The sequence below is a fragment of the Ruditapes philippinarum genome, unplaced genomic scaffold (assembly GCF_026571515.1).
Source record: "Ruditapes philippinarum isolate M1 unplaced genomic scaffold, ASM2657151v2 ctg719_1_1_1_1, whole genome shotgun sequence".
In the NCBI taxonomy this organism is placed as follows: Eukaryota; Metazoa; Mollusca; class Bivalvia; order Venerida; family Veneridae; genus Ruditapes; species Ruditapes philippinarum.
This window is the reverse complement of record NW_026861463.1, coordinates 512,007-656,185: the sequence shown is the minus strand read 5'-3', so window position 1 is coordinate 656,185 and position 144,179 is coordinate 512,007. Positions and strand designations below refer to the sequence as shown.

At 32.6% G+C, this 144,179-nt stretch overlaps 8 protein-coding genes across 19 annotated transcripts in view; 4 read left to right on the top strand and 4 right to left on the bottom strand.

Annotated features, from left to right (window-relative positions):
• The window catches only part of LOC132715694 (cdc42 homolog), an 8,355-nt gene extending 5,565 nt beyond the window's left edge, over positions 1 to 2,790 (top strand). Inside the window, exons 2-4 of the mRNA XM_060698754.1 lie at positions 872 to 930; positions 1,334 to 1,531; positions 1,890 to 2,790. Of these exons, the coding sequence (XP_060554737.1) occupies positions 872 to 930; positions 1,334 to 1,531; positions 1,890 to 2,087 (455 nt within the window). The 3' untranslated portion in view covers positions 2,088 to 2,790. The remainder of the gene's footprint in view (positions 1 to 871; positions 931 to 1,333; positions 1,532 to 1,889) is intronic.
• Positions 2,791 to 6,271: 3,481 nt separating this feature from the next.
• LOC132715693 (enhancer of rudimentary homolog) lies at positions 6,272 to 14,645 on the bottom strand. Its single transcript, XM_060698753.1, has 4 exons — positions 14,535 to 14,645; positions 11,031 to 11,118; positions 10,152 to 10,272; positions 6,272 to 9,397 (listed from the first exon to the last, which is right to left on the bottom strand). The coding sequence occupies exons 1-4, from the start codon at positions 14,535 to 14,537 to the stop codon at positions 9,304 to 9,306; spliced, it is 306 nt and encodes a 101-aa protein (XP_060554736.1). The 5' UTR covers positions 14,538 to 14,645; the 3' UTR covers positions 6,272 to 9,303.
• A 4,707-nt stretch (positions 14,646 to 19,352) lies between these two features.
• LOC132715692 (enhancer of rudimentary homolog) lies at positions 19,353 to 26,709 on the bottom strand. Its single transcript, XM_060698752.1, has 4 exons — positions 26,568 to 26,709; positions 22,170 to 22,257; positions 21,319 to 21,439; positions 19,353 to 20,585 (listed from the first exon to the last, which is right to left on the bottom strand). Exons 1-4 carry the CDS (start codon positions 26,568 to 26,570, stop codon positions 20,492 to 20,494), a joined length of 306 nt encoding a protein of 101 aa, XP_060554735.1. The 5' UTR covers positions 26,571 to 26,709; the 3' UTR covers positions 19,353 to 20,491.
• Positions 26,710 to 26,825: 116 nt separating this feature from the next.
• LOC132715708 (probable inactive tRNA-specific adenosine deaminase-like protein 3) lies at positions 26,826 to 36,565 on the top strand. Its single transcript, XM_060698770.1, has 7 exons — positions 26,826 to 26,973; positions 32,238 to 32,361; positions 32,598 to 32,652; positions 33,443 to 33,513; positions 33,966 to 34,164; positions 35,972 to 36,129; positions 36,450 to 36,565. Exons 2-7 carry the CDS (start codon positions 32,253 to 32,255, stop codon positions 36,563 to 36,565), a joined length of 708 nt encoding a protein of 235 aa, XP_060554753.1. The 5' UTR covers positions 26,826 to 26,973; positions 32,238 to 32,252.
• Positions 36,566 to 39,835: 3,270 nt separating this feature from the next.
• On the bottom strand, positions 39,836 to 47,637 carry LOC132715690 (centriolar and ciliogenesis-associated protein HYLS1-like). Its single transcript, XM_060698751.1, is given in 10 exon segments — positions 39,836 to 41,453; positions 42,444 to 42,625; positions 43,241 to 43,263; positions 43,265 to 43,278; positions 43,619 to 43,716; positions 44,241 to 44,296; positions 45,244 to 45,446; positions 45,994 to 46,091; positions 46,841 to 46,933; positions 47,526 to 47,637. Coding segments are annotated over 10 exon segments (1,005 nt in total). The 5' UTR covers positions 47,629 to 47,637; the 3' UTR covers positions 39,836 to 41,318.
• Positions 47,638 to 53,716: 6,079 nt separating this feature from the next.
• Positions 53,717 to 90,590, top strand: LOC132715689 (uncharacterized). Of its 6 annotated transcripts, none has more exons than XM_060698746.1 (9): positions 53,717 to 53,737; positions 56,682 to 57,247; positions 58,448 to 58,459; positions 82,082 to 82,319; positions 84,046 to 84,242; positions 84,722 to 84,792; positions 86,345 to 86,599; positions 87,000 to 87,119; positions 87,666 to 90,590. In XM_060698746.1, exons 2-9 carry the CDS (start codon positions 56,752 to 56,754, stop codon positions 87,837 to 87,839), a joined length of 1,563 nt encoding a protein of 520 aa, XP_060554729.1. In that variant the 5' UTR covers positions 53,717 to 53,737; positions 56,682 to 56,751; the 3' UTR covers positions 87,840 to 90,590. The 6 variants fall into 6 exon arrangements, with proteins under 6 accessions (XP_060554729.1, XP_060554728.1, XP_060554730.1 ...); XM_060698745.1 differs by lacking the exon at positions 53,717 to 53,737 and adding an exon at positions 56,095 to 56,244; XM_060698749.1 differs by lacking the exons at positions 53,717 to 53,737; positions 56,682 to 57,247; positions 58,448 to 58,459 and adding exons at positions 80,022 to 80,155; positions 81,190 to 81,549.
• A 1,640-nt stretch (positions 90,591 to 92,230) lies between these two features.
• Positions 92,231 to 140,605, bottom strand: LOC132715686 (coiled-coil domain-containing protein 9-like). 7 transcript variants are annotated; one of them, XM_060698736.1, is made up of 13 exons: positions 140,458 to 140,605; positions 124,490 to 124,660; positions 123,138 to 123,260; positions 118,433 to 118,564; positions 115,149 to 115,286; positions 113,316 to 114,185; positions 111,667 to 111,882; positions 110,659 to 110,840; positions 109,678 to 109,727; positions 106,179 to 106,259; positions 97,362 to 98,699; positions 96,754 to 96,820; positions 92,231 to 96,057 (listed from the first exon to the last, which is right to left on the bottom strand). In XM_060698736.1, the coding sequence occupies exons 2-12, from the start codon at positions 124,499 to 124,501 to the stop codon at positions 96,786 to 96,788; spliced, it is 3,177 nt and encodes a 1,058-aa protein (XP_060554719.1). In that variant the 5' UTR covers positions 124,502 to 124,660; positions 140,458 to 140,605; the 3' UTR covers positions 92,231 to 96,057; positions 96,754 to 96,785. The 7 variants fall into 7 exon arrangements, with proteins under 7 accessions (XP_060554719.1, XP_060554721.1, XP_060554720.1 ...); XM_060698738.1 differs by having other exon boundaries at positions 106,191 to 106,259; XM_060698737.1 differs by having other exon boundaries at positions 109,684 to 109,727.
• Positions 140,606 to 142,156: 1,551 nt separating this feature from the next.
• The window catches only part of LOC132715685 (uncharacterized), a 3,245-nt gene continuing 1,222 nt past the window's right edge, over positions 142,157 to 144,179 (top strand). The window contains exons 1-2 of the mRNA XM_060698735.1: positions 142,157 to 142,304; positions 143,583 to 144,179. The exon at positions 143,583 to 144,179 is cut by the window's right edge and continues 1,222 nt beyond it. Coding sequence (XP_060554718.1) covers positions 143,687 to 144,179 — 493 coding nt within the window. The 5' untranslated portion in view covers positions 142,157 to 142,304; positions 143,583 to 143,686. The remainder of the gene's footprint in view (positions 142,305 to 143,582) is intronic.

Sequence of the window (144,179 nt, the reverse complement as noted above, 5' to 3'; positions counted from 1 at the left end):
TTTAGAAGTTTTGTTAAACTTTGTTACATATTTTATAGTTGTCTCATAAATTAACATTAAACATGTAAAATGTGTCACAAATTATTCCGAGAGGCTTAAAACAATTGAGTTTAAGAGATGTATTGCGTACGGAAGCCAAGCTGCATCCTGCTTTCATAAAATCAACAGGAAATTTAAAAGTTTAGAACACTTAACTACAATGAGATTTACCATAAAGTTTTGTTCACGCCTTGGCCAAAACTTGAATAGGTCATAATAACACAGGGTTACATCCTGTACGACTTTCTTTAATGAGTTGTTATAAATACATGTAATATAAAGGTCTCTGACCTCAATCACGTACCTCTTACAGACATGGGTTCCAAGAAGACTTGATTTATTTCTCATATAAGGAAGTTATATCATCAACTTACAGAAAGTGGGTAGTTATATATAGTATTACCTATATATAGCGTCTGCTTGTCCTGAAACTGAAACATTTCCGATGTAATAAAAAGCTAAATCGATATACGTTGTTGCATTTGAAGACTAAAGTGAGTGTGCTTCTTACTATGGTGGCTGATTTCTGCCATCTTATCGTGTCTTTGCCTTCGACTTTTGAGGGGCGAGAACACAAAATGGCAGAAATCAGCCACCATATCTTACAGAACAATGTGATTGATATCCAATCCAATCCCTTGCCTTCAAACTTCGGTTCACCACCAGGAGGTGTTCCGAATGTGAAATATCATGCAGTATTGATACTAACCCAATCACATTAAACCGACAAAATGTTACTAGTTCTAGAACTTTCATGTTATCTTGTAAACTGCAGGTGTATATAGATCTATAGCTATGTCTTAAAACTTATAAAAATATTGTTATATTTCAGCTACTGTGATGCTTGACCAGAAGCCATTCCACTTCAGTCTCTTTGACACAGCAGGCAAAGTGAGTACTCTTAATTAGAACTTAGTCCGTAATCGCAGTCGGTAAATTCCGGCAAGTAACGTATCTAACGTCATTTATTACACCATTCTAGATAGGGCCGATCAATTTCATGCAAATGAATATTTAATAAAATGTCTTAATGTAAAACAAAAACAGTTACAGTATTGAAATATATTTTATAAGTATTTCATTTAAGTTCACTAAAGTTCAAACAAAGCCTTTTACAGTTGGTATCAATGCATAGTTATCATTGACATTATCACGGACTTTGCCAGATAGTCCTATAGGGCCTTATAAGCAACGGCTGAAAATGACGCACTGTTAGCTTATTGAATGAACGATATAGTCGTAATAGTTATTGTATCATACACATGTATAAGAAATTGTCTAATTTATTTTACAGGAGGACTATGATAGACTACGTGTTATATCATATATGAACTGTGATGTATTTGTGATATGTTTTTCTGTGATAAGCCGGGAGTCCCTGGAGAGCGTAGAGTCACACTGGGTACCCGAAATCAAACATTACCTGCCTAAAACACCGTTCGTCCTGGTCGGGACACAAATAGACAAAAGAAATGTACAGGATAGTAATGGGGTAAGTTGCAGCATAAAGTTTATCTTGTGAATGCTTTTTGTCTTATTTCGGTTTATTTAGAAATTATATATGACAAATCTATAATATTAAAATATATATATTTCATAATACAAGATCCGTACAATTAGCTCTTGCAATGTGCTTGAGTCAATTATTTATATATCTAAACTACCTTTGTAATTACACCATGGAGATAAATATACATATATATCTGTAAAAACATGAAGTAATTAAACAGTCTTTTGTGATAATTTAAGGTACTCAATATGTTTGTAATGTCCAAAACAGTGCATGTATCCAATAAATACCAAAGTGACTTCTTTATCTGTAATTTACTTTCATAATTGAACTTTAACAGGTTAATTCCAAACCGGAAGTGTCTTTCAAAGAAGCCATCGAAGTAGCAAACAGATGTGGTGCAACCTCGTATGTCGAATGCTCATCAATGTCGTCAGATGGTATTAGTGACGTCATTAGAGAAACCATAGAAACAGTACAAAAAGCATATGATTGTAGATCGAATAAGGGCAATTGCTGCCATTGCGCCCTGATCTGAACATCTGGTGCTGTAAATCTTGTGCGATAATACTGTAACAACCTCAAATATATGCGATCCCAAACTGCGCATGCGTGTGTTTGAAATTCTTCTTCCGGTCTTTGACAATGACGCATATTCAAAGAAAATGAAAGAATCTTAAAACGTGGAGGTTATTAATTTAATAGTTTTCTTCGTTCGCGCGAAATAACAGTGCCTGTATTGAATACTTCAGGGGATTAAAATAGAATATCAGAATACCAGAGCTTTTAAGACAGTACATCTATTTCTGAGATAAATATTGCAAGAAAGTGTTATTTTATCCGCCTTCGGAAGAGCAGACCTATAGATGATTCTGTTTGTTTGACATGTTACTAGTCATAATTAATTTTGTATGCAGACATAATGCCGTATACTAGGGTAGTCTGGCACGTGAAATTGATAGTGATTTATAGACTATAGTGATTTATGGGATATAATCAGTGTACTTTATGTTTGTTATAACACGATAAACTGATATTGAACTGACTTACTGTACAAATATTTGATATATAGAGCAATATTTTACAATCGGAATGACTAGACGCGAGAACAGCTTTATTACAGTCTACATTCTGCCGCTTGATTAAGACCAGTCTATAACTTTGGCGTCCCATTGGCTGATTACAAATTCAAACATTAAAAATGGACCAATGAAATCAGTTCTTTGTGGACTGGAACTATTTTACTTTCAAAACAGGCGTGTGAGAATAGTAAATGTATTGCAAACTTATGCCGGCTCGCCACGGCGAGCCGGTATTACGGTAGGATTTTACTGAGAAACAACCTAAAACTCCGAAGCTATCCAAAAATTTAATCGAAGCTTGGCTTCCAGCTTTCTACAAAATTTATCTATCAGGGCTAGGATCCAAAATTATTTAGCCAATCAAATTTAATCTTACATAGCGTCAAAAAACCTTCAATTTTCACGCCATTTTTAAAAATCAGCAAGTATTGTTTTGAGCGCAAAGATATAATGATGATTAAAATGTTTGTCTTTATGAATTCTTTACAATAAATCATATTTACACTGACTTCTGATTTAGCGATTTCACCTGTTTTCTCTGTAGTAAGTTTTCGTTTGGTTAATTAACATAAGTGTACATCTGGTTCTGTGCATTTTTTATTTTTCCTTTTTTCCGGTCATTTTATCCTTTCCGGTATTTAGTGTATGTATTTACTGGCCGGGATCCGGGACGCCCGGGATCCGGGATCGTATAAGATATGGAGGAAAAACCTAATGAACTATATTTGTGTTGATTGTTGTCGTAATGAAAGGCCATTAAACGTTATTTTTTTTATTGTATATAATGAACGTTAAATTAATTTAACTTAGAATATAGATATATTTAGAGCTATTTATTAACAAACTTAAAATGCCGAAATCACAATACTTATAATTATATGCCTAATTAATTGGAAAAATCAAAGACTATTTTCTTGAATTGGTCAAATCCCGGGATCCCTATATGTTTTAAAACGATCCCAGCTTTTCTGAAAACTTTATACTTGAACTGGCCAATCCGTGAGATCTATTTACATTTTAATACGATCCCGGCTTTTCTGAAAACTATATTCTTGAACTGATCAATTCCCGGGATCCCTATATGTTTTAATAGGATCCCAGCTTATCTGAAAAACATCTTCTTAGACTGGTCAATTTCCGGGATCCCTATATTTTTTAATAGGATCCCGGCTTTTCTGGCTGAATTGATTGACAACTTGTGTTTACTTTAGGACTTGTGCCTCTCATTCCAATACTAAATAACATACATGTATTACAACTTAATTTTGTATAAAGAGACATCTTTATGAAATCTACCTATCTAACATTTTGTGGTCAAGGTCAACAGGCAATATAGTAAATGTGCATAGACATAGGTTCTTCATTCAATCTGTTTACATGCACCTTCATATATACTCATACTCATCTTGGTTAAACTGAGAGAACTTTATATGTCACTTTCAGTCAATGAGTTTAAGATTTTGAATTTACTGGCCCGAATTCCAGTTTTGAATTTATTCTACTAAATAATTAACAAAATTTTCTTAAATTTACACTGGCCTGAACTTATATACACTGGCCATCGGGCACCGGGCCAGTGTTGACTTCACTTTTATTATGATGTTCGCTGAAGTCTCTTCAGCTTACAGAACTGTCATTTTTACATTTAAACACACCCCTTGAAAAAAATTACGAAGCGAGTCGCTACTAGCTTTTTTAAAAGCTAACCTTGTTCTGTGATTTATATTGTTTTAAATGTGATATTTGTTAATAGAAGCAGGTTGACTGACCTATAAATGTTTGTCACGTAGTGTGACAATACCATGTAAATGGGAGTTCTGACATTGTGTCAAAACTATAAACATTTCTTTGAGTTTATCATAATTATAGTCGCTATCATTTATACATGTATCATGTTATATATTATCTCTTTAACTTTAAAAGTATAAAATATGTTTCATTTTAATCTGCCATTGTTATTTGACAACATTTTACATGCGTTCCAGTACAATAAATGATACTGAATTTTCAATGGTAAATAGCTTAGTCTATTTCAAAACAAAGTTTGCTTCCCTGTAATTGAAAGCAACACATACAATTTGAAATCAGATCAAGTAAGCATGTGAAAAAAGGACCCTAAACTGTTAAAAAGTGATGGTCTAGTCCAAGTGTTTTGTAGAATGATAATTTTAATTATCAACAGTTACATGTTAATGGAATGCAAATATTTTTGTATAAATAAACTGAAAAAAAAATGAAATTTTATTGGTCTGTTTTATACATACTACTGATATTGGTGTAACAACCAATTCATACTTAATCCATGCAATCGCCAAATACTAGTGTACTGAAGATAAATTTTCTATTTGCCCGAGTCTTGTGGTAAGAGGTAAGTGTAGCTACGGGGACCTTAACTTTGCCAGAGTTATTCCGCCAATAAAATATGTCCCAAGTTATATTATAATCCCTTTAATGCACATACCATACGTCAAGTGTGCTACGTACAAACGTTTTCCTCTGATCTCTAAAGTGTGACCTTTACATGTGCTCGGCACAAAGTCTCATGGCATACATGTATGTGTACATCCATCCAAGACATGCTCCGGACAAAATAAGGACATTTCATCATGTCTGATGACCTTGATATTGCATATATTGACCTTGGTTATGCTGGTAACACTCAGTCTTATGATCATGAAGATTTCTTTAATAATCTTTCAATTCAAGACTACAAAATTGTACGAACACACATTTAAATACTTTTGTTTTGACTTTTGACCTCTATGTTCTATGTCTAACCGTGACGACCTGAATTAGTTTGACCTTTACCTTTGATAAATAGACCTGTTCGTCTAACTCCTATGAGACACTATCACGGACTTTCCCTTCATATGAAAAGGGTTAAATCGAAGACTAAACCAATAAACCATGATGTGACACCATTTACCCGGCTTTGTCTTACTAATTAGAATGGAATTTGGTACAGTCAATTGTAACATTAAGGGCTTTGAATCTTAATGACATTATACATGCAAATTTTATAGACTGACCTGGCTTAAATATACTTAAAGAAATGTCATATTATTACATATACATATAACAGTATTTGGTAATATGCCACATTTGTATTAAATATAATATGTTACCAGCATTGTTTAATCTGTGACTGAAACTGGCGAAATTCACATAATGAAATATAAAGAGTTGCTTCTTTCTCCCATTTAAATTAACTATTCAATTACTGCTATTTTTACGATAAACAGGGTGAATTCCACAAGCCCATTCTTATATGGTACTAAGGGAGAGTACTCAAACAACAAAAAATAATAATTCGCTCATTTGTAACTGAACATGCTTGAACAATCTTAAGGTAAATGGAATAGCCAAATTTCCCTGCATCACTTTATACGCTATTTCCTTGCTATATAATATTTGGCGTAAAACAATTCACTCAGTAGAACCGGGTCAATAAGTTATGAAAACTCATTTCCCATACCATCACATAGAGGTACACAAATCTGAATTATAAATGACTGATGCATTGACTGATGCATATTTGTTTTTGTTTGTTTTGGGTTTTACGTCACATCGACACAGACTGATGCATATGTCAAAACAAAGACATAATGCTGTAATTGTTTCCATACAAAACAAATCATGGTAGATATAAACTATACACATTTTTATTTGAAAATGCCGAAAAATTCTTCTTACATTATAATATATTACACAATGATTAGTCAGTCTCCACGATGTACATTGATTAATATGAAACAGTGATTTATGAAATATGGAAGGATATTATTTAACTTAAACATACATTTTCACCACAACTATCAAAATTTTCACATTTTCACATGTTCTATGACATAATAATTATGATGACATCACAAAATAATGCTCAGTAAGTCAAAATAATGAAATAACTCACATACTCCCATAATCAAATACAGTAATAAAGAAAACCTTTCAATGAGAAAAAAAATTGCAATTTTTGTTAAATTTGTTTATCAAGCCAAAATATCATAACCCATACACCCCGTAATATTTGTGCAATGGACTTTTCTTGCTTTGAATTTGGATACATTATTCTTTATAGGAAATTCATTATAAAAATAATTTAGATGAGTGGCCACAATGTACAGCTTGCACTGACTGAATATAAAAGCAATTTGATCGACTCCATGCTACTGGTATATGCCTAGAATCATTGCCATTACCAACTGATGTGTTTATTATTGGGTCATTCAAAAAAGGCACATTTTACACATAATGAAATAAAGTTGTGACAATACCATGTGTTATGTGACCTCATTTTTCATGTCATCACTCGCAGCATAAATTGTCACAATTCTGTGGTAAAGTCATTGCATAGATTTCACATCTTTCTCAATTGTAAACGGAATAAAGTATATTCTACGTCACTTTAAATAGTGGTCGTTATAATATTTTTCCTAATATGCAAGCAAACAATATGAGTTTGTTAAGTTAGCAAGCATTTTCCTGCATTTGAAACCTTACAAATGATGTCATGCGTCACATAGTATAGCCACACCGTAAATTTTCATCAGAACTACTCGTCTTTTAAGTCATATACATGTACACAATGAAAAACAAGTACAACCTCTATGATAAAAAAAATTGGTTACAAAAAAGTTCTAGACTGATTAGGCTATGTCAAAAACTAATCAACCAATCACTGAGCTGATGTCATAGATGTTAATTTCACCATCTATTTTTAGCTTTAGACAAGCATCTTTATATAGAAGACAATATGAATATGACAAATCAGATCGGGGCCATTTTTACTCAATTATTAAAGTACAATTTCTATATATCTCAAAACTTAGTGTTTTATATCTAATATAAGTATATATGTTATGTATCTCATTAATTATATGGCATTAAAATACAACAAACTAAAACTAGAAATTCTGCACAAACTAAAATAAACAAGTAAGAATCCCTTTCATAGCTGCCTATGTGCAGAAAGAAAATCATATAAATGCATGCTGAATGCTTTCCCTACCATAGAGTATACTCAACAAAAATTTAGTCCTTATTTTTGTTTATAAGTGATAATCAGAAAGAAGAAAAAAATCATCCCTTATCACTTTAATATCAGCTAATTAAAAGCCACTTCTACAAATTTTGCTTTACAAAATCCTGCTTAAATTATTTCTCGGTTCAGCAGTGTTTTTCCCCTCAGTTAATTAAGGCCTATAAAAGGCTTCTTCTCAATTGTAATTTTCTTTAAAATCATGCAGTTTTCCCAAAAATCTGAACTTACAGCAGCTTTTTTCTTTCCAAATTAGCAATTTTAGCAATAATTTTTCCCAAAATCAAGAGGCTACAAACGTAAGGCATCTTTTCAAGTAAGTGAGAAATATCACTTGGGTTGTTTTTGAGACTATTTCAAAAACACTGCTGAGTACTGTACATAAATCACTGCTCAATGGTGCAGACACAAATATAACGACTATGGTAGAAAAAGCATTAGAACAGTGAAATGAAAAAATACAAAAATCAAACAATGAACAATAGATTTATATTGTATACAAGGAAAATAAAATTAACATTAGATACAGTAATAATCACCTTTAAGTACCAAAACCTTTTTAAAAATTTTAACCTTGTGTAAATTCAGCAAATTTAGTCACTTATTGTGTCTTAGAGGAGAATTATCATAACCAGAAACTAAATAGAAACCAAGAATATCAGTAAAACCAATATATGCTCCACAACGTTGCTTTGACAGTGGTATTTAATCATATATATGTAAGAAAAATCAGTATTTAGTCTCAGTGACCTTGACCAATTCAACATAAAACCCCATCCAAGGGTAGAAGTCCAAGGAGGCTACTCATATAGCAAATATCTTATACATCAGTCATTATAATACTGCATGTTTGTAACGTCACTTTTCATTGGATAATCATGATGTTTATAAAGCTTTATATACACATCTGCTGTCAATCTATGAAGAAATCACACATCAGTCAATGAATGAAGTTACTATGCAAAACGGCAAATGTGACGAAATATCAAAAGAAAAAAAACAAATAAAATATTTATAAGATCAGTGACAGAACTTGTTAAATTTACACAAGGTAATTTACTAAAGATAGATGGAATTCCTTAATGACAATACAAAATGAGCTCCGCTCCTCTCCAAACATAAATAATCTTAAAGCAACATATGATACAAAACTAAACTAAAGAACATTTCTCTTTTTCTTAGTAAATACCATTTTGTTATCCAAAGAAAAGAAAATTGCATATTCTTAAGTAGAACTACATTGTACTTCCGTTGAACTACTCTTTTTTTACCCATAAATCTAATTAACAAGTTTTGATTCTAATCAAAATTGTAATTTAGTGTGGTATCATTAAACTGAACTTTCAGCAGTTGTTTATCATTAATTTTTTTTTTTTGCAGTTTACTTATTTTTCAATATTCTTATGAATAATTCTTTATTTATACACAAACATTTTAAAAAAAGTAATATTTTCTTTGGAACACAAATTGACTGTTTCACAAATACAAGAATCCTATATTTCTTGCTCCTTTTGTTATTTCTGCGGAAACAATAAAATCTTGACCTCCTACAGGCTTTTAAATGTTTGTAAAACAGAGTTATGTCCCCCTTTTATCTACACATATTCAATTACTGACAAAGAATATCTTTTTCCCTATCGTCCAGCTTGTTTACGAAGCATTATATATATCTTCTCTTTTAACCAGTCTTTGTTGTGTGGGACATAAGTACTGAGATTCTTTTGAAACCTGAAATTATACAAATAAATTTAAAAGATCCTGTGACACATTTTTTTTATGGTTTTATATCATAAATATGATGCTCAAATGAAGATTTATCAAGTTCCAAAAAGCATTATTTGTAAAGATATTACCGAATTTACATTTCATGTAACTAAAGGGAGATAATTAGAAAATTTATTTTCGATAAAGTCTAAGCCAAATTTTTCAATAAGAAATGAATGCGTATATTTTTAAAGATTACTTACAATGTGTATAAATCTTTACAAATTTTTGGATGTTTTGAAATTGTTTAGGAAGTATAATTATTATTATACAAAATTGCACTTTAGTTTTGTTACATCCTTATTCATATCACTTAAGTAGAAAAAAAACAAAACAACATCTTTTCAATGAACCAGCTTCGCATAATAAGAGGCTTTAGATCATCGGATATGTAATCCTGGGGTTACTGGTTTGATTCTTGGGAAAAGCGCATATTCCGCTTTACTAATTTACAAATAGAGAGCGGACCCGTAGATTACAGGTATATGGTGTTTCCTTATAATTTATTGTTTCAGTATTTCATCGACGGCAAAATTCATTTCGACCTTATTTCTATTGATTTGACAATTAATTGAAACTATTTATCTAAAAATAACATATCTAACGTTTAAAAAAAAACCTGAAGGCTTCTTTAACACATGCCAGTACAAAAGCTTAGGCCGGCTAATTATTCCAATAGTGGCCAGAAAAAATTCTATCAATAGAACCATTTACTTACACTAAACAGCTGAGGTCATTCAGCTGGTCGATGAAATCAAACAGTTGACTAATGTCATAAGTAATACTAGGGCACTCTGGATTCTGTCTCTTCAAATGTTCCTCATAGATCTTACAGATGCCTGTAGTATATAAATATATAAAACTTTTATCAGTAATGAACGAAACAATTAGGTTTTATACCAATGAAACAAATGGGTTATGTCACATTTGCATACCACGAAAGAATTCATAAACATTAAACTTTAAATTTTTAGTAAATACAATGCATGTATGAAATCAAAAAAAAAATTAAATAACAGAGTTAAAATTAATGCTAGAGTTATGGGTCTTTGTCAGTGCCCAACAAGTATGACTCAGAAAACAAGTAAGAAATTTCATCAAAATAATTTTGGTTTCGGAGACATAACTTACACACAAAACTTTAAAAACCTAAAATTTTCTCAAGTTTACAGAATGATTACACATTAAATAAATATGCCAGAATAACTGGAAGAGTTATTGGTCTTTGTCAATGACCTACAATCATAATTCAAAGAATGAATATATTCAATGGTTGTGACAACAAAACTTGCAAGATTTAACTTTAATCAGTGCTTTTTTCAAGTTCACAAAAGAACACAGTTCATGCACTTACACACTGGGAATCTGCAAGTCATGTGTTTACTCAGAGGTGTGATTTTGATGACATTATTATTTAACAGCTCATTGACATTTTTAGTTTCGTGAAATTTTATTCAAGCGCCAGGACTAACGGTAAGCAAATTTATCTCAGACTTTTTATTCAACCAGGACAAAGGATGGATGGACTTTATCAAAGACTGTGCTATGTCTTATACAGTAGTTATACCTTTTATTGATATTTCAAAGCTTGACTTACCTTCAAGGCATTCATTAAGAGACTCATAGTCACTGTATGTCCTTGTGTCTGGTCTCGAATTAGGCTGCACTAGAAGAATTGTGTGACTCTGAAAGTATAAAGTAACAAGTTGTATATATTATATACACACATCATATGTAAAAACAAAGCTTTGCGTTTTTGAACATGGATCATTTAAAAGGATCCTTGATTCACCTGACATGTCAAATGAATGGGATATTACAGTGTTGCATACAAAAATATAGATTTCTGACTCTGAGTTTATGTTTTAAGGGAGTATTTTATGTATCACAGAAACAACACAACAGTGGTTAGAATCGAGGTATGTGCTCAGAGATTATGCAAAAAATTTTTTTTAACAGAACAACTCAAGACTGGAAAAGTAAGTGTTAGATATACGTAGATAATGACAAATTATAAAGGCTTATCAAACATTTCAGAAAAAGTAGTTTATTGGACAATTTTAAGGCAATACAATCTTAACATTATATATCTGGCAACATCCTGTATGATTATCAGACCCCAGGGACTAAAGTAAACAAGAGTAAATATAGGAAGCTCATTCTATATTTGTGATTTATTACATATAAACACAGGTCTATTTCAGGGTTTTCAGACATTAAGCGTATTACTTTTTTTTGATTACTTGCATGTTGTCAAGGCCAAAAAAAAAAATATATTAAATTATTAATATATAAAATAGAAAAGTTGGCCGAGTTGACCCGAGCCGAGTTAGAAAAGGGCCAAGCTGACTCGGGGGCCCATAGCTTAAGGTCTACAGCGTACCCGTTTATATACTATGGCATGACGTGAACGCTGAAGACAATCTGTAGACAGCAGGCTTCGCGAAACTGCTGAAAAATTTGCCTGACATTCGGTCAGACAAACTTTCAATTCTTGTCTGACCGAAAGAACTCTTGTCTGACCGAATTTTTTCCCCCAAATATATGTATATGGTAATACCTTGGTGTTTTTTTTAAAGACATAACAACTTTTAAAGATTTGCAACACAATTTTATTCCGTTAAATAAAACATTTGTTTATCAAGATTGATGGACTCACAGGCGCTCAGTCACATATATTCAAATATTTTACATAACCAGTCTATATATGTATATAAAGATATATAGTATATAGCCCATATAAAACTTTAAAAAGTTTGTTTCAAGCACCTGTGGATGGACTCTGTTTGGAAATCAAAACATTCATGATCAAAGCGGCCATTTTTCCATTTACCCACAAATTTTCTCGGCGGGCGCCTGGACTCGTATTCCTTTTGTTTCGCTTTTTTTTCTTCATTGGATAGTTTACGATTTTTGCCGGGCGTAGCGCAAGCGTAATAATGTAGTAACACCGACATTTTGGTTATTGACACTTATAATGAAACGGCGAATCAAAACTCGTTTTACATTTTTTTATTCAAGGGAGAAAACTCGGTCTTGATCGGTCTTGGATATATCCCGGTATTCGTACCGGACATAAGGTCCGGAACTCCGAAAAAAAATATCGGACCGGCCTGATTTTTGCCAGACATGTCCGACGGTCCGGCAACTTTCGCGAAGCCTGGACAGTCCACCAAAAATCGTGCCAGGAATCTGACACGCTTGTATTCATTCATCGAACATGCAATGAAGTAAATAGAAGCATACCTTGATAAAACTATATATAATCTGTTGATAAGCCAAGGATGGACAAATAAAAATCTTATTACGAACATAAACTACCTAATAGTTTCTGACAGGTAAAAATTTCTGCACTTGGCCACCTTAATGCCAAAATGTTTGACCATGTGATTACGAGATTGACCTTTACGAACCCATGTGCTTCCAATATTTTTATAAATTACTTTTTTTAAAGATATCGAAAAAGGTGATTAACTGACTTTTGTATTCAATAAAATCATATTTAAGTACTAAAAATTAATAAAAACATTATCTTGAATAAAAATATCGAAATCATGTCAACAAAGTTGTTCTTAATATAGTACACGACTCTATTCTAATCGGTTCCCATGAATGACGTCTCGTGGTACCGGGTCTCCACGATACCGGTGTACATATTATATACAAGGTGTTTTTCATATAAAATTTTACTTACTTGAAAAAAAAGAAGGAATAAACAACTTCATTAACATTTAATCCTCTTAAAATTACATTACAGAGTTCTATTACTCTGAAATTCTTGTTCATTGCGAATGTAAACAATGGTCAACCATTTTGTATGACGTAGTTAAATAGACTTCATGCTACCGGTGCACTGGTAAAAAATGTTATTTATATAGAAAGCCATTGCAGTTTTAATAGCAAATATATCATTTTAGCATTCTTGTATTCATATCTGAAAAAGAAAATACTTTAAAACAACATAAAAACGTGTATTTCAATAATTTACTGTTCATATTTTATGACTCCCAAGAGATTTCTGTTTTAGAACCTTTTCCTCCCAATTACAGGTGTATATTATACCATGTGGCTGGATTCAAAAATTCCCTTCACTTAATTTTAGTGTTGTTGTGATTTTCTGGTCCTTTTATATCATTGAATCAATTCTATTTCTTTATGATGAAGATTAAATATCAATATGGCACTTTACACAGGCTCCCTTAAAAGACTGAATGAAACTGACTTTTTAATTTTCACAAACTATTTTATATGCACTAATGGCTTTCCATTGCCAAAAAAGGTCAAGTGACATGTAATGGAGGTTGAATGACGTCAGTACCTGTCATTTTTTATTTTCTTGGAAAAAAAGTGTTTTGTAGAGAGACCAATTTATGCAATGGAGAAATAGGATAGTAAAATAAAAATAAGGTAGGATATGTGAAATATTTCCTTCATAAACTCATGAAAATGTTTAAAACCTTTGAAATAGCGAATATTACTGGGAGCATGTCAATATAAACACTCGGTAGGTGGCGTTGACAATAATATCGCGAGATATGTGAATATACCGGTACCGTGGAGTCACCGGTATCATGGGGTTCGAGTAATACCTACTGTAGTCGGCGTAATTGATGTTTTACAGTTAAATAGGCAATTTTAATGACGGTATTAATATTTTCATACTTTAATAATTAAGCTTTTAACATGCATTTATATACGCTAGTCATGATCAGAATTGATTGTTAAGCAGTATGATGTATTGTGATTTAGGATAGGAAGCTGCAAACCATCACCTAAAATCTGGTTTGATGTGCAGAAAGAGAATTGACTGTCAATGTTTCGACAGTTCATTTTAAGGAGTTTGACGTCCCTGGAGAATCCCTAGAAGAAAAACATGCTGAATATTTAGACATGTATTCTGAGTCAGATATAGACACACTACAGGTCAGTGCCGAAAAAAATTATGTTTTGCCTTTTTTGGGCTGCACAAAAATGTTGGGTAGATAGGCCCTTTCGCCAATAATTTCGAGCCAGAATGACCAAAGGCTGGAATGTCTTTAAATTGCTCCTAACCGAGACACTGATTGATGGATACAATGAATTTTACAATCTATCTTATTACCATTTTCGATGAATTTTCGGAAAATTATGCACAGCAAGAGAAGATGGCGACGTCAGGTATTGTAAAAATTCTGACGAATGTATCCGAATATATCAGACATCCATCCACCCAAAGTGACACTTGTAACCCAAATATATACATCTATTTATTTTTATCACCAACGTGACAGTCAGATATTCAAAATATTATCAAACTTATTAAAATCATTCTGTAGGTAGCATTTTTATCAACTGTGTAAGTTTTGAATGATATAAATGAAGTACTGGTTCAGATGAATTGGTCGATGAATGGACGAATGCATTCTTGGTGAATTACATGGCAAAGCACCTGGTGTTTCAAAAAAATCATTCATTCGGAAAATAATATTTGTCTTGGCGGTGTTTATCAGATATTAAGGGATTGATAATGAAGTCTAAGTACAAGACGATGCTACACGGCTTCAATTAAACTCTTTGCTAGCTTGCACTTTAATAACTTGATTAGCACAGCTGTCTATGCACAGACTCAATCAAAAAATATATAGCTTTACATTATTTAGTTTTTAAATTATCACCCATTACAAAACTTAATAATGTTTATTTCACACAGACCGCAAGTTAATTGATTCTTTGAAGTAATTTAAGGAAATCGAATAAAACTTCACAGAGTTATATATAAACAGCTAGAGAGACCAATGACAGAAAGTGCAATTGCTTTATTTTTGTATTATCTCCCATTATTATACCCAATAATGCTAAAGTTGTCAAACATTTGCTTTCATTGACCGAAAGAGATCATTATATGTGGTCAGTACCATAAATATACAATGGTGTCCAGTAGATTTAATTATAGTAACTTATTTGAGTGTCTTTATTTAGTATATTTAGCAGGTAAGTACATTGGATGGTCCCCTACTTTGGTTGAATCACAGACATTTACTTTTATTTAAAAGTCTGTGGTTGAATGATGGAGGACTGATCAAGTTCTGGTTATATATTTCAACTTCTAACACAACTTTATCAATGATCGAACTGGTATCTTTCATATTTGGTATTGCGTTAGTGCATGGTCCTCTAATATTTGTTTGAATAAAGGGAAAAAAGGGGTCAATGTCACAATATCTTATAATATAGATATCTACCACTTTCGGGTATACCTTTAATTATTGAATGACATCTTCCATATTTGGTAGGAAAATATATATCCAAAGGATGGTTGGAGAAAGTAGTTAATTGGGTCAAGGTCGAAGTTATCATAATAATAGTTCATGCAGTGTTTATTTATTGACCGATGTCTCATATATATGGTACATAGGCATATATGGTCCTCTCACTTTCTGTAGCCTGGTTAAGTCTCAGGTGCTTAAATAAAATGTTACAATTCTTACTTACAACCAATATGCAATAGAATAAATGTACATAGACAAATGTGTATGTCAGGGAACGAATAAATGTACATAGACAAATGTGTATGTCAGGGAACCATGATCCACCACCTTAGCAACATCTCTTGTTAGGAATTTCACAGTGATCAAACTAGGTAAACGCCAATTGGTCTGACACTACAGTAAAACTTTTGTTACCCTATGGGAAACAAAGACTTTGGTCTCTTCTGAAAGGTGTTGTTCTAGAGAGGTTAATTTAATTGTGAAAATTTACTTTAGCGCAAAATCTCGAACATGTAGGTGATGTTTGTTTGATGTCACATTGATGTTGACCAGCGCAAATAGCGACGTATTGTTGTTGTGTAAAGATCGCCATAAGAAGAAATGAAAAGTGCTAAACGTGCTCGAATTCAAAGACAAATATATTTCATAAATGTGATTTCATAAATGAAACTTTAAAATCTCAGCCCGAACTCAAGCTCTTGAAGAATGTGTTCGCGCAATGTGACATATACGACTTTAAATGTTATAGGTATGACAATTGTGGTCGTATAAATTAATCATACTTGTGATAAATGTGACTCGTGCAAAATGTGCTCCTACATAATATTTACAACTCTACCGGAGAATGTCTTTCAATTTTGCATTTTAAATTCACATGTATTCTTTATAACAATAACGACACCAAACCAAGAATTCATGACGATTGTGTAATAATCATTCCCAATTTAATTGATGGTAGACGTTTTTATCACATATACGAGTCCCGTTGAACACCGTTTCGTCCACATTGTTGGTATGATATTGTCTACGTCGTAGTTAACTTTTTGCATTTGAAATAAACTTAAATATGAGACTCGTCAGTAACTCGTTTAATTACATTTTCCTAAACTCATTTCCCATAGATCCTAAATGTATACTTAAGTATAGTGCATTTTAAAATTGTCATTGCTCATGAATTAAAAAACAAACAAACAAAAACACTTACAAAAACATTGCTACAAAGAAGAGATTTTAACAGATAAACTACATCTGAAAATAACACTGTTCATTAGAATTTAAACAAGAGGACCATGATTGTCCTGGATCGCTTACCTACATGTAGTTGAGATGCATTGCGCAAGAAAAGATGCAGAAGTAATAAGGTTACAATTAGTGCATCATTTTTTACTCGAGAATCATTGTTAAAAATGTATTTGTAGACATCCACTAAGACAAGCTACATGCAAAATATTTCTTGACATGTGTTTTACTATACAAGTCTATATAACCAAAGTAACCCCCATGGTGGGCCAATTTAATACCACGAGCGCATGGGCTTAAGAGCCCCTCTCAAGACGCCTTGGTCCCTTTTTTTGTTTGTTGTTTTTTTTTCTACTGGAAAGGCCTCGATCGTAATACCAGGGAAAACTGGATGAAGATAGATAATTACTTGTAAAATGGGGCCTGGATCCCTGCCGAGTTTCCGGTAGTTCTGGCTTCCAAAACTTTATCAGCCGCTTTTTAAATTTTTGTTTTTCATCTGATGCGGTTCACGTCATGTCATAGTATATAAACTTAAGCTAAGTTTCCGTTTATAAAATTCTGTCAGTATCGTACGGCAATTTACTGAACATAATGTGTTAGAAAACATATATACTCTTTCAATACATTATTCTTGGTCACTGTAGATGTGTCATGATTAAGAACTATTCATTTATCAAGGGAGAATGTGTAAGCTGCCTGATAGCTTAGTCATTCAAACCGCAGTAAGGCTTTCTCAGGGTCCCTGGTTTAAGTCCGGGTCAGAATGTACAATTTCCTCAGTCTGTGACAGATGCATGTTCAAGGGTCTGCATATAAATACTGGGTAAATCAGTCTAGGATTAGTAGGAAAAGAGCCCCTTAGTAAATCAACAAACAAATGAAAATGTGATAATGACGTACTTCCCATATGTGCAGCTCGTGCCTTACTTTTGAACTCTTTAGCATTATGATATAAATTTTTACCTAATAAGGGTTTCAAAATGATCTTTTTAAAGTTTTAAAGGGCTTATATTTAACACAATTCAGCATCATTCATAGAGTGGGAAGTGAAAGTTTCAACATGTCCAAAGAAAGGTTAATATTAAACACCTTAACATCTCCATTTTTCTGGGACATGTAGAAATGTTTATTTTTATGCCCCCCCCCCCCCCCGGAGGGGGGGGCATAATGTAATCGCACCGTCTGCCCCCCACCCCACACTTAATTCGTGACGGACTGTAACTTTGTCATACATTGAGGGATTTTGAAATAACTAGGCACAAATGTTTACCACATCAAGACGATGTGCCGCATCCAAGAACCACCTCCCTACTTAAAAGGTCAAGGTCACGCTACCATTTTGAAGTTCACTTTATCACAATTAGAGTTTGTAGATACACACATTGGTGTCCGGACTGTTAAACTTTGTCATGCATTGAAGAATTTTAAAATAACTAGGCATAAATGTCTATCACATCAATACGATGTGTTGCGACAAAAACCCATGTCCCTACCTTCAAGGTCAAGGTCACACTTATAGTTTGAAGGTACTCATTCTCTCGAGAAGAGTTTGAAGATACACATTCATGTCCGGACTGTAACTTTGTCATGCATGGAAGGATTTTAAAATAACTTGGCACAAATGTCTACCACATCAAGACAATGTGTCGCGGCTAAGGCTCATGTCCGTCTGTCCCCACTTACACAACAATCATGTCCAGACTGTAACTTTGTCATGCATTGAGGGATTTTGAAATAATTTGGCACAAATGTCTATCTCATAACAACATTTTGTCGCGTCCAGGAACCACGTCCCTTCTTCAAAGGTCAAGGTCACACTTATATTTTGAAGGTTCATGCTATCACAATTAGAGATTACAGGTACAATAATACAAAGAACAATATTCAGCAATTAGTTACTTTCATTCTCTTTTCTTTTCATAATAGAAACCTTTTCAAGGGGGGGGGGGGGGGGCATTCGTCACTTTGGTGACCGCTCTTGTTAAATGTCAAAGCTCTGGACATTGCAATTTAAGAGAAGATTTTAAAGATAGTTTTATGCTAAATGTTAAAACAAACTAAGTGACACCAAAGACAAGGCAATTTTTACCCTGAGGCATGATTTATATAAGTTTTGTAGTGGACCATAAGGCGATGCTACATGTCAAATATCTAGGCTATATGCATATTTTTATTTCGAGACAAAGTTTTAAAAAATTCATATATTAAGTCTATTTTTAACTCCTGTGACCTATTTTATCAGGACTGGAGCCATTTAAATAACTTTTGTAGAGGGCAACCAAAGGATTTTTTTGAAGTTTGGTCAAAATCCACCAAGTTGTTTAGGTGAAGACATTGCATACAAAGATGAAGGACAGACACACTGGCATCACAAAACCTCACCTCTGAGCACTTTTTACTCAGGCGAGCTTAAACAAAACAACACAATGTTACTAAAAATATAATTGTATTGATAAAATTGAATGAGTTTGTACATGTGTATGTAACATTTATCCATGATTACAATATCAACATGAGGGTTCTGTGGTAACAACGGACAAAATAAATAACATTACATCCACAACGTTAATGTACTTTGTTCATTATTTTCAAATCAACAATATCAAGTAATTATTTGAATCGCGAACTCATAATGTGTATTTTGTACTTAATCCTTAACCCATAAATATCTTAAATAGGAAAACATGTCATTCCAGAGTAAAAAGATTGAAACAGCCTAAAAATGACAAAATAACAATACTAATTGTATACAACAATTTAAGAATGTGTTATCTTCTTATTATAAAATGGATTAATAAGACCATCAAATACTGCAAATGAACAATCATGGCAAATTTTTTTAGACTGTGACACTACTGTATATCCAGAAACTTGTAGACACTACTGTGTATCTAGAAACTTGAAAAGTGACTAAAATTTAGTTCCAAGTTGAATTTGTCCTTACCTTAAATAACTGACACCGGTATGTCTTGGTCCATGCATACATGAGCCAAATAAACCCGAAAAACTAACAAGCCAAGATAAAGCTTTCAATTGTAACATTACATCTACATCTTGATTTGTGAATGCACAAGTCAAGATAAAAGTTTTCAAATTTTTATATCCTGATCCATACATATATAAACCCCCAAATAACGTTTACAAAAATTTAAATTCTGATCCACGCACACATGAGCATTGATGAAGTTTTTCAGACTTTAGGAAATCACATGGATGAGCAAATATGAAATGAGTGAAATAACAACAGCAAAATTCTAGCGACATTTGCCTGCATTTACCGAGCCCTTCTGAGAATTGCGAATCACTTATCCAGACCAAATTTGGAATGAATGAACACCAAGATTCTAGAAATGAAGTCAGATGCTGATTTCACATAATAGAATTTTCACCTGTCTTTAATCCCCATACAAAGATATTTTTCTATCAAACATAATTTGCCGATTTAACAAATAAAAGAATCAATCATGTTTTGTTCCTTGGAAACAATGGATTGTCTTTCCCTTATAGGCTTTAAAATGTTTTGTTCACTTTTATCTTTATTTTCTTTTCGCTGAAAAACGTATGATAATTATCGCCCTGCTTGATTTCGAAGCATAACGTATATCTTCTCTTTTAACCAGTCCTTGTTATGTGGCCCGTAGGTGCCAATATTCTTTTGGAATCTGAAATAAATTTTTAACTTTAAATGATAAAATTAGAGTTTAAACAATGCTGATTGAAAACACTTGCTTTAATGACAAAAAGTGAAAATTACAGAGGCCCTTGAAGACCCTTCATTGATAAATATTTGTAAAATTTTATCATAATAATAGAAGCTATGTAATAATTCACACATGTAAACAAAAACATTTCACGTGAAAACAAGAACCGGTTGAACCGGGTGATGCTCCCCAAATAGGTTTTGGACACAGGAAAGTATACCTCTTGAAGTGTCAGAGTTATGTCAGTGTAAAAATTAACAAAGGACAATAATTCCAAAATTCGGCAAGACAGAGTTATGGTTCTTTTGCATTGCACTTCTACTCAATAAGATCTATCTACCTACAAAGTTTCATGTTAATATAGTTTTAGAGTTATGTCCTGGACAAAGTCCAAAGTGTAAAAAAATGCACAAAGGGCAATAACTCCAAAATTAGGCAAGACAGAGTTATGGTTCAATGCACAAAGGGCAATAACTCCAAAAATAGGCAAGACAGAGTTATGGTTCTTTTGCATTGTACTTCTAGTCAATGAGATCTATCTACCTACAAAGTTTCATGTTGATACCTGTTGTTGTTAAAAAGTTATGTCTTGGACAAGAATAGGGGACGGACGGACAAACAAAGCGGCAACTATATGCTCATCCTTTGTGGAGCATAAAAATACTATAAATAGAATCATTTAGCATTTACTTACACTAAACAGCTGAGGTCATTCAGCTGGTCGATGAACTCAAACAGCTGACTAATGTCATAAGTAATACTTGGGCACTCTGGATTCTGTCTCTTCAAATGTTCCTCATAGATCTTACAGATACCTGTGGAGTATAATAATTAATATAAAATATACAAAATATTTAAACACTGTTACATTTCATTATTATGAATGAAGGAGCTCAACTTTATGTTACCAGAAATATGTCAGTTGAAACTCTTTTTAAAAACTGCTTGACTATAAATGTTCTACTCTCTTCTTTGTTTTTTTTTTCACATTCTTTCTTTCTACAATTATTTTAGGTGCACAAACTTTAATATAACTTTTTTTAAATATCAAACTGTACAGTATTTGTTAAAGCCTTCATCAAAATAATATTGTCATTGGACATCAAATGCAAAATATTTAGTTCTTATAAACACCAGGGTTACTCATAATCCCCTCTCATTATCTATGTCTTTTCCTGCTTCGTACACTTTGAAATGGAAATTTGGCTGCGACCCAAAATGGTTATGACGTAAGAACTCAAGAAGACATGCTATAGTGACAATAGATAAAAACACATAAAAAAAAAATTTCTGGTTCACCGTCACATTTTATTAGGCCATGAGCATGCAGTATGTCATATTTTCCTGTCCACTAATTAGCATGTAATTGTATGTAGCCGTTATGGTAAGGCCATGTTATTTCCTGATAATTTTGTAATTCTATATGTGGAATACAATGACTTTTTTTAAGGTTTTTGTTTGTCACAATATCTTTGGCTAACATTCTTATATTTTAAGTAATTTACCCACCATAAATATATGAACAGGCTTTCAAGCATGACTTACCTTCAAGACATTCATTAAGAGACTCATAGTCACTGTATGTCCGTGTGTCAGGTCTTGAGCTAGGCTGGACTAGAAGGATGGTGTGACTCTGAAAATATAATTATTTAAGGATACAAAATTAAACATTCAAATTAATACAAATCATTTTCAGCTATGATCATAATTATGTGAAAGATTTTGCAAGTAATATTTGCCAGTCCCAGTCATAATCAGCAACTGACTGGAGAACCAATGTAGATAAATGTGTATGAACTGCTACAAAAAAAATTGCATTTTTCCTGTTGGAAAGTTGGATCAGTAAGCTTAAATTTTAAGGCATCTATTTGTCAAAGTTCACACCATGGACATGTTCTTATCAATAGTCTTCTAGCATTTATTTCGCCATCTCTCTAGAGTTATTCACTCTTCTTAAATTGCAGCCATTTTAATTTAAGTTTCTTGGTAGTCCTATAAAAGTAAAATTGCATCTAGCCTTTTTGACATTTTAACGTCTTGGTAAATCAACACTAGGGGTGTGGATCGTCGGATAAGCGACGATCCGATCCGAACCACGATTCAGCACTTACGATTCACAAATTGAACCACAAATCTTTTGTTATCAAGACACCCATAAAAACATGTACATGTATTAGTTAAAAAAACATGTTTATTAAAAACAAACAACGATACTAAACATTAAACATATAAAATATAATTTAACTAGGTTTATGTTTTTATTTTTTGGAAGAGTATTTTTGTTTTGTTTTATGAAACCAATTACTTCCTAGCTCAGCATTATGGTACGGCACATTGTATTTAGGTAAACTTCCCATAATTTATACTCAAATCGTATTTTTCTCGATTTTAAGAGTGTAAGAAACAGTGAACGTATGTAAAAAAAATTAGATCGCGATCCGTCGATCTTTGGGCTTACGAATATTCAAATTCGATTTTTCACTTTGATTCGTGATTATTGGAGTACTCGGATACTCGCCCCAGCCCTTATCAACATCATTACCGAAATTGATCTAAAACCTGCAATACTTTTTGAGTAACAACTGTAAATAGAATGTAATCAACTGTCTAACCGCCTTGTGTGGTGGTTTAAAAGCTATAAATAGCTTATGTTTAACCGTTAACCTGAGATGTAGTCAAAATATATTGATGTGCCAAAGCTAGAATCTGAGATATGCTGTTTTTCTGGGACAAAATCTAAATTCTTGCTTCTACGTCAAACCCAGACACAGACTTTTCTGTGGAGAAATGTAGATATATAGAGGGGAGATATTGCCCATACACAAAAGAGCACAATATCTCATCGCGTAATACAATTAGTATATAACATAGATGTTTATCTATGTCCCTGGTTTACCTATCAAATATTTCTGACAATAAAAAATTATTGACTTGACATTAATCAAAATATATTGATGTGCCAAAGCTACATTCTGAGATATGTTTTGTTCTGGGTCAGAATCCGAGACATTGCCCATACTCAAAATAGCACAATATCTCATCACTTACTACAATTAGTTGGACTAACTTCAAACTTGACTAGCAATTTACAGATTGGTTCCAGTAATAATAATTTATGATAATTTAGCACTATCATAGAAATACGGGGACGTCAACACTCAATGGCTAGGTCCGCTTGAGCTTTGGCTTTAGACTACATGTGTATATTTAAAAGGTAATCAAATAAAAAAAAAAATAATGAAAAATATTTAGATCTCTATACCCATCAGTGAAATTTTCAGTGTCATGTCTAGTTTGGCGCTACCATTTTCAATGTAACAAGCTGATGAAAATGCCCGATCGGGTTTATGACATAAAAAATCATATTTCTAGAAAAATAATGAATATGTTTCTTTCTAACTTGTTTTGTTTATTAAGCATTTATGTATGATACTAATCAAATTAAAAATATGTTGGTTATCTTTTATTATCTTCTTATTTCCCTTTTTCCCATTTACAGGAGACAAAATATTCATAAAAATTATCAGGGGTATGTTGTTATGTAAAATTCCCAATAAAAATGTGTCCAACAACTTAATTTTGCTCAATATAATTTGCGCCAGTACTTTTATTCTATATATTTGGATTAAATATTCTGTTTCTGGCATTTATATTTTGACAATTCTTTAACAGTGAACATTATACATTGAAGTTTTCTCTGAATGAAATGTATGCTAACAGGTATTGGCGCAATGAATTAGAGCATAAAGAAGTTATTTAACCTATTTTGTTTTATACTTTGCATATATAACAGTAACATACATTGTACTTTTTAAGGACTTCAAAAATTATGTGTAACAAGCAATTATCATAGTATTGCAAGCAATCCATAAGTCCCCTACCGGTTAGAACCCCATCAACATTCTGAAGGGCCATTGGCCATTCACTTATGTTTCAATTTTTCTCTATTTTAAGTAAACTTGTTGGAAAAGTTCTTTAAAAGTGATCACAGAGTATGAACAGACAGACAGACGGACTGAAGGACACTCTAAAGTTAATATTTGAAACATCCCTGTTACCAAAATATAACATTTTAAAAGCAAAATTCTTAAAGAGGAGATAACTCTTGAATTAAAGATGCAATTTCATAAAAATGTTCAGCTCTTTTTGACTTATCACAAATATTGTTATATTTGCCATGTTTTAAGCCTATTTGTTGCCAAGGCAACTGATATTTTTTCAAAATAGGAAGAATGCATAATCTCAAGACTGCTATCTACCCATATGTCAAGTTTCATAAAAATATTTCCAGTACTTTTTGAGTTATCACTGGATTCAGTTTATGTGTAAAATTTGCCATATTTTCAGTATATGTGTTGCCATAGCAACCAGAATTTTCAACATAGGAAGAAAAGAAAAAGATGTGCATAATCTCAAGACTGCCATCTACCCATATGTCAAGTTTCATAAAAAATATTTCCAGTACTTTTTGCTTTATCACTGGATCCAGTTTATGTGTAAAATTTGCCATATTTTCAGCCTATTTGTTGCCATAGCAACCAGAATTTTCAACATAGGAAGAAAAGAAAAAGACGTGCATAATTCCAAGACTGCCATCTACCCATATATCAAGTTTCATAAAAATATTTCCAGTACTTTTTGCGTTATCACTGGATCCAGTTTATGTGCAAAATTTGCCATATTTTAAGCCTATTTGTTGCCATAGCAACCAGAATTTTCAACATAAGAAGAAAAGAAAAAGACGTGCATAATCTCCATACTGCCATCTATCCATAAACCAAGTTTCATAAAAATATTTTCAGTACTTTTCAAGTTATCGCGGGATCCAGTTTTGTGGACGGACGGACGGACTGACGGACTGACAGACAGACGGACGGACAGACGGACGGAGGGTAAACCTAAAGTCCCCTCCGGTAAACCGGTAGGGGACTAATAAAAACATGAAAAAGGGGAAATAATTCTCATAAAAGTAACTAACCAAATATTTTTCTATCCTGTCTATGTCATATATTATGCTCAATAAACAAACAAAGTTTAAAAGAAAGATATATTAATTATTTTTCTAGAAATATAATTTTTTTGTTATAAGCCCGATCGGGCATTCTCACCAGCCTGTGTAAATCAATGATAATAGGAAGGGTATTCCAATAACGAAACAATCACAACTTTTAGGATTAAGAATCTTCGAGGCATTCCAAGTGAAAACAAATGTGTTGCATAAAATAACAGATGAAACCTTTAAAACTAAAAATGTAAGATTATTTTAACTGACTTCCTGTTTAAAGGCTTTGCCTTATTTCATTTTACTGATAGCGAGCTCGAAGAGCGGGCCCGAAGAGCAAGCTTTACGGTAATGCGAGTACCTGCTAGATAGTGAAGGTTTTTAAAATCTTTCTTCCGAGGTACCAAATTGACACATCACAACTTTTTGAATTACAAGATAATGATAAAAGCCGAGGTATTCTGATTGAAAACGGAAGCGTAAACTGGTGTCCTGCGCACTTATATGGGAACCATAATAGGCAAGGGAACCAGAATAAATGGAAGCAGTGTGTAAAATACCAAATGAAATTTTAAAACGGAAAATGTTAAATAAAAACTGATGATTATTTTTTACTATTTCACGGTAAAAAGAAAATCTAGCTCTGCCTTTTCATATTATTCAATTTCTCATCAGTCATCACAATAATACATCAATCAGACTGTCCTGGATTAGACCCCGGGGTTTATTCCAGGATATACCCATTAATACCATGCAGTATTGTATTTGTGCATAATTTATAACACCCCACCCACTAAAAACAAAGGTAAACAAAACATGATCGGTAGGCCTATGTAAGAATTTAAGTATAACTAAAACTGTGCAACTGTTTTGGTAAGAAGATCATGCTATACTTAATCAAATCAAAAGTGAATTTAAGATAACGTATATGATCTTATTACCATTTTTGAACACTTTCTTTTCAGAAAATTTACACAACAGGAAGGCGACGTTGGGTTTTGTAAAAATTTTGCCGAATGTATTTCGAGTGCCGGCCACCAACTGATCCATCCAATAATGAATTAACTCGGTGCTTGAGTATTTTCCTAGAATTACCAAATAAATGAACTTTTCAATGCTAGATCTATATCATATTTCTTTTAAAATAATAATGAGGTATCAATAAAAAAATTAATGATAAGAAAGTTAACTTCGACGACAACAACAATAGCATAAATCTTCAGTCGTCATTTTATTAATTAATCCAACTTTGTTCAGCACTTGTGTTCTCATAATCTGCGCAAATTGTAGCGAACATGTGTAAATGATATGCGGCATACATGTCTAACAAAGTATTGAAGAATTTCGGTAATCATTTTTATCTCAATCTTCTGTTGATTTGTAATAAACATCAAAAAAGTGAAAAGTGAATATATTTTCGGATATGGCGAAAGTAGTCTAATAATTTGTTCACTTGTATCTCATACAAAAATTGCATGGAAATTTCGTGTAAACTGTTTGTTGGTGCTTTAAATATTTTCATGTTTTTTAACTGCCAAACTTTAAAATGTAATTTGTAACTGACAAACTTTTAAATATAATTTATGTATATAATGTTTAAAAGACAAATCTGGAACAAATTATATCAACTTATCATGTCCCAGCAGAGATGTAGATAAATGTTAATTATCTATGTCTCTGCATAGTCTCAGGTTATATTTAAGCTAAAAGTGAATAAGTGATATTAAAAAAATATACAATAAAAAATACAATAAAAAATTCCAAAGTTGTAGACTTATTATGCTCCCTGAAAAATATTGGGGGAGCATATATATAGTTGCCAGGTTGTCCGTCAGTCTGTCAGTCCGTCCGCACGTACGTATGTACGTCCCAAATTCGTGTCCAGCCCATAACTTTGTTATTTGAACTCAGATTTTACAACTATTTCACAGAAATGATCACCATATTGAGACGATGTGTCGCACGCAACATTTGGGTCGCTACCTTGAAGGTCAAGGTCACAGTCAGGCCCATAACTTTGTTATTTAAAGTTGGATTTTACAACTATTTCACAGAAATGATCACCATATTGAGAAGACGTGTCGCGTGCAACATTTGGGTCACTACCTTGAAGGTCAATGTCACAGCATGACCTTGCAGCAAAATCGTGTCCGGCCCATAACTTTGTTATTTAAAGTCGGATTTTACAACTATTTCACAGAAATGATCGCCATATTGAGAAGTGTTACACGCATCATTTGGGTCACTACCTTGAAGGTCAAGATCACAGCATGACCTTGCAGCAAAATCGTGTCCAGCCCATAACTTCGGTATTTGAAGTCAGATTTTTATATGCCCTTAAGGGCATATTATGTTATACCCCCTGGCGTCCGTCTGTCTGTCTGTCCGCACTCACAGGAAAGTAATTATGTGGCTAGAGGGACAATAGGTAACTGTTCTTTCTCTTTGATGTCATTCATTCCGTAATGCTTTTATGTGGCTACAGGGTTCTCAATAAGAGCTGGCCGCCGGCCAAAATGACCGTTTGTAAACACTTTTTGGCCGGCTGAAATTTGTAAAATTTTCAATTGATACCAAAAACTGAGAACAGAATTTAACTTTCAAATACTGATGCTCCCTGATTATTGTTATTTTTTCAGTAGAAACACAATAAATGATTGGAATAAATCTGAATTAGCAAATAAATCTTAATAAAACTTGGATAAAGTGAAACCGGAAGTTCAACTCCATCGCCGATTTTTCCAGCCTACTGCAATATTGCAATGAAAATACTTGCTAAAACTGGACACTATTCAAGGGTTTAAACTTTAAGAAAACATGATTTGTTTGCTATAAAATCGTAAAATCAATTGTTGATAGTTGTCATTTACACTGATAATGTGTACTAAAATACATTCATGTGTTGTCGAAAATAGATCTGATTTCAGATGTAACTTATTCGGACATGCAATTACGGCTTGGGAAAAATTTCATAAAAGAAAAAAAGAAATGTTTTAAATAAAATATCTTTCTTTGACTGAACTTCATACACTGATATATACAATGCTTATTTATGAATAAGCAATTTTAATGAAAGTACATGTAATATAATATGAATAATTTAACAAGCTTGTTATCAAAGTTTTGATACCCTAGGTATGAAAATTAAGGGCAATATTCTTTGATCAAAATGACATAAAATCTATAATTTGTTGTTCAAATCAGGGACAAAAGATATAAATCCAATGTTCCTACTCAAATCATATACCAGATAACTGATACATTTTTAGTGAATTACATGTACTGAGATTTGTTGGCATAAATAGTAAAATTTTGTTTATGTGACATTTGCTCTGTTCCATGTCTGACAAATAATTTTATAGAATTTATGACTAACACATTTAGGTCCTGTTCAAGCTTTTAACTTCAAAATGAGAATCAATTTTAGGATCAGGATCAATATTTGAATCAACTGTAAAATTCCCTTATCTTACAAAAATAACAATAAATTTATCTAAAATTTGATAAACTTGCCATCGCAAATCCAACTTCATCAAATTAATATTAGATATATAATCTATGAGGATAAACAATGAAGAATATTAGTTTTAAATTTGATCCTGTGATTTAATTTGATTGTGAACACTCTGGGCCTGTTTTGATTTTGTAAACATAAACTGTACATTGATGTATATATGTAGATGTGAAACTGTAAGCTCTATAAAAGCTCTGCAGCTTGACAGGCAACACATAATTTGCTTATTTTTTATTTAATCATTTAATGCCAGGTGAGTATTCACATAATTGGCAAGTCATTTTAAAATGCCAGGCTGTTCGATGAAAAGGTTAATCCCTAAAAAATGAAACACAATGATTGGCACATGATATTTTATTATTGAATAAGAGTGATATTTATGCAGTAATTTTCTAATATTTTTCTCCTGTCTGCAATTGCCCGACATAACTGTATTGGTCCAGTATTTTAAAAATGGTGTTTCATTAAGTTTAAAATGAATTAAAAAACAGCATTTAAGGCAAAACTGCACTTTTTTCCAATTAATCACACAAAATATATTTGACAACACTCTTAATACTGGATTACTCATAACGAATGTTACGTATTTTTTACAGAATTTAATAGTGTGAGAAATTTTATATAGTTTTTTTTTTTCAAATTATGCCTTTACATTTGGTCTTCTGTAATAGTTTTAAACTGCCAAAATATGGCAGAGAATGCAGGAAATCAAGCGCTTAATTTAAAAAAATTTCGGGGGAGCATGCCCCCGGACCACCCTAGGAGGCCTGCTAGAAATCAAATTTGGCCTGCTGAGCTGAAAGTTATTGAGAACCCTTTGGCTATTTTCTTTTGTGTGGCTAAAAAGAACAATAGAGAGAACAATAGAGTAGCCACATAATTACTGTCCTGTGAGAACGTCCGTCTGTCCGTTAGCAATTTGGTTTCCGGAGCATAACTTAAGTTCCATTTGGCCCACAATGTTCAAACTTCATAGGATGATTGTCCATATTAGGTAGAAGACCCCTATTGATTTTGGGGTCACAAGGTCAAAGGTCAAGGTCACTATTACCTTGATACTGAAAACAGTTTCCGGAGCATAACTTAAGTTCCATTTGACCCACAATGTTCAAACTTCATAGGATGATTGTCCATATTGGGTAGAAGACCCCTATTGATTTTGGGGTCACAAGGTCAAAGGTCAAGGTCACTATTACCTTGATACTGAAAACAGTTTCCGGAGCATAACTTAAGTTCCATTTGACCCACAATGTTCAAACTTCATAGGATGATTGTCCATATTGGGTAGAAGACCCCTATTGATTTTGGGGTCACAAGGTCAAAGGTCAAGGTCACTATTACCTTGATACTGGAAACAGTTTCCGGAGCATAACTTAAGTTCCATTTGGCCCACAGTGTTCAAACTTCATAGGATGATTGTCCATATTGGGTAGAAGACCCCTATTGATTTTGGGGTCACAAGGTCAAAGGTCAAGGTCACTATTACCTTGATACTGAAAACAGTTTCCGGAGCATAACTTAAGTTCCATTTGACCCACAATGTTCAAACTTCATAGGATGATTGTCCATATTGGGTAGAAGACCCCTATTGATTTTGGGGTCACAAGGTCAAAGGTCAAGGTCACTATTACCTTGATACTGAAAACAGTTTCCGGAGCATAACTTAAGTTCCATTTGACCCACAATATTCAAACTTCATAGGATGATTGTCCATATTGGGTAGAAGACCCCTATTGATTTTGGGGTCACAAGGTCAAAGGTCAAGGTCACTATTACCTTGATACTGGAAACAGTTTCCGGAGCATAAATTAAGTTCCATTTGGCCCACAGTGTTCAAACTTCATAGGATGATTGTCCATATTGGGTAGAAGACCCCTATTGATTTTGGGGTCACTAGGTCAAAGGTCAAGGTCACAATTACCTTAAAACCAAAAACAGTTTCCGGAGCATAACGTAAGTTCCATTTGGACCACAATATTCAAACTTCATAGGATGATTGTCCATATTGGGTAGAAGACCCCTATTGATTTTGGGGTCACAAAATCAAAGGTCAAAGTCACTTTTACCTTAATACTGAAAACAGTTTCTAGAGCATAATTAAAGTTCCAATTGGCCCACAATATTTAAACTTCTTAGGATGATTGTCCATATAAGGTAGAAGACCCCTATTGATTTTGGGGTCACAAGGTCAAAGGTTAAGGTCATTATTAATAACTTAAGTATTAATCAACCTACAGCTGTAAAATTTTATAGGATGAACAGCGAATTCCCATGTCTTACAAATGCTTCATCTTTACCAAAAACAAAACACTTTCGGGCATATAATGCTCCGCCTAGCGGTGCTCTTGTTACAACTATTTCACAGAAATGATCACCATATTGAGACGATGTATCACATGCAACATTTGGGTTACTACATGTACCTTGAAGGTCAAGGTCACAGCATGACCTTGCAGCAAAATCGTGTCAGGCCCATAACATATTTTATTAACAACTATTGGTAAATGTCATGACTATTAAAACAGTCAATCTTTTTAAATGTATAGGCAATAGACTTACTCAGGAATTAAGAATATTTTAGGTTTTCCTAGCTAATCCGAGGGTACAAACAAACTTTTACAGTTACAGGTTTGAAAATAACTGCAACAAGTTGACAAATATATTGTGAATGGTAGTGCACCGTGAAGCTATAATGGTTAAAGTTTGTTTGTACCTGTGAATTTGTTTGAAAACCAACATTTGCTGAGTTTCGGATATTATCTATTCAGCTCATCTTGACAACAATAACAGTGTTCAAAATTAGCAGTAGTTTGATAGCCCCTGACTACTAAATTTCTCCTCGGGCTACCAACTTTTCACAGTAACAAGCCCGACCAGGCTACTGTATTTTCAGAGGCAATATCAACAACTGTTTAGAACAAATGTATCATGCTAATGAAATGTCTTTTGGGCTAGTGAATATTCCAATCTGGTAGTCCGACCAGCCTAGTTGATTCAAATCCTAATTTCTTTCACTGCAATAAACTGAGCATAATGTTAGATTTATATAACAGAGTAATAGTATTACCACGTCACACATTTTACTTTTATATACTAGATTCAGACTGGGAAAATGTCAGATACAGCAACAAAGAAACTTAAACTGGACAAAACTTATCAAGAAAAATGTCCGCAGTTAGAACCAGTGTTAGCAGACAAATATCTTGCTGCAGTAAAATTAGGTAGGTGTTCAAATATTTCTGTGTAGACAGAAATGCTCCATTAATAATATTTGAGCATCAATTATATGTTAGTAAAGCAAAGAATACAATTTCAAATTTAAATAATACTTTGAAATCTGTATTTTTTCAATGTCAACTCTACAGAATCTTAACTTTTGGTTCCAGACGGGAAAGGGTTAAAAGATAAGTTTGATATGGATATTTTGTTATTTCTAAAACTGCTTTTTGTTCTACAGATGATGTTTACATATGTGAAGTGACTGATAAGAAGAAAACATCAGAAATTTTGAGGTACGTAAAATAAGAAATGTAGCAAATTTTAGTTTCTTCTATAAATATCTTATTGCAGGTTTAGGATGCTACAACAACTGTAAATAGTATTAGTACTAAACTTCTTACAGTAAAAACATAATGTTTAATGTGATTCCATGGCTTATTTTCACTTTGAATTGCCACTCACCATTATTGGTTCAAACAGGCCAGGAACTTTGATTTTTTTTTGTGAGAGGAAGCTTATAAAAGGTCTATGTGGTTTGCTTGTCTTTGAAATAAAGTACAAAATGGTACTTGATGTATTCTTTTTATTGAAAAATTTGGAAGCTGCAATGTAACCTGTATTGTGTAAGTGGGACTTAAAACTGGACCTACTGTATACTCCAATGGTATATTGATCTAGTAACTAACCTATTTGAGAGTTAGAGCCATTTAACAGATTTTAACATTATGATTCATAGATCTAAAATTTTGTGACACAAAGTATAGATCGGCAAATTTGCAAAGTAGTGCATTGCTGGCTCACTACAGTTGGCTTTTAATGTTTATCCGACTGGAACCGAAAATGATCAGCATTTTGCCACCGGTATATAGTCAGGTCAGCCTACACATCCATAGAGTCTGACCAAGCTCTAAACTGCTGGCTGACAAACTTTAAATTTTAATCTTGATATCCCCAATATTGATAATTGACAGTTCCAAAATTGGAAGCTGGACAAGTCCATTCAAGAAATTTAGCAGGTTAAGGGTTTATGTTTGCAAGTGTTTTTGCATCAAGTATTCTATTCTATCTCTATTATATATTCAGATATTTAACATTCAAGTATCCATTGGACCAATACCCACATATAAAAAGAGTGAAATCAGGAAAGACAAATGGTAAGGTTCAATTAAATGTTTCATTAAATAGAACAGAACAGATTTATTCAAATGATTTTTTTCCCCTAAAAATGTTGATGTTAATGTATTGTTATAGTCATCAATTCTGACGAATTCATATGTTTTCTAACAAAATATATCTCACCTGACAAACTCTCTTTTTCTGACAACTATTACAGATGGTCTTATACCTCTGTAACATGTGTTTGATATGGATTTTGGCTTTTCTAAAATGATTGTGTCATTTCCCTTCCATACCCTACATTGCCAACCCTGCACTCAAATTAACAGGCATTAAATGTTATCAAATTTTATTATGTTAACTGAGTAGCACAAAGAACCATTCAAAACGTTCATAAATTATAATGTTTATACTAGGAAAACTTTCTGTATGAGTTAAAAAATGCTATACATTAGCTATATCAATATTGATGATATTTTATTTTTATAAGGATTAGCAACAGTGCAAGTGATTATTTGTGAAAAGAGACTATTTTCATCAGCGGACGATGTCAGATCTGTGTTGGAGCCATTTAAGGACAGTATTGGAAAGATTGGTGTGTTGAAGATTCCTTCGTGTCCGCCACTGACTCGCGACCAGTTTAACAGCTGTATACAGTACTGGCCTGTTAACTTCCACGAAAATAAAGTGTATGTATTCTCTTTCATTTTTAATTCTGATGATTTTGTTTTGAATGATTTTGTTTTAATCTTGGTTTAAAGGAACTCCACTGAGGTTCAAAAATCTAAAATCGTAAAATTTAATTTTTAACACAGATCAGCTGGGGCACTTAACACAGGAAGACATGCAAAAATGATTCAGAAATGTATACTCAAAAATGGCCAAAAAAGCGTATTTTTGTGCTATTTTTGATATGATTTGAGTTAAAAGCGTTTTGGGTCATTTTTCTCAATTTGAATAATTATCCTGGATAAACTGCAAGAGCGAATGATCTAAAATATTGCACACAAGTTACTGATCTAGACCTACATCAAACTGAGCATTAATCTCGAAAAATTATTTCCAGTTTGGTCATGTCAAAAAACCTCAGTGGAGTCCCTTTAACGGGTTTTAAGTGAAACTGTAAAGGTCATATGCAACTTTCCAGCCTTACTGGTAGAGGCAGATCTCAGGTGCCACTTCAAACATTGTATTAGGCATGAGTGAGCACCTAAGTAGAACCATGGACCTTAAGACAGTACTGGATAGCTTCCTCACATGAAAGAATCTGTCCCCTCATAGCCATCCATCAGGGACAAGTGATATGATTTCATCAAACGTAACCGTTCATTCACAGGGGCCCATTTTACATATGTAGACTAAAATTGAGAAATCTTGTTTTGTTGTATTTAGATGTCATTGATTTTGTTTAGAGTATATGAAATATGACTGAATAATATTAAAGTTTAAAGTTTAGAAAGTCAGTAATTATATCAAGATATTTTTAGCTATCATACATCTTTAGTATTATAGAAAGCCTACTTTAAAGCTATGAGAGAGCATACGTGACCGGGGCTAGGGGGGAGATATGAGGGTTAGAACTGTGCCTTTTGAACAAAGAGAGAGGACTTGGGGCAGTTGTAAAATAGGGAAAGAAGTTTAGACACATGTGTTGCGGTGTGAGTAATTTTAGATGGCAATAACAGTGTAGAAGAGGAATGATGACTGTATGAAAGATGAGGAAGTAGTGTGGCAGGGGAAGCATTTACTGTAGGTGTCGAGTGGAGGAGCAAAAGATGAGGGGGTTGTAATGTTCGATTACAGAAGGAGCAGGGTCTTCTTCGGTGGTGAACAGTAGCTGTTTGAGCTGAGCAGAATGATGGTGGGGTGATCCAAGGTGGTCATATGAGCAGAAGAGGGCGGGTCGAGGAGGGGGGCTGAAGATTAGACTAGAGGAGGCGAGATGGAGGGCGAGGGGTAATGGACCGTTATAGCTGAAGTGTGTGTGACAGTTTTTTTAGCTGCATACAACTATTATGTTACCCTTATAGGGATAATTTGTAATCACAAAGTGGTGATAATAAACGTCTATGCAATTTCCACGGAGTATTAGCCAAAGATTTAAATTTTGAGCCAAAAGTAGGTTACTGTATGGCGGTCAATGAGAACCTAAATGTACAGTAAACCTGAGACAATACGAGGAGGTAACCCTTAAAAGGGCTGTTGGTGCCAGGCAAAGGGGTTGCCTTTCAAGTCATCACTCTCTATGCTAGGGGGCTCACGCACCCTGTCGTCTCTGCCAATATTGTAGAACCTCTCTCCTCGGCTTAAGTTAACACCGGCAGCTACCTTCAGGAGTATAGACTATAGAGCCATCTAAGTCTGAACATCTGTGCAGTGTGACCAGGCAGTGTATTGTTTTCTAGAGGTGTTGCTCTAGAGACTTAGTTAGAGAAGTTATTGCTCTATAGAGGGCCTCTCTGCGGAGGTTTTACTGTACACCTTTCTGTTTAAGAGACCTATTGGAGCTGTGATAGTGGACCCAGTTACTGACATTGTGATTGCCAAGGCTTATGACATGAGGGCTGGTTCCCATCCTCTCCACCATGCTACAATGGTGTGTATAGACCTGGTTGCCAAATCACAGGGTGGGGGAATGTGGAAATATCCTCCAGGTAAAATTCTTATTTCTTAACCTTACCACAATAGATTGACCTTAGAATAATTCATTTTGCTTGATTGTTTTCATGACTAACATTATATGTTGCAAATAAATTTGAAAATACATGTTAAAAACATATGACCTTATTCCATCTTAACAACAAATGCTTGAAGTAGTATAAGGATTTGAGTGATCTAGGTTTTAAATTTGATCACTTTACTTCAGTCCATTAAATTAGAAATTTTTGTTATGAAAACCATCACCCATTTGAAATATGTAAAAATATAAAATAAGTAGGTGTTAAAATAATTGGACAACACTTTCAATTTACAGAGGCTCAGCTGTACTGTGTTGAGCAAGACATTGAGATAAATGATGACAGTAAAACAGGACCTTATCTTTGTACAGGATATCATCTGTATGTCACACAGGAACCTTGTGTCATGTAAGTGTCTTAATTATTTTGTACAGCCTTATTGGCCATTTTGTTGGCCTTATCAGCTGAACGGTTAAGGTTGTTGTCTTCAAATCACTTGCCCCACACAACTGTGGGTTTGAATCCCACAATGGACTTTGCATTCTTTCTTATGAAGAAGCTATCAAGCTAGCTTATGAGATATCAGTGGTTCTACTCAGGTGCCAGTTTGTGTATTATGTATAGAGGCGCACTTGAGATCTTCCCCCAGTAAAGCTGGAAAGTCGACATATGACAGTTTAACAGTGATTCAAATAACTGAAAAATCCTAACCATGTCAAATATTTTAAATTTCATTGATCATATTTAGGGGAAATTTAAAATAAGTACTGCCTGGATAGCTAACAGTGCAGACCATGATCAGATGGCATGTAAGTGCGGACTGATCTTGGCCTGCTCTTGTCTCGGGGGATAAATCTTTCACACGGCGGGGGTAAAAAAGTTTTAAGGTTTTTTTTATTAAAAATTAAGTAGCGAAAATTTTGACCCCAACCCCTTTTTCATATTGCATTAAAATTTTTTAAAAAAAAGAATTAAAAATAATTTACAGAAAAAATGCTCACATACATTTTTCCCGGGTAAAATAAACATCAAAAGAGCCAATTTTTAAATAGAATTATACCCCGTTTTTCTAATTTTTTTTGTAAATATCAATTTTTAAAAAGGGAATTTTCCTTAAATTTTATCCACCCATATTTTTAAAAGTTGTAACTTAAATCGAATTTTTTATCTACATTTTCCCCGCTTGTCCTCTAGAACACGGTTTATTGGGAACTTCATAAATCCTAATCCAGTACAATTAAACAGGATTGAATCATACTATAATTTTCGGGGGTTTTTATAAAGAAAGTGATAACGTTCCCGACGCCTAATACAGGGGGGGGGGGGGGGGGGGAAATGAACAAACTCCAAAGTATTCAACAGAAGAGTAAGGGATCAAAGGTTTGGTCACTGCTACCATATAAGAACCAGAGGGAGTCTATACTGCTACCAAGTAAAGTATCTGAGGGAATCGTTGCTGATTCTTCAGAATATTAGGGATTCTCTATGCTGCCACAAAAAAAAGAATCTGAGAGAGTCTACCCTAATAACGATTTACTGGGAAGAATCTGAGGCAGTCTACTCTGTAGCCAAGTTACTGGGAATAATCTGAGGCAGTCTACTCTGTAGCCAAGTTACCAGGAAGAATCTGAGGGAGTCTACTCTGTAGCCAAGTTACCAGGAAGAATCTGAGGGAGTCTACACTGTTACCAAGTTACTGGGAATAATCTGAGGCAGTCTACACTGTTACCAAGTTACTGGGAAGAATCTGAGGCAGTCTACTCTGTAGCCAAGTTACTGGGAATAATCTGAGGCAGTCTACTCTGTAGCCAAGTTACCAGGAAGAATCTGAGGCAGTCTACTCTGTAGCCAAGTTACCAGGAAGAATCTGAGGGAGTCTACACTGTTACCAAGTTACTGGGAATAATCTGAGGCAGTCTACACTGTTACTCCAAAAGTTTTACTGGGAAAGAATCTGAGGCATTCTACACTTGTTACAAGTTACCAGGAAAGAATTCTGAGGGAGTCGACACTGTTACCCAATTCCCAGGAAGAATCTGAGGGGGTCTACACTGCATACAAAGTTACCAAGTTAGGATTTGTGAGGGGGTCTACCACTGCTACAATTCCCTGGAAAAATTAGGGGGTCTACACTGTTCCCAAACCCAAAGAACTGAGGGGGTTTCCTTTCCCCAAGTCCCAAAAGAAACGGGGGGGGTCTACACTGTTAAAAAAGTTCCAAGGAAATCTGGGGGATTTCACATGGTCTGGGGTAAACATTTTGGTTAAACAGAGACAACTGAATATTTTTAAATTTTTTCAACAACAAAATGACTAAAGTTAATCACTTTAAATAATAATGATTTTGTAATACTTAAAGTTTTCATGCAATAATTTTAAAACCGTCAAGTGGAAAGCATAAAAGTTAAAACTTTAAAGGGTTTTTTTACTTTTAGGCGTAGACTTCCATATTTTAAAAAACATTCATTATACTTTAAACAAAAAAATACAGGAAAAAAATTTTTTTTTTGGGGGGGCAAATTTTTTTTGACGGGAAATTAAAAAAGCCTATCTTTCATTTGTGAAGGATGATAAATAAGAAATTTAGTGAAAAAAAAAATTTAATGTTGATGCCAGATATAAAACCAGAAGGTCATATCCAAAAGTAATAAACAACTTGATTTTTGACAGCATGTGTTTTTGGTACTTATTCCCCCACAAATGATGTTTAGAAAGTATATAGGAGTCAGCTTGTTGGTTAGTTGGTTGATTTCATGGTTTACGGATGATAACTCTTAACAAAGCAATGGATTATAATAATCTTTTGTACACAGATGTAACATCATAAAATACAAGGCATTCAAACCTCTATTTTTTCAGAGGCACTTTATTTTCACAGTTACCTTGAATGTGAAAACTGTTTCGACTCAATTACAAGTAAACCCTTTAATCCAAAGCATTTAATCTAAAAGGATGAATCCCCCTAATTGACTAGAAAACTTTTTTTTAGGGGCGGGGGTATGTGAAAGGTTTAGTTCCCTTAGAGCCACATATCATTAATGCTAATGTGGGGAGTCTACCATAATAAATATTTTGTTCCCATGTTACTTTTCTCTGAATCAGCTCTGATACATCTTAGGAAAAAAGTAGGCAAATATGGTTTGATGATTTTGGACAAAGTTATCCCTCTTGAATGTTGAAATTTTTTTTTTTAATTTTCAGTTCCACACTTTTACTTTTGTGGAAATGTGTGTAGTCATTATCTCGGCTACAAATATGTAATTTGCAAAAGGTTAACACTGAGTAATTTCAGGGCCTTGAACTTTGTATAGAAATGGTTTGTGTTAACATTGAATAGTTTTAAGGGCTTTGAACTTAGAATGAAATTTTGAACTTAGAATAAAAAAATAGTTCGTGCAAACAAATTTGGAACTAAATATTATTATAACATTTGAAATTTTGGCTGCATGCGTGGGCATCCATGGCGTAACGACACATTTCTAGTGAAGGAGCTACATGTATGTCCCTTTTCACGTACAATTTTGTAATAATTGGTTATTGATAGGCATTGACTGTAACAGAGGAGTGACACAACTTATGGTTCTCTTGTTGTTATCAGGTGAGCTCACTCTTTGTTGTCAAGTTTGTTTACTTCCATTTATCAACTGTAATCAACTGAAAATTGATGACAAACATACAACAGTCTTATTTACAATTTTATTTCACTGTACATGTATAAACATTATATGACATTTTTACAACAATTTTGTAAAATAAATAAAAATTCAATTTAGTAAAAAATAGAACAAAATTATCACATTAAGTGCCAGATGATACATGCTTACAGATCATGGTGCTTATGAGATTTTATCGGTATGAATGTGATTCATTTAAAAAAAAAAATCACTTTTACACTAAAAAAAGGCCATGTTAACAGAAATAATAGCTTACTGCAAGTTTGGTAGGTGTTGTTTAATTTTAAGCTCGACTTTTTTCTGTGTATTGCAAACAGAGGGCACAATAAACTAACATTGTTGATAATAAACAATTTTTATGCCACAACAAATTTCTCAAGTTAGTAATAAAATATATTTTCAGTTTTAAATATGTACAGTCCGACTTGTAAATCTTATACATAGGTACACAATGTTGCATCGATTCTGTTGATCAGTTCAACATTTTGTTGAAGAAAAAGGGCTCAGCAGAAGGCAGTTAAAATATAACCATAAGCAAATTTTCTAACAGTATAACTACCATAAATCAGTGAACTGTAAAAATATTCCAACTTGACCTATGTGTACAGACAAACGAAGAGCATATTAACAGGATACCTATCATAGCTAATTCAAGAGTATAAAAACATTATCAAAATATGTTTAACATGGCATATTTACATCTATTCTGGCAGTACTTTAAAACAATAAATAACTTTATCTACATAATATACATGTGTATAAATCAATCTAAGTCAATTCAACAGCATTTCACTAGCATTTAAGGTTTAATAAATCAAAATAAAATCTACTCTAGATTTTGAAAGAATGAAATGTGCACACTGAAACGGCCATAATTCTTCATTCTTTATAGCTCTTTATTTCTTATTATTTTTTTCTTTGCAAATTTTTTATTGTCTTTTCTATAATAATAATCTATGATTTCATTTTGTGTTTTAACAATGCATATTATATCTATATTCAAGCTGGCAATTTCAATATATCTGTGTTCTAATGACTTTACAAAATGATATGCTTAGCACGCAACTTTGTTATGTCACAATTAAAAGGCAAACTGGTCATTTTTTCATAATAAATAAATATATAAATAAAATTTGCCATTTGTTCAACACTTTAACCCTTTTGATAACCTTTATAATATATTTTTTTTTCCATAAAAACTGTCTAACATTCTGGGTTCTCATAACATTTCTTTAATATAGGGGTGATTTCAAAATCATTTTCACCTCATAACATTTCTTTCTTATTGTGGTGATTTCAAAATCATTTCATCTCATAACATTTCTTTCTTATTTGGGCGATTTCAAAATCATTTTCACCAACAACATTGAATGTCATAAGAAATCCATATATACTGATATTGACTGTTCACTATCACAATTTGTTAAAGGTATTTTATTGCCTCTTATATCACTTCATTATCATTTTAAAATGACATTTCCTGGTTCAATATCAATACTCTGGGAAGAAGCCATGGTGAGGTAACTGGCCTTGTGCCATATCCATACGGATCTGCCATCGTAGATCTTGCCGTTTTTTGTCGGATGGTATTTTATAGTTGTTCGCCACAAACACTCTATGCTGTTTCTGTAAAACAGAAAGTAGTTGTATGACATAAACATCATTTACTTAAACACAACTGTGAAGGAAATTTGAATTCTAAAGCCTAAAACCTGTTGCCAATCCAGGGTTCTCATTTTTACCTGAGGCAACAGATGTGCCAACAAAAACAACTGATTTGGCCTAGGGTCAAGCTTTATATTTTAATCTGCAGACTACAGATTTTAACAACAAATTACAACAGATTTTAAGAGCATTTCAACCAATGATATGAATGGCCAATATGTCAATACTGAAAACCCTGCTAAACAGTACATGTGCTATAGCAGGAAAACTTTAACTAAATAGAACTCAAACCCACAGAGTCCCTATTTTAAGAATATGTTTGGGTCAGAGGTTTCGGGACAAAATTAACAGAATAACGTATCCAACAAAAAACATCAAAGAGAAACTGATATTATGAGGTTATTACACATACAAGGGTAAAATGGGAAATTTTAAAAATCCTGAATTAAGGAGTTTTTCTATAGTTTTACATTGAAATAGAAGACTTTCAGGAGACTGAAAATCCTGAACTTCAGGCATAATCCTGAAAACTTTTACCCATGCACATAGTACACAGCTGCAGAAACCTATATTGGAACAGGTGCCAGCTGTGTATTCATCTAAAAGAATCAAGACAGTATTCTACAATGCCCTGTTATGTCATGCCGCTAACTTTTTGACATTTTGAAAGAACTTTGTTAATTCTAGTATAAGAATTTGAGATGGATTTTTTTGGACTCGGAAAATGAAAACCAGACTATATTAGTAAGACTGGACCAAAAAATGATTTATTTTGGGTATCACATGATGCACACCCTGGAAGTTCATTGATTACAATTTATAAGGTGTGACATTAACATTTAATTTTTTAATTTCTAAATATTGTTGTTCAAAATATTTTCTAGTACTGTTTACTGAATAGAAGGAAATGTTGCCATTATTTTCTCAGAACTAGTCATGTACAATGTTTACCTTTTCATAAACAATATCTTGTGCCAACATTTGTTCTCGGACATTCCAACGTAAATTTTTATGATTTTTCTCCCCTGGCGCCCTCTGAACCTGCCAACTTTGTCGGAACTGTTGATATCTCGCTACTGGGTCAGACTTCTTTATATTCCTTGTATGTGGGTGCTCTGGTTTTCTAAGTATAACTGCAAAGAAAAGAACAATTTTAAGTTGGTTAAATTATACAGGCTGTAATTGTAAGGTTAAATAAACTAGGAATTTGTTTAAACTGTAAAACCTAAACTCGTTTAATTTGTGTAATGGATTTGCCCTGCTTTGAATTTGGAACAGTCCAGTCAACAGTTATAGGGATTTCAGTATCAAAATACAAAAATTGAGCTTTTGGATCAAGCTGCACAAATGTGCGTGCAGCTGGCCTGGTTCTATATTGGCAGCATAAACTAATCACAGTCTTTTCACAGTAAGGGTTATACATATTTTATGTCAGTGTCAGTTACATCTTACTGCACTACTTGCATTTGTTTGTTTGTTTGTTTCATTTTACGCCTTTTCCCAACAGTATTTCAGTCATGTAGGCGGACTACTGGCATTAACATCATTTTAACATGTTTTGTCATTGTTCAAGTTGGTATTAATTACGTTCTCCAGATGACAAATACAGATAGAATATACATATTGTTTTACTTATGTCATACTGACCATTTCACAGATTCTAACACATGTTTTATAACATAATATTTGCATTTTGACTATAAATTTTTAAAGCATTAGCTAGTAAAATATGTTGGAACACAATATACCTGAAGCAGGTCTAGGTCATTGGGGATAGTCGATGTGGCTGCAAGAATAATCAAAAAAAATTAAAGTATAAAAATCAAAAGGACATTTTGTGTATTATAGCTGGGGAATAAATTCCATATTGGGGAATTTTTTTTCTAAAACCTTTCTTTTTGTCACAAAGGACCACAAAAGTTTTGGGCTAAATTCAAAAAATGTTCTCTTAAGTAGAAAAAATTGGATAAATGGTTTGCATCAATCATCAGTTGGCACTACAACTTTTCAAATACATCTGTGCTAGGAATGCATCTTTGTAAATGGACTGTTTTACACATGATTAAAGACTTCAATCAGAATAATTATGCTAATGTTGTTTGTATGTAAAATTTAGCTCTGCCTACCTGTGTTTGTGCAGATTGTGGGCGTTTCCTATCAAATAGTTCCACCCTATCAGCTATTCCCAGTTCCCTTAAACGTTCATTTATATCCATCACACTACCTGTAATTTCAGAAAAAATCATACATGTATTTGATTTCAATACACAAGTCTGTTTGTTATAATCACATTTATGTTACATTGAATTTAGGGGCTATAATCATTTTCATTTAATTACTAGTATTTTTATTATTACGATTTCCAACTCATTTCCTTCTGTAAAACCGAAGTTCAATCTCCATCCAACTCATCTCATTTTGATAGCTTTACAAATATACATGTAGTGAACACTTCTGAGAATTATTGAATATAAAGGTAAATTATTACACAGCCAACAAAAGAAATGCAAGTATAATCATTCTTTCAAAGAAAAGCAGGCTTTCAGGCAAATTATTGAGCATTTCATAAAATTGAACCCACTTAAGTCATTTGGAAACACACTGTTCGAAAATGACCAATAGAAAGTCTCTGAAAATAGACATCTTAACTATCGTAGTTAAGTAAAATGTTACTTGAAGACTCTGCATGACACTTCTGAAGCTATGGTATGTCATTTCATTGAATTGGAAAATTTAAAATAAACTTACTTATATCGCTTTCTGACATGGATTCATCAACTCTCTTTGAGCCATCTTTCTCTTTTCTGCAGTTGAAAAAAAAAAGAACTTGAATTTATTTATAAAATCATCATAACAAATAGACAACTTTTTGAGGACACTTTAACAGAAGCTGGTTTATAAAACATTTCAACAATTACTCTCCTCAACAAATAATAATTCTTAGTTTGTAATATAATTACATGTGTATATATATCTAAGTCATCAATAATGGTAGAACCCCTATATCGCAATAATCTAAAATATAATTTCTCATGTTTATTTGTTATACAGTGGAACCTGTCTTATCCGAACTCGTCCGGACCAGAAGAAAAGTTCGGATTAGAAAGGTTTCCGGATTAGAAAGGTTTCCGAATTAGAAGGTTTTTTACATGTTTTTTCATGTTATTTGCAAAATAGTTTAAGGAAAGAAAACGGGAATGCATTTGAAATTGCAATTTAGATATTTTATTTTTGCAGTCTTTTATCGTTCATTTTAATACATGTGAATACAAAAATAAAGAAATAAAAATAAATAAATAAGCAAAAATATTATGTCCTCAAGCGTAAGTTAACCTTCGATGTAAAACAGGAGGCCGAGACATGATTGAATATTCGTACCAGCATTTGTCAATTGTTGTTTACTCATATCCGAATTAGCGACTATCCGAATTCACTGACAGTTTCCATTAATTTTCATTACTTAATCACGTATCATTGAATCCATTACAAAGGATTAAAAGATATTTCTTTTGAATTATATCAAAATATTTATAGTAAAATAAGAACAAAAATTAAAAAAATCGTCCGGAATTCGGAGTAGACAGGTTCCGGATCCGAAAGGTTTTTTACTATTGAAAATAGAACGAATAAAATCGGGACGGGCCACTTCGTTCGGATTAGAAAGGATTCCGGATTAGAAGGGTTCGGATTAGCAAGGCTCCACTGTACATGTAAATTAAGCTACAAGTACCTCGAAAGAGTTCACACATACCTGAGCACTTTTCGCTTCATCATTCTCCTCTCTGAGTCTGCTTCCGAAACATCATCTCTGTGAGACAACTGTGATTGATCAGCATCATTTTCATATAAACTGAATTCAGCACCAGGTCTACGAGGAATGTGATGTACTTCTTGAGGGGAACCAGCTCTCATTGGATACTCTCTGTTTTCTTTACCGCTTCTCCACTGTGAATACTGGAATATAATTTAATCAAAATGAAATTAAAGTTACAATTTTACATCATACTATATTCTAGTCTGATATAATCGCCCTAGATATCATTAAGAAAAGTATGCTGTCCATCCTTGGGCAAGGCTTAAATTCAAAATTTTGATATTTCAAACCAACAACTCCAAAAAAATATGTTTCATCCCTGTTGAGAAAATTAACTTATTAAACTGGCATCTGGCAAATTTAAGATAAAATTATCATTTCAGAAGTTTTGCAGGATAAATGCTTATTCCCTGATAATCAAAGAAAAGGGAAAAATGTTCAAATTCAAGTTATCCCTTATCTTACTAAATTCCTTCATGGATATGTTCATCTTCCATCTTTAGAACTGTCCATTATAAATTCTGGGAATAAAAAGATGTATTTTGAAATCATTAGCCAACAGTATTGAGCCTGGTTAGACTGCAGGCTGGCTCTTTACTTATTACAACATGTACAAAGGCTAATCACTTTCCGTTCCAGCAGGGTCAGGGTTCATTTAATTTTGTTAGTGATTGACATAATACTTACCATTCTTCTATCCTCCGCTAGACTAGGTACTTGACGTTCAACTGGAGATTCTTCAAGTGGTACTCTCATTCTTGGCTCAGGTACTCGCACCCTTGATTCTAAAAGATTCCATTGAAAACCAAAATAACACATAACATTTTGTAATATTATGACAAGACAGTAAAATACAAAGTTGAAACTATCAACTAAATTTGTTGAATGTATTTAATCACATTTACAAAATAAAATGTTTTCGGACATCCTAGCTAAAACATGTCAAAATCACAGTGACCGCATGGCTGAGTGATTAATGTATGGGAGTAGTAATTTTAGAATAGCTAACAGCTTGTGTTTGAACCCTGCCAGGGGCAAGCTGTTGTTTCCTTTATAACTCATTGTTAAGTACTGGTTGGCTCCAGAAATGCATTTGAGAGTGAGTCTTTAAGCTTACTGCTTCCTACACAATCAAACTAAAATGAATTTTGTATAAACTAAAATCACAAAACCGGTAGCAAACATTTAATTTTATTCACAGGAATTTGACTATTGTAAAATAAAATACTTACTGTATTCTACAACACCTTGTTTACATACACTGACAGGAAATAATTGCATAATATAATTTTCATACAAAATCTAAGTTAAATGTGAATAATCATGCCTTTGATGTATAGTAAATTGGACAGATTCAAATTTAAGTACATGCAATTGAAACTGAAAAACATATTAAAAGCATGAATCATTATACTGGCTCAATTCATGGATACCCATTCTTTTATTACCTGCTTTTTGTTTCACTGTCATTGACAGTTTTTGGAATAAATGAAAATATTGGTACTTTATGCTACATGTAGTAAGGTATAATTACCATAATTTGAAGTATCTGTGTGGAGATGTGAAGACATGCTTGTATTCTGTGAACTCTGTTTACTTCTCTCATGACGAATCAGTCTTCCAAGATCTAAACATAAGAAACATAATAAATCATACCTTTTAATCCTGCATTTGTGATTCAAATTTATTTACATTAACGATATTCCATTTTGCACAATACATTGTTACATACAAATGTAATCCCACTTAAACATTCAATTTAAGAAAACTTTCTTGAAATTTGTGAAGCATGTGACAAGCATAATATATTTGCCTGATTAAAGGGATTAAGAAATGCTATCTACATTTTTCCAGCAATAATGATTGAAAATCGAGGAAGTATAGTTACGCCTTATGGTAGTTATTCTACCTAATATTTTAAGAGTTTTTCTAGTTTTAGTTCTGGGGCCATGAAAGCAAGTCAATCAGTAGTTGTGTTAGGGGCACACAACGCTGCTACAAACAAACTGATTTCTGAAATTAGTCAGAGATAGCTGTTTATTCCTGAAGCTGGAACATGTACTATTTAGCTCACACAGAACATCTAACCTCCAGTTTTAAATAGGTCATGAATAATAAAATGTTCATTGAAAATCAATAGACAATCGTGATTAGCATTCAAATGAAAACAATGCGGCTGAATAAATTGAATATATGTAACTTAACATGCTACAACATACCTTTTTTAAACTCGTCAAGTCTTGAATCTGGAACATTTTGATATCCCAACTTTCCCAGCTCTTCACGAATTTCATCATCTGTGAACTCTAAGCTATCATCCATTTTGATATTCTGAAACATTCATTTAGACAATACAATTCTTGCACATCAGACAGGATCGTTTACCATTTACACAAGTGCTAGAAAAAACTTGTCTTACACCCCCCATGTCAGACAAGTTGCATGCTTTAACAAGTTGCATGCTTTAACATCATTTCCAAATGCTTTTTATTAATGAATTGCATTCTTAGAATGATATCATAATTGCCAGTTAAATTATGAATTAATACACTACTATAAGAAAAAAGTGCAAAATAAAAATATTAGTTTTTGTAATTTATTTTCGAAATATGATAAATATATAATATATGCAAGAAAAAGTATCAAACACCAGCTGACAGACCATAAGCCTTGTTACTGTTGTAAACAGTTAGAGTAGATATTTTTGTCTGCACCAGCAGCCAGTGTAAGTTTGTTATAACATATCATCCTGTTTAATTTTTGTTTTAGGTTATGTATAAATCACACACATTATACATTGTCATGCACATTCCAGCCCCACCCGTACCCAGTAAACAATGCGTTCAGAGCTTTATAAAGTGCGTGATTTATATATGTTAACTTAAATTACTTGTAGTTGTAAACTTTGTTACTGGTTTTCCATCAGCAGGCCTTGACATTAACTGTCCTGTCGGGCAAGCACTTTTGAAAATTACTTGCCCTGACCCAAAGCTTGCTTGCCCAGACCTAAACCAGTTAAGTGTTGAAAACGACCATACATTCTTAAGTTTTGAGATAAATGGTTGGCAATCTTTGAAAAGGGGGTTTATTTGTCTCTTATCATGCATGGGTTTCATTATAAGCCTTCCGGGCTGTTTTAAGAAACTAAGACATTTTGTGACAAAACCATACTCATTGTTCGGCTTCCGCTAAAATTGGTTGGAAATACAGGTAATGGGAAGATTAAAAGGGGCTAAGTTAGATTTTAAAATGTATAGTAAGGTATTTTGAAGAAAAAAAAAAAAGAGTAAAAAACAAAAAACTTTTTTTCTGACAAAAATGGTCTAATTTGGTCTAATTAAGACTGATTCACTGAAATCGTCATTTGCAAGGATTATTGCTCATAAAATTGGAATTTAATATGTTTACTTGTGTTTTTTTTTTCACTTGCCCTGTCGGACAAGTTCTTTTGGAATTCACTAGCCCGGACCAACAATTTGGTTGTCCCGTGCAGTCGGACAGTCGTTAACTAATGAAGTAATGTTGAGCCAGTGCATCATTAAATGTAAACAAAATGGTTTATTTCATCAGCAAGCATACTACAATTTTGTACTTGTCTTGCCTCATTATAACATCGAGCAGACAAGTGGAATTTTGGACACCAGATTCTAAAATAAGACTGTGCCACAATTATAATTTTTAAAGATAACTAATTCATTAAATTTCCCCGTTTGCAACGTAAATTACAACTTAAAATAAACATTAAACAATGGAGGAATACCAATGCTTATTTATTTTGACTTAGTTTGGAGTGATCAGATGCGGCACACAATAAACAATTCAATAGATGATCATCATCTTATTAGAAAACTGTGTTTTATCATAAATTTGACATGCATGGACATGTTCACAACAACACAAAATAAAATATAAAATGGATTTCAGTATAGAATTATATCACCAATACCTTTAATTTCTAAAAACAAAGATGCCTGTTCAGATGTTGTATTGTAAAAAACTATAAAATTCAAGATTTAATCCAGAAATATCTTTTATTTTAGGAATTCAAAAACTGTGCTCAATTTGACTTTTACCGCTTACAGCGTTTAATAAAATATATTCAAATATAAAATGCAATTAAATGCTGCACAGAAATGATACCATAAAATACAAAAATGTAATACTTTACAAAATCAATATAAATAGTATAGAATATTTAAGCCAATTTATTAATTTTTACCTGCATCATTTTACAACGATGTAAGCAGGTACGCGGTACGGTGATTATGTAAACAAATTCCCTTGCAATTTATCCCTTTATCTCCGTTTAAAAGTTTATTTAAATGTACGCTTAAATGTGACTATTTCTTTGAACAATGCGATTTAATGAAATTAGTATGAGAGAAAATCACAAATAAATTTGTAACAAGATTTACATGACATTATGAATTTAAAATTTTATCCTTATTATTTAGGTAAAATGGGGTCTATTCCAGGATATAGCCATGCTTATATCTGTATATTATCAGGATAATGAGGATATTCTGCTTCTGTATTATAATTATGATAAAACAGATTATTCTTTGGCAGATGCCTTTGGAAGAAAAAACGTATTTAAGGGTACATAAGAGAAATAAACCAAGTGACAACCATATCAAGTAGATTTCACACTATTTAAAGCATAATAAACCAAGTTCCTCATTGTACATAGGCTTCTCTGAAACTTAAAACCACTTATGTATTTGTAGGCTGGCATAGTGGAAATTTTTGTCCAATGTCCTTCATAACAGAAAGCAACAGATTGTCAAAGAAGGTGTAAAATCTTCTAGGGACGATGTACTCTGGTGTTCCACAAGGTCCTTCTTTGGCTAGTCCAAATAGTTGTGCTGTTTTGTATAATAGGGCAATATCTCAACGCCAGAAGTGAGATTCTGACCCAGAACAAAAATATCTCAGAATCTAGCTTTGGCATATATTGAATACATTTCAGGCCCTCTGTAATGTTCTTTAACATCAATGACATGCCAGGTTAATTGTTCATTATCAGACAGATGTTTGCAGATAATATATATTACATCTGCTAAGACATGGAGGACAAGATAAAGTTACAAAAGAGCCTGGATGCCGTAAAAAAGAGGAGGAGGAAAATTGCATATGAGTTTCAGCAACACCCACATCACAAATGATGAGAAGAAAGTCTTCATTCTGTAGACCACAGCAAAAACCTAGGTGCAACCATTTCAAATAACCTGTCCTGGGACAAACACACTAAGAATGTGGTTATTACACAAACAAAATTGTCAAGTGATAAGGTAAGAACTTATTGACATCATACTTTGTACTTTCTAATAAGATGATCGTCTATTGAAAAATAGGCTGAGTATGACCGTACTGAAGTAAGTTGAACTGTAACATACAAGTCATGGTTTTGTATAAATAATAGATAGAAATTTAATTTGCCAGTCTATCCATTTGTCCTATCAATGTCAATAACTTGATCACTGCTGGGTATGTTGTTTTATACTTGATAGGGCCAGCAGATGACCCCTATTCATTCTGAAGTCATTAGAAGGTCAAGGTCACAGTGACATTTGATGTAAAAATATTGTCCTCCAAATAATCCTATGTTATATGAAATTTGGAACACAGACACTTGGGGTGTGGGGCTTAAAACATCTTTAAAATCCAAATAAAAAATGTATATTTGTCAATCCGAGCACAATTTGTACTGATCATATATATCAAAAAAACTTAATATAAGCCGTTTTGAAAAAATTTCAAGGTCTATAGTATTATTATATATGTTTTTTCAAATGGCTTATATACGGTAAGTTTTTTTGATATATATGATCAGTACATGTGTTGGGATTGACAAATATACATTTTATTTGGATTTTAAAGGCGTTTTAAGCTCCACACCCCAAGTGTCTGTGACTTGGAATCTTGAGACATTTCCCCTGTTCAATAGATTACACCACTTATTTTGAGGTCATTAGGTCAAGGTAACACTGTGACATATTGTGTGCAAATTCCTGTCTTCTTGCTAATTTGAGAAGGAATAAGCTTACTTTTGTGAAACTTTAAAGGAACATTGCCATAACAAGTTTATGACCCCATTGATTTTGAGTTAGTTATGTCAAAGGTCATGATCAAAGTGACACTGGTGTAAAATCCTTATTTGATGAATAACTTGTTCTGACTGTTTTCTTCTTTCTTTTTTTTATAATTAAGTCTTACCCCATTTTAACATTGTACATCTAAGGACAGCAGGTACTTTAGACATATAATGCTCCAACATGATGCGCACAGGAAAAAGCCTGTGTGTAAATGCCATGAAAAAAAATCATTATTTTTCAATAATTGTTTTATTTTGCTTTGGTGTTTGTTTTTTTTGTTTTTAATTTTTTAATTGTTTTTAAATGAAAGGTTAAAACACATGTACTAACTTTTATATACCAAAATTTAATAAACATTCTGTGAAAAAAATATCAGTTGATTCCAGTTACCATTGTAAAATAACATTATAAAAATTTTTTACACATTTTTGAAAACTTCAAATATGCATCTTAACATTGACATAATATTTATTCATAGACAAAATGTCCTCAGGGTCTTTACTATAATTATGTAATTGTAAAAAAAAAACAAAACTTATCTTTAGCTGGACTATTTATAATGAACAGTGGAGCTATAATATCCTACTTACCGAGTGACTAAACCAGTGTCACTGGTCCTTGGTATTAACCTACAATGATGACCGGGACAGCATACCACCCTACTCAAACATACATGTACCATCTATCGCCAACAAGACTGGTATAATTATACAATCATGTACCTGTTTTTGGAGTATAAAATGATTAAATATTTGATTTATTCATTGGTTAGTTATGGGTTTTTATTATAATTATGTTTGGTTAAAGTGTTGGTGGAATAAAAATCATTTTACTTATATTTTACTTTTTGTCAATTCTTTTTCCATTAAAGTATAGCTTTTATATATTTTGTGTACATGAAGTTAAAAGTAAGCATAATATTATCTATACTTAAGTAGGTCTGTATTTCTTAGAAATGACATTGTTACTTCACAATTGACATTTAATCAAACTTTTTATAATATTTTATTGACACATTACTTCTTGCAACATTATTAATTTTATAATGATAGTGGATATCAAATTTATAATGATTGTGGGTCGTACATTCAAAATGTTTTTTGGATAATCAATGAATTTATAATGATAATGGATAAATAGAAGTTTCTTGCACAGTTTTATTTAGTATAAGATTTTCAAGATTTTCAGACAATCTGCTGTGGTATTTTGAATTTGTTCATTATTTATAAGGATGACTCAATTGATAAAAGGTTAACTTTTTATAATTTAATACAAAATAAATGTTTACTTTTTATTTAATACTAAAAAAAAATAACAAACAAACAAGAACAATAATTATGAATTGTCTGATTTCAGAATATTTGGTTGTAGTATAATGCAGTACAATTACAATATATCAGTAGCAAAAAAATGAGCATTTTTTAAAAAAAAAATTTATTGGACAAAAAATAACTTTTTTCAAGCAGTCAGGGTCTTTAAAATAGAAAAATTGAAAAGCCCTTGTTTGTCAATACCTCTCAGGGATGCTGTCTGACGAATTTATTTTTTGTACTTTATATACATCATACTACATGTATGTGATAGATCTGTTATGAGTTAATTGTTTTACTTTTAGTCAATTAAAAAAAAAAATTACACACCTTTACAACAGCTGATTGGCTAAGAAAATGATGGAGGTGGTGTTTGACATATGGTTGCCAGGGGCGATATTAGTAACCTATACGGTATGGTTCATCTGTCAGCAGATCGTCAGGTAATTATTTCATGCATTTAGGGGGGGACACTGACCAAGTCATAAAGCATCTGTTTACACTTGACAAATTAAGCAGACGTCTGTGTTTGAAAAAGTAGCCAAGTTTATATGTGAATAGACACAAAAAATAGTAAGGAATGAAAGTATTGTTTCATTAAAAAGCGAATTTTTAAAGTAATAAATTTTGTGTGTGTACATAATATGAAATTATGTGGTACATAAATTAGTATGATTAGTATTTGTATTGTAGAGTCAGAAATTCTATAAAGGACATAAAAACACATAGAGTGGAAAGTGTTTCATAGGGAAACAAGTTGTATTTTTGTATAATCACATACAATGATGCATATGTAAATACTTATATACATTACATTACAGTGTTCACTTAGGTTACACATGGAATGAAAAAAAAATAAGTTGGATTTTTAAACCTTAATGTTACATTAAAAGATTCAGTGGGTTATTTCTTAATTTATAGATGACCTTTTCAATACAAGATGTGAAATTACAGTGTACATGAGATTGGATTAGAGGAGAATTATATGAGCAACATGTAAACAAGTAATTGGAGAAAGTAAAACAGGTATATATTATACATGTAAACATATATATTTTATAATGATATAGGCTTTAGCATCCATTTTAGTAGAATCTAGATATAGCTTTAATGTATAAAATCTGTTCTCCTCATGGAATGGCCAACTTCTCCACATAATGGTATTTTGGAGCAGCATCATAAGAACAGTTTAATAATGATGGAAACATCTTTTAACAATAGAAACAATGCTTTTCTACCACTCACACTTTTGTATAATTAAATGTATTAGTTTAATTAATATTATTGTTTCATTCAAGGTTTTCTTTTAGAAATACATTTATCGTTAAAGGCGTAGAACCTGAGGGCAACTTATATTTTGACAAATGGTAATCATTTAAAAAGAGATAAAATCAACAGTTTCATGTACTTTTATACCAGGATCCTCTATGGTTGAACAAATTTTGTATGTGATACAAGATTATAAATGATAAAAATTGTGTACCTACTTCATTTGTCATACTAATTTCTAAAAATAGCAGAAGACTAGATTAAACCATTTAGTATTATTTTATTCATGTTTTTAATTATTCATGTAATTATTTTGTTTGTTAAAACATGAACTGTTGAAATCAAAAGCTCTTTTACCTACTTGTGTCAAGGTCATTGCTGTCAGCTTCCAATATTATCGCCACAAATAAAAGCTGCATGCCTTCAGATATGAGCCAAAATATTTCAAGAAAAACAAACTTGAGAAAAATGAACTAATTTTTTTAGGAAAGTAAAAAGATTCAAGATTCAAGTTATAATTTACATGTTATGTGTGATTAAGGACTGATTTTGCAGTACATGCAGTAGTTACCACCATAATTATTTCTAGTGAATGACTACCACAGTAAGGGCTATTTTGCATATTTTTATCTTTGAATTTTGGTAATTTAAGTGGATTTTAAGTGCTGTTTGCAATGTTGAAATTACTTTCTTTGGTCACTTCACAGTACGTTACTTTGAAATACATTTTTCAAAATTTTCATTAAAATTAACATGAATCTGGAGGTATGCTGCTTTAATGGTGGTTCAATATATTTAAATCAGTCCATCTTTCATAATTTAAAACTATGATCACTCAATATTTAGCTGACCCTATATTTTTATAATGAGCTTTCATTTGATGATAAATTGATAAATAACTTGTTACATGATGACGCTAAAATGTATGTCACATTGAAGAGTAATATCTGCAGCTCAAAGGTCAAGGTTACACTTGAAGGTCAAATTTTCTAAAATGGTCATGAACATCTTGTTTGGACCAATTTGCTTTGTCAGTTGGTGGAGGATATGAATGAAAAGAAAAAACTTTATGACATAAAGTGCTTAATAATCCTTAGTCTGTTGCCAGCAACAGTTTCTACCCATCTAGTCAGTGCAGACAAAAGATCAGTCAGCAATTATTTTGTAACCTCTTAACATGGTCTGCACTGTTTGCTTTTCAGTAAGTAAAAATTTTGAATTTTTTCCTAGAAATAATGAATGGTTTTGATTAAAAGTTTTAAGATATTTTAAGCTTGGTAAAGGTAATAAAGGTCAAGGTCCAATTTAGAGTTCAAATGTCAATAATTGGTCTGAAATTTGTTGGTGAGTCATCAAATCAAAATTTCTGACACAGGTTCTCTTTCAGATTCAGATAATCTGTTTGCTTTTAAAACAATAATATCTTTCATCATAAAAATAATGAATGAATATTTTACTAAATAGGGCATGTGCCAAAGTCAATTGTTTCTTTCTTTGTTCACTTAAGCATTAGAATGTTGTTCCTGAAAAAAATCACACACACAAACACACAAAAATAGCTGAAATCTAAAGAATCCTACCGCACAAACCCAATACCTGCAGATACATGAATGTTCAAGTCAATTTTGTGTTGGCAAAATGTACCCATGACATTTCCTTAAAGCACTCAGAAATTTGCTGGAATAAATATGCTTGGACAGTCCTCAATCTTTACCAGTTTTCAGAAGAACTACTAACAGCTATGTTAATGTTTCTGATATAGATGTGTTATATTTAAATCTTGTACAAAGAATATACATGTACAAAAAATATACATGTACAAAAAAAAATATACACAAAGTGACAAACATAACAATACATCACAATAAATATTACAATTTGTGTCTATTTTGACATGATTGGAGAGTTGCCCTTTATTTCAGACTGCACATTGACAGACTGACCTAAAATGTTGTAATATGTCTGTCTGCCAACAACTCATCATTCAATAACTCTTCATGAAGGAAAACCAAAAATGGTGATGGGTCAATGTTAAAACCTCCAAAAAAGAGAGTAAAATCCCCATCACAGGTGTATGCTATTTATAGTAACATTATATTTTTCTAAGCATGCATAAGAGGGTTTACTTGAATCATGTGATAAGTGTTTAATTGTAGCTGTTTAGTGAATTTGACAAATGTAAATTGTGGTTTCATGTGGTAATGAGAAAGCATTGTAACAGGTAAACATAGGTCATTTAATGCTTGAGATATTAACAACAAAAGGTTTGTATCTGTTTATATCTGTAAAAACTATAACATTTTGTAGTTATTGTTTTAAAATTTTACTGAATTTATAATAATTTGATTTTTATTTCTTCATTTTTCATCTTCATTTGTTCATAATATTTTTAATTAATTTACTTTTAGCCTGTTGGATCTACCCATGCAACCAGTGTAGATCAAATCAACTGGCACAATCTGTACCATCTGATTATGGTCTGCAGTGTTTGTTATTAGGTAAATTTTCCCTTTGAATGCCAGTGGTTCTTCTCAGGTGCCAGCTCTTGCCTGAAATAATTATTATGGTGGCATAAAGTGGCTATTAGGTTACATCAACACAGCCATAGTACTTGTTAAAAAGTATCAAATGTAAATTGCTTCAATATTGCAAATAAAAGCATATGACTTTATTTTCTGATTTTTCCCCTTTTTTGTTACAGATGGAATAAAAGTGTTGGTAGAACTAACTGAAAGAAAGCAAAATAAATTGAAAGAGAAAGTGCAGGAAAAATGGCCAAAGAGAAGAGCGAGTCAGTAAGCTCAGATAGGTATGACATGTTACACATGGACAATCTCGCATACATGAACATGACTGAACAAGAAGAATACCTGAACCCCATTCACATGAGATCTGAGGGGTCAACATCTGACTCATCAGGGGCACAATCACTTAAAACTAATGGGACTGGTGCGGAAAGAAAACCAAGAGCTCTTCCTGAAACACCCTCTCAAGCAGAAAGGTACACCCCTCCGCCACAGAAGAGAAACACCCCTTCACCTCCAAAAAGTGTAACCCCTGCCCCACCACCAAAAAGTATCACTCCTCCTCCCCCAAAGAGGGACATGAACTTATCTGGGAAATTAAGTGAAGACAACGGCTCTAAATTGCTCAATAATTCTAGCAGCCTTAGATATCCAAGGATGGGAAATGGCTTTGCAAGTCTGGAAAGAAATCCAGGGAAGGAGAAAGTTCTTCTCAAACAAAAGAACTCAGCATTTGATTCAGGTTCGTATTTCTAAAAATATTTTCTAAGATATTTTTTGCATTTTTGTCCATTGTGTAGGTTTAGGTTGGTTTAGGTTTTTTATGTATTGAGAGTGAGATGTGGAATTATTTTTACACATGCTTTTTTCTCTGTTAAATATACAGTTGACTCTCAATAAGTCAAAATCGCTTTACTCAAAATTCCGCCTTAGTCGAATAATTTCTAAAGTCCCGTCAAATTTCCTTCTTTATCTTTGTATTTTAACTCCGCTTAGGTCAAATTTTGACTTACCGAGACTCCTGTTTAGTCGAAAAGAAAATTTGGTCCCGTCAATTAAAGTATAACATATTTTCATCTCAATGAGTCGAAGTGTGAAAACAGCCGACTGATCAAAGGTCGGCGACATCAAGGTGAGATGTTGTCACTCGTGATTTACACGTTTCATAGTAATTTTTAATTGCCGGTCATCATGTATTATTTACACGTCGTAAAAGTGGCTTTAATCCGTTTCAGGACTTAATTGGCTTTAACAGTTAGATAACTAAATTAAAATTTAATTACATTGCTTTAAGAAAGTTGACTCGTGCCAGTCTGACGGGTGTTATTCATATAAAAGCCTAGGTATTGATGTGTGTTATCAACGTAAATAACATTTGTATAATTAATGTTCCGTCATATTGCATACATTAATTTGTACTTACGGTTCACGATAGTTGCTAATTTCATTTTCGTCCGATGATCAATTAAATCAAATACAATTGTGTGTTTATGTTTCACTATTAATATACATGTATTAAATTTTGAATGATATATTTTTGTTCATTTACAATTTGTAGTTGTAAGTTATTTGTCGTCATTTCAATGGTCAAATATTGCAGCATTGCCGCTAACAACAATAACAACCTACTTCTTTACACATTCAATCAGGCACATGTATATACATGTACGAATGTCAACGTAATGGCGGTAGTTCCACATTACTCGAATTCCGTTTCTCTCGAAGTAAAATGCCCAGTCCCTTGGATTTCGAGTTACCGAGAGTCAACTGTAGTTATGTTTTTGGAAGTAATATTTTTGGGTTTCTGAGTGCAATGCTACTTAAAAGAGTTGGGTTTAAGAAACAATAAAGGAAAGTGTTTCAATCAATCCTCTAATGTTTTTTTTTCAAACTTACATAATTTTATGTATGCATGTGCTTAAATTATTTCCCTTTATTTCAGAAATTAAACTGAGTAAGTTTTTGTTACCTCCCTTTAGTTAGTGCCTTGCTTGATCTGCAATGTGAAGCATATTTGTATATCATAGATATAAGAATATTCAGAAGCTTTATAACATTGCTTTTTGACTGTTTTCTATACAGCATGGGATTGTATATATTCTAACTTATTTATGTCCAGTGCATGACAGGATTGTTGAAATATTTATCACCTATTAGCGTAAAAGTTTCGTAATAGTTTGAAGAAAAAGTACAAAGTCATTAGTTACAAGTGTGAGTTTTTCAATTTGTAAACTCTGGTTGATGTGACATTTGAAATTTAGGAGCCTGAGGCCAATTAATTATATCTGTTGGGATTATAGGGTGCAGTACACCAAAAGTTTGACAGGTATGATGCTGCTATATTTGATGGATCATGATTGACAAGGTAGTCAAAGGTTGTTAACCAATGACCAGCCAAGATTTCGAGGTTAACTTTTAAATGTAGCTGGTTTTAGGGATAAATGAAATTCTTGTAACATTTTTGTCCAAGATGAATCTGTTTATTTTCTTTTAAAACGTTGTAGCTGTGGTCAACATATTAAGAAGATAGAAATCCCAATAAAAGCTCATAGTCATCAGACTCATTATCAAATTAATACATGTTATACGGAACTTAGCAATTGTGGGTTTTCCCCATATAATCCGGTTGGATATAAACTTTAACAGTTATGGCTTTACAATGCACTATCTTTCATCTAAAAAAAACTTTAGTGGAGTCCCTTTAAAGCCAACAAAAAATGTTGTATCAGGATTTTCACTATGAACAGATTGGCAATCCATATGATAAATCGGTTGAAATGCGGTTAAAATCTGTGTAGATTAAACTTTTCCCTTGACCCTTAGCCACATTTGTTGTTTTTGTTGACACATCTGTTGCCTCAGATAAAAATGAAAATCCGGTGTATATAATTTGGGTTTAATATAATTATAAGTAATCATAATGATCTGTAAAAGTATATTTCAAATGTTTATAAATGTGATGGTATTTTAATGACGGTTTACGTGAATGATTGATACAAATACAATTATATGATGAATATTCACTGAACCGGTCTTTGTGAATGTAGGTGAATGTAGACTCGCTAATTGATGTTTAAGGGAATGTTTTAAAATTATTCAAGGTAATCGGATGGTTTTTAAATTCAAATTTGTCTGATCATTATCGTTATGCATTTGAAGTTTTGTTACACCGCATTTGTTTTTATTTGAATTATGCAAAACAAATTGCATGTTTATGATTTGTATTCACATTTGTTACTGTATCTGACCTGCATGGTCAGGTTTGTTTGTTTTATAAGCCGACTTTAACACATCTTTTGGTCATATCTCAGCGTATGGTCCACCGAACTGGCTTTTCTGAATAACTAACCAGTAATTACCAATTTCTCCTCAAGTGACTGCAGACTAAAGCCTTGTAATTTCTGAATCATAGGTGGGACACATAAAGTGATCATTAGACTGTATGTCAGATCAGTTGTCATGGAGAAGATGATCAAACTTGCCACTCTTGGATTTCAAATCCTGTGCTGCCCCTTTTGAGCTGAAATGATGGACTTGAAGATTATTATATCTAAAATCATAAGTATTCTATCTAAACTTACAGTCCAACTTTCTGATATTGACAGACTGATATAACTTTCAGAAGGTTTTAGTGTACAATATTTACTTGACTACTGTAGCTATTTAGCATCATTGTGATAATTTTTTACCAAAAAGTAAGTACATCAGTTGTTACCTGTAAGGGCTGTCATTGAATATGGCAATATTGATATATCATTGATATTCATCATCCGATACAATATCATTACAGACTTTCAAATATCAATACAAGCTAAAATTTAGTTCTGTTAGTAAAATAAACCTTTTTATTTAGCCTAATAAGAGAAGTAACTTTTTTCCAGTTTTCTTGGCTAACTTGAACTTTAAACTCTGTTTTCAAATGTCAGAGTGACAGAAAAACAAAACAAAAACAAAGTAACTTTCTGTTAGTTTGTAGTATTTGTAATGTCTAATACAACTACTATTATACAAGCATGCATAAACACTTTGATCCCAATTTATAACACATATTAAATCAATGTTTTTCATTGTATCTACTGTCAAAGTAGATATGAGCCGTGTCACGACAAAACCAACATAATGGGTTTGCAACCAGCATGGATCCAGACCAGCCTGCGCATCCGCGCAGTCTGATCAGGATCCATGCTGTTCGCTTACAAACCCTACAACAATTAGAGAAACTGATAACGAACAGCATGGATCCTGATCAGACTGCGCTGATGCGCAGGCTGGTCTGGATCCATGCTGGTCGCAAACCCATTATGTTGGTTTTGTTGTGATGCGGCTCATATATTGTCGATATTTGTGGCTTGATATAGCGATACAAAATTTTCCATCAATGACAGCCCTATTACCTGTATGAATGACTCCATCAGAAGAATGGTCAAGTTCTTGATGCAGCTATGATGCTTGAAAATTAATCTAAGAGCCAGATAAAGCAATTTAGTATAATAGGTCTTTAAGTGTGCCAAATATAAAATGTGCTATATCGGTAAACCGATCCATTTAAAGACTGCCGCCAAGGACCGTAATTTAGCTGATATTGAAGGGTGTATAACTTTTAAATAGAATTATTTTAGTATTTTATTATTCCATTAAATATTGATTTTCGATACTTACATAATTATAATCTTTTTCATCGTTTTCAATTTTAGTGCCCTAGCTGATATATGTAAGATTTTCAAATTTTTTTTTTAAAAGGTTTTGTAACTTAAATGATGAAAACCCTTGTGGAAGTAAAAAATGTTAAATTTTTGGGAAAGAAACTTAATTTTCTTTTTTTCCAAATCCCACACATAAACATAGACAGGATGTATCAAATGATTGTAAAACAGTACTAAATGTCACCACAACTGTCAGATATTGTGTATATAGGGTCCGTACAGGTGTTAACATACTAGTAAATGTCAATTCTTTATTTGATCATTCATGGAAACATCGTCAAGCCAGTTATGTTGGCTGAAATAGTTCATTTATTCCTGAGTAATGGAAATAGAAAAGTAATGGTTAGTAATGTATATAATTATAACGCCTTTACAGGAACTTCACTGAGGTCCAATGTCTTAAAACATAAAATTTGAATTTCTTACATAGATCACCTGGGGCACTAAAACAAAATGATATACAAATGAATAAGCTCAGAAATACACTGACACCCATATTTTTTTGCTATTCTTTGCCCAATTTGAGGATTTTCAATTTTGGGTAATTTTTCACAATTAGAGTTATTATTCTGGAAAAACGGAGTGAGAGAATGATCTGAAATTTTGCACACAAGCTACTTGGTGTACGGACATAATCCCCTTCGGACAAAATCCCCTTCATGTATTTTTGTATATCTGGACATAATCCCCTCCATGGGTGGACACAATCCGCTTCATGTGTGAAATTTTGAAGTGGACAAAATCCCCTTCATAAAATTGCTACCTAGAATAAAATCTCCCTCAGATTAATTTTCGGTTTATAAAGTGGGTATGAGAGCGACATACTGCATTATGCTGTGTGGTAAATATCTTAATGTATAAATAAAAAGACTACTTATCTCAACCTATACATCAAATGGAAGATTAATCTTGAAAAATTATTTCCAGTCCCATCATGTCAAAAATAGGTTTTTAACCTGCTTGAACTTAAAGTGATTACAGTAGCCTTTAGAAATATTCCTTAAAATAAATGATAAATTTCAATAAAAAAGCTGGCAATATCATAATCTTCAAACTGGAATACAACATAACATTAAATAAGCTTATTCTTTCAAAATATCATCAAATGAATAATATTTGATAGTCACTTTGGAATGTAATTTTGTTTTGAAGACATTTGAATTTCAGTTTTTGATTAAACATAATAAGGTTAATTCAAAATTATTAGTTTATAATGAAATTTCATAAAAAATTATGATTTTAAAGGTTGCAGAAATTACTATTATTATTGTTAACTATAATTATTATCATTATTGAATACATTCATTAATATGTCAACAACAGAATGCAAACAAATGATAATTAACAAGTTAGAGTTTTTTTTCAAGCTCTAATTCCTGTCATAATCAATTCATGATTTATTTTCAGACATAATTTGTCACACCTTTGAGTTTTCTTTGACATTAAAAGACTCATTTAAAGTATTTGCCTTTAATAAAATCTTGAGCAGCTTAACTGAATATAGCAAACTTAATGCACACATTTTATGAGGACTTGATCGTAAAACAGACTTTTTTATGTGCATGTTACCTTGACGTGTTTAGACCTAGTGTTTTGACAAAGTGAGCTATTATTTAACATTGTTGTTGGTGGTAGTGTGGACATAATTTATACGTGAATGTACACATTGTTGATAATGAAGGATATGAACGATAATAAAGATATAATGGTCTCATATTTGGCCATGGATGATCATTTAAAAGGTAAAAACAGATTTTTTTACTCGTGTTTTTTTGTGTGTATTTTTAGCCAGATTTCATAATTAACCTTAAACCTGCTGATGGTTAAAGTCGGTTAAATGTCATATTGTCAAACTGTCGTATTCAAAGAGACAAAAAGTTGTGCACCTAAGTTGGTCTACCATTATAGGCCAGTACAGATCCTGGTATATATAAGATATATCAGTAGACATTGTCAAAATTTTCCCTAGAAAATGATGAATGGTCTTTGTCCAGATTGAAACATGGACATATTCATTTAAGATATTCATATGTAAGGGTTAAAATAGACTTTTTGTATGATTTACTTTTTACTAATGTAGTATATGAATATACGTCTTATTTTTATATTTGCACAATTACTACCATTGTTAATATGTTGCTATATGTGTATGTACAAAAGATGGTGATTTTTATATGATTAAATGTAAGAATATAATGTACAAAAGTTAGCTAAGTAACCGGAGTTATACACCATACAGAATGACCTTGATGACACGTGAGTGACCACAATTATGTTATCAACTCTTTGAACATCAGCCAATTATTCGGACCCCTACATGTAGCTAGAATGATCGAATGAAGTAAACTAAATATTTTGAAAAATTGTTAACTGTTAAGCTTTACTTGAAAAAGTAGCAATAAGGATGCAATGTTTATATTATTAAGGCATCTGTTTTAGCCTCCAATTTGCTTTCAATTTAGATAGATTAAATTCACAGCTCCTTTTCCAATTGAAACTTAATTGCTCACAATCATTTTAAAACATTCATGAACAAAAATTACAGTGCAGCAGTGATTTGGCAATCTGCTGTTCACACGAGACTTACTTCTCACGCTGTTATATTATTAACTTCTCAAGACATTTAATTCACAGCAACATGTTAGGTGCCCTTGCTATGGTTTTTCTTTCAAAATACTTGAGCTTAGGACAGGATAAATACATACAATGTACATTGTATATGTGATTATATTTTCAAGAAAATACTGAGTTATTACTTAAAGATTTACTGTGTTAGTTCACTGGTTATCATTTTATGAAAGTAAGTTATTTTCCTATTTTGTTATCATATTTATTTAAATATTACCAGTATTATCATTAAACTTACGCTTATTTATGTAATTATACCCCCACCACAAAATGTGGGGGGGGCTATAATGGATTCGCTTTGTCGCGTCGGTCGGTCGGTCGGTCGGTCGGTCGGTCAGTCGGTCGGTCGGTCGGTCCGTCCGTCTCCATTTTCGTGTCCGCTCTATAACTCCTATACCACTTGAAGGATTTTCTTCAAACTTGGCTCAAATGTTCACCTCAGCAAGGGGATGTGCAGAACCCATGTTGCCCATGTGTCAGCTCAAGGTCAAGGTCACAATTGAAGGTCAAATATCAAACACAATCATATATTAGACAGTATGTCGTGTCCGCTCTGTAGGTCCTACAATAATTGAAAGATTTTCTTCAAACTTGGCTAAAATGTTCACCTCAACAAGGGGATGTGCAGAACTCATGTTGCCCATGTGTCATTTTAAGGTCAAGGTCACAATTGAAGGTCAAATATCAAACAATCAAATATTACACAATATGTCGTGTCCGCTCTGTAAGTCCTACACTAATTGAAAGATTTTCTTCAAACTTGGCTCAAATGTTCATTTCAACAAGGGAATGTGCAGAACTTATGTTGCCCATGTGTCAGCTCAAGGTCAAGGTCACAATTGAAGGTCACACAGTATGTCGTGTCCGCTCTGTAAGTCCTACACTTATTGAAAGATTTTCTTCAAACTTGGCTCAAATGTTCACCTCAACAAGGTTATGTGCAGAACCCATGTCACTCTTTTGCCGGCTTAAGGTCAAGGTCACACTTGAAGGTCAAAAATTGACTTAGAAAATGTTCTTTAATTTTAACATATATCTGAATATTTCTGAATCTAGGAAAGGTATTTGCTTGAAACTTAAAATATAAATGAAGTGTCACAATTAAGATATGCTGGTCAAGTTTCATAACTCTGTATTGCATTTTAACAAAGTTATGCCCCTTTTTAATCTTCAAATTTACATACAATCATATATTAGACAATATGTCATGTCCGCTCTATAAATCCTATACTAATGGAAGAATTTTCTTCAAACTTTTCTCAAATGTTCACCTAAACAAGGTTATGTGCAGAATCCATGTCACCTTTGTGCAGGCTAAAGGTCAAGGTCAGACTTGAAGGTCAAAAATTGACTTAGAAAATGTTCTTAGATTAAAACATGTTCTTGAATATTTCGGAAACTAGCATAGGTATTTGCTTGAAACTTAAAAGATATATGAGGTGTCACAATTACGATATGCAGGTCAAGTTTCATAACTCTGTATTGCATTTTGACAAAGTTATGCCCCTTTTTAAGTCTTTAAATTTACATACAATCAATACTAGACAATATGTTGTGTCCGCTCTATAAATTCTATACTAATGGAAGGATTTTCTTCAAACTTTACTCAAATGTTCACTCCAATTGGGCGATGTGCAGAACCCATCATACCCTTGTGCCAGCTGAAGGTCAAGGCCACACTTGAAGGTCAAAAATTGACTTATGAAAAGTTTAGTATATTGGGAAAATGAAAGGTTATTTGTAACTGTTTCGAACATGATTTGATAATAGAAATTTTTACTATTACCTGTACAATTAGTCTTTTTTTCACCAGAGATATTTTCTTTTTATGTATTTGTGCCACTTAAGTTATTCCCTTAACCACCTTTCCAAGTTGTCTTCTGTCAAGGACATTGGTGGGGGTATGAATCGCATTCAGCGATAGTTCTAGTTGTCACTTCTTTTTCCATGATGGAAGGAAATCAATTTTGCAATAGGTGACTCTTGTGTAAATAGCCAAATCCTTCAGCTAAAGGAAGGTCAGTTGCTCTACTTGTGTGCCTGGTGCAGCCGAAAATAATGCACAGACTCAGGTCACCAGAGATCTTGTCTACCAGTAAAGCTGCAGGAAGTCGCAGTAAACTTGAATTTTCCAGTAACATAAACAGAGAAAATAAAAAAAGATTGTTGATGCTTTCTGCTTTAGCACTCAAATAGCATTAAAAAAGAACAAGGTTAAGCCTTAAAATGGCTTGAATAGTCAGTCTTGCATTGAATTTGTCAAATTTGAGATGAAAATTAATGAGCTTTATGAAAAAATTATTATCACGCTGGTTAAATGTGAGTAAGTGTGCTCAAGAGTGCTGTAGCTATGAAGTATACCAAGAAATTTATGCAAACCACAACATAACATAATTGGATTGTTCACTGTGGTAGATAAATAAAGATATAGATATAAAAAAAAATCATAGTAAGTGGGATACAAAATATCAAAAGCCAGGGATTTTCATTTAGCTTTCCAATGAATAAAGTTTTCATTAAAATGTTTGTTGATTTTATGATTAGTTTAATATTGTAAGAAATTCATAGTTTTTTGGTTGTATATTATATAAAGTTAAATAAACCATTAGTGGAAAAGCAATTAAATTTTACATTTTTTGCGACGGACGCGCCCTCAGGCGCGTTCAGAGCTAAGTCATCTACACATGGGATTTCGTTGGCTACACTCGCGCAATGTGTCCTAAACCAATTAACAGCCCAAGAAATAGTACATGAATTTGATCCTTCAAAACTCCCATACTTTGTCTGGATATCTTAATGTCTTCCATATTTAGCCTTTTCAATTTCAAATTAAGTTATCCAAGTTAAAATATGAACGTATATTATTGATAAAAACGTTGTAGTCCCGTAGTATTATTGCGCAATATGCAAATTACTGCTGAAACGATTTACCGCTGTCGAAAAAAGTAGGACAGCAAATTATACTTCAATAAAGGTGTAACCTCTGAGTTCCAAGACATTATTAGTAGGAAATAAATATTTCTACATTATACAAAACATTATTATTAACAAATCAAAAGTTTTTCGTGACTAGGATAAATCGCGCATTCATAAAAGAAGAACTATTTTCGTGACTCATACCGCGGGTTTAGCTGAATATTCAGCAGTTATTAATATATTAGATACAGTACAATGGCTAGTATAAATATCTTTTTTTGAAAATGCATGTAAGACACTTTACCGCCATGTAGTCTTTCATTGTAAGGAAGTTATAATATCAGTTCTACATCCGATTCTTGTGGTTTGTTTACATATTTTACTAGGTCATGATATGAGTTAACCTTCGCTATTCTAAAAATAGATTCTGCTTCACCTGTTCTGATTTTTGGACAGGCGATTAGGAAGTACACATTAAACATGTAATTAATAAACTAGCGGATTGTAATGCAATACTTTTAGAAATGCTATACAATTGTAAGAAGCAAACAAGTTGAAAATGGAATTTAGTGTGAAGTTGAAAAGGACAACTAAACACTGTAGTGCTTAAGTGACATTTAAATTAAAATAAAAACGATGTGCTCTGGCCTCTACATCTTTACCTTGTAAATCAAAAATATAAGAAATACACTATTAATTGCTGATGATTTTAACCAATTTTTTTTTAATGAGACATATCCAAGAGAAATAAAAATACAAATGACTTATATTTTATTGTCTGTATGCCCACTATGATATAACACGAAGCAATTCTAAATAGCATTCTCAAATGTATAATGTATTATGTTTGAAGTTTATTTGCCTGGATTTATTCTAGAAATATTTCGTTGATAGTTTTTTTTCTATTTACATATCATTTCTTAGAATAAATCGATAAGGACACTGATTTACAAGTTTGACCAGAGTTTTTAGGCATAAATTTCATTCTGTATTTAAGTGCTTGAAAGTAGAAAATCTGAATTATATCAATTTGGGACACAAAATATATTGCTGTACAAATCTCGAACTTGTATGGAACAAATTTTCTCTGTTATATATTTTGTGTTTTGTTTTTGTTTTGTTTTGTTTTTCTAAAAGAAGCCTTAATTAATGTCTCTCCGGTTGCATGTCCGTCGCATTCAGTGCTGCAGCACTTTGATTTATCATAGTTGTTTGTGAATTAAATTGATTGGATTTTTGCAATTGTTGTTTAACTTTTCCCTTAAGATTAGAACAAGGTTGAAAGAAACTTAAAAAAGAATACGGCAAAAATGACTGAGTTCTGATCAACGCCAAATTGTAGCATTGATTTTTTTCTCCTTTCTTATTAATAATTCTTCCAATCTATAAATTCTACAGAAAATACAAGCAAATCTTTGTGCTGTGTAATTTCCCAAATGAATTTTATCCCATGGAAAAAAATGCTTGCATGATTTAGGAGTGCCAGTTCTTGCAAATTGCTCCCAAATTCTTGCAAATTGATCAGTATATTATAATTATAGATGCATGAATATCAGTGATTTATGAATCTTTAAAGACATTTTTGTGTTTATGTCATTGGTCTATTTCTTGTGTTGCTTTCTTGTGTTTGTGTCTGTGTTTTAAATGATAATTTGCTGAATGGCTGTAAAATATTTGCCGTGCAAATCAACATGTTAATATGTGCCAGTAGTATAATTATTTGGCAGAACAATAATAGGCTGCAGGGTGTGTTATGATGTTAAACATAAAAACAGAGTTGTAACAATTGTAAACATCGTCTCATCCCACAAGTAGACAAAAAGAGATGTTTTGATGTTTTTTATTCTGTTGTTATAGTGATGCCAGGATTTGCACTGATCAACTTTGTTGTTGATTTTTTCCCCTAATTTATAACTAAAGTAACCTACACAATGATACATTTTAACAATATAGAGGAAATGGGGATTATATTCTGTTCTGTTTTGCTCTTTTCTGCTCTCAGCTGATATGCTCTGCTCTTTTCTGCTCTCAGCTGCTAAGCTCTGCTCTTTTCTATTCTCAGCTGCTATGCTCTGCTTTTTCTGCTCTCATCTGCTATGCTCTGCTCTTTTCTATTCTCAGCTGCTATGCTCTGCTTTTTCTGCTCTCAGCTGCTATGCTCTGCTCTCAGCTACTATGCTCTGCTCTTTTCTATTCTCAGCTGCTATGCTCTGCTTTTTCTGCTCTCAGCTGCTATGCTCTGCTCTCAGCTGCTATGCTCTGCTCTCAGCTACTATGCTCTGCTCTTTTCTATTCTCAGCTGCTATGCTCTGCTTTTTCTGCTCTCAGCTGCTATGCTCTGCTCTTTTCTATCCTCAGCTGCTATGCTCTGCTCTTTTCTATTCTCAGCTGCTATGCTCTGCTCTTTTCCATTCTCAGCTGCTATGCTCTGCTCTCAGCTACTATGCTCTGCTCTTTTCTGTTCTCAGCTGCTATGCTCTGCTTTTTCTGCTCTCAGCTGCTATGCTCTTCTCTTTTCTATTCTCAGCTGCTATGCTCTGCTCTCAGCTACTATGCTCTGCTCTCAGCTGCTATGCTCTGCTCTTTTCTATTCTCAGCTGCTATGCTCTGCTTTTTCTGCTCTCAGCTGCTATGCTCTGCTTTCAGCTACTATGCTCTGCTCTCAGCTGCTATGCTCTGCTCTCAGCTACTATTCTCTGCTCTCAGCTGCTATGCTCTGCTCTTTTCTATTCTCAGCTGCTATGCTCTGCTTTTTCTGCTCTCAGCTGCTAAGCTCTGCTCTTTTCTATTCTCAGCTTCTATGCGCTCTACTTTTTTCTGCTCTCAGCTGCTCTTCTCTGCTCTCAGCTGCTATGCTCTGCTCAATTCCTGATTTATACATGGATATCTTTTTTTTTTATATTCTATTCTATATTTTATTCTGGTAATAATTATTCTATTTCTAAAATCTGCAATCATGATACAGTAATAAATGCTTAATGTCATAATATAAACTAGGGACTAATTGTCTTGGATAGTACTTGCACTTATATTTCAAGAGTATTTGAAAATGAGTTTCCTATGTGTTTTAAACTGGAAGCCATGTTTTCAGTGTGCATTCCTGCATGGGCCTGACAATTTGCTATGATGATCGGTGGTGGCGGTCTCAAAGGAGTATTTTTGTCATCATAAAATCCAAGCTGATATATTCTTCTTCCTCTGTCATAAATATGAATAGAACTTGATGATAAATTAACCGTATAAAATCAACTTTGTTATATTTAGAATGTGAGATTATCTTGTAATTCCTCGAGGAATTGAAATGAAAGACATTTTATCAATTCTTCTAGCTTTTATTCTTTATAGAATTTTATTCTTTATGACAACATGGCATGCTGCGAAAGGTTATCAGAGAATGGCAGAATGGAATCGTGAATTTTCATGGGTGTATGTATAGGCAGCCTCGTGTGCCCAGGGAAACATTTACAGTATGTTAGTGGGTGTTGAGCATCAAATAACATTACTGTTGAGGTGTTGAGATTTGATGTAGGAGATAGAATAATTCTCTTTGGTCTATAGTTCCTGTTGTTGTTACTTTATCACACTTTTATGGAAATGAAAATGAAATGTCCGTTAAAAGCTTTTAGTGATTTTAGAATTGATGTATTAGAAATGTTTTGAAAAATATGGGTTTGTTTAAAGCTTTTTTGATTTTTAGATATGATATTTACTCTTCATATTGAAGAGTTGAAAAAAATACAAACTTAATAATGGTGTGTTAGCTTAATGGATTTTGCTATATGAAGTTGCACTTTAGTTTGTAGGTTGATTGTAATTTTAAGTTGTTTTTTTGTTTTTTCATTTTCGATCTACAGGCCATCTAGAGCAAAAATTCATTTGAAATTTGTAGGTTGTGTGTGGGGTAACATGTCGACTTATTGATACCCAGGGTGTCTTATTGTGATTTTTTCTGGTGAGTAAGACGTCAGGTGCCAAGTTGCTAACTGATTAGGATGGGCATCAGAATAGTAATATTAGGGTTGCTTGTTTGAACCTCGAGTGCGATGAAATTTTTCCATGACAATTGATCTTCAGGACACATTGTCGAGTTCAATGTCCATAATTGTCTGTCACCCCTGCGTCAGATATCATGTGGGTTTAGTAGCCGGTCAGGTCACTTGTGGAGAAATTTGTTAAATCTGATTAGTTATCCAGCTTAGAGCTGGTTGAGTGGATCAACCACCTAGATATGACCAACTAAAAAACAACATGTGTTAAAATCAACATAAAAAACATTAAAAAACAGAAAATAAACATTAGGCTGTTGTGCCTATATGTTTTATTCCAAGGGTCTCGAGTGCACATAGCTGCAGAATACATGTGCGAGCAACCATCTTAGTCTGTAAGCCAGTGAGATCATAAACTTCTCCATAGTTCAAAGAAGATGAAAGCAAAAATTGCATTGAATTGATTAAAGCTGAAATACAAAACTTTATAGGTCTCATAGATTTCATATCTGTGTTTTCATATCCATGGCAATTTATGTAAATCAGTAAATTTTCTCTGTAATAAATTGAATGATTTGCATTTCATATGAGATATATTTCAATTTTCTAAGCAGTTTCTGAAATCTATCTTGACATTTACCGCTAGGTTATGAATTGATGCTTTGTTTGATTACATTATCAGCATTAAAAAGATTGCATTAAAAATCAAGTGCATCTGCAGCAAGGCCAACTTGATTGGAATTGCAGGAAGTAATAGAACTTGTTTACATATTAGAGAAAGTAAAAGAACTATTTTTTTAGGAGTGCATGCAAATGAGCTTTTTGTTTTCCTCTTGCAGTAATCAGTCTCTGTTGACTAAAGATTGAACTTGAATCAAAACTATGTTGATGTAAAATGCTGCAGCGACTGATTGATTGCATTATCCACTTCTCTGATTTCTGGCTTTGTGGAAAATGTCAGTGTTTGAAATATTGGCATGTTTAGTCAATTGTTAATTGAGGGTTTACAGCTGATTAGATTTACAGAATTTCACCAGAATGAAAATGAAATGAGATTTTTGAATTGATTTTTTCTGGTTGGTTCCTATATCACAGTTAAGCTGCGGGGGATGACAGAAGGAACCAGAATTAAGTTAAATACGACTAAATATAAGTTATATTTTTCTCCGCAGTCATGATATAACAGTCAACTAATCTTATTATATTGACTTTATTGTTGTGCTATTTTTTCCGATGAAAATTGGGGAATTATCGGGAGTCTTGGCAGGCGATGGATAATTTGTTTGCCTGCGACTGTTTATTGGTTCCATAGATTCTTTGGCTGATGTAATGCTAGTATAAAATGGTGCTTTGTTACTGATTTACAGCAGACTTAATATTGTTGTTGTTTATCTGTTGATAATAGTTGATTACCTTCTGATATATTGTGTGCTTATCATTTACTTAAGGTTTGAATGACTGAATTAATTAATTAATTAATTGATTTCTTACTTTTTTCTATTGTTTTTTTTTAATTTTTAGAATTTATTGTGAATAATTTTGTAATATAATGTGACATTTACCGTATTTTAATGTGATTTTAAAAAAAAAATATTCACAAACTGAAAAGAAATTAAAGTGACACAGGATTAAATTATATTTTTAACCTTTTGGGTTTTTTCAAAATCAAAAATGACTAAAATGACCACTAGCTGTCAAATATTTGTTTAAGATTTCAATATTTTACTTGACATAATGTAAAATTTGAAATTGTATAAGAGCTATCATGAAACTCGATAGGTTAAATAATGATTTATTTTACATTTTAAGGTCAAGTTTCAAAAGATCATACATGTTTAAAAGGAACTGACTATAATAATTGTGAAGACAGGATGATAGAAATTACAAAAAATTGTCATATGTTGGATTAAAAGTAAAGTTTTTGAAAATTTAAAACGGACTTTGAAAATCAGGAATTGGATATTTAAAAATGCTTAAATACTGAATAATAGGATTTGAATTGGATTTTATTTAAACAAAAACAAAATTATGTTTTTAGCTAGTGGTCATTTAAGTTAGCAAGTGAACTTAATATTAATTAAAATCTAATTAATATTATGTCAACACATTAGTTTTCTTTGCCAATCAATATGTTTTTGAGTAAAATTCCAATCAAAGAGACAGTTAAGTAGCATTTGAAAGTGATTAAATTTACTCAAGTTTATTTTTCACAGTTTGATGACATGGAATTAATAATTTAAAGTTCAAAGTTCAATGATTTACTGGATATACTTGGATTGATCTGTTTTTTTATATATCAAATTTGTAATGTAAAAAGTTGACATATGCCATGTTGAGATTATTTAGACCAGTGGCTAGGATAGGATTTGACACTTTGACCTTTTTATAAGAGCTTACAAAATTTTAAATCAAGCATTTAAAAAGTTCACTTAGCAGAAAAAAGTGGGGAATTCTGTGAAAATTCAAGTTTCGTTTTTTTAATTAGAATTTTTAAATTTGATAAAAACTAGTTAATGGGACATGACATAAGTTCAATTCAAATTCTAAAAAAATATAAATAATGTTAAAACGTTACTGTTTATAAATAGTTTATATTATAATTTTTTGTTCTAAAACATAATTTCAGTAAAAATAAACCTAATTAAATTTTCATTTAAGCTTGATAACAATTTGTTTGTTTTATCAACACACAGATTAAATCTAAGATTACAAACCATTTTAATCAAAGGGAGACAATTACTGTATAAACATCAAGTGATAAAATCAAAGGGAGGTAAATTATGGATATCCCTGTTTACTTGGATTTAGAGAATGATTATCTACCATCTAATAATAACAACAATAAAATGGCTTTTTATCCGTTATTACCGCAAGATACTCGAACAGGTAAGACATTTTTCATTCATGATAAAAATTTACATTTCATGTTCAATTTTGTTAAATTCTATAGATCTGTGTAGATATTTTGACTTTGTAAAGCTATTTCATTCATTCCTTTATCAATTTTCATTCATTCGTTTGTTTGTTCATCTATGGTATGTCACAGTAGTTTTCAAGATAATGAATTTAACTATGAAAAGGCAAAGTCAGTTGTGATAAATGTTTTATATTAGGTCATGTACATGAAAGTCATTAAGTGTAACACACACTGTGTTCAATAATGACCGACGGGAGTTTTTGGGTTAATTGACACACAAAACGAGTCAATATATGAAATAGGGTTAAATACATAGCCGATGCTGGGACTTAAAAAAAATAAGTCCCCGACCTACGTAAGTCTGCATTCAAATTTAAAGAAACTTTTTTTGATATCATATTTAATAGATCGTACAGTATGGAGTAGATATATTATGTAGTATGCCTTCATTTAATGTAGGGTAAATATATGCGGGTGTATTATTTTTATTTTATTTACATAATGGATAAACTCCTGTACAGTCATACATGATATCTGAAGATGAATGTTTTATACATGTATAGAGATTTCTTTTACTGAAAACCTAATTTAGGCACAAACATTAAAATCTTTAGATGTTAGTACTAGCACTGGTTTTGTAATAAAATAAAGACATTTCAACATAAAGAACAGACATTTAGACAACCTATAAAAACCTGTTAATCAAAACTAATGTATTTAGGAAATTAAAATATCTAACTGATAGAGACAGATTCAGGCATAAAATCCATAAGACATTTAGATTAGACATAAGATCTATAGGCAGATAATTAAAACATTTAGACATAACATACAGAGGTAGATATATGTCCATTTAGACATAATCAATAGGTTAGAGGCAGTATAAGAGACATTTAGACATAACATATATAGGCAGATAATTATGACATTTAGACATAATCAATAGGATAGAGGCAGATATATATAAAGACATTTAGACATAACATATAGAGGCAGATAATTATATTACATTTAGACATAACATTTAGAGACTGCTGAGATATATGACATTTAGACATAATCAATAGAGGCAGATAATTATAAGAAATTTAGACATAACCTATGTTATGTAGATATGATATTTTAAATAGAACTTCTGAGTCTTACTACATACTATATGACCTTACTGTAATTGTTTACCATATTTTGATATTAAAATATGCACCCACATCATAATGAATAAAAAGAATTATTCTGTTTGAACTAAGTCTCCTATTACATGTATAATACCATATCAATGGGTAATATTATATATGGTTGGTTTGGTTTGGTTAAAGTTATATAGTCATTTAACTATTGAAATTAAACTTTTTTCTGATCATTGGACCATGAATGTGGAACTTTATAGCAAAAGTGATAAAATTGTGTTATTTTGGATGGTACAGTAAATAAGTCGAGATAATATGAATCTTAAAGGTAGGAAATATGTTTTGTTAAATATATTTTTTGAAGATTTTTTTAAGGTATTTCTGTGGTTTTTATATAGATTGTAAAGTAATCCCTACCAATAAACTTTTTAAAAAATTTACACTGCTGAATTTAGACTTGGATGTCAGTGTTAGTTAAGCAATTTTGCTAAAGTAACCTTTAGATGCAGTGCCGTCATCAACATTTTGTGTTTAAATATACCATTTTTCTTTTCTTATTTATTGTTTAAAATTTAGTCATATATTATATTTTTTATGGAAATTACCATAGTTTTTTGATAAATGGGTCACCTATGGTTGTCTATCTAACAATTTTATATGATGAAAATTAAATGTACACTGTTCACACAACTATTATCACATTTATATGTACTGGGGATCAAATAGTTATTTTTTTATCTCACATGCTTTTTTTACCAACCTATATGTGTGAGATTTAAATTGCCCACAATAAAATATACCTTTACAGTGATAACTTCCCTTTATGAAAGAGGTTTTTCTTGTTTTGATTACCCCCCTTCATTGATAGTGTTCATTATGCAACATGAAGTTATCTTAATTGGATTTAGTGTTAAGAAGTCTAAATTCATTATATGTTTCATGGAAAAGTGAATATGATATAGTTAATGGAAAATTTAAGGGTTGTTTGGTATATTTTACTTACGAAGGATTTGCGGGGTGAAAAAACATTAATGCCAAATCAGCTCAGGAATCAAGAGTGATTAACCAAGCCATCTCTCCAGACTGACCATGCTTTATATTGTTGGTAGCTCAATTTTTGTCTTTAAATAACAGTATGTAAATCTCTGAGGTGCTCCAAATAGACATTATCCGGCCTTTCGGCAAATGTGGGTTTTTCCCAGCTAATCCATAGGTACAAATTTTAGCTTCACAGTGAACTACCCATCACAATAGATTAATAAACCTGTTTCACTTATTTTCAAAGCTGTATTAATATTGTACCTACAGATTTAAAAAGCAGGGGAAAACCTAAATATTCTTAATCAGAGAAAGTCTACAAAACCATTGTGCAAATTCAGCAGGTTAAAGGTCAATTATATACATGCACCAGGAGTGCAGTTATTGGGAATAACTTGACATTCATTCTCCCACAGCCATTTAAATACATTACAAATTTATGATACCGTTCATCTACATATTTGGCAGATAAATTGTGCAATAAACTTCTCTAATTTCCTGTTTTATGTTTCCCTACAAACAACAAAAGTCAATTAACCTCCTTTGTTCTAATGTCTACAATTATGAGCAACTCATCTCTAAATTATAAGAGCAGAGGCAGTAACATCAAAAGATTAGTTGGCACAGAATTTCGAAATTTAAATATTTAGATATTTTTTTTTATTTAAAGGGGGGAAACAACACATCAAAAATATCAAGTTGTTTTAGTAAAATAGTTTTTATGTCATTACATTACTGTTTCCTTTAATTATTTACCCTTTGTTTGAGATTTTGGTATCTTTTCACAAATTTCTAGTCTGCACCTTATTAATAGGGCAATTAAGTGCAGTTAGTAGGGTAAAGTTACATAGAGTACAGATTGATGACGAAATTCATCTTTTAAGTTTTAAACCAAATTAACCTTGTCAGCTCTTTGTTTGATTGGCCAAGATGGTATTATTTTCATTGTAAGCAGAAAAAACAAATGTTGATTATAATTAAAGCTGACAATCAGCTGGAAATACACTGGTAATATAATTATAATGGTAAACATCTGACAAAAAATTTACACTGACAAAATATACAATTTTCATGGAGAAGCTGGAAATTAATAAATACAGAAGGTTGTCTTTGATTTTTAGATTTTACAATCAGATCTTTAGATTTTACAATCAAATCTTTGGATTTTTAACCAAATCTTTGGATTTTAAAATCAAATCTTTGGATTTCACAATAAGAGAGGACTGATTTTGCTATCTTTTGAAGTTGCTTAAAATTGGCCTTATATGGTGACAACAGAGGAGATTGTGACCTTATGAACTGTGTAGCAACTTAAATAATGTACCAAGATAAACACTTCAAATTATCCTTAAATTCTTAATTTGAGAGGATAACCACTTTTCGTGGTTGCACATTGATCTGTATCTTTCTTTTTCTTTACTAACATCTTGACCTGTATTTATGTAAAAAATGACTCATGTACGTTGCTACAATATTACTTTGTATGACCTTTTCAAAGTGTTTTGTTTTCTGAAATATACTTATGACATTTTTATTTTGTTTATGTATATAATTATTTGTTTTCATTCAAGAAAAATAAAAGTCATTTATTTAACACAGTCCTGGTCATACAAAATGGTTCTAGATATTGGTCAATTTGTCAGTATTGGTGTCTTATTGGGTAAGTTTCTGTCTGCAACTTGTATCTCCAAAATGTTACTGAAGAGAATGGATTGAAACTTCACACACTGTAGTCTTGTTTCTTGTGTGCATGCAAGTTGGTATCTCCAAAATTACTGAAGGGATGGGTTGAGACTTCACACAGTAGTCTTGTTTCCTGCGATTATCTCACATGAAAAGCACAGGTCCCATGACTCTGAGGTACCTTTGAACAGAGTTATGCTCCTTTTCTCACTGTCAGCTACTGAGAATAGTTTAGCTTATTGTCAAGCAGATGACTCTTGTTCTTCTAGCTCTGCTGCATACTTCATACACTACGCTGGTGAGTTGAATTTTCGTTCCCTGACATTTTACATGTTATTTGCTAAAAAAAGTCAATCATCATGACTTAAGAAAACTATCATAAAAGCACTATGGTTCTAGCTAAAAGCCTTAGAAAATAGATGAATGTACTTTTGATTTCCATGTCACTGTTTTTATCATAGAAAAAAAAAATAAACAAGATCTGTCAGTCAACTAAATGTGTAATTATACATTCTTAAAGGTTTTAAAGCAATTCCCAGTGATCAGGTCTGTAATTGAATTTTTGTTTCTGTAATCCTATTTATGTCGCTTGAGGAAATTACAGAATGTTCTACATTTTCTCTGTGGATAGTTAAATTTTATTGTTTTGGCATACATCTGATAAAGAAATGTTGTATAGTTTAGCCTTTGTCTGAAAATGTTATGTAGCCTTAGCATACATGTGTATTATGATACAGTTTTAGCCTACATCTGATGATGTAATGTTATAGTTTTAGCCTACATCAGATTGATGTAATATAATTTATTTTTAGCCTACATTGGATAAAGCAATGTGATACAGCCTTAGCCTATGATGATGTAATGTTATAGTTTAGCCTACATCAAATTGATGTAATAATATTATTTAGTTTTAGCTTACATTGGTTAATGTAATGTGATACAGTTTTAGCCTACGTCTGATGATATATGACAGTTTTAGCCTACATGTTAAAGTGTAATGTGTTAAAGTTTTAGCCTACATCTGATCATGTAATACAATATAATTTAGCCTACGTCTTTTCAAATATTATGTGATCATATACCAGTATTCAATCATGGTGGGGTAGTTTTCACTTTTTTGGCTTTCTGTGTTATAACAGTCAACTGTCATTTTGATACATGGTGTAGAATCATAGTCATTATAATATTTGTCCAGTTCCCACTGTTGCTTAAATGAGCTGATTGGATAATATGGCATTTCTAGTTAAAAAAGGATTGAAGACTTTAACTTTTGCATGGTTAACAAGATCGATTAAATAAAATTTTACAAAATTTTCCCAACTATGACAAAAGGAGTATGTAGAATCTAACATGGTGTAAGAAATGATCGATGTCTGTGGTTTTAGAAGATTGGATACGATGAGTTTCATTTGGTGTGACAGAAAAATCCATTTAATATGTATGAGAGGAGCTTATAGGGAGAAGCTTTATTTCTCTGAATTATGTCAGCTTTGCCATCAACTGAAATTGATAATAATTCCTGTCTTTACAGAAACAATTACACTATTACCGCAAGAAAAGCTGAGCTTTGATTCTCTCCCACACAAATTTCTGCGGAGCATACAGTAACAGGTTGTCCTGTCCTTTTCTCGTTGCTCTTAATTGATTTATTGACTAATTATCATCTTTAGCATATAAAATATTGATAGTTTTCTAGGAAACAAGTGTTAAATGAACCAGAATTAAGATAGAAAATAAGAAAAAAGTCACAGAAATGTAAAAGTACAGCTGACCAGCATTTTGTTAAGATATTGATAGACTTGTTTTTATGCTATGACTGGTTCCCTTGGAGAAAATGAGATAATTTGATTGGCTGGTTCCCTAAGTGTAAACAAGATAATTCTGTGGAAGCTTTTTGTTCTGGAAATGGATATAAGCGATTAAATAGGCATGAAATGGTGAATAATGCTTGACAGTTTATTTTGTTTTGTTCCATGAATAAGGAGAGGTTTAATCTTTCATTTCTTAATGGAAAGAAAAAAAAAAAATCATCAAATAAAAAATTGATTATATTGTAAACAAAAGGATAAATCTAAGCTTCAAATTCTTCTTTGTTTATTTTTTTTTTTTATAAATTTAAAAAAAGAATTAAAAGAGGAAAAAAAATGCCACATTTGCAAAACTATCTTACTATTCCCCAACCTTTTGTTTTGTACCAGACCGGATTAATTATTTTAAAAACATTATTGCATACTATTTATATAGCTTAGACTTAAAAATGGTATAGTTTTCTTACATACAGTTAAATAATGACACGATGATCAAATTTTCATCACAAAAGGAAAACTGGCGTATAATTTGCGCAGTTTTTACCGTATTTACTACATTTTTGCATCCAAGCCCTCGTTAAGCCTATTTATTTAATTCAATCCTATGAATCAGATGTGATATTATAGCCCTGCACTTTAATCTATGCCCTTAATACCATAATTGACTTTATATTAGAGGAAAGTATTTGTCGGTCACTTAACAGCTTAGTCAAAGTCCTTTTTTTCCATCTTGAGAAGTGTTTATGTCATTTTGCCAATTGTCCATGTGATGTGTTAAATAAACATCTTTGTCCGAGTTATGCGACTGGTGTTTTATTTTTGAGACGGGTGTGAAATTTTTGCTGTAAATTACGGACATTTTGATTTTCATTGTGTTATATAATAGATTAATTATAAGATTTTTGAACCATTTAGAATTATTTTGTACAGTTTTTAGTGTAAGGTTGTGTGGATTTATATACTAGACATCAGTAGAAAAACAGAAATTATTATTTGTTTCATAAGCACAGAGATTATTGGTTTTAAAGTATTTTGATTTTACTGGTTTGTTTTTAGATTGAAATTGTTACAAAATTCACTAAGTAAATAATGTGTACTCAGCGATATAGATTATTTTAATTTGTATTGTATTATTGTTTGAAAATTGTGTAAAGATCACTTCTGCGTAAATATTATGATTATTGTTTGAAATTTTTTTTAAACTAAATTTGATACAAAATAAATTGTTATTTTTTTAGGAGTTCAATGTCTTTATTAGAATACAGTGACCAATGCAGTAAATGACCGTATTGGTCATTGACCGATGTGTGTAACTTTAAATAAATTATTTGAATTGTGTGAACAGCAGGGAATAATTCATAAATTTTGTTATTCTTTTTATATAAAGTTTATATAAAATACACCAGAACGCATTGTTTGAGTTGTTTACTTTATAAATTATTACGATCACAGAGAGTGCCGTTAAAATATTTTACCAGAACTGTTTTAGTATGAGGAAACAAAGTGCTTGTAAAAAAATTTCATTTTCAAATTTGGTTTACATAAGAGGTTAGTACTTTTTTTTAATAAGTTTATTAAAAATCTCTGAGTGCACATGTGATATATTTTTAAAATTTTTGCTATTTCAATTTTTTCAGTCATTCTTCTATTATTTTTCTAGTAATAAGGTAAAACGTTAAAATAGCTTGTTACTTATTTCAACCACTTTTAAGTAACGCTTTCTGGAACTAAACATTGATGAGTAATAGTAAATTTGCATGATACTCTATCTTCCATTAATGTCAAAAATATCCTGGTGATGAGTACTTTGTACTCCAGTACTTAGGAAAAATGTCTGTGTTTATGAAACAAATCAATTATTTTTCAATCATTATACAGATTTCTTGAAGTAAAAAGATACAATTAAACTACATAAAATCTTACATAAACTCATTAACATGGCATTTGGAAAGAAAGCAAATATGAAAGGGTTACGTGTTCAGACTGAGAGACGGGACTCCCGGAGTTATTTGTTGACTCCCGGACTGTCGAAAAGTCCGCCCCATTTTGCTGTTTCTCCTTCCTACTCGTATGCCGGAAACTGTAGTAGTTTGAATAACTTTGGCAATTCTAACAGAAATAATTATGTTGGAATGAATCATTCTTGGCAGACCAGTAGCTTTGGCAGCCTTGCCCCTTTGCTGCCATCTAGAGAGCCCAGAGGGTGCCAGAGTAGCACCCCAGTGAAACTTTTCCATGGTAGGTTGGTTAATCAAAAGGTTTTGCGAATTACTGATATATTCAAAGAAATTTTGTGACAAATTGAAACTCCCATTATCTTAGCTTCCAAAATTTTAAATTGTTAACAATTATTCAAAAGACAAAAATGGTATTACCTTGAATGTGACAATTTCATCATTCATCTGAAACTTACTTTACAGTCAACAACTTAATTTAATTGATGTGTGTTCCTTTAAATATGCAATTCTTTATATTCCTTTAGATATTCAATTTTATGTATGGTATTATTGAAATTATTACAGATGATGGTGGATAAGTAAAGTAAAGTAAACTTTGAAAAATTTTGTACGAGTGAACGAATGTTGAATAAGTTTTATGGATTAATGCAGTCAGTATACTAATGCTGATTATTTAAGTGCCCCAAATATAATCCAGGTTTTATAGTGTTTATTGCACAGAATTTTAATTAGCTTGGTTTTAAATTTACACTTTAAACATCAATCAAATGTAGTTTACATTTATAATAAATTGTATCATGTTATAATTTCAGGTGTAGGTGACCTTGAAAATATTCACATTGATGGAATGAATCAGAACAAAAATTACGATTATGCGGATTACGGTCACCAATATGAAGAATTACCAAATAGAAAAAGTATCGCTAAATGTCCCATGGACAATGGAATGGACTCGCGCTCAGAATTCTATCAGTCATCAGGGGGAGCCACTGATATTGCCTCGGAAACAGACGACACTGCCAACATCGTTAATCATCGTAGCGATAAAAGGTTAGTGACCTATTCCTTTTTGTACTTTGATTTCTTCGTATTTTCTTCTTTTGTTTCTTCACTGTTTCCTAAAGCATCCAAGCTTTGTTGGACAGTGTGTATAAATGGTTAGAATCTGACTGGTAGATGTGCCTGTATAAGTCATTAAGACCTTTGCTTAAGAATTAATCAAGGAACAAACAAGAATTTTCAGTTTTGTTTAAGAATAATTCTTATTGTGACTTGGGCTATGTTACTTGAAAGATTAGTAGGCACAAATATTTGTTTAAAAAAATCTGTGGCCCCATTTTGATTAAAAAAGTGTCCATTATAGCACTTGAAGTACATGTTAATAAATTATGTGTTACTTGTCTTTAAAACATAGATTGAAGAGTGGTGAAGAAAAATATTGAAAATAAAACTTTTTGATCATCAGTTACATACATGCATATAAATTTGTTGGGTTTCTTTTGTTGTTCTTTTTGAGATTGAAAATTGAAAGAATTTATAATTTTGAAATTAATGTCATCATTTCATATATGTTATGTATGTATGTCAGGATAACAACATAAACATATAATGTGATGATGAGTCAATGAGATGGTATTTTGGAATTGAGGTCTCATTTTAGCATTATGTGAAAGGCACATTATGCCTCAGGAACAAATAAATATTTTCTTCTTAAGATTGGGAGAGCATGAATTTTTAACATTTGAATTAATTAATGATTTTAAAGATTGTTAGATGCTTGTTACCAGAAGAAAAATTCTTTACATGTGAATTAGTTTGTCATAAAAGTAACAAAATGTAAACAAGTTAATATAAGCATTTTGACTTCCATACAAATTACTAAATTATTGTAACTGTACTGTAACCATGTAATTTCCAAAAAGGAATAAAAAAAGAAAAAGATGGTTTAAGTCATTTGATATTGAGTCACTTTTTTGATACAATAAAAATTAAAACCTTTTGAGAAATAGAAATAAAAGCATTTCTGGGGCGTAATGGACCTTTATAAATACCAAATGATGATGACATAAGTCATCTTTGTTTGACATTTATTTGTTAGTAAATGTGTTAACACTACCTAAAAACTGCACATTTGACATTACTTGGTACATACATGATTATTATATACATTATATTCTTAATACATGTATATATAAAGCAGGAAAGGTTTACTTAACATCTCCTTTACACGCAAGAAGTCATAATTATATTAAAGGCACATGTAAAATGCCTCGGAAAACAATAAATTTTTACTTCTTAAGAAAGGGTAAACATGAATTTAATAATAATTAAATAATAATGGTGTTAGAGAATGTCAGATGCTTGTTACCTGAAAAAAAGTAGAGATTGGTGTGAAATAATTTGTCATAAAAGTAAACAAAGTAGTAAAATGTACAAACTAGTATTTTGACATCCATATAAAATACTAATTCACTATCACAGTATTTATTGCCAAAAAGCAACAGATTATCAAGATGGTTCCAGACATAATGATTAACTTTTCGAATACTATAAAATTACACCAGAATTAAAAAGCTTTTGTGAAATAAAAAGCATTTCCTAGGAATAATGGGCCTTTAAGGAAAACTATATATATGTTGTTTTTTTTTTTAATGTAGACTAAATAGGGTCAATTTGTGTTGATGCAACTCTACTGAAATGCATAACAGTCATGTATAATTGACAAAAATTTTTTAAAAAAATTATTAGTAATAAATAATATAATATATTGATACAGGAAGCGTGTAAACCCCTTGTACGATCAGATGACCCAGTCCATGCCAAGTATCTACAACAAGACCAAGTCCAGTAACGACGGGGAACTGAGGAAGCAGGTCCGGTGTCTCAAGTGCGCCATTATTGTACTATTTGTGCTCCTGTGTGCGGCCATTGCTGTCAGCGTATTTGCTGTTATTACTTATAATCAAAGTAAACGTATGTTTTAACATATAATTTTTATTTCGTTACTTATATTTGTAAATTTTAAAGTTTATACATGCTCGGTCCCTTCATTAATATATAAGATGGTATTTAACTTTGAACCCAAACATTTTTCAAGCCTTAGAATTTCTGATATAACTTTTTCAATCAAAATTGTCTTCTCATGTGATCTTTACAAATCTTCGTTTAAAAGAAATATCTATGCTGTATAAAGCATGAATACTATGCTCTTCTAACTCCATTATCAATATAGTCATTTCAGTTTTAAATTACTTCATTTGATGGCAACAGTTGTAAAACCTGTATTTAGATGTTTCTCATATTTAGCAATTCAGAATTTCAATATGTTTTTTTCAAATTCCAAAAATCAAGGGGCAAAAATTTATGGAACGTGATAATACTTCCACTTATATTTTACTATTAAACGTTTTTTTGACCATGATCAAGGTATATTTAATTTTCCAATCTTTCAGATGATCCAGATCCTCTCCTAACACCCAAAGTACAGAAACTTACAAGTGATTACACAAGATTAGAAAATTTGGTAATTATTAATTTATTATTTTACTTAGTTCTAGTACTAAGCTAAATTATTTAACAAAAATGTATATTTTGGTATATATGTATATACATTGTAGTTTCAGATATCTTGTCACCTTAGTGCAATAATAGGTTAACTCCTTACATAATTTAACAGGAGTTAATGTGTAACTGCACTAAGGTAACAATCTGTTTTTAAGCTTAAATGCCTCCCATTATTCTTTGCTAGCTCTTAATGTAATATACTTGTTTGTCCTTCTTCCAGTTGTTAATCCATCTCACTTGCCATTTCTGGTAGCATCTCCATTACATGACTGATATTTTGTGAATTTGTATCTTCCATGGACCCTAGTCTAGTTCCCCGCCTCCATTTACTGTAACATAGTGTAAGGGGAAGGAACTCCAGACTAACATGGACCCTTGCATGGGGTTTCAGGAAATATGTGTAGTGAAGGACATTGATGCTAAAAATAGATCTTTCTACTTTTATGCACAGTGAAGGTCATGTATTTGGCTTTGTAAAGACATCTATCAATTTTACTGATATTTGCATGTTTAATCTGTTGTATTGGGTTTATGTCATTTCTGTTAACAATGTTATTGACTTGTTCAAATATCCATCCTATTTTAAATGAATAAAAGGAAAATTGGTATGAATATTCTTTGCAAATATTTGATTATTTTGTCTACAGAATTCGTGCATCTGACACCAAATCACTCTTTCAGTATTGAAATAAAATCAGGTCTCTGTACAGGATTGGCTCTGGTATTAATGATAGCTTTAGAGAAAACAATCTGTTTTTATTGTCATGACTGCAAGACAGTTCTGTTCAGCGAGGTGTCATTTGCTGCTGAGATTTCCTGGAGATTTTGGCATTTTCTATTTGATTGTAGATTGCCTTTTGCTCATTCAAATTGACATTGACTGCAGAAAAAAAGCAGGGTACTTTTTGTTTGAGATTTAGGCATAATTTTATAATTGGTTAGAGGAAGGAGGCCAATGGCACTATGCTCATTATATTAACATATCACAATAGATTGCCAAAATGGCAAGATACAAAATCATGCTTTACATGTCAGATTTTGGACTTTTCCATGTAAAAAATATAATTCACTCATTGATATTCAGGACTTCCATCATGTAAGGATTGCAAAAGAGCAAAAACAAGTACAGCTACCTGTTTTGATAAAACATGATATATTACTATTTCAATACTTGTCAGTAAACTTGCCAAAAATGGCATTTCACATCATTGATAGACTACCATCATTGATAGACTACCATCATTGATAGACTACCTGCAGGAACAGAAAGTGATTAGCCTTTGTCATCAGTATACAGCCAGGTCAGCCTGTACATCCCTGCAGTCTATCCAGGCTCTTTACTGTTGGCTGATTAACTAAAAGTTTTATTTTCATATCCCCAACATTGATAATAAACAGTTCCAAATATGGAAGCAGGACAAGACCATTTAAGAAATTCAGCAAGTAAAGGATTGAATCTTTGTATGATGCTAATCTTTAATGACTAAAATATCTGTACGTCTTTTTTTCAGCTGAGTTCATTTGACGATGGTAATGACACTATGAAGATACTGTCCGACCTCATAGACAAAGTGAAAACTGTTGAAAGTTACTCAAAAACACAAATAGAAGCTCTCAATACCCAATTAGCTTCAACACAACATGGTGTCCTCGTAAACTTGCAAAATATTGAAGATTTGAACACGAATGTTACTGATAATATCGCATCACTCAATATGACGTTACAGTTACAACTTCATAATATATCGAAACAGGAAGGTCCTCAGGTAAGTTTGTTTGGTTTTTCTTGTGAGGCATAAAAAATTTATTTAATCATATTTATGTTTATATTAAAATGTATTTAGCTATAGATCTATATCTGCCGCAAAAATTACTTTTTGAAATTTTTAAAAGAATATGTCTGTTTCCTGGAAAGAAATGTGGAAGCATATTTTCTTAAATGCGAATGGTGCATGCACCAAATAATAGCTTATCGGATAAAACCCTACTTAAAATAGAAGCATTATATGTTTTTCCAGAACATTATTATTCTGTCTATGTACAATATTCACGTGTGTTAAATAACAGAGATATTCCATGATGAAACATTTTTTCAGAATTGACCATAAGATCATGGAAACAACTAAGTTTTACGATACATGTAGTTATATTTCTGTATTATTTCAGGGACCACAGGGTGTAGCCAATTTTTCCCAATGTTCCTATTATAACCATTCGAGCGAAGCTGTTGCATCAGATCGGTTCCCGTCATACAGTATCTGGCTACCTACAGAAGTAGATCTTGACGTAAGTATACTGCCATGATTTACTTCACTTTAGCCCTTAACCTGCCTAATTTCCTGAATGGATTTGTCCAGGTTTAATGTTGGAACAGACCATTTAATATCAGTTTAAGGGATATGAAGATGAAAATTGACTGCAGGTTAAGTGTTAGTCTTGATTGCCAGGCAAAAAGGAAAGGAGATTAAATTCAATGATTAAAGCTATTTGTTGAAAAATGGTACTTGCAAAAAAATAATGCATTGCAGTAGGGAAAAAAATGACCAAGAAAAATAAAGTACTGAAAAAATTACAGCAAAGCTTTATTCTTGAAGAACATTCAAATCTGCCAAAAGTTCTTCCTTTATGATTTAATAAAGAGATACAAGGTGATAAAACTTACAGGTACATTTTAAGCATGGCAGCGAGCAACAAAAAATTGGCCATGTTATTATTTATTTTCTGTTTTAACTCAATTTTTAACAAAAGGATGGAATATTTACACAATTCATTCTGTTTCGAACTTAAAGGCTAACTGTAGCATTAATTTTTAAAATTTGTTTTTATTTTCAGACAAACATTGGATTGTTCGCATTTTGCTCAATTGAAGGTGGTGAGGAAGATCTTTTAGAAATACACGCCATTTCTCCTCAAAAAGTACAATACAGGTGTCGCTGTACAGGTTATATTGGAGAAAGCAGACGGACATGTACTGTGCATGTTTTAAGATGCCCTAGATACAGTTAGCGTGTCAAGTGTCAGGAATATGCGATACATATGTGTAAATGAGACTAGTTCTAAGCATAATATGATAAAAAGTGCCACATAAATGTTCAAATGTTTCGAGGGGTTTTCTTTGCATTGGTGTTAAAGAAGTATATTTCAGGAACAAGGTGGCATATAGCAGATAACATTTTGGATGTCAGAACTTTAGTTTTCTGTACATGTACATAGAAAGCGATGTGATAAAAACTTTCTTTACTTGCAAGTTTGTTTTCTAAAGGGAGATAGATACTGATAAAAAAAATTATCAAGAAGAACTGAAGATATAGACTAGCTCTTCATATTTGAGTTAATAAAGTACTTCTTAAGAGTAGCTCTTCAGTATGGAAAACATAAAAAAGAGTTCTTCAAAAAGAAGTTAGAAAAAAATGTGATTTTCTGCTAACAGGGTACCCAATAATGACACTTTTCATTCCTAAATTTATTTAAGTGTGGAAATTGAAAGAAAAATGGGGTAATAAAATTGGCATTTGAGATTATGAACAAAAAAAAGTGTGCTATTTAGAGTGTTTTGTTTCTATAAATAGGCCTAGGGCATTCTTGTAGTAAAAGTCAAGATGATAGAGCATTTAGAGATATTGTGATTCTACTATTTCAGGCATACTCTCAATTATTATTCTTGCCTTAATGGATATATGAGCCGTGTCATGACAAAACCAACATAGTGGGTTTGCGACCAGCATGGATCCAGACCAGTCTGCGCATCCGCGCAGTCTGATCAGGATCCATGCTGTTCGCTTACAGACCCTATAACAAGTAAAGAAACTGATAGCGAACAGCATGGATCCTGATCAGACTGCGCGGATGCGCAGACTGGTCTGGATCCATGCTGGTCGCAAACCCACTATGTTGGTTTTGTCATGACGCGGCTCATATTTACATTTTTCCCATCTGCACAGGTGATAATTCACGGGTCCAATTTTATTTTGAAACTATTAATGCTAAAGAGAAGGCATTGTACTGATAACACTGTACAGTAACTGCAAAGTTGGTAAAAATAACTACATATATATTTTCTATATAGTACAGATGTTATCCAGAACTAAGCAAATGTGTTTTTTTCCCATCTAATCAGGGGTTACAAACTTCTGCAGAATGTGTTTTTTCCCCATCTAATATGAGGTTACAAACAAACTTTTACAGAATGTGTTTTTTTCCCATCTCTAACAAACAAACTTGTACAGTTACAACTTGGTAAAAATGTAAAAAATATGCACAGCATGTTTATCACTCTATTCTGAAGTCTAGTGCACCGTAAAGCTGCAGAGATAAATGTTTTTTGTACCCTCGGATAAGATTGGGAAAAACCCAAATATTTGTGATTCTGGAATAACTCTATTTGATATATCTGTAAAGATTAACTAATAAGCAGTATGAATGATGGAGTTTAAATGGGGATTGACTTGTCTACATACATTTATATACATTATATAATTATATTCGTATAAGTTGTACATGATGTTGTTACATTTAGCAAAGCTAAATAATTGCCATATATATGTATGTTTTGTTGCCGAATCTAATCTGTAATTCTAAATAACTGATTTCAAAACTTTTTCACATAGGCTTTTAAGTTTGAAATCTAAAAACACTAAAATTTCAAGACCTTTTCGTTAGAAAGAAAACTTTATCCTGTAAGAATTTTAAATTAAATTTAATATCAATTGCAATATGTGAGGCACATTTGGGTTAATATTGGCATTTTTAAAGTTTTTTTAAATTTCTAGAATTTTTGATATTCTCTGTGAGTTGTATTAAAAGTTGTCTTTGTACATTTGATATTAGATTAAACAGTACCTCTTCAAAGGGGCATTAAACATATGAATGTACGAACACTGTACATTAATTAAATAGCATGCAAACAAATTATCTAGTCGCTTTTGTGTTAGATTGATATTATTTTGAAATTGATACATTACATTACTACAACAAATTTTTAAGCAGACGACAAGTTTTTAATATCAGATTGGTTCCCATAATTTTCTTAATAATTGACTGGTTCCAAAAATGTTAACCATGCCAAAAACATGTAACATGCATTATTGTACTCCAGCATATGTCACTTAACGGGGATTTTATTACACATTACCGGTATACATTACACAATGATTATGTCATAAGCTATATTATTACACAAAATATATTCGGATTGAATTAAAAAAAATTGTCCAGATGCGAATAATGAAATGTTTATTTTTTCGAACTTTACAGCAGAAGTACCTGAATAATGAGGAATTTATGAAAATTTTATTGATAATTTTTCTTTTTACAAACGGAAAAATGTTTTACTTATCCGGCTTTAAGTACAAATAATTATAACCATGTTTTAGTCTATGAAATGTTTATATATATTACTAGATTGTTATGAAACACTATTTTATTCTTATCATTCCATTTTTAAACCAAGACATTCATCAAGAAATTGTATAAATGTGTGAAATTTTTTTTTAAATAATAATCTATTTAAAACTTGGGCAGATAACTCTGTTTTTATTGCCCTAGATCATGTAGGTGCTTAAATGATCTTTATCAGTCTGAGACATGAAAATTCGTTAAATATTTTGAATTTTCATAAATTTTGATGAATGTTCATGTATACATGTATGTTCAATATGTGACATGTCAGTGTTTTATAATTTGTTCATAAATTTTGTTTTTTATTTTAATTTTATATAAAGTTTGGTCTTGTGCAATTACAGATGCTATTTTTACCTACTTTCTGTGTTGTTCTTTTATCACATACCCATGCCCCTTTTGCGACACTGTAAGAACGGCAAAGCCATGCATCTCTTTGGCTTGTCTAGACGCAGTTTCATCAACCACATCTAAATTGAGATAAGATTCATAACTCTAACAAGAATATTTTCAGAATTATATCCCTATGAACTTAGATTTTTTGATGTGACATCATAAATTGCATCATACAAATAAAGCAAAAAGATGTGCTAAAATATTAGCACTACACTATAAGCATAGATTCTTTTTACCATTAACAGTTCTTACTTTGGATATGTGATAGGTGGAATATTATATTCATTTACTACTAGCTTCAATACAATATTTGGACTTGTTGATTAAAAAAAATCTATTCAACTCGTTTAATAAATTTATTATTGAAATTGCACTCAATCAGTATCCTATTTATTTTACTATAAATGTAGTTTAACTTGACTGTCTCTTTGTAATACTAGTATATGAATACTTTTTCCGCGGGAGGCCTCGTGGTAAATCATCCGTCCTAGATGTTGAAGTTCAGAAGATAGCTTGACTTTACTCCCAGATCAGGTCATGCCAACATAAGTAAAAAAGTATTTATTATAGCACGATTGCAAATAACTTAAACCAGTCACAAGTCTGCTTCGTTGATTTACCCAGTACTGGTGTCATATGAGCCGCGTCACGACAAAACCAACATGATGCGTTTGCTACCAGCATGGGTCCAGACCAGTCTGCGCATCCGCGCAGTCTGATCAGGATCCATGCTGTTCGCTTACAAACCCTATTACAAGTAGAGAAACTGATAGTGAACAGCATGGATCCTGATCAGGATGCACAGGCTGGTCTGGATCCATGCTGGTCGCAAACCCATTATGTTGGTTTTGTCATGACACGGCTCATATGGAGAAACATGGTCAATACTGCGGTAGGGTATATACCTGCAATCCCTGGGTTGAGAAGTTGTTGGTAGCTCAATTTGGTATTGCAATATTGAAATCCCTTAAATTTTAAATGGACTGTTCCAAATTCAAAGCAGGGCAAATCCATTACACAAATTCAGCAGTATAAATGTTAATGAGAGTGACGCTTTAAACAAGCTCACAAAAATTATGGGACCCTTGACTTGAATGCAAATATTTTGAACTTTGAGCAACTGATATGCCAAATAAGTCTAATGCGAAACAGTCCTTCGAAGTTAGTGTTTGTGCTGAACTTTTCTCTTTTAAAATTATGGGTGTAACAAACAACTCGGTAACAAAGTCTGAAGGATAATGCAAAAAAAAAAAAAATTAAATCTGCTGGACAGGTCCAAGGGAGAGAACTGCAAACAATTACATGGACTGTAAAGTCAGATTTGTTCCCCTTTTTTTAGGTTCACAATTTAAAACTGATTATAAAGTAAGAGACCGCTTCAAACTAGGGCTCTGAGCCCTCATTTCAAAACTGTAGATAAAAATATTTACAGAATCAGGATGATTGTATGTTGTATTCACAACTATGAGGACATAAAGTACAACCTCTCCACAGCAACACACTTTTGTCAGAAAAAAACATGAAGTTCCTCTACGTCAACTTTACAAAGTTATTTCCAAATGGAGTATTTAGGTAAGGGATGAATGATATATAACAAAATTAAATACAGTTTTGATTTTTTTTTTATTTCCATATATAATCTGCCTAGTTTGTTATAATAAATAATATCACTTCCCAACACTACAGCATACATCATACAATGATCAAATGACTACAGCATACGTCAATAAAATGATCAGATGACTATAGCATACGTCATACAATGATCAGATGACTACAGCATATGCCATAAAATGATCAGATGACTACAGCATACGTCATAAAATGATCAGATGACTACAGCACATGTCACCCAATGACCAGATGGCTACAGCATACGTCATACAATGATCAGATGACTACAGCATACGTCATTTATGATCAGATGACTACAGCATACGTCATACAATGAGATGTGTGTATGTCATTACAAAAAAATGAGTATAAATGCAACATTCTTTACACAGATGGCTACAAATATGTATCATATATGTAAGTATAATTACATGATGAAGAAAAATGACACAAAATTTACAGAAAAAAAGTTGAATCAAATTCAAATATGCACCTAAACCCAAATGATATGACTTCTTTTTTCGTTGTCATTTTTTTGGCTATTTTTTTTCCCCATCTTTTGCATTTTTTTTTTTCACACTTTTTATAAATTTCTTTTGATTTTGTTTCCTATTCTTTTTTAAACAAAGCACAATCTTTTTTTCATCTTACATACGCTAGATCACAAACTTGCAGAAATTTTTTAATTCAGTTTAATTCAAGCAAAGTTCGGAATTTGAAACCATGGCAGAAATGGTTCATATTTCAATCCATCAGAATAAAAAGGGGTATTTTTACAAAATGATTTTTTTTCCTCAAAAACTGTAAAAACAATATATATACAGGAGAGAAGAAAATGAACAGAAAAGGGAGGTAATAGAAAAACTTGATTTCAAACCTTGAAAGCAAGTTTGCGCATGTATATAAAGCTAAAAATCTTGCTACAATATTATGAATATACTGATTTCACTTGAACACTAATCAATATCTAAACGATTCTTGCCTAAAAGTAATTAAAGGCTGAAATTTACACTATTTCATTGGTGTATTTCTTCATAACAAATAAATACCTTATTACCTTTCAGACATCTTTATCAGTAACAAATCAAATGCAAAAGTATCAATGGTTACAAAACATCTCACTGATCAAGACAGTATGCTATTAAAAAAACTAAGACCTCACCCCCGACTTATAAGTGACCCGTCTTATACATTCAGTAACTATTCACAAAAGCCTTAGATATCAAAACACAATACCAAAAGCATTATAACTCAAAGGGAAAGAAAAAAGTAAATAGCCAAGATATTCAGTCACAAAAAAAATTGGCAAGAATAAATTAAAATTCTTTACAATACATATGTATAAAAATCATGTCCTTCTGAACATTGCATGGCTACAACTACATTGTGTATATCGAAAGAAAGATCACAACATCCAAGTTAAATAAAGGAAAGCAAAAGTCTTTTGAATAAACTGTTCAACAGCTGTGTATTTCATTCAAGTATAAATAACAGGTGTAAAAATCTATTTAAAAACTGATTTGTACATATCTTTATAGAGCACCATTTTTTAAATCTGTTCCTTCAAAATGAAGTAAATTGTTAATTTACTGACAGAAGTATTTCCCTTTTCTTGCATTCCAACAGCATAATCCATATCTCTACTAAATCCTCAAACAAATTGGTTTTTAAACTGACTAATCTGAAAAAAACAAATATAATATTGCCCCAATTAAAATTTGTTTAGTTTCATTTGTCCAAACTCGTACAATTTTTATATTATTATTTCTATTGAACACAAGTTTTCCTTTTGATTTTGAATCAAGTTTAAGGCACTATGTATAGTGTTAGGCCAACCATAAAACACTGCCTGTAATTTACATATATTACATTGCCCTTTTTTTTACTTTACAAATACAATACTATCAATTCTGTGCAATTACAATTCTTTATCATTCTGTAACTATGTTGTTGTTCTTTTTTGTCATTTTGTAAACACATAATCCTATTAATTCTTATGATTAATCCATCAATCCTGTCAACACAATTCTGTCAATTCTGTATTTACAATTCTTTATCATTCTGTAATTACATTTTTTATCATTCTGTAAATACAATTATATCAATACAATTCTGTAATTATAATTATTTTAATTCTGTAATTACAATTCTATCAATTCAATTCTCTAATACCAATTCTATCAATTCAATTCTGTACCTACAATTCTTTCAATTCTGAAATTACAGTTCTATCAATTCAATTCTGTAATTACAATTCTATCAATTCAATTCTGTAATTACAAATTTATATCATTCTGTAATAAAAATTTCATCATTTGTAAATACATGTACAATTCTATCAATTCTCAGATAGTAAATACAATACTATCTATTCTATTAATACAATTCTTGTAAATACAATTCTATAAATACAATTCTATCAGTGTGTAATCACAACTTCTTCTCATTCAATAAATATACAATCCAATCATAATAATAAAATCTTATCTATTCTACATACCGGTAATTGTACAACTGTTTCAATTTTATAAATACAATTCTTTTAACTGTCAAAATATATGGTTCTTTGTTATCGCCAACAACATAACGTTATTGACCTACATCTAAATTTTCTTTGACCACTTTTTTAAAAAAAATATATCCAGGAAAAGATACCCAGAAGTTTCAGTCCAAAACATTGCAAACAGATCTTTATCTTGTACAAGTTGTAACTGGTATTTCAACTATACTGTTATACTGGGGTCATTTTCACTATTTTTTCTAACTGTTTCAAAAGATCTAGATTTGTATCCCCGGAATATATATATACAAACCTAAATCGTATAAAACAGTAAAGTCAATGCCCATAGGTACCGAGATATTGACTGGGGAAGCCCCATGTTAAAGATCTTTAAAAGAGATTGGTTTATAATAACTTGTATTAGTAATATTTTGATACATTTTTAATACATTTTGATAATTAGCTTAATGTTGAATTATTATCTTAAGTGATATTACATTCAAAATATAAAAGTACATTTATTTATAAATTACAATATCAGTTGGAGGTGCATTAGGCTAAAATACTCTTGTAAGTGTTAATAAGAGAAAAAGTGAAACAATCGAAGAAATACATTCATGAACGACTAAAATGATGGGGGAAAAAAATGATATCTTCAAATAAATTTCAGACATGTTAGAGGGGGAAAAAAACAAAAAAAAAACTCCTAATATTGATAAAATTCAACTTTACCATGTAATACCATAATAATTAAAATAAATGTTTCTTTCACTATCAACAAATTCAAAAAACATGTATATCAACGATTCTTCAACTCTTAAAAAAATCCTTTTGATAAATTTAACAAAAGGAAGCCCTTAATTATCCAAAAAGATACATATGTATGACAAATATGCATAAAAATATGCATAAAAATTTACATTTAAATTACTTTTCCGTGAATGTGCGCTACATAGGTGTATATTGTTTTAATTCTAATATATCTTTACACCAACTCACTAATTTCTTATGATGTTGTAAGTATAAAATATATATAAAAAAACTGCCTACAATTACATTGACAATTAATTTGTACATAAATAGCACTAATTAAACGTAAGACTTGAAAAGTCAGTACAGACGAATCTAAGCATTGTATTCTATAACAAACAGTTCAGTTCTGACATTATCGTATCATTTATCACAACCTCTGTCACTGTCAACTGCTGTCAACTGCTGTCAACTTTGTAACAATTTCATCTATAAACTCATACGTCTCTTTGTTCCAGGTGTTTCGAAAGTATTTCCATTTTTACGAAGCATCAGTTCTTTCAAAAACTGAAAAGAAGAAGAAATAAAATCTTTATGAGTCCACTCCAATTTAAGAGTAACAATGCTGTAATTCTTTACAACCAACTGTGTTAAAATAATTGAAATCTGTGATAATATTTAATTGAAAGTATTTTTATTTGTACTGGATAAAGGCTCTCAATGTCATGCCAGCAACACAGGGAACATTACTAAACTCCCCATTAAACTACAAATGTTTGTTTGTTTGTTTCATTTTACGCCTTTTCCTAACAGTATTTCAGTCATATAGGCGGGTAGTTTCCTAACCATCGTTCCTGGAGAGTTACACCAGTACTAGACTACCTTCCTCCGTGCTAAACTACCAAAGCATCTCCCGGGGATCGAACCCACGCCAGAGAGGTTACTGGATTAAAAGTCATCGACTCTAACCCCTCAACCACGGAGGCGGTGTACTGTGAATTCACGTAATTACATGGGCATGAAATTTCGCGGTTTTGACACAAAGAACATTTAAATGGGTTCTTAATTTCATGGACTTTTTTCCCTTAAAGGTAAAATGTAAATAATGTGATGCCAAATATTCTTTTAAAGCAAACAAAGTGAAATCGCTTTTGATCTTAAATTTGTGGGTTGACTACCCACGAAAAGCACAAAAATTAGTTCCCTACGAATGATAATGATTTTACAGTACTATTTATAAACAAATATACTAAAACAACTTACAAGATGACAATGATGCCATGTATATGATGAATTTAGCTGGACTCCTTGTCCTCGCCATCTTTCGGCCCTATAAATAAAATATATACAAAAATTAATTAACACATTAAATTAGTATTCATGAAACATGTATAATTATTATCCATTGCGAATCATTTACAAGATATGTCAAAATGCTGATAAACACAAACTGCCTTCTAAACTTCTTGATTTATACTTTCATTTTGAATTCAATCAACAGATTAAAGGCAGTGGTGACCTAATGGTAAAGGTGTCGGTCTCTTTCATCAAGGTATTATAAGTTTATAACTATTGTCCCTTACATTCGGTACAGAAAGTTCAAGTACAAGCACTCAAGGGAGGTCAAAATAAGCTCTGAAGCTTCAAGTAATCAACACAATCAAATATAAATTATAATTAATTTTAAATAAAACTGATTATCTTAATCTGTAAACACAGTCTCCTATATTATTTCTTTTGCTAGAAATCAAACTTTTATCTTATTTCAGACATGTTAGAGAGGGAAAAAAATGTACACAAAAATTCATACACATTTGATACTATCATTTCTAAACCAGGAAATTTGAAAGAAGATACTTGTTTGCCCTTACCCTCATCTGGGACTTTAATGTCCTCATCTGGCCCTTCTTTATTACTCTCTACATTCCCAGTAGACTCTTGAGCAATGTTCAGCTCCACCTCTGAAGAGCCATCTTTACTGTCTGAATCTTGTTCAGATTTGGCCATCTGCTGTTTAGTCTCCTCTTCGACTTCTTTCACTTCCTCAGCAGTTGTTTCCCCTGAAGAACTCTTGTCCTCAGTTGTCTCCCCTGAACTGCTCACCACATTTTCTCCGCTTGGAGAATTTTCTGATTCTTTTTGATCAGTTTTTTCAGACTCTTTTTCACTTGAGTCATCTATTGTTTTCTCTTCTTGAGAATTATCTTTATCAGTTACCTCTGTATCTACCTTTTTATTTTTTTCAGTTTCAGTGTCCTCTACTTTCTTTTCTTGACTTTGATCTTCCTCCTTCTTTGGTGATTCAAAGTCTTTTTCTATTCTTCTTGGAAGACTGTCTGTTCCCTTTGTCCCTTTTGGGCTATCCTCATTTGATGCCGGACTAGCTGACTTAAATGATATGTTCTTTTCTCCGCTAGTTGGAGTCTTCATTTCCTCTGCCCAATTTGGAACCTTTACATGACCTTCAGGAGTTTTCATCATTTCTGGAGACAAAGGTGACAAAGGGGATGTGGGTGTGAATTCTGGGGCATCTGGATTCAAATTCTTTACATTCAGCCTCAAGGCATCTTCAGGTGACAAGGAATGGTTTGCAGGACTTTTTGTTCCCTTGCTCCCTAGACCAGCACTATCAGTAGATGCCTGACTTCCCCAGAATTCCTCAGTTTCACAATCCTCCCACTCATCCGTATCCCCTTGACTGACATGCTCTTGAACCTTTGGGTGACCATGATAACCATCTATATCCTCAAATTGACCATCTTCAATGAACTCCCCATGTTCTTGACTGTCATGAAACTCGTCTTCATGAGTGTCACTGAGAATGTCTTCAATGTATGCATCAGCACTGTCAGGCTCTGTGCTTGTGAGAGGAATGTCTTCAAAGTCTTCGTCCCACCACAGCTCATCTTTATCACCGGGTGTAGTGGGATGACCGGCAATGGAATGAGGTCGCTGACCCTGTTTTCTTGTTGTGATGATAGGGGTCTCAGAGTCAGAGTATTCCACTTCTACAGAAGAATCTCCATTTTTACCTGGAGTGTTATCAATTTTGATAACTAAAAGGTCATTGTTGTTCTCGACCCGTCTACCCTCGTCAGAATTTGTTCTGGCTCGATCCTTTGCTCTTCCTCGCCCTCGACCCCTACCACGACCCCTTCCACGACCTCTACCAACACCTGGTGGCTTCTCTTTTTCATCTTTGTCAACCCCTGAAATAACAATTGATGGTGAAAAAATAATTTCAAAAATATGTATGAAAGGAAAAATATGAAATTCTTTTATTTTCTGGTCTATATGGGATAACACATGTAAATACATGTAAAACATCAAAGATAATTCTTTAGAGCAATGCCTTGCAGAACAATCTCAACTTGATAAAAATATATATTGACATCTCTCTAGATTACAATATACAATAACACACTTCTTGATTTAATATTAACTTATTCTAAGAAAACATCATCTTTTTCAATTACACCATCTTGGATTCGAAATGATACTACTCTTGTATCTAAATGGACTAAGAAATAAACACCATGATCTATGCACAGTATAGAGTTTCTATAAGCTTAAATTTTACTTGATCATCTACAAAACTGAACAATGCAGCCTCTATTCAAATACATGTTTTTTTTACTACCGTATGTCTCCCACAACCAGCTCTATACAGAGATTACTAGCATATAGGGATGTTTTTAGATGTTTTATGGTATGGTTTAAATAACATTTTTCTACATGTACAAAATTATGCAGTATACATGTTATGATGTATATAATATAAACTAGCATATACATGTACTTATGTCAGAGTAATAAATGGGAGTAAACATGGTGTTTTCAAGTTAGTAACTTGTATGATCAGATATAAGTATATTAATCAATAATTAAATGATCTGAAGTTTTATTTTCCAGGAAATCCAAGATATAATGCTAATATTATTAATGTGTTCTAAAATTTTATTATTTTATTGATTCTGCACAACAAATACAAACTATGGAAGACCAAGTCTGTCATAATACGGTAAGTATTTCTATAAAATTTAAAAACAAGATGCACATTCCAACACAACTCGGGACCATACAACACAAGCAATGTAATTCAGAAACTCAAGGACAAATTTGGAGTAAAATAAAGAAACAATGAAAATGACAATTTAATGACTTTCTACCAAAACAACTAATAACATTGTAACAAGAGCCATGTCAACATGGCCATCCCCCGCCGAATGTGTTTGCTCATTGGAAGAATGTATATGTAGTAGAGCGGAATAATTCCATTTTAAGAGGTCTTTTGGTAAGGAAACTGATGGCTATAGTGATTACAGATTTGAAACCTATGTGAATACTGATGGCTGAAAATAACAAAGGGCAATTACTGAAAAATAATGCAAGGTAGGTTATCATTCTTGTGTGCTGCATCCCTCCTCAGTAAAATCTATCCACCTATGAAGTTTCAAGTTGATACCTCAAATACTTTTTGAGAAAAAAATTGAATTGAAAAATTAAGTATGAAAAAGAACAAAGGGCAATAACTCAAAAATTATAAAAGGTAGAGTTATCATTCTTGTGCAGGGCACACCTCCTGAGTGACATCTATGCACCTATGAAGTTTCATTTTTATATCTCAAAGGCTTTTCGAGTTATGCTCTGGACAAAAATTAATTTTGAAAAATAACAAAGGGCAATGACTCAAAAATAATGCAGGGTTGAGTTATCATTCTTAAGCACTGCACTCCTCCTCAATGAGATCCATCCACATTTGAAGTTTCAAGTTGATACCTCAAATACTTTTTGAGATAAGCTCTGGACAAAATAGCATGAAAAAAAAAGGGCAATAACTCAAAAATTGTATAGGGAAGAGTTATCATTCTTGCGCACAACATTCCTCCTCAATAAGATCTATCCACCTATGACATTTCATGTTGATATCTCAAACACTTTTTGAGTTATGCTCAGGTGAAAAATTAGGTATGAAAAATAACAAAGGGCAATAACTCAAAAATTATGAAAGGTAGAGTTATCATTCTTGTGCACTGCACACCTCCTGAGTGAGATCTATGCACCTATGAAGTTTCATGTAATATCTCATAGGCTTTTGGAGTTATGCTCTGGACAAAAATCAATTTTGAAAAATAACAAAGGGCAATAACTCAAAAATCATGCAAGGTAGAGTTATCATTCTTGTGCACTGCACTCCTCCTCAATGAGGTCTATCCACCTATGAAGTTTCAAGTTGATAACTCAAATACTTTTAGAGATATGCTCCGGACAAAAATGTCGGACGGAAGGACGGACGGACGGACGGAAGGTCGGACGGACGGACGGAGACTATTTCTATATCCTCCGCCGAAATTTTTCGGCGGGGGATAATAAAATGTTCTTGAACCCCTACCTACTAAATATATTTCTTATATGAATAAGGTAAGGCTTTAAGCTGCTTGATCCAATTTCAAATTACCGATTTATCATTTTTTTAGCTGTTTGGTCCAATTTCATAACACAGATTTATCATTTTTTTAGCTGTTTGGTCCAATTTCATATTACTGATTTATTATTTTTTTATTTTTTAGCTGTTTAGTCCCATTTCAAAATATCATTTTATTATTTTCTTTCCATTCTGTTATTGTCAGTATTGAAAATAGAGTTATACGAAAACTTTCCGGCTTTTTGGCCTGTATTACGTGTACATGTGTACTTTATACAAGTACTTGAGCTCTAACCTACTACAAAAGCCACCAAAAGGTTAAAGTTTACAGAAGCCCTAGTTCTAATGCTTTATCCGATTTTGGGCACAAAGGTACAATAAAAAAAAAAAGATTTCTTAAATTAGCCAGCAATGTCCGTAACAAAAAGCTCAAAATAAATAATTTGTTATTTCGTTACCTATACATGTGAGTTTTTTAAGACAGGGTTTCAACCATAAACCAATGGCAAACAAGAACAAGATATGTTTGTAAAACATGTATGCCCCCTATCAGCAGCCAATTAGTCATGTGATAAGGTTATTATGCATGACTTCTGACCCAGTGATCAAACAATTAATAAGGGTTATCAAGTATCTACTGGTCATGACCTTGACCTTTGACCCCTTGACCCAAAACTCAATAGGGGTCATCTGCTGGTCACGACCAATCATCATACAAAGTTTGAAGTTCCTAGGCCTAAGCGTTTTTAGTTAATTGATCAGAAACCGATTTTACCTACAAGGTCAATGTGACCTTGACCTTTGACCCCTTGACCCCAAAATCAATAGGGGTCATCTGCTGGTCATGACCAATCACCATGCCAAGTTTGAAGTTCCTAGGCCTAAGGGTTCTTTTATTATTGATCAGAAACCGGTTTAACATACAAGGTCAATGTGACCTTGACCTTTGACCCCAAAATCAATAGGGGTCATCTGCTGGTCATGACCAATCACCATGCCAAGTTTGAAGTTCCTAGGCAGAAGTGTTCTTAAGTTATTGATCAGAAACCGTTTTTACTTACAAGGTCAATGTGACCTTGACCTTTGACACCTTGATCCCAAAATCAATAGGGCTAACCTGCTGGTCATGACAAATCACCATACCAAGTTTGAAGTTCCTAGGCCTGAGCGTTCTTAAGTTATTGATCAGAAACCGTTTTTACTTACAAGGTCAATGTGACCTTGACCTTTGACCCTTGACCCAAAACTCAATAGGGGTCATCTGCTAGTCACGACCAATCATCATACAAAGTTTGAAGTTCCTAGGCCTAAGCGTTTTTAGTTAATTGATCAGAAACAGCTTTTACCTACAAGGTCAATGTGACCTTGACCTTTGACCCCTTGACCCCAAAATCAATAGATCATCTGCTGGTCATGACCAATCACCATACCAAGTTTGAAGTTCCTAGGCCTAAGGGTTCTTAAGTTATTGATCGGAAAGCATTTTTACCTACAAGGTCAATGTGACCTTGCCCTTTGACCCCTTAACATCAAAATCAATAGGGGTCATCTGCTGGTCATGACCAATCACCATACCAAGTTTGAAGACCCTAGACCTAAGCGTTCTTAAGTTATTGATCAGAAACCGTTTTTACTTACAAGGTCAATGTGACCTTGACCTTTGACCCCTTGACCCCAAAATCAATAGATCATCTGCTGGTCATGACCAATCACCATACCAAGTTTGAAGTTCCTAGGCCTAAGGGTTCTTAAGTTATTGATCGGAAAGCATTTTTACCTACAAGGTCAATGTGACCTTGCCCTTTGACCCCTTAACCCCAAAATCAATAGGGGTCATCTGCTGGTCATGACCAATCACCATACCAAGTTTGAAGACCCTAGACCTAAGCGTTCTTAAGTTATTGATCAGAAACCGTTTTTACTTACAAGGTCAATGTGACCTTGACCTTTGACCCCTTGACCCCAAAATCAATAGGGGTCATATTCTGATCATGACCAATCACCATATTAAGTTTGAAGTCCTTAGGCCTAAGGGTTCTTTCGTTATTGATCGGAAACCATTTTTACCTACAAGTACAATGTGACCTTGACCTTTGACCCCTTAACCCCAACATCAATAGGGGTCATCTGATTGGTCATAACCAATCACCATACCAAGTTTCAAGTTCCTAGGCCTAAGGGTTCTTTTGTTATTGATCGGAAACCGTTTTTACCCAAGAGGTCAATGTGATCTTGACCTTTGATCCCTTGACCCCAAAATCAATAGGGGTCATCTACTGATCATGACCAATCACCATACCAAGTTTGAAGTTCCTAGGCCTTAAGGTTCTTTAGTTATTGATCGGAAACCGTTTTTGCTTACAAGGTCAATGTGACCTTGACCTTTGACCCCTTGACCCCAAAATCAATAGGGGTCATCTACTGATCATGACCAATCACCATACCAAGTTTGAAGTTCCTAGGCCTTAAGGTTCTTTAGTTATTGATCGGAAACCGTTTTTGCTTACAAGGTCAATGTGACCTTGACCTTTGACCCCTTGACCCCAAAATCAATAGGGGTCATCTACTGGTCATGACCAATCACCATACCAAGTTTGAAGTTTCTAGGCCTAAGGGTTCTTTAGTTATCACTCGGAAACCGTTTTTACCCAAAAGGTCAATGTGACCTTGACCTTTGACCCCTTGACCCCAAAATCAATAGGGGTCATCTACTGATCATGACCAATCACCATACCAAGTTTGAAGTTCCTAGGCCTTAAGGTTCTTTAGTTATTGATCGGAAACCGTTTTTGCTTACAAGGTCAATGTGACCTTGACCTTTGACCCCTTGACCCCAAAATCAATAGGGGTCATCTACTGGTCATGACCAATCACCATACCAAGTTTGAAGTTCCTAGGCCTAAGGGTTCTTTAGTTATCACTCGGAAACCATTTGGTCTACGGACCGACGGACCGACAGACCGACGGACCGACAAGTGCAAAGCAATATACCCCCTTTTCTTCGAAATGGGGGCATAATTATAACACAAAATCACTAAACAGAACAAATAATTAAACACATCAGACATCATATAACCACCATCTAAAATAACTTTTTCATTCAATTCATAACTCATGGACATGCTAAAAAGAAATTCAAACCATGCACAAAGTTTGTCCAAAGAAAATTCTTCAAGTTTCAATACAAAAAAGAAATCATAATAAACATTAAAACCAAAATTAAGCACATTATTTGAAACCAGTCTACATAACTCATGGATCTGACTGGTCCATTCAAATTTGAGATTGACCAATTGCAGTGCTCCATTTTCAGACTGGTTTCCCATTGATATGTAATTAACCTCAAGACAATAATACAAACAGTACATGTATATGAAAAATATGAGATGCAAGAATTTGGAGAAATTCCCAATAAACAAATACCAAACAATGTACATATTAGAAAATAACAACTAAAAAGAACACTTATCTATTACCATTGAAAGCATCAGATGAATTATGAAAATAAAATAATCTCAAATATTTTAGATCAGTAAACAAATGCCATCCTGATATAGATCTTAACTTTGAACCTTAAGTATTATATCTGACATTATAAGGTCAAAGAAATTATGTCAAAGACCACTCATATTCCTCTATTTAACTTGTCAGAATAAATATGCAGTAAGCAAGGCAAGAAATATTTTGTTCATAGTTAGAGACAGCCCATTTTTAAAATTTGATGGCCAAACATCTATAAACAACCTAGACCTAAGAGTGTGGGTTTATTAGTTTAGTTCAGTCATATACTTGGTTTATATGTGAGCATGACAGTGACAAAAGCTTCATTTTTAGCTTTTTCAAATCATTTTTGATTCCACTGCCTAGAATAACCAGAATATGTGACATATTAGGATGCAAGCTCATGACCAAAATACAAAAGTGTATGGGCATTAAGCACAAATCCCCTTTTGATTTTTTTTTCAATTGGCTTTTAAGTCACACAACATTTATTAATGTCATATTGTGACTTTACTGGTGAAGGAAGACCTCAAATGCCCCATTTGAACCCACAGTTGTGAGAGGCAAGTGGTATATACTAGTAGTCAGCAATCAATACAACTCAGACACAGATGCCCATGAGTCCCCGTTATACCTTGTTTAAGCAGCAGAAAGAGACGGTTCTAGCATTAGATCCTTAGTTCAAGCTCTTTAGGCTCTTTCAATGTATGCAAACAATTATACTTTAGTAAACAAATAGATTTTCAAGTAACTCTTTATGTTCAAAAATGTCTTGTTTGATGATCTCTCTTAAAATAACTCCATTCTATAACTCCATTCTATAATGCCATTCTATAATGGCCATACTACATAAAAGCACCTACATTTCACTACATAATTATGCATTCCAGTGTTTTGATTTTGATATCAATCATTAAAACTTTAATTGTAATCAATAGAAGTTAACAAATGTTTTACTTCATCAAATCCTAATATTATTCCATTCAGAGGCCATCTTATTAAATGTTTCTAGTGACAAAGTACAAAAGTGACAATTTTTGCATCTTTTCATATTTTGTAACCTAAAGCTGTTTTCAACAGTTTTTATAATAAATATTACATAAAGCTGCATGTCTCCAGATGAGCAAAAGATTTTCAAGAAAAATTCACAATTCATGTAATGATTTGCATGTTAAATTCTTGTGAAAGAGTGTTTTCCATTGTCACATCATTGTTCGAGTAAATACAAACATGGCAACTTGCAGATATGCTCATTGGGGTCTGACATTCTTAATGTGGAAATTTTAATCACAATCAAATAAAGGTCAATCAAATAATTCCTGCTCTTCATAATCAATGGTGCTGAAAATTGTAAGAAGAAATTAATCTAAAAATAGCTAAAGTACAACCAATTGGACGACAAAACACTTGCCAACAAGACCATCTGCTGTCAAGACCATCCTGTTTTACCAAACTGACGCAGGTTTATGATATAACAAAAACACTGAAATATCGGGGGGAAAACACACAAAAGAAAGGTCAACTTCGGACATGTTAGTGACATACAATATACATGGCCAAAATTAGAAATAATTGAAAGATGCGGTTACATTTATTTTACCCTGTCCATACAATAATATAAAATGAAATAAATGAACGATATGGGATGGTTTTCTTTCTGATTAATAAAAAAAAACTATGCAATCTTTCAGTGTTAATGCCACTACTGTATGCAATAAATACACGCCATGCGTAAATGATGCCCTAGTTGCCAAGCAACTACCTTTCATAGTACCAGGGGCGTCGCCACGCTGCCTGTCATCTCGTTCCCCGCGGTCAAATCTACCACTTCCTATTCGCCCAGCTTAAATAAATAAGTTTATATTTACTGATACATGTTTCCTATGCATGCTTTTACATATATAATATTCATTTTGTAAGGATATGACTTAAAATAAATACAATTCAAGAGATGTAATTCAACTTGGGAAAGTTAAAGATAACAATAAAATTCCAAATTTCTATTATGCAATAATAAAACTTATTTATATGTGGTTCAAGCAAAATTTCATTTAAAGTTTATTTTAGGCCTTAAAATTCAAAATTAAGGACAAACATGAGTAACATGCAAACTTAGAAGCCCTATCGTCAACAATAATTAACAAGAGGGCCATGATGGCCCTGAGGTCGCTCACCTGTATATAGGCCCCCCCCCCAACCCCACCCCCCTCCCCCCAACGTTGCAGGGCCAATTTAACCCAAGGGCTTTTATTTGCACAAACTTGGTAGACACCCATAAGAAGATGTTTCATGTTAAACATCTAAGCTCTAGCTCATTGGGCTTTTTAAAAGAAGATTTTTTTAAAGTTTTTGCTATACACATATAAAGAAAATCAATGACCCCCGGGGCGGGGCCAATTTTGACCCCAGGTCTTTTATTTGAACAAACTTTGTAGACACTCACTAAAAGATGTTTCATGCTTAATATCTTAACTCTAGCTATTTGGGTTTTTTCAAAGAAGATTTTTTAAGTTTTTGCTATACACATATAAGGAAAATCAATGACCCCCGGGGCGAGGCCAATTTTGACCCCAGGGCTTTTATTTGAACAAACTTGGTAGACACCCATTAGAACATGTTTCATGCTAAATATCTAAGCTCTAACTCTTTTGGTTCTTTAAAAGAAGATTTTTTAAGTTTTTACTATATGCATATAGGGAAAATCAATGACCCCCCGGGACGGGGCCAATTTTGACCCCATGGCTTTTATTTGAACAAACTTGGTAGACACCTATTAGAACATGTTTGATGCTCAATATCTTAGCCATAGCTCTTTGAGTTCTTTAAAAGAAGATTTTTTAAGTTTTTACTATATGCATATAGGGAAAATCAATGACCCCCCGGGGCGGGGCCAATTTTGACCCCAGGGCTTTTATTTGAACAAACTTGGTAGACACCCATTAGAACATGTTTCATGCTAAATATCTTAGCTCTAGCTCTTTGGGTTCTTTAAAAGAAGATTTTTTAAGTTTTTACTATATGCATAAAGGGAAAATCAATGACCCCCCGGGGCGGGGCCAATTTTGACCCCAGGGCTTTTATTTGAACAAACTTGGTAGACACTCACTAGAAGATGTTTCATGCCAAATATCTAAGCTCTAGCTCTTATGTTTTTTTACAAGAAGATATTTAAAGTTTTTTCTTTCGGTTGCCATGGCAACCAGAGTTCTGCATGGAATTAAATTCTTTGAACAATTTTTAAAGGTGACCACCAAAGGAACATTCCTGTGAAGTTTGGATGAAATTGGCTTAGTGGTTTATGAGGAGATGTCATTTAAAGTAAAAGTTTACGGACGGACGGACGGACGCCGGACGGACGCCGGACGAAAAGCGATCACAAAAGCTCACCCTGTCACTTTGTGACAGGTGAGCTAAAAATACATTTCCTTTGATTTTAACTATTTTTTAACTTCTTTTTTTTACTATCAATATTTAAATTTAAAAATTCAAAAACATCTTTATGACAAGTTAATCAATTTTTAAAGTTTTTTCAAGGATTTTTGAGGCAAAATGTCTTTTTCAAGGTTTTTTTAAGACAAACATCAAAGTCAAGGTTTTTTCAAGACGGGAGCAAATCATGAGACATCAGTCTGTGAGTTTATCTTATTTATTTTCTGTCCAGTCAAATTATGGAAATATCCTCCAAAAAATGTATCATTACGCTATTAAGAATTATATCACATTCTAATTAAATTTTCTTTTCACTCCATGCAGAAATAAAAAATAATCTTTTGTCTCATGAAATAAACATTCTTCTTTTTTCTCAATTTGAACCAGTTGTTTTTTCTTCTTTTTTTTTAAACACTCTAGACGTTTTTCTTCAACCAGCCGTATAGAAGAGCAGGCATTAAACATATTTATCTTAACCAAATATACACAGAAAAAAATTCTGTACTTGGGATTCTAACGTTAAATGCTGAGCGTCATTGACTTATTATATAATGAGTAAATACATAAAATTGATAGTGTACTGTATATGGGGATATTTCCGCATCTCGAAGAGTTAGCGAATTTAAAATTCCAGACACTTCACATGAGGAAATATTGGCGAATCATGCAAGGATAGAATTTAATGACAGGTTGGTTGGAAATTTTAGCGATTTTTGTCAATTTGCGAAATTCACCAATATTCCTGCGTTGCTAACTTAACCTCTTATACGGTAATTCAATTAACAAGAAAAAATGTTCAGTAAATTATATCTACATCATACAATTGTCAATTCGGTTCTGTTTTCCAATTTCAACAGCCGCTTTTAAACAATATGACAGCCTGTCAGTCTTAAAACATTCAGGTACTCATTGATTTAAACCCCAAGACCCTATTATTTACATGCATGTTGCTAAAAACTGGATTCACTGTTTCCAAATCTTAATATATATACATAGAGTATTATAATAATAATACAACTGTGTTTAACCATATTAAAGTGAAGATTTACAAATTTATATTTTAAAACATATGTCTTTTGGTAAATACATGTCATAGGCTGTTTATTCACTGCATGCATACATTTATATAAATTTATATACATATGAAATAATCATTCAATACAATCCTAATTGCTCGAGTCATTTTTAACTCATCTTTTTTTCATTTTTCCAATAAATAATGGGTAATATTCAAGCTAATAAAGCATGCATCAGTATCTCCTAAACCTTATACAGCCAATAAAATGACTTGTTATCAATAGCATTTTTCATAGTATTTTAAAAAGTAATCTTAAAACCTCTATGTGAGCACCCCACGTTATGAAACTAAATTTTTGAAACCAGTCCCTGAATGCAGCTTCCCTATTGGTCAATTTCAAATTTCAAAGACAGCCATCAGCCAATCAATTGCAAGCAATTCAGACTGGTTTCAATATTAAAGTTTCATAACTTTTAGCAGTGGAAGTTATAACATGCTAAAATGTTACTCTTTTATTTTTATAATTTGAAACAAAATGTTTCACATGTCATTATATTGTAGCAAACAAACATTTCATTATTATTCTGCGGCTAATTCTATATTCATAAACTGTAGGCATTATTTTATAAAAAAAATCTGCTGCTAAAAATCCTTCAATTTTTATAAAACAAAATCAAATTTAGCATTTCTTTTTTATCTATTTAAACAAAATCAAAACATGCTAAAATTGTTCTACTTAAGTTAAGAATGATTATAATCTGTATTTACTTAAATGTATAAATAAAGGGAGGTAACTAATAAAGCATTCACATACATTTACCTGGTCGCTTCGCCGGCTCCATGTGCATACCTTCATCTGATGGTCTGAAATATTGTAATACTTGTTTTGAATATTTTTTCTCAGTACAAAGAAATATAGAACTTAATTAAACGCAGTGTTAATGCTAGTCTGGTAAAAAAAAACATTTTGTCAAATATTATAAGTTAAAAAGGGCAATAACTCCAAAAATATAACTTTCAGAATTATGCCCCTTGTCTAACAAGGAAGCGAGAGAGAAAGAGATAAAAGACACATGCTCTTATTTTTATTTTTGTTTCATTGGGTTTTATGTCACACTGACACATTATGGGTCATATGGCAACATTCCAGCTTTCCTGATTGAGGAAGACCTCAGGTGCCCTTCCGTACATTAATTCAGGCACAAACAGGAACCTGAGTAGAACCACCGACATTCCATAAGCTAGCTGGATAGTTTCCTCGCATAAAAGAATCTTAAGTCCCTGTCGAGATTCGAACCCACAGCAGTGAGGGGCAAGTGGTTTGAAGTCAATAACCTGAACCACTCGGCCACGGATGCCCCATGCTCTTATTTTTAAACCCTGCAGCAAGAGGTTCTACCCATGCCATCAGTGCAGACCTAGATCAGTCGACACAAGGTCTGCACTGTTTACTATTCAGTCAGTACATATTTATACATTTTCCCTAAAAGTAATGGACAGTTTTGTGGAGATTGAAAGATGAAATACACATTTAAAGCTGCATTAAAAAAAGAAATAGATATATTTCATTAATTATGTTTCATATCAACTCCCATTCTTATTTTGGTGTCCAGACTACCAAAATGAGTTTCATAAGGCTATAAATCTGCAATCTCAAATGTTTACAAAACTATAGAATGCTTGGTTTTTAAGCCGACGGAAAAATATATTTACATATTCTATTCAATGCAGCTTTAAGACATTTAACATAGTAAGTGTTGAAAGGTCAAGCTTAAACCTTATAAAAGAATCTTACTGGTCTTTTTTCTCAACATCCCAGGCTCGCTTCCAGTCTCCTGAGTTATTTTTAGATCGGTCTACTCTCGATTGGTCCACCTTTTCTCGTTCACTCTTCCATTCTGTATACTGACGACGTTCACGCCCGGTCATCTGCATTGCCAACTCCATCTTGGTTTTAGGAGGAGAACGCTGCATTTCCTGTAATGTGAAGTTTGCTTTATCACAATAAGCTCCATTTCGAATGATTTTATTTTACAATCTTGACATTTCACATTTTGATAAATTGGAATTGTAAAGGATCATAATTATAGTCTTCAGTAAACCTTGGTTAGTTCAAATTTTGTGCTTCCTTTTCAACACACACACAACTGCCAGAAATTACAACACAATTTTAAATAGTTCATAGTTTTTGGGGTTTATTTTCTCTGCAAATAGAGTAGAATCACCAATCTCCCATAAGCTAGCTGGGTAGCTTCCTTTCATGAAAGTTTGAAAACATTGAAAGTCCTGAGCAAGTGCAAAATCGCAGCAGCAATTGGGGCAAATACTTTCAAATGATAAAACTATCAGAAAGTGTGACACAAGGATGACATTCTGGCCAATATTATACCCTCAATATTTTCGAGAAGCATAACAATTCAAAGGTTTCAAAATTTATTGGCGAGCTAAATGCAAATTGCCTTTAGACTGTCAACTAGTTTGGTCAAATTTTGTAAGGTTCAAGCATTAAAGAAACTGCCATAAACATTTCTGGTAACAACAATGCCATATTGTGGGGAGGACATTTAATTTCATGAAAAAAGAACCTGCGTCTCTAAGGATAAAAAAATGCTGGTTTGGTTAACAAAATCAAGCTAAACACACTGAAACTCAATGAAATGCTGTTAAAAAAACAGATGTTAATCGTCAAACAAAAACTAATCATTTTAACGTTGCAGCCACTTGGGCTAAAGCAAAGCTGTATGTGAAAATTACATTGACGAAACATAAAGCAAATATTAAAAAATCACACTTAAAAACGAACCTGTCTTTCTTTCACTTCTTTCATTTTACCCTTGACACTGTTAAAATCTGTTCCTCCGAAATTCTTAGGATGTCGACGTGAAGCCTCCTTGTTGTTGTTGTTCCAGTCGCCGTTTCGATTCTCTTTTTCCCCTTGTTTCTTGTCCTTAAGATCCGCCCGAGGCTTGTCCCGGGTTCGATCAGACAGGAAATTATATTGTGGGTCAGGAGGGGGACCCTTTAAAAAAAATGATCAAAACCTTTACCATACAGTTAAATAATTTCAACCAGTTACCATACAAATACCGAAAATAAGTTACTGAATATGACAGGAAGTCAATCTTAAAGACAATAATGTTTAAATAATTTTTTGTCAAATATGGTTACATGGTGATACGTAGGGACATCATTACTTTGGGATATTGGTTACAATGATATTTTACAGCTTATCAAATGAAGCATTGGTCAATGGCATCATAGAGATATCTCAAATCAAAGTCTCCATTTTGAATGGTCACTTTTCTGATTTGCAGCTACACATGGTATCCAATACCCTTGTTGCAATATTGAAAACCCTAGATTCAATGTCCCATACCCTATTTGCAATGTCCCATACCCTAGTTGCAATGTCCCATACCCTAGTTGCAATGTCCCATACCCTAGTTGCAATGTCCCATACCCTAGTTGCAATGTCCCATACCCTAGTTGCAATGTCCCATACCCTAGTTGCAATGTCCCTTACCCTATTTGCAATGTCCCATACCCTATTTGCAATGTCCCATACCCTAGTTGCAATGTCCCATACCCTAGTTGCAATGTCCCATACCCTATTTGCAATGTCCCATACCCTAGTTGCAATGTCCCATACCCTAGTTGCAATGTCCCATACCCTAGTTGCAATGTCCCATACCCTAGATGCAATGTCTAATTTGCATAAAAAGAAATTTGAAGAAACATCATTGAATCTGATGTTTTGCCCAAAGACCTTACCTGAAGAAAATCTTTTTATGTCTGTATGTAAAATGTTCATAAAGGGTAGAAACCAAAACCAAAATGAATACATGCATACAGGGGGTGGCCAGATTTGTTTTGCAATACACATCTACTATATTCCTGTATTTATTGGGAATATAATTGTTTACCATCTTTAAAATGTTAACTAAATTGAAAATTAAATTTAATGCATAAAACAACATGCCAGCATTTCAAAACACTCTAAACTACATGCTTTAAATATCATACTAGATTTTGTCTTATTTCATGTTTAACCACTTTGAGGCAAGAAGTGTTTGTAGTAAAAATTTAGTAAATCTAACTTTCAAACCGAAATAATTGTCCATACCCCTTCAGTAACATATAAAGAGCAAGGATATTTCAGAAAATCTGTATTTCAAAAATTCTATATTCTACTGTTATATAAAATATTTTAAATGGACAAGTCACAGTGAACACACCTTTTATACTGATAATCACTTTTTTGTAAATGGTTTAATGACTGATATAGGGGACATGGATCTATTTTTAATTTTTACTAATGGTTTCATGAAAATAGTTAACATACTGAGTTTCAAATTTATTTCTACATGCTTCAGATATCAATCATGATATTTTTTCCTGTGATTTTTCTTTATTTCAACATTTCGTTAACTGATAATTACATAAGCAACTTACTTCAACCCTATCTTCTTCCCTACTGAAACTTCTCTCTGCAGGGGGAGGTCTATTTTCATCGTTAAAGCCACCCCGCTGATTCCCGCCATTTTGATGGTTGCCTTGTCTGTCCCTTTGATTATCTCCTTTTCTATATTGCTCTCTGATATCACGATAATTATCTTTCCTGTCATAGTCTTTTCGCTGATAATTGCCTCTGTCACCATTGTTTTCCCGTACATCATGTTCGTTAAAGGAACGATGAGTTCGTCTCTTATCTTGAAAGTTATTTTCATACCTGTCATGATCGTCGGAAAAACTGTTATTCCTACCTCTTCCTCTATAGTTATTCCCTCGACCATCTTGTTCATTTCGGAAATTCCCTCTACGATCATGTTGATCCCAGTGCTGATCATTGTTATTGCGATGACCACTATCACCCTGACCCCAGTTGCGATTGTTACGACCTTGGGGATGTGAACGTCGGTCATGTTGATCCCAATGGCGTTCATTTCTTTCAGATTGATTCTGACGTTGGCCACCAGCATTTCGTAACAGAGGATTATTCATAAATTCTCGAGGTAACTGATTTTCTATATCATTGTCCCAGCTTCGGCGATCTTGTCGCTGATTGGGACGTCTATATGGCTGCATGCCATCTCTATTGTGCTGCATTCTGGGAGGGGAAATTTGCTGGTCCTCCTGAAACGTCACCTGTTTATCTGGGTTTCGACGAAATATTCTTGAATCAAACTCTCTATGTTCGGTTCCCTTTCCCTCTGACCCAGAACTCTCCCTGGATCCCTGCCTTCGAAAAGGCTGGTACCCATCATGCATGGATATGGTTCTCGACTGTCCAACATCGCTATGTGACCTAGAGATCCTCATATCCTGTTTTAAGGTCAAGGTCATTCCGAAGCATGCAACAAGTCAGCCATTTTGTGTAACGTTGTAAAATGCATCATCATAAAAGCCATACAGCAAATGGGTGGTAGGTGAGAGGTGGAAGTTTGAAATAAAGAAATATCAACTGTTAGTTGTTAAGGGGAAAATATTTCCAAACCATGCTTTACGACATTTATTTAAATATCTTCATATTCATTAACATGATATTAAGAGAATTGAGGCTTTAAAATCATCTTTTTCTTTTAAAGAAAAAAAACAACTTTAAATTTTGTTATATTACCATTATGACTTCATCCAACATATTGTAGATTTAATACCAATCCAAATAACACATTTCTTTCTAAATAACATTTTGTATGGTAACTTTGAAATTCCAAATCACCTTAAGTCATGCATTATGCATAGAACACATTCCTCTACTAATATCAGATCTAGTCTAGTCAAATCATTTTCAAAATCATGCTTACAGGCTGTATAGATTGTTCAATGTAACACATTAGCAACACTGTACATTAACTCTTAAAATATTTTCGCTATTCATTTTATATCAATACTAATAGTTCTTTTTTTCTTCTTCAGAGATTTTAGGAAATGTATATATGAATAGATGTCTTTTTATTATGGCAAACCTTAGCCACTTTACCCGTAAGTTTGGAAAATTCTAAGCACCAACTTGTTTAAGCAAGTGTTTTTTTTTTTTTTTCTTTTAACACTTATAACACATGAATCACTAATAGTTTAAAGCCAAATCAACCAGGTGCAAAGCTGTTGGCTGCTGAACTTTTAATATTTTGATATTGAAATCCCCAATACTTGCAATTGTAAATTTCAAATTCAAAGCAAGAATTGTCTTTTACACTAATTCACCAGGCTACGTCTGACATAATAACGTCAGCACAAAAAATTTATGTCACATATCATCACACAATGTCAAAACAACGAAGTTACCTGAGCTTTGAGTTTTTCTTTGCTCATACGAGCGAGCTGTTTACCGCGCCCTGCGGCTGATTTAGGGGCCTTCTTCTCTGGGGATTTCTCGGAGCGATCCTTGTTGTCTCTCCATCTATTGTCCTCTCCATTGTGAGGCTGTGATATTAAAATTATTACAATCATCATTATTGTGAGACTGCGATATCAAAATTATTACAATCTTCATTATTGTGAGGCTTTGATATCAAAATTATTACAATCTTCATTATTGTGAGGCTGTGATATCAAAATTATTACAATCTTCATTACTGTGAGGCTGCAATATCAAAATTATTACAATCTCCATATTTCATGTTAATCAAAGATTTTATAGATTTTGTAAGATGCGTCGATTTGTGTACATGATTAACTATATTTATTTTATGCTTTTCAGTGGATTACTGATTTATCCGTGAAAATTATATTTGATAATTTCACAGTGAAAATTATCAAAATATAATTTCACACTTTTCAATGACGAAACTACTTTTTTAAGATTTTCCCCATGTGGTACCTCAATTTTATTTTTGCTGACTATTCCGTCAATATCAGGCTGTTTAAAGAAAAGCAAAGCTGAAATTGATAAATAACTTATATGTCAAAAGTAATAAAAAGAAGAAAACTTACAGTAAGTTACTTCTATTCATTAAAATTACCAATCACCAAATATCGTCTCTTTAATTTTTTGTTTCATTTTTACAGTCTGAAAAATACATTCCTTCCACATGCAAAACTGCTCTTGATGACATTTGGGAATATTTAAGTATCCTACGAGCAAAAACTGCAGTATGCTTTATGAAAACTTGAAAAGCAATGGCAGCTTTCAGTCGAAGAATATGTAAAACAACCCAGCGTTCGTAAGGCTTCCAAGTTTTCCAATTTCCTATCCACTTTTTTGAATGTTTACACATCTGTCAACACTTATTTATTGTCTGTTACAATCCTCATATAAGTTTTCTTTCTTTTAAAAAGGTGTATGACTAACAAATCCAAATGATATCCCTCTGAATCAAACACAATTATTTTCCTCCAGTGAAATACACAACTTTAAAAATGGCGGCCGCTTACATTTAACAAAGCCAGGTCTAATATAAATACGCAGTCAGTAACAGAAATATGGATGGATGGTTGGACTTTTTCTCCTACTAGAATTGTTTGTTTTTATTATTTAAACATTGGATCAGACATATTTTCTTAATAAAATGAATACTATCACCATTATTTAACGTTGATTGTGGAACTTATTTTTCAGCCCATGACTTCTTGTATTTAATGAGAAATACGACTTTTTTGAGGCTCTAAATGGGGAAACAGATTTTAATATTAACGTAAATATTAAGGAAATTTCGTTTTAACTTGTTTTTAAGCATAAAATAAAAAGAAAATTTGTTTGTTTGTTGTGTAAGATGTAATTTTATTTCATCTCGTGAACTTTAAAAACAGTATTCTCACTCGTGGCTACGCCACTCGTGAGAATACTGTTTTTAAAGCCCACTCGATGAAATAAAATTTCATCTTACACACAAACAAACAAATATCCTCTATATCCCCCATCACCATGAAAGGGATACACGTTATTTTAGTTAGATATAACCTATATAACTCACTGTATGTATATCATTAATGATCAACATTATCTTTTGTCCAATCACATTGTAGTATTTTTCAAATTTCTGCTAAGTCTAACTTTGGTTAATGTGTACTAACTAAATAAAATTTACTTGATCTGTCTAACAAATTTCAATAATGCATTATATTAGGGAGGAGTTAGAGGTGTTATTTGCACTCTGAATTGTAAAATATCTAGGTTAGCAAAACAATGCCAACGTAAAAAACAATTAAGCGAGGTCAGGTGTTTCTAAATGTGAGGATACAATCAATTAATTTATTACATAGATAATACATGTGGGGCATGCAGAGACAAATGATTACATAGTTTCTTTTTTATATCCTTTTAACTCTAAGAAAAATGTCTGTTATAAATTGTTGACTGTTTTAAACTTCTTTTTTTTCTAGAAAAAGTAACCAAAATATAATTTTCTTTCAGTTTATAGGAATGAACTGCATTAACAATCCTTGACATTAAGAATACAATGATAATACATTTTTTGGCTGGAAAACTCATTGTAAATGGACCCTTTCCACCTGTAAACCTAGATTGACACACAGAAAAACTGTTTTTCAAGTGAGCAAATCAATAGGCATTTTAAATGTTAGTGAACATTTTCCATTTATTTATAAAGGATGTACACATTTCATTAACTCCATTGTTTTTTCCTAATTGCATCATTTTCCTGGCTGTTTTTTTTTCCAGCATGATAGTCTTACTGTAGATAAAGGTATAAATTCTGTGACATTTCAGTAAAATTTGTTGATAGGGCCATTTATTTAGCTTATCTAAATGTGATATGTTAGAAACTTGACAAGGTGTAGACATCTTGTAGAGCGAAAGGGTGGAGCTATCCGTGATTTAGTGAAATGCCTTGTTTTTGGTTGAAAAAATAATGTTGATCATTAAATAGGTTAATGTTTAATAATATGCATTAACAAAAATAATTGGTCGCCTGCCTGTGGCAGGCTTGACCAATTATTTTTGTTAATACATATTATTAAACACTAACCTATACTTATTCTTTGGATAAGTTTAAACTTTACAAGTCATACTGACCATGTAAAGACAATATCGTGACATACTACTGGAGGAATATTTCAGGCACCCATTGTTTCATTATTTCAGGAACAAGTAGGCACCTGAGTAGAACCAAAGACCTTTATACTCTAACTGGATAGCTTTGGCACGTACGTCATACACTCATAGTGTAAACACTCAATTTTTCATTGTAAAAAGAAAAACTTTAGAAGAGACAACCCAGAATCCTCCCTGATAATGTACTGTAGTCACTCACTCTATTTATTTAGCTTTTATTCAAATTTTAGAAATTTCTAAACTGTGAATATAATTATCATTTTTCATCTAAAAATTGAGTCTATATTAGCAGCATTAAAAACACTTTTCAAATTTCCTATAAAACTTTATATTCACCTTATGAGAGCTGAAATTTAAATTCTCTCACTGAAAAACTTTCATTGTTTATACAAAATAATATTAGTTTAACTGTGTTGGAAGCTTTAAGCTTATTGAAACACTCTCAAATCAATTCCTGGAACCAACCAATACTAAGCAATGAGTGTAAAGTGTACTTACTCACAGAAACAACTTTCTTTAAATATAAGTCTCTAATATTAATTAATAAAAATCTTACCTTGATCTCCTTTTTAGGAGACTGTGTCCCTCTCTGGGGACGTTCCTGTGTCTGTTTTAGGGGCTGAGTCTGTATACCAGTCTCATTTGGTTTTGACATGGGTCCGAAGTTCCGCTTATCAGCTTGAATCTCCTGTAACAGACAAACAGTGGTGATAAAAGTTTAATCGGTTATTGTTTTCACAATTTATACTTAATTTTGTGGCTATACCAAAAATATTGTGTTGCTGCTGACAAGACTCAAACCATACAACTCATTTTAAAAAGTATAATTACATAAAATAAAATATCATATATTGTAAATGTATCGGATTTTTTGGGTTACAAAAAAACCAAAGAGACATAAGTGCAACTTTATTTTCTGTAGAAAAAAAACAAAGCATAACTTTTTTGGCCTAAAGAAATCATTATTTTGTGGGTAAATTTATCTGTTCACTAAGATACTGGCATCCACAGGTGGGATGAATTGAAACTAAGAGCTTTCCAAATCTTTTGTTAAATGCAAAAAAGGCCAAATAATATAGCATTTGTTTCTCTGCATTAGTCACCAAATTACTTTAAAAAAAAAACTTTAAGCATATATCTCTTTCAATTTCTCAATATAATTAGGGTTTTTTTTCTAGCACAGGCTCTGTACCCAAGTGGTAAGATCAATGACTTGAACACTAGTCTTGCTCCCCTTTGCAGTGGGTTTTAAACCTACCAGAAATGTTTGAATGTTTTCATAAAAGGAAACTATCTGGCCAGTATAAAAGGTCAATACTTCAATTCGGTTAACAGTTTTGTGTATGAAACACTGCACAGAGGGACACATAACATTCTCTTACAGTGGCAATGCTAGAAAGTTTATCAATCTCAAGGTTGTTTTAAGCAGGGTTCCTTGATTTAAGGGAAGGGCCCCTTCCTTTACAGTGAACAAGAGCTGTCACAGGAGACAGCGAAGCTCGACTAATAAAATACTGGACGCAGTAAGGAGTACAAAACTATGAAAGAAAAATCAATTATGTATAATTATGTATTAAGTTATAGTAAAAAAAATAACATTTGTTAACATTAATTCCAAGGTCAAGGGGAATAATTCTAGAAATAGTCATGCTAGAGTTATGGACCTTGTCACACAACATTTGTGTAATGATAAGAAATATATATTTGAAGTTTGAAGTAGATACCTTAAAAAGTAAAGAAGTTATTATATTTCTTAAAGAAAATCCTAAGTTCAAAGAGAGATAAATCTGTAAATATTGCTTCAAGAGTTATGAACATTGTCACATAAATGTAATTGATGATAAGGAATAAGTATTTGAAGTTTGAGGTAGATACCTTTAAAAATAAAAAAGTTATAATAAAAAATAACATTTTTCTAGTAAAAAAATCTAAGTTTATGGGGAGATAATTTTTGCAATATTGGTGCTAGAGTTATGAACCTTGTCACATAAGATGTGGATGATGATAAAGTAAATATATTTGAAGGATGAAGTTGATCCCTTTAGAAATAAATAAGTAACAGTAAACAAGAGGGCCATGATGGCCCTGAGGTCGCTCACCTGTATATAGGCCCCCCCCCCCCCCCAAATGTTGCAGGGCCAATTTTAACCCAAGGGCTTTAATTTGCACAAACTTGGTAGACACCCATAAGAAGATGTTTCATGCTAAACATCTAAGCTCTAGCTCATTGGGCTTTTTAAAAGAAGATTTTTTTTAAAGTTTTTACTATACACATATAGTTAAAAACAATGACACCCCTGGGGCCGGGCCAGTTTTGACCCCAGGGCTTTTATTTGAACAAACTTTGTAGACACTTACTAGAAGATGTTTCATGCTTAATATCTAAACTCTAGCTATTTGGGTTTTTTCAAAGAAGATTTTAAGTTTTTGCTATACACATATAAAGAAATCAATGACCCCCCGGGCGGGGCCAATTTTGACCCCAGGTCTTTTATTTGAACAAACTTTGTAGATACTCACTAAAAGATGTTTCATGCTTCATATCTTAACTCTAGCTATTTGGGTTTTTTCAAAGAAGATTTTTTAAGTTTTTGCTATACACATATAAGGAAAATCAATGACCCCCGGGGTGGTGCCAATTTTGACCCCAGGGCTTTTATTTGAACAAACTTGGTAGACACCTATTAGAACATGTTTGATGCTAAATATCTAAGCCATAGCTCTTTGAGTTCTTTAAAAGAAGATTTTTTAAGTTTTTACTATATGCATATAGGGAAAATCAATGATCCCCTGGGGCGGGGCCAATTTTGACCCCAGGGCTTTTATTTGAACAAACTTGGTAGACACCTATTAGAACATGTTTGATGCTCAATATCTTAGCCATAGCTCTTTGAGTTCTTTAAAAGAAGATTTTTTTAGTTTTTACTATATGCCTATAGGAAAAATCAATGACCCCCCGGGGCGGGGCCAATTTTGACCCCAGGGCTTTCATTTGAACAAACTTGGTAGACACCCATTAGAACATGTTTCATGCTAAATATCTTAGCTCTAGCTCTTTGGGTTCTTTAAAAGAAGATTTTTTAAGTTTTTACTATATGCATATAGGGAAAATCAATGACCCCCTGGGGCGGGGCCAATTTTGACCCCAGGGCTTTTATTTGAACAAACTTGGTAGACACTCACTAGAAGATGTTTCATGCCAAATATCTAAGCTCTAGCTCTTATGGTTTTTTAAAAGAAGATATTTAAAGTATTTTCTTTCGGTTGCCATGGCAACCAGAGTTCTGCATGGAATTAAATTCTTTGAACAATTTTTAAAGGTGACCACCAAAGGAACAGTCCTGTGAAGTTTGGATGAAATTGGCTCAGTGGTTTATGAGGAGATGTCATTTAAAGTAAAAGTTTACGGACGGACGACGGACGGACTGACGACGTTCAAGGGGAGATAAATCTGAAAATATTGGTGCTAGAGTTATGAACCTTGTCACATAAGATGTGGTTGATGATAAGGAACATATATTTGAAGTTTGAAGTTGATACCTTAAGAAATGACAAAGTTATAGTGAAAAATATTTTACTGCACCAAAACTTTAATCTAAAATCTGGACGCGGACGCCGGGGCGAGTAGGACAGCTCTCCATATACTTCGTATAGTCGAGCTAAAAACCACCCTAATACCAGTGGGCACTATCCGTGTGAACACGACTTTTGTTTTTTGCTAGCACAAATGTCAAGTGTCTCTGTATTTTTTAAAAAAAACTCTGATCTATTTAAAAGTTGTTAACTTTTTGCTATGAATTGTGTCCTTTTTTTAAATGCTACAAACTTACATGAAAAAAAACAAAAAAAACATATTTATAAGGTTAGCTTTGATGTAAAAATTTCTTAAAGCACTCAAGTGCCTTGGCAAAAAAAAAAAATGCTTCAAATTTTTACAGGACACCTATAGACAGGTGTTATATATTGTCTACAAAGAGCTTACAGACATGCATGCACTTCTAGTGCCTACTTTATGAATGTACTTATGAGAGTACTCAAAAATGCTATCATTTTCTACAGGTAATCATTAGAATTTATCATCAAAAGATAATCAACGATTTAGTACATGTACGATACTGATGATAAAACTATATTTATATACATCAGACGTAACTTTTTTTTTGAAAAAAAAAAAAAATGAACAGTGTTCATTAGTGTAATGTAATGCCAATGTTTACAAAAAAAAAATGAAGGAAAAATTGCTTCTAAAATTCATGAATGTTTTTCTGATTTTTATTTTTTTGTCGTTTTTGTTTTGTTTTGTTTTTTTTGTTTTTTAAAGTTTTATATCAACAATATGTGACTGCCCATGGTAAGGTGTCGAACTCTGCTACATTGCCAGAAATCTTGTAAAATATTCTGTCAGGCAAAAAGGAAGCAAAAAGGTTGCTGTTGTTTTTTTGTTTTTTTTTTATTTTTTGTCAGTACAGAATGAAACTTTCTTCATCTAATATTATAAATTTAAACTTATCTTTAATGATCTTCAATTCACAACATAAATCATATTGGACAGTACTCTGACCTTATTTCGGATTCTTCCTCACCATAAAATTAATAGAAATACAAGAAATGCTCAAAATTTGAATGACATTCTCATGATAAGACATTCAGAATTTGGTGTCACAAAAAAAAATTCCATGACTTAATCTAACTAACTTACTTATTTTATTATTTATTTTTATTATTTTATTTTATTTTATATTATTTATTCACTTACTTATTTTTACCAATTTTAAAGGAAGTTCACTAAAACATAAACTTTCAATTTCTAACATAGACCAGCTGGGGCAATTAAAACAAATAGTTATATATAAAAGATAGTAAAGAACCATTTTAATATACTCAGAAATAAATTGGAAATCATATTTTTGTGCTATTAATTCTTTGTCTGATTTGAGTGAAAAGCGTTGCAATGCTTTAATGTTGGGTTTCTCACAATTAAAATATTAATTCAAGAAAAAATGAAGAGAGGAGATGATCTGAAAGTTTGCATACAATTTATTGGTTTATAAACTACATCAATTGGAACACTTATCTCGAAAAATTATTTCTAGTGCCATCATGTCAAGAAACCTCAGTGGAATCCCTTTAAGTAATAAATTGAGATGTGTCTTGACCAAATAAATTTGGACTCATATTAAAATGACTTATTTCTATTTAGAAACTGTTGCCTGAAATATCTGCAAAACAGAGATGCTATTGAATTGTTACGTTCAACTTACCTCATGTCGTATTCGCAGGATGTCATTCTTCTTACGAATGGCCTGCATCTTCTGTGTAAGGAGGGCCTCCCTCTCCTCCTTTGTAAGAATATCAAGGAACAGTTCTGCTCCGTCATTATAACTCTGAAAAAAATCATAAATACTTTATTAAGGTGAGACTCAGTTTTGATACAGGACTTAGTAAAGCTTCAGGATGATTGGACTTCTGAGTATAATTTTATGCTTAGTGTTTTTCATGTATATATTTTGACGAGCCCTAAACAATTAAAATCTGAATCTAATTTACCATATTGTCTCCATTTAACACCCCCAAGGGCTTGCATTTTTTTCAAAAGAGGGATGCTTATTAGAACTATAAAAATTTGCTTTAAAATATGTTTATTAAATAAATTATACAATTCAATTATAAATATGATCTAATATATAATATACGAGTATTTTTTAATGACATTACTAAAGTGCCATTTATTGTTATTTTTTAAATAAAAATATTTGGATTTTTTTGGAATACTCTTTCATTGTGGATTATAAACCTATAAAGTAAGATTTTTTTTCTACATGCGGTGGTGAAGTTGGTGGTGGAGGGGGGGGGAGGGGGTTAACAATTATAGAGGGGTGGATAATTATAGAGGGAAGGGGCGTTAATTGGAAACAATACAGCATCTTAATAATTTTTTTTTATACCTACATTGACACTAGGACAAGTAAAACATTGCCATTACGATCAAGCAGACAATTCAAATGCCATTAAAAACATGTCATACATTTCAGATCACAATCTTACACAGAGGAAATCTTATTATCACTATAAATTAACACTTTTTTTATATGTCTAAAAACAATGCAGTTGTAAATTCCTTCAGGCCTAACATTTTGGCAAGTACAGAATTTCACACACAAGGAACATATGTTGTCTAGTGTGGAAAACATAAACTTTCATCATATAAATAAACAAACTACAAAACGGTATTTAGGAATGTACATGTACACAAGTAACATCATTGAATGCCTAATTAAATATCCTGGCCAGAGGCTTTAAACATAACTTAGTAGTTCATGAACTGTCATACCAAGTCTGTAGGTAAAAACTGTACTCCTTTGACCTTTATATATTTCAACAAGCAGTCAGAACTCAAAATCCTTAATGTTAGCTTAAACTGCTGAAATTGTCTGCCAAAAAAAATTTGTTTGGATTTGTTGTTTTTTTGGAACCATCCATTATGATTATCAATTTTGGGGATTTCGAAAGTTAAAAAGACTACACGGATGTGCAGGCTAGACTGGCTCCATAATGATGGCAAAGGCTAATCACACTCTGTACCAACAAGGTAAGGGTTAATATATACACTTACCATATTTGCCATAACAAATGAGCTGTAGTAGCTTCTATGGTAAATGTTGTTTTTCTTCGACAAATTGGTTTCTGTGTCTTTATTGAGTTATCTCCCCTTTTCTTGTAAATCCCCTCTGCAGATGGCCAGTTTCTATAGTTACGTAAGTTATTGAGGTCCCCTGCCCCATACCTGAAAATATATAAAGTATCATTTTATACAAATGTTGTTTTTTTAATGTAATGTTTATATATTGAAATCAAATATAAAGCCTTAAACATGAAAGTCAGGTTTAAGTAAGCTATCAAATCCTCTCTTAACACTAATACCCCTTTAAAAACTTGGTCAAAAGCTCAATATGTCAATGTTAATTTTAACCATTTTAACCTACTATGGTCCCTTTAACAACACTGTCACTTTGGCTCCTTGAATCACTCCTGCCAATAAGGCCCCTTTAAATCACTCTCTCAATAAGGCCTTTTTGTAACCCACCTTATTCGGGTCATTATTAAAACTTATTGTTTGTAATATACACTAATTTTTTCATTTATTATCACAAACAGTCAAAAATAATTATGTTTCTTGTATATATCTCTTAATATAGTTAGCATACTTTAAGCTAGTCTTATCTAAAAACAGACAGAGATTGATTTACACTTCATTACAGTGTTATGATATATGTCAAATAAATACATGTTCATACAATACAGGTATTTTAAAAGTCAAACATATTAGCAGGGCAGTCTCTTTAATTTCCTTTACTGACCTGGCCTCAAGGTTATAAAACTTTTTTTTCTGAGTTTAGTCTCAAATCTCAGGATTTTAATTGGTCAAATTACATTCTGAGTCAGTTTCTGATCAAGCAATCAAATACTGGAGTTGTTTTGTTTGTTTGTTTGGGTTTTACGTCACACCAACACATTCGGCGACGTTCCAGCTTTACTGGTGGAGGAAGACCTCAGGTGCCCTTCCGTGCACTATTTCAGGCACGAATGGGCACCTGAATAGAACCACCGACGTTCCGTAAACTGGCTGGATAGCTTCCTTACATGAAAGAATCCAAAGTCCCTGTAGGGATTGGAACCCACAGCGGTGAGGGGCAAGTGGTTTGAAGTCAACGACCTGAACCACTCGGCCATGGACGCCCCTACTGGAGTTGTAAGTTCCAGCTAAGAAAATTTCTGTTTATGACCTGACTCTGTTTTCCTTTACCTGAGAATTAAACCCAAGTGAATTATGCCCAACAGACCTATGGTCTCAATCTCCTACCCCAATAATTACATAGTTACACATGTACATAATAATAGCAAACATAGGCAAATCATTTGAAGTCTTGTTAAATTATACAGTACAAGTATCAATGTATTTGAAGTGCTAACATGTAGCATCAATATTTAATAGGGACATTAACATCAAATAATGGAAGGAAAATGAACACTGTAAATATTTAAAATTTACACAAATCTTTCAAACCCCTACACTTTGATGACCCAATATCAAAGAAATTAAAATTGGAACAAACAGTTAACTTAAACAGTTCATATTCAAAATTAGTATTTTCAAAGAAGATTTAGTTCAGATTGAAAGTATGTCATCTAATAAGGATTTATTTGGTGTTCTCCACAAGTTTGGCAAAACTTCTTACTTTGGTATTTAATAGCTGAGCAGGACACACTCATACCTTATATTCTTCCTGTGAAGATAATAATTTCACTCCATAGCATAACAAATCTAGGCATAAAACTGTATAACCCCACCACTATACATTTAAGATTTCCTCTCTCCCCACCCTATTTGCAACAAATAAACTTTTCTTTACCATTATACCTTTACATAAATCAATCATACTATTTCTAACTTTTTGTTGATATCTTTTAGAGCTTTTGCTGTTGGCATCATTTCTACATCTCTAATGCCAATGCTCCTGTACACATTATAAAATATGATAAGAATCAATTCCACTTTAAACAATACCTAACTAAATGTCTGATGTGTATCATAACTGTAAACAAATTTCTACTCTGAAATCTTGCAGCCAACAACCAAAATAAAAATTTAATACTTGCATATACCATGAGGTAAGAGCCAGGGCAGTCACTTGCTTGTGTCACCAGTAAACAGCCAGTCACTTGCCTATGCCACCAGTGAAAAGTCTGTCACTAGCCTGAGTAACCAGTGAACAGCCAGTCACTTGCCTGTGCCACCAGTGAACAGCCAGTCATTTGCCTGTGCCACCAGTGAACAGCCATTCACTTGCCTGTGCCACCAGTGAACAGCCAGTCATTTGCCTGTGCCACCAGTGAACAGCAAGTCACTTGCCTGTGCTACCAGTGAACAGCCAATGAGTCACTTGCCTGTGCCACCAGTGAACAGCCAGTCACTTGCCTGTGCCACTAGTGAACAGCAAGTCACTTGCATGTGCCACTAGTGAACAGCTAGTTACTTGCCTGTGCCACCAGTGAACAGCAGTCACTTGCCTGTGCCACCAGTGAACAGTCAGTCACTTCCCTGTGTCACCAGTGAACAGCCTGGCACTTGCCTGTGCCACCAGTGAACAGCCAGTCACTTCCCTGTGTCACAGTGAACAGCCAGTCACTTGCCTGTGCACCAGTGAACAGCCAGTCACTTCCCCTGTGTCACCAGTGAACAGCCCATCACTTGCCTGTGTCACCAGTGAACAGTCAGTCACTTGCCTGTGCCACCAGTGAACAGCCCATCACTTGCCTGTGTCACCAGTGAATAGCCAGTCACTTGCCTGTGCCACCAGTGAACCGAGCCATTTACTTGCCTGTACCACCAGTGAACCCAGCCAGTCACTTGCCTATGCCACCAGTGAACCTAGCTAGTAACTTGCCTGTGCCACCAATGAACAGTCAGTCACTTTCCTATGCCACTAATGAATTAACAGCAAGGACAGTCACTTGCCTGAGCCATAGAGTTTAATTGAGATTGCTTAGTAAGTTTTATTCAATCTCAAAGATCTTCTTCCCCTCTCTTTTTCTATTTGCCTTTTTTTCTATCTTTTTTAATACAGTATGAAAGAAAATTACCAGTTACTAAGGCAGTTACACTGAAACAATTAAGAGTAAATTAGAGTCAGAGCCTGCCTCATTACTAGACTGATCTGTGATCAATTAAATACTGATACTAAAATGCTTTATACTGAGGGAAATAACAGATGGTTATCTTAAAACATAATCTGCCAGCAAGATATTCCATGTTATTTTGTTTTGTTCAGCATCTCTAAAATTTTGTGTACACATTTAAGTCATGTTTTCTCGGAATTCAACTTTTCTCATAAATTTTTGAAATATTATTTTGCTAACAATATTATTCTTACAATGTTATGGCTGGTGGCCAAAAGACTCGTAACTGGTGAAATGTTATTTTATACCATACTGACTGCATAAAAAGTCTCAAAATGTGTGTACATATATCATATCATATATATATATTATATATATCATATTATATTATAACTGTGGAACGATGGTTAGGAAACTACCCGCCTATATGACTGAAATACTGTTGAGAAAAGGCGTAAACTGAAGCAAATAAACAAACAAAATATTATAACTGTAATAAAGTGATTTACAAATGCTTCCAGAGCAACATGTACTTGCCATTAAATATCTGAATTACAGTAAGTTAATGTAAATTTTCTTAATTCTTGTATATTATGTTACAATAAGTGTAACCCCAACACTGTTAAGGCCATAGAATAATTTTCAAGCTCACATTTACTGGCAATTTTAGCGTGACCTTTGACGACCCTCTGGGTTTTGTGATTTTTTCCTAAACATCCTTTAAACCACCAACCTAGCTGGACTTTAACTTTGACATAAGAAAAAAAATCAATGACCCTATAGTATTCAGACCCAAACACGGTGACACTGCAGTGAGATCAACTTAAAAAACATAACCAAATTTTAAACAGAATATTTAACCTAGTGAACATTTGGTGCTTGAGATATTTCCTAATTTCATCCTCTTATAATATAATAGCAGTGTGCTTGAGATATTCTCTAATTTCATCCTATTATAATATAACAGCAGTAAGCTTGAGATAATTCTCTAATTTCATCCTATTATAATATAATAACAGTGTGCTTGAGATATTCCCTAATTTCATCCTATTATAATATAAATTAATAGCAGTGTGCTTGAGATATCCTACAATAATATAACAGCAGTGTGCTTGAGATATTATCTAATTTCATCCTGTTATAATATAATAGCAGTGTGCTTGAGATATCCTACTATAATATAATAACAGTTTGCTTGAGATATTATCTAATTTCATCCTATTATAATATAATAGCAGTGTGCTTGAGATATCCTACTATAATATAGCAGCAGTGTGCTTGAGATATTATCTAATTTCATCCTGTTTATAATATAATAGCAGTGTGGCTTGAGATATCCTGCTATAATATAATAACAGTGTGCTTGAGATATTATCTAATTTCATCCTATTATAATATAATAGCAGTGTGCTTGAGATATTATCTAATTTCATCCTGTTATAATATAATAGCAGTGTGCTTGAGATATCCTACTATAATATAATAACAGTTTGCTTGAGATATTATCTAATTTCATCCTATTATAATATAATAGCAGTGTGCTTGAGATATCCTACTATAATATAACAGCAGTGTGCTTGAGATATTATCTAATTTCATCCTGTTATAATATAATAGCAGTGTGCTTGAGATATCCTACTATAATATAATAACAGTGTGCTTGAGATATTATCTAATTTCATCCTGTTATAATATAATAGCAGTGTGCTTGAGATATCCTACTATAATATAACAGCAGTGTGCTTGAGATATTATCTAATTTCATCCTGTTATAATAGCAGTGTGCTTGAGATATCCTACTATAATATAACAGCAGTGTGCTTGAGATATTATCTAATTTCATCCTGTTATAATAGCAGTGTGCTTGAGATATCCTACTATAATATAATAACAGTGTGCTTGAGATATTATCTTATTTCATCCTGTTATAATATAATAGCAGTGTGCTTGAGATATCCTACTATAATATAATAACAGTTTGCTTGAGATATTATCTAATTTCATCCTATTATAATATAATAGCAGTGTGCTTGAGATATCCTACTATTATATAGCAGCAGTGTGCTTGAGATATTATCTAATTTCATCCTGTTATAATATAATAGCAGTGTGCTTGAGATATCCTACTATAATATAATAACAGTGTGCTTGAGATATTATCTAATTTCATCCTATTATAATATAATAGCAGTGTGCTTGAGATATCCTACTATAATATAGCAGCAGTGTGCTTGAGATATTATCTAATTTCATCCTGTTATAATAGCAGTGTGCTTGAGATATCCTACTATAATATAATAACAGTGTGCTTGAGATATTATCTAATTTCATCCTGTTATAATATAATAGCAGTGTGCTTGAGATATCCTACTATAATATAGCAGCAGTGTGCTTGAGATATTATCTAATTTCATCCTGTTATAATAGCAGTGTGCATGAGATATTCTCTTATTAAATTTCATCCTATTATAATATAATAACTGAGTCACAAAGTTTCTTTAGAATCATAACCTTAATTAATAATGTAATAAAGAAATCTGCTCTATACATTTAGGACAGATTCATCATATTCACCAAATTGACACAATGTAGGAATAAATTATGTATAATAGTAATATAAGTGTAGATATTACAGTTTACTACCAAAACGCATAAACAGTCATACAAAATATAAAGATCCTACATTGTAGCTGCCAGATGCAGAACAAATGCTTCAGTTTTCAATAAATATGTTAAGTCTTTCTGCAGAATGATAGTAAAACTGTGGTAACATACAGTAGAAAATGATAGCATGCCACTAACATGCTAATTGTTCTGCTATATACATGTATAATACATACAAAATCACGTGTATACAGGTAACTGCACACTCACTGTAACACTGGATGCATTTGGTACAACTTTTTTAGCTTTTGTTTTTGCATCAGTATTAAATATTCATAAATAATCTCATTTTCTGAGTTAGAATTTCTAAATTTCCAAATTTTTACAGAATCAAATCAACAGCCATGAGAGATGGGTGATTTAAAGTCCGCAACTCGGCCCCTGATATCCATCGTGAAGCCATCAGTTAAGGTCTCAATCAAGTTAGACCATCAAATAAGGTCGTGGAAATATTTCAGCACATTCACATAAGAAGTTTAAGAATCAATATGTACTATATTAAACTCATCATATATGTTCATTATAAATTTTCTGACAAATCTATTTATCGAAACAAAATTATTCATCTGAATTTCATGTACTAAGCTGTTGTTGATGCAAACACATAATGGTGCCATTAAATATATTGTAAGTAATATTTTAATGTGCCATTTTTTTTATATTCCATTAAAACATGTATAATAAGTGACTTTAAGGCTACTAATTAACTCGTAACATATAACAATAAAAAAACACATATAATATCATTACGTACACTACTATAAGACATTACCGAAAAATTCATATAGAAGCCATGAGTAATTACTGGTAAAATATACCATATGTAATAACATCATTTCTCCTAGGTACCGGAATGTCCTGGATTAATTACATTCATTAATCAACCATGAATAATTCAATGTGATGTAGGTAAAATATATAAACAGTTACAGGTGAAAAAGTCATCAAATGTCTGCCTTCTATAATTCTTGCCACAAGAATCTGATTTTGAGGACAAATTTCTCATAATATATATGTTTTTGTCTACATAAAACATTAACCGAGTCTGCAATTCTTATGTAATTTTGTTGTGATTAATGCTTCCGAGGGATCACTTTGTTTCCAGATTTTTAAACTTCACAACAGCAGGTGTCAAGTGCCGTGTGGCAGCTGTAAAAAGTTGCCTGGTACTTCACTTCAGTGTTGTTATATTTTTCTGGTCCTTCGGGATCATTGATACCAGCACTATTAAGTGTTGAGAATTGAGTACCACTCAAGCCGGTGCTAGGGGGCGTGAGGGATGTTGCACTTATTCATTATCCCGCATGTACAGACTCAATCAAACCGAGTCTGCAATTCTTTAATCTTATGCAATTTTGTTGTAATTAATGCTTCCGAGGGATCACTTTGTTTCCAGATTCTTACTACCTAGACTATGCTGAGACCCATTACCATGAAACTTGAGCTGCGAGGCACAAAAATAAATTCCCAAAAGTTTATCAATTTCAAAGCTAAAGAAATATTTCATAATCTTTTTTTCTTGCCAGATTCAGCTTTTCATTTATGTGTTCAAAATAAAAATTACAATTATCAGTGTCACGGTTCAGAACTGTTCATTAATTAGGGGAGAAGATGTGTAAGCGGCCGGATAGCTCAGTCGGTTGAGCCGCGGAACGGTATTCCGAAGGTCCCAGGTTCGAGTCCCGGTCAGGCTGCACATTTTTCTCACCCTGTGACATTTGGCGCCCAACGGGGGACCGTGACTGATATAGCTCAGAGTTTAATTTACATTGCTCTGTAACTCTGTGAAATTCGAGGACGAATTTCAATATAGCAGGGGAGTATGTCACGGTTCAGAACTGTTCATTAATTAGGGGAGAAGATGTGTAAGCGGCCGGATAGCTCAGTCGGTTGAGCCGCGGAACGGTATTCCGAAGGTCCCGGGTTCGAGTCCCGGTCAGGCTGCACATTTTTCTCACCCTGTGACATCAGTAATCGAATAAAAGTGCATGTAAATGAACATGTTCCACACTGAAAATAATCAAACAAACAAGCAGACCAGCAAACTGCATCTGCTTTGTTTATTGAACCAATAAAATCTGTGATTGATCCAGCATATGTTTCACAGATTTATTTTGCCTTGCTTTAAATACCTGTAAATTATGAAATTATTTCAATATTCTCATACCCTGGCAGTGTTCCATACCAAGAGCAAGGCCAGATAAACATAACTTGAACATAACATTTGCAAACCCCCTCAATATATTAGCTCTCCACCTAAGAAGAGAAGAAAAGGATGGAGGATGATAAATAAATAAATCAAAGCCATTGACAGATGAGAGTGTGGTACTCAAAAAATTGACTTCATGCACAAATTTCATGAATTATCATCATTACCTGTATCTTGACTTTGGCTGATTGTTCCAGCATTTATAGATAGCTTCCTGACATATTAAGAATCTTAAGTTCATGGTGGATTGTTACTGTATAATGAACCCACAGCAGTGAGGGGCAAAGGATCCATAGACTGAGTAACTTTACCACCCCTGACTCCCTTATATTCATTCTTCTTCCCCAAACCCTTTTATGAATTAATCTTCCTGTCCCCATATTTGTGACTTTACTTGCCCCTTGTGTGTGATATCTATTTGTAGTTGCCACTGGAAGCCCATACAGGTAATTCAATCCAGGGGACAGTAGTTTTTTTATTTTCTGGAGCCAAAAGATACAAAAATCTACTCCATTCCAGGAGTTAGGTGTAATGTTAAAAGCACCATTTACACCAGAACCTCAGTTTTAAAGCCTATCAGAAAAGACTTATTTGTAATTTATGTTCATGCATATTTAACCCTATTAAAATGCATTATGCCATTTTCCTTCCCGGCACATCAAAATATTGGCAAATGATACAGATTCTGAAACGTTAAAACCTATTCACAATTGCAGGCGCTATCGCAGCAAAGTTTACAAGTAACATGTATAACTGTAGATGTCCGATATTAAATTCATATGTGGAAACGTTTTAGAAGTAAATTACAGTTCCAATGGAGTCATGATCAAGTACCCTCAAATCATGTATGTTACAGTTTAGAAGTATTATAAAACGGAGTCATTATGACCAAAATTATTGAGAAATACCCTCAAATCATGTATATTATGTGATTACTCACTTATATTTACCTGGACGATTTTTTTTCAAACTGCCAGAGATACATGTATTACTCATTCATAAACTGGGTTCTCTCATACTACAGCAGGAGTTTTTAAGATAAGATTGATGCAGAGAAAAAAGAAAACCAAAACAAAGCTGTGTAAAGATTATACTGGCGTATCTTCCACAGGAGTGACTTGAGCATCTGAGATATCCCATACCTTATTTCTTGCCCGGGGTTTTAAAAATATTTTTTTCCCCTCTCGTCCAAGGGAAAAAAAAACAAAAGAAGTGCATATGTTTTTCTACTTAAGACACAGTCTCTATGGCTTTTTTTTTATCAGGCAGAAAATGTTAGTATCTTGTCAAACAAGCTGAAAGTATAATTTACAACAGATGTTTGTGTATTTATCTTGGTAAAACATAACTGTTAAAATGGACATCAAAGGCATCCGAGTTTATCAAATATACACATGTATAAACATACTAAATATTATATTCAAATGGATATCAAAATGACCTTTAAGGCTTTGCAAAATATATTTGATGACATCTAAACATCAGCTTTGACAGAGACAAAAGATACCTCCTAAATTTACTGTAAATGCTAAATTGACAAGGTGTTCCAAATGCGGTCCAAAATGTTTTTTGTAAATTTTACAAAATTAGGATATCTCACTTTGTAATTTTGAGAGGAAGGTGTTTGTCTGTCTTTTTAACCATTTAAGTAACAACTTAATAAAATTTCCGTAAAAAAGATCATCAGGAAATAATTCTGATTCATCCCTATTCCAAACAACCAGAACTAACCAGTATCTCAAAACATTACCAAGTTACATCATACAGTATAATCTTCCAGAACAATATTGTTTACTGGTAACAGAAACTCAAAATATCATCTTCCCAATAATGACAAAACAGACTATAGCTGCACAGGTGCAAACAGCTTCACTCTGGTATTATTAACTTTACAAATGTGTGTTTTGAAATGGCCCCCCTCATTACAAAATGTCTCCCTGAATTCATCAACTGGAAGGAATGTTGGCTAATATCCACCTATTGTCATACCTCAGTGATCCTACATTGAAACCTTATATACTAAACCATAGATCTAGGTGACAAAAAATACATCGAAATAATCAGATGTTCTCAATTCAAAGGATGAGATTTAAATGGATGTAAACAATAAGCTATTTCTTTCTATGCAAATTTTTTTTTTGATGGATTAAAACAAGGCATTCTTTCTCACTTGATATTTGAACTAAATCTGTCTGCCTTAATTATTTATAAGTAATTTACTGTATCCTGTTACAAATATTCAAACCCTGCCCTGAAGTGGTATCTAAATTACCATGCTCATATGATGTCAAGTTGCAAAATTGTACATCAATGTTGGCTACAAATTATATACTATGATTTCTTCAAATTTGTAGCCCCTACAACTGCCATGCAACCACAGTTATGAGTCTTGAGATCAAAAGACAGAACACTCACCATTCTAGACTTAAACCAGATCAGTAAAAAATCTTAAAATGCTCCAGTGAAATATTTCCCAGTCGAGATCCCCATGAAATTATGGAGAAAAAGTTGGTAAAATAGGCCTAGTTTTTTTTCCTTTTGTCAACCACACTCAGCAAGGTCAAGGGGGTAGTAACTAGGTTTTGTAACCTTTGAAATGTCCTACTCCAGTGAAGACAAAATTTTGCTGGGATTTTCCACCTTACTGACTGAAAGACAGGATCTCCAGTCAGGCTTAGAGAAAATTCATTATACTCTGTTGTAAATATTTATCATTTAGTAATCACATAAATATGTTGTTTTGAGTCCTGAAGCAAAATGAATTTGCATAAAAACAGACTATATACTTTCATTGCACATAGAAAGTTCTAGATTCTACAATAAAAAAAAACATTGTATAATAATTAACAAAGGTGTGCAGGCATATTAATATCAAAGCAGTATCATAGCAGTATAGCATCATGTATTAATTAATACTCTCGTTTGATTAATTAATTATACCCCATGTTTGTTTCTTTCTGTCTGTTTTATAAAATTTTCTATGGCTTGGTGGTAAAAGGTTGTAACTCTTTTTTTATGTGATGTGAGTTACAACTGTTTAGCATCAAGTCATAGTAATGCTAGACTAATATCAAAGACATTTCCAAAAGTTCATTGTTTGATAAAGAAAATTGCATCACCTTTATTGGCTTGAAAGTTCCTTTATGCCTTACATAATATAAAAGTCAAAACAAGACAAATCTTGGACCGTTTAGAGGCTCCCTGCTCCCTCCAGTCCCCTGTGTAATTATACAATTTAATTAAATAATAAATAGAGATCTACATATTAAAGTAATATATAAAATTATGACACATCTACATGTATATGTCTGACATACATTTAACAAAGTATCGTAATAAAAAAATTTTCAAACACTAGTTAGGTAATTTGAATTAAAATCTGAATTATAATATGAACAGGACGAGCAGTTAATAAAGCCATTGATCAATGATCTAAAATAGCGGTAATGATAATTTGTAAATGACAGTTCAACAATGATGACTTACAGTTCAATAAGAACTAACAAAACTGACCTTGTTTCAAGACAAGCTTTACATGTACATTAGCCCCATTATCCTACACACTCCCATCCGTAGCAGCCCACACTTTCATATCAATTACATCAACACTAAAAGTTTCACTTCAAGTCTTACATTTTTCAATGACCACAGAATAGCCATTACAATAACTGTGATAAATACACAGCAATTTTTTTGTTATTTTCTTGCGGGCATGATGGTATTTAAGCTATACTTGGGGGTAAATTTGTCGCTCCTTTTATCCAATTTTACATTAATTTGTGTTTTTTCCTTTCAACCGCAATAAATACACAACAAATAATCTGTAAAGTTTGTTTTGACATAAGCCTTAGAAAACCGGACAACAAAGTGATAGTAAACTGACCAATGTTATAAATATGCCTATTTGACGATCTTACATAAATATCGAAATGAAAACATATTTAGTAAAACTTGGCCGCTGGACAATACATTTGTATATTCAGCAAATATATCACATAAACTCGGACTTTGCTAACTTTTCTAAAGCTAAATCAATATCAATATTATTCAGTGTAGTGTAGAATTTCACAAGGACAAAGGCTCCGAGTCTGAACCCCATGAATCAACTGTAAAGTCACATATCAACCTGAGGGTTCAAACCCATGAATCCAATTGAAGCCACAACCAGGGCTCAAACCCCATGAAGGTCTTAAATAGACTTAAAGCTTCTCTACATATACAAATTACTGACATAATAATGTATATCTATCTTAAGTAACTACGTTTCTGCTATAAACATGTACATCCGACAGGCTTGTTTTATATGTACTTAGTAGCAGTTTAATACTGTTCTACATGTACTTGGTTCAATTTAACAAAAATACTATCTAAAATTTTATTTGGCTTCAGAGTTTGAACTGAAAACTATCTTTAACCTGTAAATTTTAAGCTCAAATCATCGAAACTTGTATGTCATGTATATAATTAATGAAGTTTAAATTAGGACTTCAGTGAAGCCCTCTATTACAGTGGCATGTGAAATGATTACAGTACAATTTACATGATTTAAGAGGGAGAGAAATTATTTGGCCATTACAAGTTAACCATTATACCAAATAAATGTCCACATAATTGGTACATGTATAATTGCCATTTTAATATACATGCTTTAAAAGCACTCCAACCATAATCTAAATGTACATGTATGCTGCATGGCGACTGTAGAGCTAGTAAAAAATATGTGAAACATATTCTGATGTGAGTTATATTTGTAACATTTACCTTTGCTTCCAAAAACTCCGAAAGAAATGTTCAAATATATACAAAATGATGATTCAACATTCCTCCATGCCAATTGTTCATAAATTTTGTGAATGGTAATATATACAAGAAAAAAGTAAATTGAGTGATGTAAGTAATTTGAAAAGTTCTGTAGAATCAATAACTTAACAAAAGCTGTCCTAGTGCTGCACAGTAAGTTAAGGGGCATAACTCTAAAAGATAACTCAGAGTTATTTGACCTGTGCCCATCATGTTAGATAATCACAGAGAACAAGTGTGTGAAGTTTCAACCCATTCAATTTTTAGTAGTTTTGGAGATATCAACTTCCATGCAAAAACTTAAGTGAGGTTGAGAATTAATTTTAACATTACTCTTGTTTGAATTACTTTGATAGTACAAAGAGTGCCTAAAGTAATGGACTGCTTAACATTTAAGAGCCACACTTTTCATGAGCAACGGCCATACAATATGACAATTGTGTGCATGAATAAATGCTGACCTATTTTTTTTTACTGCAGACATAAACTAATTTGTATATATAACAATATAATACAATTCCTAAAAGCTTCATTTTACCGATATATATCTCTGAAAAACATAATTAAAGTTGTATAACCTAATCCTGGATTACAACAAGGTTTGTATCAACTTTCTTTCAAAAACTTACCTACAGTCAATATTATATACTAAGATTTTAAGACTAAATTAAACTACAGAATGTCAATCGACATTCCAACCTTCCAAATGTAAACAAAATTAACCTCAATTGATAGTGTGAAGCCAATGGTAAATGATTTAATGACTATTTTTCACTGACAAAATTTCCTAACCTTTAAAGATCTACCACAATCTAAATTTTGGCTATTTAAACTTTATGAAAATGGTTCATGCCATACAAAGTCAAGACTAGCATATACGGTGTAACACATATAAATGTTTATAAGTGCAGTGTTAAGATTACTTCAATTCATAATCATATGTCAGAAAGCAGTTTGTTAACAATACTAGAATAATGTTCATATGTCATGGTAGGTCTTTAATATAGCTTTCTTTTTAAATGACCCACTAAATTTCTTGTTTGCATACTTGGATGTTTAATATCATCACATATAAATGTCCTTGTTTTCTTGATTTCAAATGAAAAATTGAAAACTGACAAACCCTAAAGATCTTGATTAAAGAGTGATAACTTAATTATATCTGAAGGTAGTTTAATTAAAAGTTTACAAATATATGATACGTAACTGAATTGTAACATTGTCAGAATGTTAGACATACTTAAGCGAAAATTTGGTTATTATTAAGGCAAACTTGAAACAGACCATTCTATCCTCTGATATACATAATACATCACAGCTTTGATATTTATTATATACTTATAAATGAAATATTGAGAAATATTGATAAAATAAAATGCGTATTTTCATTTTCCTTATTTTCACTGTAAAAATTTATTTTTCACTGCAGTGAAACATATTTTCCGTATTTTCACTGGTGTCTTGCCGGACTACTTTCTTTTAAATTCTGCCAGTACACAAAGTTTAAGGGAAAGTCTTTCCAATTTTATCGCAAAAAAGAGAAAAATGTATATAATAAACAGAAAATTCAAGTTTTTTCTATAAATACATGATTTATTTTCATCTTGTGGCATGAAAATTACCATATTTCACTCGTGGCTTCCGCCACTCATGAAATATTTATTTTCATACCACTCGATGAAAATAAATCATGTATTTATAGAAAAAACTTGAATATCCTCTATGTATTGGTCCTAAATTCAAAATAGTCCAGAAACTTCTTGTTTTCTTAATCTTAATTTTTCAGCATCTTTTCAAATACAAATAAAAAAGTGTAATATTTAATGTGATCTTTTTTCACTTAAACTATTTTAAAACAACTTGAATAACAAGTGGTACCAATATTATGGTTTATTAAACAAAAGACTCAAAGGTCGGTAGAAAACCTTAACAAGTTATAAAGCAACATTAAATATAACAGAGCTCCGACATACTTCCACGAAAGAAAATTTAGCGATTGTCAATACCTACTAACTTGCTTCTATAAAGGTTTTACAAGCCACAAAAAATGTTAAAACTTTGAATGTGGAAAGGATACTCAAGAATAATGACTTATGCAGTTATTTTGTAATACTAATGTACATGTATGCCCTGAATCAAAGATAAACTTAAGTACATGTAGTTGCTCCATTTGAAATACATTTATTTCACTTTCAGAAACTGAGGTGACTAACTGCTAAATATTCAAAGGCTGTCAGGCTAGTTACTTAGAAATTTTATGGGCTTGACTCAGATTCTCTAGCCATGGGCTAGCAGGCTAGTGCTAAATTTGCAGACTGAATCTATAAGACGTCTAAAGTTGAGTTGTTACTTAGAGGCTTCTGAGTTCAAATATTCACACAGTTGGCAGCATGGCCAAAGGCCCAATGGTTAACAAGAGACTAGTGACCTAATGATTTCGGACCATGTCAGGGGCAAACCATTGTTGCCTTGAGCAAGAAACATTACACTCATTGCTTTATACATGTATGTAGCATATATTTGAATGAGTGTCTATAAAAGTATAAAATTAAACTTCTTACACAATCAAACACAAATAAATTCTGTATAAACTGAATATAAACACCCCTCACATCTTCAGATGCTGCGCGGCGCCTGACCAATTAACCTATACATAATGCCTGGAGTATATATAATGAACCGTACAGTATATCTAATTTCCTAATGCTAAATTTACTATTGATTACATTTAATAATTTGTTTTAAAGAAAAAACTGACACTGCATTATGATTAGAAGAATATGAACAGATGGAAACGTTCTGTCAAAACGAATCTGAACTAACCAAGGCAAATTCAAAACTTTTAAGACTAAGACTGTAAGAATAGATATTTCTAAATAGACTGCTATTTAATTTGTACGAGTTAGAAATAATTAAAACTACTGAGTATCATCCAAATAACATGAAAACTGCTTCACTGTTAAAGATTATTTCCATCCCGTGAATATATGCAGTATCTACGTAAATCCTCCATCTGATTCATTCATTTAGCCTTTAACGATTTAAAAAACTTCGCATACTGAATACCGTTCGTTTAATCGGTATTAAAATGTTTCATTAATGAATATCTGGTATTATTGCGGATCTAATCGATACAAATATAATTATAAAATGCTTTAAAATAAAATAACAGATAATACTCATCATATAAACCACAAAAATCATGTAAAATAAGAAGGAGAAAATCTTACGAAAGTTCAGCTCGCCATGTTCAGACAGCACTGGCTATTCTTGATCTTCATAACTGAAGAGTAGTTGTAAAATCTGAGGGGTCGTCTCAAAATAGAGTTTGTCTGTCAAAATGTTGAAAATACTGTGGTGCAAGTTTATGTAGCCTAATAAATGATAAACTGATGTGTTAAATATGAGAACTGATTCTGATGAATATACATGTGCCATTTAGAATTTCCATAATATAAAGGTTCACTAGCCCAACAAATTGTGCGCCAGAGCTTTTTATTACTTTTTATTATAATCATATAGGATGGTCGCCGTAAAGACCGACATCTAGCCTAGGTAATACCAGTTTGTAAAATTGGTCGATCTTGCAGTCGAAATATTAGGGTTTACCAACGGATGGGCGTAGCAGTAATAAGCGTGGACATGAGTTTTACTTTTCAGCTATGGTCAATGAGGTGGTAAACTGGTCAACTCACTGCAGGGCCATTTAGCCGGGATTTTGCCACATCTGAAGCAAATTGTGCTATGTTCCTGAATGCATAAAAAATATATTGAATGCCTGTACCAGGATTTTAAAATTCAAAAGGCCCGACTATTTTACAGAGGGGAAATCCGTGGTTATATAACTGAGAGCTACAAGTGTGTGCGACGGGGAAGGGGTATTTACCCTCGCAACCAGAATTGTCCCCATACGAACACGCATTTACTTCATTTAATAAATAACAAAATAATTGACTTTAAATGTCACTAATAGTCGGCAAACCCACGTGACTACTAGTCAACGTGCACAACCGCGGGAAAATTCTAATATGTAACGTCGATTCCTTTATAGAGGCATCTTCAATATTTTTGTTTATATATGTATAGAAGGCAATATTGGAAATAAGTTGTATTATGTAGTCTTAGTATGTCAACTTCTCAAAATAAAGTTATTATTATTTTTATTATTATGTTGTTGTTGTTGTTGTTGTTGTTGTTGTTGCTGCTGCTGCTGCTGCTGTTGTTGTTGTCGTTGTCGTTGTTGTTGTTGTTGTTGTTGTTTTTTGTTGTTTTAATAACGTGCATACACTACTACTCAGATGGCACTTATTACGGCTTTTTCCAGCTTTTTGTGAAGTCTTCATCATTTTCCATAATCTTCTCCCATCCGGTCCAGTCGCTGATTTCGTGCTCTTTGTTCAAATATTTTCATCACCGTGCAATTTGGTCAAGTCACGTGGGTTCGCCACCTTTGGTATGATTATTTGCATTTACTTTATGTATTGTAGTTTTTAACGAATATTTACGGGCAGATAATTTTATCAGCCATGCCATCATAAAGAGTTCCGAAGTAAACTTTCCCTGTAAAGTCTTAATCAAAGAAGGTGTTAGAAAAGAAGTGAACATGTGACATCATCAGAGCCTGTCGATGTTTGAACTCTCATTAGTTTTCTTTTACGTTTATGTCAGAAAAATAATTTTATTATTTGTACAATGAACTGTTAAAGTCATTTATCATGCATTCTTGTGTCTTGTGGTTTGAACGGATTTACCAAGGTAGACAACTCGGTTGAAAATATTATGTCCTGTATATTGTCCCCCTTGAATTGTTTATATCAACTGACCACAATATTTGTTTACCTGGTCTTACATATGTTTACAATGATAACCAGACAGTATGATGTAATATTGTGTACACGGTCTAGTTATTTCAATGACAAGCTAACAAAGGGTGTCAGCAGTTTGCGAACTGATAATGCATCTATCTTAAGGTTGGGTTAAGGTCCACGTAATATTTCAACATATCATAATTTACAAGTATATTGCCTTATTTATTGCATTTATAAACGGAACAAGGGATATGCTTAACTATTCGCAGGTTACAATCATTTTACTATTATTTTTTTCTGTTAATTTAAAATTGACGGTATTTCATTTCATATATTTACTGTTACAATGTAATTGAAATGATATTTCATCGAAACGTGAAACAATATTTTCACTGTTATTTGAAATGATATTTCAACGTCACGTGAAATTATATATTTACTGTTAAATTCTGTTTCCTCAAGTTTGTTTTACTTATAGTTTATTCATCATTGAAATGAAACTTAAATGCTATAATGGAATTATATCGAACAGTGAAAATTGAAGTTTAAAGTTAATTGAAACGCTGAAGTAAATATTATATAGATTATGTAAATTGAAATTACATTTTGATATTAATGAAAATGGAAATTTAATTATTGTTAATTTGAAATTATGCGTTATTCTTAACTTAAAATGATTGTTTTTGCTTTTATAAAAAGAAATTGCACTCCTCGGTTAGTTAAGATAATGTGACATTTCATTATTTATTGAAATCATTTTAACTCACGGTCGATTGATACAAAGATGTTCGAAAAGATATTTTACTGTATATTATAATGATACCATATATAACCGTGACTGCGAATTGAAATGACATTTCACAGCTTATTGATATTTCGCTGCTATTATTAAAATTGAAATGATATTTTACTATACTTCTTCATTAATTAACTGTTCATTGAAGTGGGAACCGCGTATTTATGTAAGATCCGCTGTTAAAACTTTTATACAATACAGACAACCACAATTTTACATTGTATAGATTTATAACATTTTGATCATTTTGTTTTCATGGATAACAGATCAGTGTTATTTTTTTCAGAGAAAACGTATTGTACGAAAGACGGTGGGGACATTTCGTCTTCATGAATTCCCGATTTCATCTTCATCAATTCACGATATCAATTTTATGAATTCAAAATTTCACAAGTTCATGAATTCACGATTTTAACTTCACGATTGAGGTGAATTCGTGAAGCTGATATCGTGAATTCATGAAAGTGAAATCGTGAATTCGTGATATTGAATTCGTGAATTCCGTATTATCAAAACATGAATTCACGAAATTAGAATTGCGAATTTACGTATGGGAAATAGGGAATTCATGAAGTTGAAAAAGTCACTAACTTTAGTATATCATTTTAAAATTTTATTGAATTTTAGTTACTATCTTGTCAAAGTTAATACAGAAATGTAGAATTGACAATGACCTAACATGTTTGGAAGTGGTGAAGGAAGAAATATGTAAAAACAGGAGTACCAGTATGTGATAATTTCTACATTTCAGATCAATAAAAGATGATAAACATGAACTAGCTTGGAATATTTGGAGGACTGGAATGTTTCAGAAACATTGCAAATATTTAGATATATTTTGTTGGCATTCAAAACATGGAGGATTCCGATTATGCAGACACGTGTTTAGAGGCTATTCTTGACAAAGACGTTGAAACATTTGAACAAGTGTTGCAAGATATCCAGCAAAATTCAACACAGCAAAGAAGGTCAAAGTGGGTTCAACACATTCCCGTGTTATGTACTATGTGCAACAATCATATTTTCTTGGAAAAAGTTCGTCTGCAATTAGGTGACGTATATAATTTCGAGTCGTCTGCTTGTTTAGGGGACAGGATAAGTGTGTTTGAGATAGCGCATTTTCTGGACTACAGAGAGTGTATAGAAATTTTAATCAAACTTTATGGTGAACCTAGCAAAAATAAGAGCGAAGAAACCAATCTGTTACGGAAGGATTTTTACATGTTTGCGAATATCCTTAATATTGCAAATCTGTTTAGTTCGTATCTACAGGATTCGGTGTCCAATATCGTCATTCGATACTTCCGGAGACTGGTTGAAAACGGCCTCGACATTCGGGTGCGTGGAC

Coding starts and splice junctions, on each gene's coding strand:
- LOC132715693 (XM_060698753.1), bottom strand. Junction 10,273..11,030: donor TCTTAATGAATGCCTTGAAG/GTAAGTCAAGCT, acceptor TATATACTACAG/GCATCTGTAAGATCTATGAG. Junction 9,398..10,151: donor AATGACCTCAGCTGTTTAGT/GTAAGTAAATGG, acceptor GTATAATTTCAG/GTTTCAAAAGAATCTCAGTA.
- LOC132715708 (XM_060698770.1), top strand. CDS start 32,253: ATGTCAGATACAGCAACAAAGAAACTTAAACTGGACAAAACTTATCAA. Junction 32,653..33,442: donor AAAACATCAGAAATTTTGAG/GTACGTAAAATA, acceptor TTATATATTCAG/ATATTTAACATTCAAGTATC. Junction 36,130..36,449: donor AATGTGGAAATATCCTCCAG/GTAAAATTCTTA, acceptor TTCAATTTACAG/AGGCTCAGCTGTACTGTGTT.
- LOC132715692 (XM_060698752.1), bottom strand. Junction 21,440..22,169: donor TCTTAATGAATGTCTTGAAG/GTAAGTCATGCT, acceptor TATACTCCACAG/GTATCTGTAAGATCTATGAG. Junction 20,586..21,318: donor AATGACCTCAGCTGTTTAGT/GTAAGTAAATGC, acceptor AATTTATTTCAG/ATTCCAAAAGAATATTGGCA.
- LOC132715689 (XM_060698746.1), top strand. CDS start 56,752: ATGGCCAAAGAGAAGAGCGAGTCAGTAAGCTCAGATAGGTATGACATG. Junction 82,320..84,045: donor AATCATCGTAGCGATAAAAG/GTTAGTGACCTA, acceptor ATATTGATACAG/GAAGCGTGTAAACCCCTTGT. Junction 87,120..87,665: donor CTACAGAAGTAGATCTTGAC/GTAAGTATACTG, acceptor TTTTATTTTCAG/ACAAACATTGGATTGTTCGC.
- LOC132715686 (XM_060698736.1), bottom strand. Junction 109,728..110,658: donor GATGTTGAGAAAAAAGACCA/GTAAGATTCTTT, acceptor ACAATATTTCAG/ACCATCAGATGAAGGTATGC. Junction 98,700..106,178: donor CGCCCCTGGTACTATGAAAG/GTAGTTGCTTGG, acceptor TTGTTATTTCAG/GGGTTGACAAAGATGAAAAA.